At 33.0% G+C, this 144,179-nt stretch overlaps 9 protein-coding genes across 9 annotated transcripts in view; 5 read left to right on the plus strand and 4 right to left on the minus strand.

Moving 5' to 3' along the window:
• Positions 1-753: 753 nt before the first annotated feature.
• LOC133184505 (macrophage mannose receptor 1-like) lies at positions 754-4,934 on the plus strand. The gene is made up of 9 exons (XM_061319595.1): positions 754-814; positions 1,173-1,255; positions 1,438-1,525; positions 2,735-2,801; positions 3,075-3,226; positions 3,701-3,783; positions 3,910-3,997; positions 4,332-4,551; positions 4,901-4,934. The coding sequence occupies exons 1-9, from the start codon at positions 754-756 to the stop codon at positions 4,932-4,934; spliced, it is 876 nt and encodes a 291-aa protein (XP_061175579.1).
• A 2,236-nt stretch (positions 4,935-7,170) lies between these two features.
• Positions 7,171-19,483, minus strand: LOC133184630 (MAM and LDL-receptor class A domain-containing protein 1-like). The gene is made up of 17 exons (XM_061319713.1): positions 19,219-19,483; positions 17,583-17,711; positions 16,097-16,148; positions 15,426-15,461; positions 14,968-15,282; positions 14,506-14,586; positions 14,113-14,379; positions 13,672-13,806; positions 13,240-13,400; positions 12,628-12,814; positions 12,147-12,407; positions 11,876-12,022; positions 11,133-11,293; positions 10,422-10,623; positions 10,142-10,291; positions 7,799-7,956; positions 7,171-7,386 (listed from the first exon to the last, which is right to left on the minus strand). Exons 1-17 carry the CDS (start codon positions 19,444-19,446, stop codon positions 7,195-7,197), a joined length of 2,862 nt encoding a protein of 953 aa, XP_061175697.1. The 5' UTR covers positions 19,447-19,483; the 3' UTR covers positions 7,171-7,194.
• A 612-nt stretch (positions 19,484-20,095) lies between these two features.
• On the plus strand, positions 20,096-54,221 carry LOC133184507 (uncharacterized). Its single transcript, XM_061319596.1, has 30 exons — positions 20,096-20,117; positions 21,860-22,026; positions 22,116-22,220; positions 22,317-22,443; positions 22,812-23,140; positions 23,356-25,877; positions 27,555-27,736; positions 30,790-30,940; positions 31,038-31,207; positions 32,510-32,680; positions 34,739-34,927; positions 37,961-38,094; positions 38,228-38,401; positions 38,744-38,851; positions 39,036-39,188; positions 43,118-43,226; positions 43,716-43,951; positions 44,148-44,384; positions 45,229-45,688; positions 45,899-46,062; positions 46,280-46,510; positions 46,783-46,953; positions 47,075-47,235; positions 47,344-48,070; positions 48,346-48,478; positions 51,256-51,503; positions 51,915-52,089; positions 52,239-53,480; positions 53,610-53,713; positions 53,869-54,221. Exons 1-30 carry the CDS (start codon positions 20,096-20,098, stop codon positions 54,064-54,066), a joined length of 9,300 nt encoding a protein of 3,099 aa, XP_061175580.1. The 3' UTR covers positions 54,067-54,221.
• A 3,627-nt stretch (positions 54,222-57,848) lies between these two features.
• On the plus strand, positions 57,849-60,646 carry LOC133184632 (uncharacterized). The gene is made up of 3 exons (XM_061319714.1): positions 57,849-58,065; positions 59,915-60,061; positions 60,150-60,646. Exons 1-3 carry the CDS (start codon positions 57,849-57,851, stop codon positions 60,644-60,646), a joined length of 861 nt encoding a protein of 286 aa, XP_061175698.1.
• Positions 60,647-61,774: 1,128 nt separating this feature from the next.
• Positions 61,775-91,385, minus strand: LOC133184248 (AP-1 complex-associated regulatory protein-like). The gene is made up of 9 exons (XM_061319222.1): positions 91,263-91,385; positions 89,357-89,408; positions 73,780-73,800; positions 73,236-73,261; positions 63,479-63,575; positions 62,970-63,139; positions 62,800-62,882; positions 62,567-62,671; positions 61,775-62,279 (listed from the first exon to the last, which is right to left on the minus strand). The coding sequence occupies exons 1-9, from the start codon at positions 91,304-91,306 to the stop codon at positions 62,080-62,082; spliced, it is 798 nt and encodes a 265-aa protein (XP_061175206.1). The 5' UTR covers positions 91,307-91,385; the 3' UTR covers positions 61,775-62,079.
• LOC133184633 (uncharacterized) lies at positions 75,242-77,479 on the plus strand. The gene is made up of 3 exons (XM_061319715.1): positions 75,242-75,510; positions 76,568-76,714; positions 76,921-77,479. Exons 1-3 carry the CDS (start codon positions 75,294-75,296, stop codon positions 77,391-77,393), a joined length of 837 nt encoding a protein of 278 aa, XP_061175699.1. The 5' UTR covers positions 75,242-75,293; the 3' UTR covers positions 77,394-77,479.
• A 7,444-nt stretch (positions 91,386-98,829) lies between the features above and the next one.
• Positions 98,830-104,908, minus strand: LOC133184634 (uncharacterized). Its single transcript, XM_061319716.1, has 4 exons — positions 104,759-104,908; positions 102,475-102,635; positions 101,587-101,725; positions 98,830-100,100 (listed from the first exon to the last, which is right to left on the minus strand). Exons 1-4 carry the CDS (start codon positions 104,904-104,906, stop codon positions 99,076-99,078), a joined length of 1,473 nt encoding a protein of 490 aa, XP_061175700.1. The 5' UTR covers positions 104,907-104,908; the 3' UTR covers positions 98,830-99,075.
• A 16,822-nt stretch (positions 104,909-121,730) lies between these two features.
• On the minus strand, positions 121,731-128,827 carry LOC133184243 (chloride channel CLIC-like protein 1). The gene is made up of 8 exons (XM_061319215.1): positions 128,684-128,827; positions 128,123-128,236; positions 126,846-127,043; positions 124,534-124,770; positions 123,938-124,078; positions 123,211-123,408; positions 122,616-122,903; positions 121,731-122,360 (listed from the first exon to the last, which is right to left on the minus strand). The coding sequence occupies exons 2-8, from the start codon at positions 128,228-128,230 to the stop codon at positions 121,827-121,829; spliced, it is 1,704 nt and encodes a 567-aa protein (XP_061175199.1). The 5' UTR covers positions 128,231-128,236; positions 128,684-128,827; the 3' UTR covers positions 121,731-121,826.
• A 339-nt stretch (positions 128,828-129,166) lies between these two features.
• The window catches only part of LOC133184508 (uncharacterized), a 15,849-nt gene continuing 836 nt past the window's right edge, over positions 129,167-144,179 (plus strand). The window contains exons 1-11 of the mRNA XM_061319597.1: positions 129,167-129,248; positions 129,868-129,901; positions 129,999-130,270; positions 130,425-130,657; positions 131,341-131,968; positions 132,107-132,363; positions 137,976-138,078; positions 140,265-140,298; positions 140,386-140,651; positions 140,795-141,027; positions 142,341-142,917. Of these exons, the coding sequence (XP_061175581.1) occupies positions 129,194-129,248; positions 129,868-129,901; positions 129,999-130,270; positions 130,425-130,657; positions 131,341-131,968; positions 132,107-132,363; positions 137,976-138,078; positions 140,265-140,298; positions 140,386-140,651; positions 140,795-141,027; positions 142,341-142,917 (2,692 nt within the window). The 5' untranslated portion in view covers positions 129,167-129,193. The remainder of the gene's footprint in view (positions 129,249-129,867; positions 129,902-129,998; positions 130,271-130,424; positions 130,658-131,340; positions 131,969-132,106; positions 132,364-137,975; positions 138,079-140,264; positions 140,299-140,385; positions 140,652-140,794; positions 141,028-142,340; positions 142,918-144,179) is intronic.

Below are 144,179 nucleotides of genomic sequence, written 5' to 3' on the forward strand. Positions count from 1 at the left end.
GTGATCGGGGTGTCCGTCCGTCCGTCCAGCTGTACGTCCGTCCGTCTGTCTGTTACGCTTTGGAGTACCTATCTATTATCCGCAACTCCTCTCATACCACTGAATGAAATTTAATGAGACTTTCACAGAATCTTCGATCTGACACTTATCTCGGGTCTCCCAGGGCAAAACTTGGACTTTGCCATTATAATCATATGGGAGGCGGGGGTATCATTTAGTGAGCTCAATGCTCACAGTACCTCTAGTTTTCATTCTGAATTTCTACGGATTTCTCCATCAACCCGATTATGACAAGGAGTACACGGCGGGTCTGACAGGTCGACTGGGATACTTACTCCTACAGGGCACCTGATCCAACCTCTGATGTTTTCAGAGGTCCATGTTTTTTCTCCTTCGTGCCTGGTTAATTTGTAATAGGGGTTTTGGAACATAGAAAAAAAAAGGTTTTTTTTTCAACCACCAAATGGCAACAGGATTAAATTGTTAAACTCCGCAACCTTATTTCACATCTACAGGACGCCACCAATTATATTCCAATCCGCAACCTTATTTCACATCTACAGGATGCCAAAGTCCAAGGTATCATCGCAATAAAAATATCTTGTTTCATGAATCTCAGAAACTTCTTATCACTGTTTTGACCGAAACCTGAACATTTCTTGTCAATTATTACAAATATTTAGATAAGCTGTCATTTACCCTTCATAACTTTGAAATGTGTGATAAGAATTTATCTGTTCCGTTACATGTAATATGTATCGTTGGCTTACGGTATTTCTAATTCTCCAGACAGCCTGGACGATATGTGTTATTGGTGAGTTACTATAAATTTAAGAGTTTCAAGAGTCTAGATGCACAGAGCAGGGATTTCGGAAATTTATACTGTATATACATCTTCAAGCGCTTCTTTTGATTAAGAAACTAAAGATTCTCAGAATGCCAAGAAAATGCATCCAAAGAAAGACAACCTAAACCTGCTCAAAGGCTAGGCAATTTAGGTTTCTACCCAAGGTTTTAGTGTTATCCCACTGATAGATAGATAAACAAGCAAAAGATAAATAAAACCTCCCTGAAACAATAAATTCATTCCTTTTATGACTTTTTTTGTTTTTGTTATAAATATTTAGTTATCACTGAAATGAAGACGTAATCTGATTCTTTTTTCTTCTCAGCACTATGCCCAGTAACTTGGATAAGCAACGGAAAGAAATGTTACTATTTTAGTAACGTAACCTTAAACTCTGAGTTAGCCACGGTCAGTATTTCTTTTAAAAATGGGGAAAAGTAAATTTTCAAGAGAGTTTTTTGAGCCAACATTTCTGTATCTATTGAAAAACCATCGTATTTGTATTCATCTCTACCCCCTTAACATAATTTTTTCTGATTTGTTGGTTACAATAATTAATGATTTTCTCAGGATTTGCTTTCGTTAATCAGAGCGCCTGTTTAAGTTACGGAGCAAAACTGGCCGAACCACAGACGTCACAGGAAACGGCGTTTCTGGGAAACCAAGTGAACAGAATAAGTAAGAAAGATTAACTTTGATTTTTTTAAAGCCCATTGTAATATCATTTTTTCAAAAGTTTGAGTTATATTGATTACTAGTACTCTAACAACAATACTATAATTAACTGTAGATAAATATAGTAAAGTTTCAAAGTTATTACCGTAGTAAATCAAAGTATTCAAAGTTCTCATTATAGTGTCATAGTGATCACTATAGAAATCAAAGATTTCAAAGTTATTACTATAGTGTCATAGTTATCACTATAGTAAATCAAAGTTATCATTGTAGTAAATCAAAGTTTTCAAAGTTATCACTATAGTAAAAGAAATTGTCAAAGTGATCATTAAGGTAAATCAAAGTTAAAGATTTATCACAAATGTATATAATGTTCTGTGATAGAAGTCTCAATTAATTTCACATTAATTGCACAACATAGATAATATCCAGTCTTACAGATTTTCTCATTTTGCCAGTTATTTGTTGATGTCTTGTATTTTAAATAATTCCATGCACGTTGCATGCAGTACAATTATTTTAAATTTTACTTTAGTGATTCTTTTTGAAACAGTCATGTTTTTCAATGACTGCTTCTGGCTTAACATTTCTAAAATGAATATTGTTTGTCTTTCATTTTACTTGGTCTTTTTTATATTAGTAAATCACATTATATTTATAGCATTAAGTACATCAAACAAGATGTATAGAGTTATCATCTTATATACAACGTTAAAAAGTATATTTGATTGATAACTATAATAAATCTCAGTTTTCTTAGTAATCATTATAGTAAATAGAAGTTTTCATAGTCATCACAGTAGTGTCATATTATCAGTATAGTAAATCAAAGTTTTCATAGTTATCACAATAGTGTCATAGTTATCACTATAGTAAATCAAAGTTTTCAAAGTGATCACTATAGTAAATCAAAGTTTTCATAGTTATCACTAAAGTAAATCAAAGTGTCAAAGTTATCACTATAGTTAACTATAGTTTTCATAGCGTCAAAGTTATCATTACAGTTAACTATCTTAAACTATAGTTAACTATAGTATTTTTTTGTAAGGGCACTTGTTCCTGTATCAAGTTTTGAAGTGATGTCAAATTTCTATTGAATTGTTAATTTTAAATTAATCGAAGAGTATTATTTGTAATTGTTTAATTTCTTGGAAAAAATATGAATATTTTCTACATCCTTGATATACCTTTTTTTCTTTTTAAATTAAAAAGATAATGGATACTTTTACATCGGAGTGGATGACCGAGTTCAAGAAAACAATTGGGTGTACACGTACGAGTAAGTCATAGTTTTGAATTTATTTATCTTAATTCGTTTATTGTTTGTACATTACATCCACTACAATTCATTATTTGCAGACAAAATTCAATAAATTCAAAATAGTTTTTGTTTTACTGTAATTTTGTACTTTAAAAATTTCATTTGAAATATTAAGACAGTTTAATATATTCGTACTTATCTGCCTGCAAACTGAAAGGGAAAGGTTCTTTCAGATTCCACGAAATAGTTCTTACAAACTAACACTGAATAATTTCTTTTTGCAAAATATAGTCAATCTAGAGTTCTTGTGTCTGACTGGGGGCCCTCTGAGCCAACTTACACAACCAACGAAAACTGTGTCGTTATAGCAGAGAAGTCCACAAACAGAGGTCATTGGGCTGACGTGGACTGTAATAGACACGAACATTTCATCTGTGAGAAAGGTTAAGTGTTTTTATTATGCATACGACAATTCTTAAAAGGCATGGTTGAAATACATGTATTGCTTATTTTTATTTCCAATACAGTATATGCTTTGGCTGAAATGAGAATGTAAAATCACCAGTAAGAGATTAGAGTAATGAGTTCTGAATTTTATTGATAAACCGATGTCTTTCAGATTTAAAAAAATGATTTGTACAACAGTAAAGGCATTTAGAATAAAACCATATTATATTATACAAAAAGTCATTCATGACAAATGACATTGAAGGTAATAAAAGAGGTATTATATTTCTAATATTATCTTCATTTTATTCTAGAAACATTCATATTCTAATTGTGTTCGATAATTAGATTGCAAATGTAGTTTACGTTATAAATTAAATTATGCTGCTATTTATAACTCGGAAGGAGAAATCTCAAAGGGAAAGATTAATTTTACCTATAAATTCTGAATTCGGCTTTCTCTTATTAAGGCCCGTGTCCGCTGGGATGGATTGACTTTCATGACAGATGTTACTTCTTCAGTAAGACTGTTGCTAATTACAGCACGGCCCAGGTATAAAATCGTACCTATAATTAAACTTAAGTGATGTTGTAAACCACAAAAATATGAAAATACACATATGCATTTTGAAGTGAATTTTAAAATAAATCGACCACTTCGGTAAATACTTATTTTCAGGCCATCTGTCTTTCCTTGAATAGTGCACTTGCAGAACCTGTATCTGTAGAAGATAATAGTTTTCTTGGTACACAAATTAACAGAATTGGTGAGAAATTTATAATTACAAACTACTGACAAAATGTTGTAACTCCTTCATTTGTAGCTATAATAATATCAATAAACAAATGTCAAAAGATACCTGAATAGGTACGTTTAATTTGTAAGGAATGAAAGAGGAAAATTTTAAACTTCATGTGAACATTGAATATTGTTTTGTTTAAGTTGGGACGCCTCATTGAATGTGAGAGATTATGGCTTTCATTTCTCATGTGTACGAGAAATTTATTTGTTTATTTATTAATCGTATTTATGAAGAAATATGTATGAACCAATTCAATAAAATTTCTTTTTCCTTAAATTTATTATTTTACCAAATTCAGGCAGTGGGTATTTCTACATTGGAGTTAAAGAGGTGCCCGTTCGACATTCGTGGGTGTATTTGAGCTCTGGCGAACCTATAGAAACCCCAGACTGGGGACTGGGAGAGCCCGACCCCGCAACCAATGAAAACTGTGTACTCATCGCAGAGAAACCAACCAACAGAGGGCACTGGGCGGACGTGCAATGTTCGCGGATGGAACATTTCGTGTGTCAAAAGAGGTCAGTTAAAATTGTAACACTTTTATAAAATTATATTAGTAATAAATAATCAAAACAGATGATACTTAGAGAAATTAATCTCGTCTTTTCTAACCTCGAATCATCAATGGTTGCCAAATGGTACACTTACGTCACATTATTGGGAAAAAAGTACGTGCATTTATGGATCTTCTAGATCTGTCTTAAAATCAGTTTATTTCTTACACTTCATTCAAAATTGATAGACAGTGATTTTCAGTCATAACTTTTTGAGACACGTGAACCCTCTAGACGTGTACCTTTAATGTGTGAAAGTATACATTCAACACTGTTAGCGTTATCAATGTATTTTTATTTCCAATTATTTCAGCTTACGGGAGACAATCCCAGGTATCATCGGCTGATAACTGGCTTCAGATTCATTTGCAAATATTTGAATAAAGTATCAAGTGTTCAGTTTCTTGATTAAAAAAAAATCCTTTCATGATAATGTCAACACAGAAAATAAATATAGATAATCAAAGATGACAGAGATTACCTCTACAAAACTGTTATCATTAATTAAGAGAAAGTCCCATATCAAACAAATGTTGTAGTGTGCATTTCTGGAAGCAAGTTTTATGCAAATTTGGTCTGGGTAGGATTTCTAGTTACCTGGGGATAGACTGCTCCAAAAATATTTCTGTTCAGTCATCTGGAAAATGTTAACAAGATTCAGCATCATCGGAAGAAAGTTTGAAAGATGCAGCATCCATGCAACTTTGGTCAATATTATTACTTTTATTAACCTTGGAATGAATCTCTCTCCCCCCCCCCCCCCCCAAAAAAAAAAAAATTGACCTGATCATGCTTCCAGAAAAATGTAGGTCGGATCCAAAATCCAAAGCAAGTCTTGTAGCTTTCTTCTCCATATAAAGCATCAATGCAAGTTTGATCCAGGTGGGGTTTATTTTTTATTTTATAGAATGGAACTACTCTAAAAATTTATATTTGCCAATGCCTTTCCTTATATAACAATACTAACATGGCCGTAGGAACCAGGGGGCACGGGGGGGGGGCGTGCCCCCCAATAATTTTACCGATATATAGTTGACTATAGAAAACGTAGCTATTATATGCTTGTGCCCCCTCAATAAAAACGTCTGATGACTTTTTTTTTTTTGCTTGTCAAGGAATTTTTTGGTAGTTGATAGTGCCCCCTCAACTGAAAATGTATAGTTGTGCCCCCCCCCCCCCCCCAAACTGAAACTGCTTCCTACGGGCCTGACTAATTAAACTGAAATTCAATTTTCAATGACATGCAGTTGGTCACATGATAAGACTTTTTTGCGTATGGAAAGCAAACTGCACGAGCCATTTGGAAACTTCCGATTGTGACGTCACATGACGTCGTGGGTACGTTATGTTGCATTTCCATAGCAAAGTCTAAATAATGCCTGTATTTCACGAATAAAAAAGTAAAATATAAATATAAGAAATAAAATATCATTTTTTTTAGAGTTTTATTGGATTATGACATGAAGTCGGTACGTGATAAATCTACTATAACGCCCTTCGGGCGTTATAAGATTTGATCACGTGACCGACTTCATGTCATACTCCAATGAAACTCTAAAAATGATACCTTATTTAAGAAATGAATTTAAATTTTGAAGATTCATGAGGACATGAACTACGACGCTTCACGCCGGCATATTTCATGAAGCGCGTTAGCGCTTCATGATAAATATGCCGGCGTGAAGCGTTGTAGTTCATGTACCTCATGAATCTTCAAAAATTAAATTCATTTCTTATATTTACATTATTTTTCTGATGAGTTTCCACAAGTTACGCCATTCAACTGTCATTTTCTAAGCAAAACAGTTTGCACTATAGTTTTGACGTCAAGTACGGTATTATGACGTCACAATGGAGATATTCTTGCTCATCTCATGGTAGTTCATGAGAAAATGAACAATCATCTAATTTGCAAAGAATCTTAAGGAAAAATACTTGGAAATGTAAATATTTCTTAATAAACACCCAAGATCAATAATATACCACCTGTCAATCATTAAAAAAACACTATCTACTGGTCTGATTGACAGGCCATTTACCTGTGCTTCCTGATGTCCTGAGATTGGATGTTTCGATAACAATTACCTGACCACGAGACAACCTCTGTTTTGTCGCTTGGGTACACTAAACTCAATTTGCCATCATCGGGAACAATTTAACGACCCCCCTTCCCCAATAAAATGTATCACACAAAATGGAATAAGATGTGTTTGTAAAACACTGTTGCCCCCGTATGGCAACTTATAGCAAAGGTTAAACTTTCTCAAATGCAAATCAAATACGATGTTGGTACCCAAAGTAAGGTCTTGTCTCGAGGAACATACCATACAAATTTATCCTGCTTTGATGGAATAGTACTAGTACATGTATTTGAAAACGTGTGAATGACAATTCCATTGTTTTGGTACATATACAGCAGAAAATATTTCGATCATAATTCATTATCAATAATAGTTTTTGTGTAAAAGTAACGTACCCTTTCATGTCTCATGTTATTGTTGGTGTTTTAAATTCTCACAAATGTATTGAATTCAATACGTTTTTGTTCCAACTGGTGCAAAAATAATTTTATTCACATTAGAATAGTTTTTTCTTATGTACTTTTTATTAGCTACAGGGCCCATCTTTAATAGAAATGTCATCTAGTGCCACATCACCATGAAAACTAGCTCCTCTGGTTGGTTGAAAATCAATTTTGTATGGGTGGGTTTGTACAGGAATAGTCATTCTTGCTTCGATCCATTTGGCTCCATGATTCCCAGTTTGATGCAAAATGTTCGCACTACCACCATTTGACGGCTAAAATCAATTTTAATTCAAAACATTTTTTCCAGAATTTTGTTTTCTTAATTCAGTCTGTATATTCTTATCTACAGATACATGTAAGATAGCATGAATTCATAACAGCAACATATAATGATGATAATAATAATAATTATAATATATTTAAAACTTCAGAGTTAATATTCTTGTTGAGAATTGAGCAGTTTAATTAATTTGATAGGGTTATTAAATACTCGTACATAACCACTGAAGCTCAATCCTATTAACATGAGAGGTAAGATATTTAGGTTGGAGAGGGGACGTGAGTCAAATTAAAAGGGCGCATATCAATCTTGCAAGCTACCTCCCTCATACAGATGTCAATAATGAAAAAGGACGTTTTATTGTTTCGCAATGTAGGAGAAAATGTTAAACACACACAAAATACCTCAATGAGTACATCTAGACTCCCCATATCCACTCCATTCATATTGTACCAAAAGTGCAAGCAGGCCTCTTGCCGAGCAGGTAACTCAGGGGATTGAAATGAACCTTTTAAACCAGCTCGGCCTCCGGAAGTCTCCACAAAAATATAATATCCACTGCCTAGACATTTCAGAGAAAAAGTAAGTTTTTCAGGCGAGAGAGAAGATAGTCAATTAGATAAGTCTCTATCGATGTTTCAAATAAGAAATAAAACTTTCGAGTAATAAAAAAAATAATACTAATATCAGGGGTATAAAAGCTAATAATATCAGGAAATGGAAATCCTGTATCTAAAAAAAAAAATATCAATTACTCCTTATCTCTAATATATTTTTCTTTTTACTTTCAAGTAATTATTAAATACCAGTCAAGAACGACACTAAATATCTATGGGAAGGTAATGACACAATAATTTTATCTGCGGTATAGTCATGAGAACGATATTACCCGTTATATGGTCGTGGGAGCGATACTTCTACCTGTGATATGGTCATAAGACAGTAATGTTACAGGTGGTATGGGTATGAAAGCGATAATGTTACTTGTGGTATGATCATGAGACAGTGATGTTACATGTGGTATGGGTATGAGAACGATTATGTTACCAATGATAAGGTCATGAGACAATAATGCTACTTGTGGTATAGGTATGAGAATGAAAATTTTATGTGTCATGTAGTCATGAGAACAATAATATTACCTGGTGTATGGTCTTTAGACAATAAAGTTTTGTTCGTTTGTTTGTATGTTGTTTTTCGTCCCTCTCGAGAACTTTTTACTCATATGGAGACCCCACCACTTGCCGGTGGAGAGCTGCAAATTTTGTCCTATACTCGGCACTTACGGCCATTGAGCAGTGAGGGGTCTTTTTCGTGCCAGCACCTACTGCGACACGGGACCTCGGTTTATACGGTCTCATCCGAAGGACCGGTCTCCACGTCCCACAGTGGGATTCGACAATAAAGTAACATGTGGTATAGGCATGAGACAATAATTTTACCTGTGATAAAGTCATGAGACAATAATGTTAACTGTGGCACAGGCATAAAACAATAATGTTACCTGTGGTATATACATGAGACAATAATATTACCTGTGGTATAGGCATAAGACAATAAAGTAACCTATGGTACATGCATGAAACAATAATGTTACCTGTGATAAAGTCATGAGACAATAAATAAATGTTACTTAATTGTTAGATGTGGTCATGAAACAAAAATGTAACCTGTTGTATAGCCACGAGACAATAATGATTCCTGTAATAAGGTTATGAGCCAATAATGTTACTTATTATATAGTCTATAAATAGCCCCTATATAATCTATACAAACGCAAACGGTTCATAACACTACATATTCACTGGATTTGAAGTCGTATTCACCGGTGGGTCAGTGCGCGTGCAGCAGCATTGTGACGTCACAATCAATACCCCAACATTGAAAACAAGATGGTTACAACGGCCGGAGCCAGCTGTGTATCTGAGCAGGAAAAATGTTAGGCAAGTGTATCGCAGGATTATTTTCCAAACATTTCGATGTCTTACACACAGCGAAATGAAATCACGGAAGTTATAAGTTGTAATCTATAGGGGTTTTTTTATTTTATTTTTCTACGACAGAGGTTCGTTAATGAAAGGTATTGTCATGCAGCCTTCAGTGTCATTTATTCAAATCCAGACTATATAATAAAACAATTAAGGACTCTTTCGGTGGTGAATATGGTTTGTTATTCACCAGAAAAATATCAATATTGACCTCGGCTTCGCCTCGGTCAATATTGATATTTTTCTGGTGAATAACAAACCATATTCACCACCGAAAGAGTCCATAATTGTGTAGTGTGATAAGGTCATGCAAATTATAATGTTTTATGTGGTAATGTTATGAGAACAATTACTAGTATGTTACCTTTGATAAGGTTATGAAAATGGTTATGAGAAGGAACGATAGTGTAACGTGTGATATAGGTATGAGAACGATAATATTACATGTGATAAGGTCATGATATTGATAATGTTATCTGCGGTGTGGTCATGAGAAAATGATGTTACCTTTGATATGGTCATTAACTTATATTGTTACCTGTAGAATTAAAGCATGAGAACGATAATGTTTCCTGTGGCGTGATCAGGAAAATAACACTGTTACCTGTGTTATAGTCATGAGAATTATAGTGTTATCTGTGATATAGTCACAATAACAATACCCAGCTTTGCAAACCAACAATACTGTTACCTTTTATATGGTCAAAGGAATGATGGTTTACCGTTACTTTGTTCTGCTCATCAGTGCAATACTGTTACCTGTGGTATGGTCATGATCCGGCCCTGTGTCTACGGAAGGTGTCACTCCTTTTATTCGATTCCATTGCAACACATACGTTGAATCATGTCGGGAAGCAAAACCCTGACCTTCACACAAATCCTTCTCAAAGTCACAAGCAATATCAATGTCTAAAAACAAATGAAATAAAGGTTTTTGTAAATAGTCTATGAAATTTTTAACATATTTCATTATTCTAAGAGTGAGAAATTGCAAAATTGATGTTTGTGTCATATTTGAAGAAGCTAAGGATATTTGTACTTTTTCGACATGCACACGTTCCGGTATCGACTTGAACATCATCAATCCCAATATCTGAATGGTAGTTCGAACCACGCACAGCCTCGATCTGGAGGTTGTAATCGTGACTATGTTGTTCCACAAGAAGACATGCATTTTTCCACGCGTCACCTTTGCTTCCACTTTCTTTCCATAACTCTCTTCGGGTATTCGTAACACAGTCCTAAAAATAAGAAGCAATAATTACTAAATCCTTTGATATTATTTTATTGCACTTAATTTTTCTTTGACATTGAACCCCTGTCCTCCGACTTCCAATTAAATCAGCCTATTTATATCAGCCGTAAGCAGAAAATATGAAGTCAGTATGCAAGTAAGATAAACTTCAAAATATCTTTGTTTGCAATTACCGAACCACAGTTTTTAATTTTTTTTTTTTTTTTTCTTTTTTTGAAAAAAGAAAATTCAGTTTTAGTTTTTGGGTTTTCTTGGATTACAAGTTAAATGTTTAAATTAACGATCTTCAAAGAAATACTGAAAGTTTATGTCCCTGCACGTTGCACTTAATTTAAGCATATTATTGATACTCCTCAATATAGAAATGGAAACAGAGTCTCGAAATCTGGAAAACTTGAAAGATATAAAAATAATTTCCCTACATAGCAAAAAAAAAAAAAATAAAAAAAATAAATAAATAAATAAATAAAAAAACAACTTGAGATGGTCCCTTACCTTTGCCATTATTCGCAGTGAACCCATGGTGGAACCGTACATATGATACCAGAAGTTAAGACAAAATGGTTGATCGGAAGGAAGTGTTTTGTACTGTAGAATTGCAGTGTCATTCACTTGAACTGGACTAGACGCTTCCAGATACATATAATAACCGGACGCTGTCAACAGAAATGAACCATCTTCATCACGAAATGTTGTAAATGTACGATTTACTGTTTTCTTACCTCTGTTAGTGTACTTTATTTTTCTAAGTCCTTTATAATGTTTATTTATGTATAATTAATTCACTACACATCGAATTATTGCTCTGGTCAAAGGACTCAAGTTAAGTCTGATTTGTCTGAACGTTCATGTAATCTTGGTAACAAATGATAATGAATGAAAGAAAAACAGTTTTATGCATAAGCTGTGAATAGAACAATTTATCTAAGGTATATTTTGATCACTATTTGATAACTGTTCCATATTTGGTCTTTACTGTGTTAATGAAGTAGATTTTCATGCTTTTAATTATACTTCTCTATAAATTTTATGAGTGTTCCCATAAAAACTATTCGATAACTGTATAGTCAAAAGTATATTAATAAAGTATATTAATTACAATATTTTTGAAGCAGTAAATTTTATTTAAAGATGAAAGAAGAAAATTTAATATACTTGGTAATTTTGGTATCCAAAAATATTTGGCACTTGGTATCCCCCAAAAAGGGATTCCAATTCTTTTGAAAATGCTTACGTACTGGTCCCAAGAGTGTGATCAGATGAAGGCCCTGTAGAACTAGAAGGTGTACTTCCGCTTTGTCTCATCCAATCCCTGTCGTCTCCAGCTGCTATATTCTGCCAATCACATATCTCCGTCGTAGTGTCAAATGTGCAATTCTGTGTCTCTACAAGACAAACCTCTTAAGTACTGACTTGCTTGTTTCTGCTTCATATAATATATTCTCGATTTTTGGCAAATACGAGACTTCGCGATTATTTTGCATTGTGAGTGGGAAAAATGTTATTTACCATTGACTACCAGTTTTACTTGACCTTCATCTCGTCCTATACTGTTAGTGGCAACACATTTGTAAGTTCCAGCCTGAGCTTGTGTCACATTTGGCAAAACCAGAGTTTGTACATTTCTCTCGAACCTGCTACATGCACTTTCTTTAAGCCATGTGATGTTAGGGCGAGGTTGACCAGTAACATTGCATTGTAACTCTACTCTTTCTCCCAGATTCCGCTGGATAGTAGTATTTTTGTTCAATATTTCTGGTTTTTTGTCAGCTAAAAAAAGTTAAATTTGTCTATTTTTATTAGCAATGAAAATTGGCGCTAAATAATTTCTTTATTAAAATATGTTATATGAAAAAAAAAAAACCAAACAAACACGTGATCTGTTCTATCAATTGACTAATTAATGTTTATTTTCAAGATATTAATCATCTTTTTGATAATATATTAATATTTTGTTGAAATGATAAATATACGTATGAATTCTTATTACCAGGAGGACATTCTTTATTGGAGAGAGTGACGTCATCAATGGCGACGTCAGAAGCGGAATTGCCTCGTTTTGCTTCAAATACAATTTGTCGCCCATGGATATCCACAGGAATGTCGACTCTTGCCTGCACCCAACCCATTCTTGAACTTGTTAACTTCAGAAGGGTAGCCTCATCCATGCTACAGGCCTTTTAACAAAACATAACCAATAAAATATGTATTATCAACATTGCACATATTCTGTTTATTTTTGAATTAATAATTTTTTTTGTAGAAGAACACCATTTAGATATGAATAATATTATTGCTAAAGTAACAGCTGTAAGGAAACTTTCGTTTTCTTTATAGTTTAAAGTGTGTATTTCATGTCCATGAACCTATTTTAATAGAATATACATACATTCACATTCATGTAATCCATATTTGAATGTACTGAATGCAAGATTTTACACTTTGAAAAATCACTGAAAGCAATTAAATGAGAGATACTAGTTCATGCACATGTATTTGTCAATACTAACAAACATGATCTAATTTATTCTAACTCAGTTTTCTTTTCCCCCATGCTTCAAGTAACTGAAAATATAAATATACATGAGAACAAGAAACCCACTTTAGCTTTGACATGGAGGATGGCTCCTGAAGCCCCGTCAACAAAGTACCAAAAGGTAAGGCAATGTTTCTCGTGCGCAGGGACATAGAACGATTCTAGTCGACTAGTTTGACCAGTTGTCATCGAGGCACTGTCTATGTTAACGTAATAGCCGTTTCCTCCTTCCAAAATTAAACAAGAATTCAAAATCAGTTTCACTTACAGTTTATGATTTATGAAGTTGAAATGTTAATACATGTATATAGTATACGCCTACATTCTAGTGTCCATATAAACATGTACGCTAATTAGTTGAAATACTATACAAGTATTATACTGTTTCTTGTAGAACATTTTGCGATTTGAATCGTAGTAGATCGTGGTGTTATGAATAGAATTTTATAATTAACCTAAGTACAAATAACTAGGCAACCTTCATTTTAAGATTTTAACCTTTTCCAGGGGTGTGGTCTGTTGTCGGCGTCCTGAGGTGGCCCGTGTTTCTGGAGAAATCTGCGTCGTCTGATTTACTTTGGTACCAACCACAAAAACCGGACTCAAAGTCACAGGAAATGACGTCAGGATTATCTGTGCGTAAATTATAATATATAATATTACAATGAATATTGCAAAACGTTCTTAATCTAATGAATATTCTTTTTTTTTTTTTTTACTGTTAAGAATATGAATAAAATTCAATTTAATTGATTGAGTTTACTGATAATTTATTAAATTACTAATAAGTCAAGTAATATGTAATGGAAGAACAATTATTAGTATATTTGTCAGACAAAAACACATTTTTGTGTATAAAATCTGAAACAATCTTAACTTCAATGATAGTAAGTAATTCTTTAGATTTATTTAAAGGCAAATGAAGAACGTTGTGAAAACCTGTAGTTGTGAGTTTGATAGTTTTAAATGCTGTTCCCAAGGCATTTTCTGCTGAACATTGATACGTCCCGATATCAACAGGTTGAATTCTATCCAGTTCTATCTTATCTCCAGATGTCTTAGAAAAATTGGCGAAGCACCCATCGCTGTCAGTCTTGGTCCATGTTATTGTGGCTTCCGGAAGTGTTGCTGTAGAGCAGTCCAACGTCACGTTATCGCCATAGTGTACCGCCATTGTTTTACTGCTTTCATAGAATTTTGGTTTACCTTGATGAAAATATACAAATATAAAATGTTTAATTTTTTTTATTTTAAATTAAAAAGTCTAGCTTTAATTGTTTAAAGTGTATTATTAAAAGAAATTTGAATATCTTTGAATATATATGTACTTACTCATACAGTCACAATTTGTTCTATTCCCAGAATTTCCACGTGGTCCAGCGTCACCTATCGCTCCCTTGACACCCTTCTCACCTTGATTGGAAATATTCAATTACAAAATCGTTTGAACGCACCGAACGTTTTCCCCTAATGATTGTTTTAAGTGTTTCTCTGAAAAGTGATTATACCTTCTTGTTTCGAAATGAATCAATTTAATTTAAAGTAAATGGTAATCAGTTCCTATTTTGATGCTTTAAACAGAGAACAAATAAAATCTCTTTTTCAATTAGACTGGAAATGAATTTTTAGAAGACTGTGCAAATTTTTCAGCAGATGTTTTATCAACACACTCAAAAACCAATAATCATTATGGCTATCGACTAGAAAATACATTGGAAGTAAAAAAAACACATATATTCCACATTTTTCGGCAATTTCCCAAACACATTCAAAAATATATGTTAATGTTTTTACCTGTCGTGCCAGGTTCACCTTTGGTACCTTTGGGTCCATTCAGTCCAGGTTTTCCTACAGGACCAGCCTGACCTTTATCGCCAGGTGCCCCTTTAACTCCATTTACTCCTGGTTCACCTTTCATACCCACTATCCCTGCCTCTCCTTTATCGCCAGCGATTCCCATGTCTCCTTTTACCCCATTCACATTTCGTTGTCCCATATCTCCCTTATCTCCCATAATTCCCTTTTCTCCTTTTTCTCCCGGCATTCCTTTTTCGCCATCATAGCCTTTATATCCTGACATCCCTTTACTTCCGATTTGGCCCTTATCTCCTTTAAAGAAAACCGATATAATTGTAGACATCACGAATTTTAAACCTAATTTATTAATATGCTTAAATAGGGGAAAATTTGCTGCAAGTTACATTCTTTCATATTCTTTTCAAACTATACCGAAGGATAAAAAAAGCTCATACCTTTTTCTCCAGGCAAACCATGTTCTCCTTTTAGTCCTACGAAAATCAGTAAAGGAGGCCAAAATAACTTAATGATAAACCAATAGATATTTAAAAAAAATAGTTATATTTATTTCTTCATCCTTTAACAAGGATGTGTTTGATTTTGCAGACGGAACGTTAATTCTTGAGTTGTCTAAGCATAAAAAAGAACTGTTATTTTAGCCAATTACTCAAATTGATTTGTAAATCAGATCACAAAGAATATATTAATGTGAATAAGGTTATCAACTTGTGCTAAATTTATACTCATGTCGCAGAAAATCAATCTGATTCAGATCTTTATCCGTCTATTCCGATAAAATAAATTGAAATTTGAATTTACCCAAATTCAAATTTTATTTAAAGTGTGGAAAACATATCATTGTAAACCTTTCAGATCATTGTACATGGTTTGATACGCTTTTGGTATATATATATATATATATATATATATATATATATATATATATATATATATATATATATATATATATATATATATATATATATATATATATATATATTAGATTAATGTTAATCTTCTGGTTTTTTGTATACATATTACATGGATATATCCTTTAGATTATTGTACCTGCTCATTTGATATGCATGTAGATTATTACACACCTGGTAGATTATTGTACACGCACCTTTAATACAAATTATTGTATCAGGAGTACAACGTTCCAATAAAAGCTGCTCCTGAAAATGAAAAATATACATGTATATCGTGAAATTTTCATTATTGTAAGCAAAATGCTGCTTGATTGAATATACCCCGTTATTAAAACATGTTCGTTATGTAATCGTTTGTTAATTTTGGTTGTTATATTGCAAACTTGAAGTCCCTGTAAATTTAAAAAAAACAATCCGATATGTTACCTTTATGTTAAATAATTTGTATATTTTCAACTTATTGGGACAGTTATTTTCAACTTATTGGACAGTGCAAGGTAAACGGAAGTACAAGTTTTTATAGCCTCAAAGTGTCCAATAAGTTAAAAAAGCTGGTTTTCATTGTTTAAAAACAGCTTTAGTTGGCAGAGTACATTATGAAGACAAAAGCTTACAGGAAACACATCATCACTACATGTAAGCGTGTATTCTTAACACAAAGGATTTCATATTTTAAGTAACACGTAATTCTATGAGAGAAAGAACTAATCTCTGTCCGATGGCCTTCGATCAGTTTTCTCTTTCACAGAATGTAAAGTTTTGGGTTTCTATCGATCAGTTTTCTCTCTCAAAGAATGTACAGTTTTGGCTTATATTTTTTACATATATGATTGAATATTCCCAGTACTATGACTGACTGAAATCTAACATTCTAGAAATCAGAAAAGGCAAGGTTTGCTAAATGAGCCATTTATAAAATCATCAAATCAGATAATAAGAAAAGTATTGCTGTTCTTTTGTCAATACGATTATTTAATAACCATCAACGTACAATATTCAACTCACTATTCCGGCGAGAATTATATCTACTCTGAACTCTTTAAGCTAAATCATCTTAAGCTTGTTGACCTCAAAAACAATTATAATACATATATAATGTCATTTACTCATATAATTAATTTGCCTACAGATTCAAAATATCGTATTGACATTTTTACCTAAAATAAAAAAGGGGTCATCACCTGTATTTACTGTATTCAATGATAGAATATTCGTTCACACACTTTCACATCTCTTAATATTTACACAGTATAAATAATGCTCTATTATTTACACTGTTTGAACTCCCTCCATAAGTGCAAGTCCATGCTCTGGTAATTTAAAGTATTGATTTTAATCTTTCAAAGTGTTGATTGTTGGTTCTGTTTTTTCATATCTTTTTTAGGATAAAAAAAGATATGAAATGTAGAAATTTAAAAAAAAAGGCAATGCAAACTTGAAATTTTTACTTTTGTTAAATTTCAATGAAATCAAATCAACTACCTTCCGTACATAACACAATGATTCTAAAACAGGGATATCAAGAAATACTCTTTAAATTACGATGAAGTTTCTTCATTTAATATTTAGTACCTCGATAGATATGTAACAATTATTGTGACATGTTAGTTATAGCATTAATTACTTTCTCCTATCAACTTTCTAACACCATTGTTACGTTTGTTGATAATCGGTAGCTACCTGTGCATGTACAAGGTCTTGAAAAAGTGTTGCTAGGGACGCTGTTTGGCGTTTTCTTAGACTTTCACCTAATCCTGAATATTTCTGGTTAACATACGGCAATATGTCAATTAACTGAAGAAACTTCTCCTACAACAAAAGAGTACTGTTAACATATACATTCATATACAAACATTGAAGTCAGAAAGGGTGTTTCATAATATATGTTACATTTTCAAATTCAATTATTTTTCTTACCTATCATATTTCTATTACAAACTATATATCATTTTAAACATCAAATCCTGCATTTTTGTTCCATGTGAAAAAGTCAAGGAAATCATGGTATTACAATGATAAATTGTTTCATAAACGCCAATGTCATAATTTGAGTATTTTTCGAAATGGACTTAACTTATCAACATATTGCTGAATTGTAAAGATGTTTTTTTTTCAATACATGTCGCCAATATTCAGAAGTTGATGAAGAAAAAAAATTCGAAAAGAATGAAAACTTTTTAGGATGCTTATCAGAAGGCTAGTAACAAAATTAGTGGACAGGGGGACGGGCAATATGTGATAACTGACACGGTACTCCAGAGAGCCGAAGGATTTCAAGAACCGAAGATTTAATTGGTGAACTGGAGACTCTTAAATAATTTAGCAAACTCCTGAGTAAAGTGTCAGATGGATGTTTTTTTCAGAAATTGATGCTGGCAATATCAGCATTGCCAGCATATATTGAACTTTGAAATATGATATACATGTAACACTATATAGCTATCAGCGTACAAAATTTCAACAAGCATTCTGAGAGTATTGCATTAGCAATACTAGTCCCCTACCGGCAAGTGTAATCTGGTTCCCGTTAAAAATTGAAAATGCCATAATTCCGTCAAAAATCAATGAAGCGGAACGAAATGCAAACTTGATCTGTAACTCATCAAGATACACTCACATACCAAAAATCAGCTCAATATCTGCAAGCGTTTAGAAGAAAAGTGCGGAAAACCAAGTGGGACAGACTGACAGACAGACAGAGGGACAGACAGACAGACAGACAGACAGACGGACAGACAGACAGACGGACGGACAGACGGACGGACAGACTCAGAGGAAACCTATAGTCCCCTCCGGTTTCACCGGTAGGGGACTAATAATGCAATACCCCAAGAAAAGAGTTTGATCTCTGCATTCGCCAATCTCAATCAAGCCTTTTTTGTAGGGGTTCTTTAGGACAGGGTCTACAATCTTAAACTACAGATACTGTGTGAGCTGCAAAACGCCCCATAAACCTTCAAATGAGGAGTGTCTAACAAATATGCCTGACAAGGTTATACAAATTTCGGGAAGAAATTTTCATTTGTAGTTGAAATAGTGGAGATCATTAAGAACAAGTAATTTTGGCTTTTGACGTTGTGAAATTCAACGTAACAAAAATGGCATAATTTAGAAATTTCGCTAATTTTCATTAATGTTTGAGATTTCGTCAAGTGTTTAATATTTTGGTTGGTAATTACACATAATTAATCTTATGGATACATGCATCAAATTGATAAAAACACTTGTCTGTATCTTTTTCTTGTGTTTGTCAAATTGAAGATTCAAAATGTAACATATATTATGAAACACCCTGTATAATAAAAGTAAATCTTACCTTTGAATATTCATTGTTCCGACACGAAGCTCGCAAGGTCTCGATATTTATACGTTTGCCCAGTAACTTCCGTTCTATTTCACCAATGTTGCTGAGTTGGTAAATTGTCAGAGCGAGGAAAACGACAGTATTGACGATAACGAAAACGAGAATGACAGACGATAAAAACAATAACTTTTCACGAGAACATTTTGTCTGAACATCATTCGTCACTTTATCGTCTGCCATAGTTTTGCAGCCTTATCATGCCTTTGCACTGTAATCAAAGTGACTGAGTCGTGATAAGAAATTTAGAAGAAATAGGACAATGTGGCGATATCTTTGTTCTTTTGTGTAGGATTGTTACGGTCACCAGTCTTCAAAGAATCTCAAGCCATACCTAGGTCTATGATATACAGCATCCATCTATGTTGCTATCAGAATGCAATCTTTGCTAAGATCTTCCAATAATTATATTGATGTTTCAGTCAAAATTTGATATATCTTATCAAGATAAAAGCACATTTGAAAAGAGATGAAGTAACATACTTGTGTCACAGGCATCAGGTATCATGTGTAACTGATTGTACAATTGTTTCTATATACATACACCCTACTACATACTGTAACGCTCGCACGCCTGTGTCACAAATCCTGTATGGTCAACAAATTATTTGATTCTCAAACGTTTTTTGTTTTCTTCGATCTTTAAATGTGCCATGATCTTGACAAATCTTATCTCAAAGGTCAAGGTTAATAAACTTTAATTTGAAATGCTGAAATAATGTTGGAAATCTTGTATATACATCAACTCTAAAATTTGATTTAAATAAATTAAACATTTCAAATATTGTTGGCTATGTCGTTGATATACGTAACATAATGTTCTTTCAAAATCATGGGAGAGGGCTTTGAGTATAGTAAGAGGAGGGGGAAACATATAATTGTTGAAAAAAAAAACCCGACCAGCGGGAAATGATACATATATCATGTTGTAAATTTTGCATTTACCCCCACCTACTTAATTCAAAAATTACAACATGATACATACATACATATATATATATATATATATATATATATATATATATATATATATATATATATATATATATATATATATATATATATATATATATATATATATATATATATATATATATATATATATAACTGGACAAAGGTTCTTAAGAAAAATTAGATGTTGATGAATTCGCAGGTTCCTCTTTGGTATTAATTCCTTTTTATCAATGTAAATTTTCAGTTAAGTTAGATTGATAAAAATCTGAATATTTAACACCCATTTCTTACAGAAGGAACTAGACAAGGTCAATAAGTTATTTTAATTTTTCGATTTTAATTGACGCGCTTGCTGAAAACATTTTTCATCAATCATTGCTAAGTAAAAATTATAAAAAATACGAAACATGAATTTTCAAAGCTTTTCCGATCTATAAAGATAGATTTATTTACATACTGAATAATTCCTAAGACAGTTACTTGTCTCACAAAATGCAATTTATTGTTTTGGGAATTTCTTTTATCTATCCGCGTACCAAGAACGGAATTAACAACATTTCATCGTGATGGAGGAAATTCGATTTTTCTTTGTTACAATTTCAATTTTGTAAACAAGAACGTTTTGTAGATTATTTGCCATCCCTCGTAGAACATTTTAGAGTAAAATAAAGTATCGATCAGAATAGACCTTTGATTTCTCAAATAAATATAGCGTACCTTATATTTAAGGAAAATGAGAGGGACTATGCGATAGTGAAACAGAAAGATGAATAGTTCTCTCTGGAATTTTATGTTTTCATATTTATGTAAGTCTTTTATACCTATCTTGATTTTAAAGCGATTTTTATAATTTAAAATGATTGCGTACACATATTCATTTTAACATAAACTTTTATTTATTAGGTGCACGTATGTATTAAAGGATATATATTCTTGATATCATAAGAGATGTAAATTTAAACAAATTCTTTGTTTCATTGGGCATTTGAATCAAGCAACAAATCAATTAAACTAGAAATTCAGCTCTTAACTAATATTTCAATGACAACACAATGCACAACAAAATTAATTAAATTCTTTATATTTAATGACACGTAATTCAAAGAAGTTTGGATTAGGTTGCTTCAGCGTTTAAGATAATTAAAAAAATGCATAAATTTTCTTGGCGATACGTGTAGGAGAAATTATAAATATTAAGAAACTTTTTACCCAAATTGAAGCGAACTACAGTTTGTGAATTGAATTAAACATATTTATTGACAAAGTCAAAAGGATAAGGCACAAGTTCCACAAAATAGGTAGTCTTCTCCTTATACAGAAATTTATAAAATTGCAATAATACAAGTACATTTTTTTTTTGTAAAAAATCAATTAGTAGTGTCAAAATTTAAAATTTGTCATAACTTAAAGGGAAAACTTTTACATTTCAAGCAACTGGCTGCATACTTCAATATTTAAAATTCAGTTGGAAAAATAATTTTTAATGTAGTTAGAAGGAAAAGTTAAGAGAAAAATAGCACATTCATGTAAATGCTAACTTGAATAATTAATAAATACATGTATAAGCAATTATATCTTGAATATGAATGTTTAAATTATATCTGTCTCGTTTTTAATTTGCATTTTACATTTACTACCAAAGTTACAGCTTTCATTTGGACTTCAAATGCATGTAATGTGGACATTCTAAACATCCTGCCGGACTCGGCGTTCAGCGGATCCACAGAAAAGACAAGCGCCGCTAACATAAAATCCAGTAAACCTGGACATTGGAGTCCATCGGCTAATGATAGCAATTCCTTTGTACAGGTAAGTCATTGTTTTGTTTCATTAAAAAGACAAACAAAAATGATAGAATTTGCATGTTCTAATGTAATTAGTAAATCACTTCTTTTAAGGCAACATTTTCAACATCTCACAAATTTGTTTCTCTGACACTCACCGGAAGCACAATTTCCTATGACGTATTGTCAAGCTTTGATGGAGTTATCTGGGATAAGCAGGTGAGTATATATAAAAACAATGATTCATTATTTTTTTTGTACACTTACTATTGTGTGATTGACAATGTGGACTCAAATTAATCCCTCTTTTAATAGAGTTCGACCTCAAGTGCCTACACTTTAACACCTACTTTGTATGGGTCTTATTTCCGGATTGTTCCAACTGCATGCGCAGGAGAATGCACAGTAAAAGTTGATCTTCGAGGTTGTGACTGCATAGCAGGTTTGAAATGAATTCTTAAAAGCTTTGGGAAAATATATTTATTAGTTAGACTATTTGAGGACTTCCTTTGTCCTACTAAATCATCATATACTAGTACCTGTACCAAAACATTATACAATTCACATTTATGTCTAATGATATCGGTGTATAATATAATATATCAAGAACAGTCGGATATTCAGTGAAAGTTGGTGAAACAAATGTCTCAGCATTTCTCTTTAAACTACAACCATATTGCTTAAAAATAAACAATAAATATATAAAAAAAAAAATTCCATTTTCCAACGAATACGGGTCGGCTTAATTTTTTCCTCTTTAAAAATACTTTTTACACGAAAACAATGTATTACGTTGTTTATTTAAATTAGATGTCAGCGTACAAAGTGGTAACGTCACCTACTTGGAGCCATCATCGCTTTCTGAAAACTTTGTCTACTTATCCCGCAACACCACACAAGAGGTTAGTTTTATAGTTCAAAGTTCAGGTACTGACCTGTCAATCGTAGCCTACCTTGATACCAACAGTACCGTGTCATCGACCTTAACCACTGCCACAGCGGCAAAAGTGACACTTGATTCCTCAAAGTTTCCGGCGCTAGGTACATACCTGCTGCGAACGGAAGTTCAGCCATGTAAAGGAACTGGGCGAAATAAAGACTTGATTGTCTATCACGAAGAAATGATAGCAGGTTTGGATGTAAGTTAAAGAATTGTTAACTTTTTCGATTCATAGACATGTATTATCTAATATATAATTTCATTATTAGGTTTTACATATTTAGCAACATTTCTTACATCTATCCAAAGATATTGTTTTCATCATCGTTAAAGTTTGCCTATGCACGCTCAAGAAATTTCATTAGAGTTTAAGTAAGTGTTTTCATAGAATTTATTTTCACTATCAACATTTAGGTACGCACAGCCTACGGGTCATTCATACCTTTGCACGAATTAGCTGAGTTTTTCGTGTCCCTTACCTCTGGAACAAATGTTGAAATGGAATGGATGATCGACCATAATATTACGACATGCATAGAAATCCACAGCGGAGAAGTTAGGAATGTCATAAAAACATTTGAATTTTCTGAAATGAAGATGTACAACATCACAGTTTTTGCTAGAAATGGTGTGACAGCGAAGTACAAAACTATAAGTGTCATGGGAATTCGGCGTCCTTCTAACTTTCTAGTTGAGACTACACCAGGATTGTATCAAACGAGGGAACCGTTTAATGTTACTGTATCAAACAACCTTACCCATGCCGAAGTCATATCCATGGGAAACTTGTATTTAGAAGTTCTGTATGGAAACGGACAGAATGATACAATTTATCTGAATCCATATTTCCAAGATATAACAGGCTTTAATAAAAGCACAAGTGGAAAGACATTTATTTGTCAATACCTTATTCAAGGCAATTATACTCTGTCAGCAAAAGTGAGGAATAACGTTGGATTTGAGGAATTTAACTTCACATTTTATGCATGGGACGAGCTGAATATGACGCTGAATTCTTCATCATTGCAAACCATTGGGGTTCCTACTGTCTTCACGTTCTTGAATCCACCAAACTCCGGATTTAGATATACAATTTCCTACGGGAATGGAAATGAGACAACAACTAATGATACGATTTACTACAGTGATTATAATGTTCCTTCCTGGACGTTTAGTTACACGTCTCCGGCAGTGTACACCGTAATAATGACAGCCTGGAACCCCTTTCATGCCGTCGTTCAGACATACAACATTACTGCTCAGCACCCAATTCCAGCTATGAAAATGAATCCGACCGGAGGGGATTTCCCAAAGGACGATGGTCTGGCTATCTTCAACATTACAATGACAGAAAATAAACCATCACCTACCGATGTCGAATGTAATTTTGACTTCGAAGATGAAGTATATTCAAACCCAACCACCTTTGTGTATGGCATACCTGTGACAAAAACACATATATACACTTTCAATGGTTTTTTCTTTACGCCAAAGTCAAAAACGGTGATCTTTGAATGCTGGAATCTAGTTAGCTCATGGAGAGGTGAGGCTACAGTTACTATTAGGAATTTTGATATTAAGGACGTAATCGTTAACCATCCGCCAGAAGTTGGAATGAATATGACTTTGAAAGGCAATGCTACGGAATTGTTGCCATTTGGGGAAATTGGGAGCATTCCAGTGGTCGTTACATTTCGCGCTCAGTTATACCAAATGAATTACGTTCCACCAAGAGTAAAATTTGTATGGAAGTTTGGTGATGAAATTGATGAAAGTTCCTCACTTGAACTCAATGAGCCAACATTTGATTGTCCACACGAATATAAAGACAGGGGCATCTATGAAGGATCACTTACAGTGATTTATGGTTCTGATGAAGTAACAATTCCATTTTCCATTAAAATGGGTGTGGCAAATTTTTCAGCCAATGTTTATGAAGGTAGTCCAACAAAAGACACAATTACTTTCACCGCAAAAGATTTATTGGGATCAGCTACCTATGCAGTTGATTTGATTATAGCACAGCGAACATTAACAGCTACTTCTGGAAATCCTGTGTCTACTTCTATAATCTACCCACATCGAGGGCAATATCTGCCGACCGCAATCGCACGAAATGGGACACTAACTGAGATACTTTATTTGCCGTATCATGTTGGAATTGACTATGTTTTTGAGGGGATAAATATGACTGTCCCTTCAGAGCTGGAATTACCACCGGGAAAAGCGGTCTTTATTTTTGGAGTCCCAAACGGTGCTGATCCGGTATTGGACATAAGGTGTGAATTTATTTCCGGTGATCGAATTGACAAGGCTATTCATTCAAGGACAAAAAATCTCACAGATGGCAATCCAATTATTTATGACTATCAGTATCTCACTCTAGGATTTCATCCATTTCAACTTCTCTGTAAGAACTTTGCTCATACTTACGAGAATTCTACAATCATTCTCGTTCATAACGAATGTTTCTCCATTAATGGTATTTTTGATCGACAGTATTCAAATCGAACTACGCCAATGATTGTTTTGACATCTAAAGACATCGATCTTGCTAGCCGAATGTTAGTGTATTGTCCGGAAAGGGGACCAGATTACCGATGGACGTTTTATAATGTAACAGGCCAGGACGAAGATGTGTATCATTACACCCCAGTAGTCAAACCAACAGGGTCTATCCGATTTGCGAAGGGCACTGTGCCCGCTGGTCTGTATAAAGTCAGCCTGAATGTTACTTTGGATGGAACCTGGATGCAGGAATACACTTTTTTGAAATTTGAAAAACCAAAACCATATGCATATATCGTACGTGGATCTAAGTACGTTGCATCTAAGTGGTCAGGAGAGATAGAACTGGATGCTCTGACGGAATCATATGACGTTCAGCTTGGCTACGGTTTCAACTCAGAACTCACTTTCAGTTGGTATTGCAACAAGTAAGTAATTTTGGATTTAATGTATTTCGTATAGCAAAATATTGAATTTTTTGCCTTTTCTTTTCAGAGACAATCACAGTTGTATGCGCCTGAGATTAAGACCAAACTATAAATTACTTTTGGTTCAAATTGAATGTGAATAATTAAACCAAGTCAATCATTTCCCAGAGTATTCTTGCAATGATGATATATTTTCCCCTCTATCCACTCAATAATTATAATTTTTAGCTCAAGTGAGCTTTTCGGATCACATTTTGTTCAGCGTCAGTCTCTCTGTCCATCTGTAAACTTTTCACATTTTCGACTTCTTCTCAAGAACCAATGGGTCATTTTCAACCAAATTTGCCACAAAGTATTCTTGTGTAAAGGGGATTCAAGTTTATTCAAATGAAGGACCACGCCTTCTTCCAAGTGGAGATAATTACGAATTAGTGAAAAAATGACATCTTTTTAAAAATCTTCTCAAAAACCACCTGGCCAAAAAATATGAAACCTATTTGGAAACATTCTCAGGAAGTGTAGATTCAAGTTTGTTCAAATCATGCCCCCTGGGGTGGGGTGGGGTCACAATGGGCGATCAAAGTTTTACATAGGAATACATAGGAAAAATCTTTAAAAATCTAATTCTTCTAAAGAACAGCAAGTCTTGATTGGTCATAATGATATGGAAGCATCCCCAGATAGTGTATATTCAAGTTTGTTCAAATCATGACCCCCTGGGGTATTAAGCGGCGACAATGACCGATCAAAGTTTTACATAGGAATAGATAAATGATTTATTTTCTCGAGGATTATAGTGTGAGAGACGTAAACATAAGACAGACCTGTAGCAACGTTTATCGGGGGGTGGAGTGGGGGGTCTTTGCTCTATGTTATTGTTAACCAAAATATATATATTTTTCCGCAAACTTTGAGGATAAACATTATAAATGGAGCGAAGACCCACTCATATCGAAAAATTGTGTTATAGTATGAGAAAATGATCCTTTTTGCCCTCTTAAGTGTGTGTATGCTATTTCATAGGCAAAAAATTTCAATCTTTGTGAGATTTTTGCAAATTGTGGCGATTTTACACAAAGTATACTTTATATACTCCAGTCTTTGGCACTTTTTTCAGCTCTTCAGTCTTTTTTTATTTAAATAATTTGGATTTCCAACCTTTCGGCATGAGCATCACTGAAGAGACATACCTTTTTTTTTTTAAATATAATGTTCAGTAAAGTGACCATGCCTGCTTAAAAAATTGAATTTTTTTTTCGATAATACTTTAAAAAAAGTATACCACTTTCAGTGTTTTGGAGATCCTAAGTAGGACTACAATATTGTGGATAAAGGAACTAAGTCGCTTCTATCTTTAGCATATTAAACCGTAATTTGCATAAATCATTGAATGCCCCTCATATAGCCAGTGAAGTAACAAACCATACTCTCTAAAAGCACTGTTGTCTTTATTTCGAAGCGCACTACTTTTAGGGTCCTATTATTGTTGGCGTTATGCGGTGTAAAACAGCGTAATACAAAAAAGTGATAAAAAGAAATTCCCAGGGTTTTAATTTATACATGAATATTAGCACATCCAGTATGGCAATTGGCTGCGTCCAGCATGACTGAAATGTTCTCGAAGGGGCATAAAGCAGATAAAGAAACAGAAATATTAAAATACCTTGTTCTTTGCAGAGAGTCATCGACAGATATAGTGTACTTGGACGAACTATTTCTAAGCAACGGAGGCCGAAACTATTACACGACATATGGTCCGGGCCTTGCCAGTGATTGCAGAAGTGTGTTTTCGGAAATATATCATGATGGCTCAACCTCTTCAAATGTTACTTCAACCGGAAACAACTCAGACACGGGAGGTGAAAGCATTTTAAACATTTATAGTGCATAATCTTTAGGTTATTACGGAAATCACAAGCAATGGCAGAAATTTTGGTTAGGATGAGGCCACAACGGTGATGGGTTGAAAAGTTTTAAATGAAATAGTATATATAAAATTCCCCAGTGTTATTTAGCTTCAAAGCAATTATCATATACATGTAAGAAGCTTCCAATATTTTTGGAATGAAATTTATGCAAATTGAAAAAAAAGGAAAGCGTGCTATATGATCGTTAATTTTAACAAAACATAAATCGGCATGGTTCAAGTGCAAAATTATGTGAACATATCGTAAATAGAAAGAACTTACGTTAAAAAGAATTACAATGGGTATCGGAATTAATATTTCAAAACCATTTCTATAGCCATCCTCTGAACAGTTATGTGAAATCGGAATAAATTATGTTCTCCTTGCATGTATCATGCTTCATTCTCTGAAGAAAACAAGTCTATCTTTCACATTTTTGTCTCTATATCTCCATCCACTGTACACTTTCAGTGACAAAAATTTCCTTGCATATTATTATGAGCTATTCTCTACAACAACGTAAGCTTTTTTGGCACGCATGATCATCGATTTTGATGAAACTTTGCCCATTATACCAACTCGATACCAGAAACATATATTGAATAAAATATGGTTGCGATGGGTCTTGGTTGACATGGTAACAGCCGGAAATTTTTGAAAATTGGGATTTTCAACTGCTTTAAACCTTTATTGAGCCTTAATAAAGAAAAGAAAATCAAACAAACCACTCCCACAAAAACATTACACTTTGTTGTCACTAATGCTATAAACAGAAACTGTTTAGAATATATCTCTATGTAAACAGTAACCATGAGTGCATTTAGAATCCATTTTAAAAGCTGAAAAACGCAACATATTTGTCTTTCAATAAGTATAAATTTTCAATTGCCAATGAGTATATATTTAATAAATTAGTCATGTACTCATTAGCAATTAAAAATGGTTAATTATTGAAAGACATACTCACTAATGATAGATGCTACATTTTGTACATGATAAAACTCAATCAACAACACAAGAAAAAAAACCAATAAAAATGTTTGTGCCTACTTTATAAGGTATTGGCAATGTTATTTCACAAATAACTTTCATGGTTGCCATGGTAACATATTATAGCCACGCAAAATTTGTTGCGAAGTTTTGATTAATGCTGCTCTCTTAAGGAAAAACAACGAAAATCAAGACTAGCAAATATACATAGTTAGGGCCTCGTAACACAGATAGCATAAGAAAAATGGGTATTAATTGCTAAAATGGAGTGTAACCATGGAAATAACGTACCAGAAGTTTAAAAGTGATAGTGTTTTGCTGCTTTAAGAATTTAGTTCCCTTTAAATCAAGAAACATATTAATTGACTCACCTTGAATTGTACTTATCTGACAGTATTTAAATTGAATATCATACATTGATTAAGTTTATTGAAGAAAATAATACTACTGTTATGGTTACCAAGAAGGGAAACTGTTCAGTTCATTGTAATATTGAACCCTATGTGGTAGCATCCATTTAAGAGACTGTGTGGTAGTCAAAATTGAAAGTCGGGTAGGTTGTTAATAAATATCAATCATAAAAGTTTTGGGAAACTTACATCCAAGGAAACAATATATTTTTCAGCTTTTCATACATATTTTTCCTATTACAATATGTACAGTCAAACCTCGTTATCTCGAACTCGATGGGACCGAGAAAAAACTTCGAGATATCGGAGGGTTTGAGATATTGAGGGTAAAATACTTAAAGATAAAGTGCTTGGGACTTCCAAATCACTTCGACATATCCATGGTATTCGAGATATCCGTGTTAGAGATACCGAAGTTCAACTGTATTTCCATAGCAATGCTCTATTTTAAGAATTAAATTTGAATTTTTAAAAAGTATAAATTTAGACCAAATCATTGCCTTCAAAAATTGATCACCAGTTAAACAGAAATGTGCTCTTTAAAAAGATAAGATCAGATTAATACATAAACAGAGTAAATTTGAAGTGTCTTTACAGTATTTAAACCATTGCCAACCAATACGAGTTACACATTTCTTCCTTGGAATATGTTGCAAGGATCTTTTTTCTATTATTTGGTTGTATTTTAACCTATAATTGTTTTTATTTTTAAGTATATGAAAATTGATTTAGTAAATGAAGAAATAGAATTATTACTTTTGAATAACTTGTTTCGATTGTAAATTAACTTATATAATAAGTCATCAAGCCTTTAACTACTGGAAACAGCCATTGTCACTTTTCTGCACAGCTGCAAACGTTAACTATGGAACTCTGAACATGTTCAAAAATGACGTTTTTTCCTTCAAATCTTAAGGCACAGTGCCATGAAAACAATGACACATAGCAACCAAATTTTGCTCTATTTGAGTTCTCGGTCTTTTATCATAGAAAGTTTGGAGAAATTCTGACACTATGCGTGCCACAGGTCATATATAAAAGTTCAAGTCATTACAGAGAATGGCTCTTAAATCTTTAGAGGATACAAGAATTCCATAGTTATAATCATGACCTTTATTTTTTGTAAGTAGTTTTTTGGGCTGGCTAATACCAGCTTTTAGACCCCTAAGTTAGGATTTAACATGTATGAACCGAGTACTTCATGACCTACATTTTACAGATGAGTGATCAGACTAAAGATTTTAAAACAGTTTGGTGGTGTAGGTATCACCATAATGAATCCAATATAATGAGATTTGAAATTTCAGTGGACAAGAAGATCTAATATAGTGTTTTCCTTTGGGACTTTCTCTGAAGTTTGAAATTGAAATCTTGTTATAACTACCCTCTTCGAAGGTGGGTTTTAAGATTTGCACCTTCACTCCTCCTTCCTACACTTTTACATCAAGTGCTCAAGAAATAAAACACTTATGCCTGTACACATGTACACTCATGACGTATATAATTTGTATATTTTGTAGTGTAACTAAACTAGGTGCATGAATCATACTTGTAGTGATATGGTAGCATGGAATGGACATTATATTTTTGATCTAATTTTTTAAGGTTTATTGGGTGCCGGAAAACAAAAAATAACCTTGAGTGACGCAGATGTCGGTTACGTCATCACTGTAGCGGTAGCAAAGGATGAATTGACGTCATATTTTACACAGCTTGTACAGATTGTTGCCAACGATCCCCATGATATCAGCATTGCGTAAGTATAAGACATCCCTTTTCCAAATGTTTAATTAAAAAAAAAACATTACATTATTTTTACTAATGATGGCTGATAAATGTTATAACTTCACTAGGTGTTCAATAAATTGTCTGGAGAAGTATGCCGTGACGTCGCCATTAAGTGTTACTGCCGTCTGCAACGACTGTGGGCCAGACACCATATTGAAGTATGAATGGCGCCTCCAACATTACAAAAACAGGACTTATGAGGATATTCCCTCGTTGATTAATATGACAAGTACATGTAAGCCGGCATTGATTTTCCCCATTGAATTTGTGTACTAATTGTCATAGTTGCATTCTTTAATCAGTCTTGTGACATAGGTAGAAATAAATGACATCTTTTCTCAAACATTAGAATAATCAATATACATGTATATTTTTTAATGTAAAGAGAATATTAAAGTCAACCAAAGAATTTTATAAAAGTAGAAAATCTGATAACTTCGTCATTAAACCACGGGGTACTATAAGACAAATATTTACATACGTAACATCGATTGAAGAATGACGCTAGAGAGGCAATTAAACTTCAGATATTACAGGTTTTAAGACCATTTTCAAGACCATTTCATAGAAATTCTTACAACTCATAGATCAAGAAGAAAAAGAGTCTAATATATATTTAATGCATGATAGTGAGGGTGAGGCAACACCCGAGTGGGTGGCGTATTACATTTCCGCAAAAATATTGTTACGTTTCCGCAAATAATATATAGCTATTATAGTACCTAGGCTTTACGTTTCCGAAATTTAGCAGTGGTTTTTACAATGTATAATAAAGGAAAACATTTTCTTGTATGTTACGTGTATCATACCCTAGTTGTTATCTATCTAACACTCGCTTTAGCAGAATTAATGTAAGCATTTCGACTTGTTTCCCAATTTAATTCTAAATATGCCAGTATTTTACTAATATTGCGTTTGCAACTTGCAATTAAAATATAGTTTTTACTTAATGAATTTGGGTTCATGAGTATAGGCGTTGTTTAAACTTCGAACAACAACGTACATCAAATTCAAACTCATCCTCGACTGCGCTATTAACTATTCAAGATTGACAAAGACTTCCTAAGTAAAAAAAATATGCAAAATATATGAAACACAAATTAAGTTACCAGGATTGAATTTGATTGAATTTTCAAGGAAAATATATAAAATTTTATGTTGTACTACAGATAGGATCTGTCAAAAGAGATTGATATATTGAGCACTATCACGTGATTCACGTACAATTTTTATGCAGTACTTCAGAGTACTAATATATCAAGGTGCAATATTTAACTGGTGTCATTTCTGGTTCCAAATGCCTTAACTTTTCATGACATGTTTTATTAGATATTTATAATTTTTACATTTACTCTCTGGGAAAATAGAAAAAAAAATCATGTAATATAATTAAGAGCTAATATCAGTCTTTCTATGCTGAAACCATATTTCAAAAGAGATGTCTTAAAGATCCATTAAATAAAATTTTGGTGTAGTATTCCTCCTTAAGTAACCTTTCTTGATGATTATTGAAATGTCTGAGTGTATACCTTTTCAGCCGTCTCGGAGGCATCAATCACTTTGAAGGCGAATCAGCTGGTCCCTGGGGAAAAGTATGCCCTGAGTGTGAACGTTACCTCCAACGAGAAGGATCCGACTCTTGCCGTATGGGATATCATCGTCAACTATCCTCCCTATAATGGGACGTGCTATTCAACGCCCAAAACAGGTTTATAATGCATTAATAAACAATATGAAATCTTCCATTTAAAAAAAGAAGATGTTTCATCTCCTTAAAGACTAGTGTAAATAATGAAATACAATTTTTATAACTTTTCTTTAATTTAATAGACTTTTTAATAGTTTTTTTTCATTTGGTATCATGTAAATTCGGATCATTTGAAATAGTGAAATTGAAAATGGTAACTAATTAGTTAAATATATCAAATCAACTATGCAAACTCCTGTGTAATACGATCAGTTTATTTTTTTTATAAATGAATGTATAATAAAGTTTTGCTAAACAGTAATCCAAGCAGACCTTCAAGCGGCCCTATATTGTCTATTAAATCCCCACCTTTCTGAGAATGCACTATAACCCCTGTATTTTGTCATAAAATGGCCTTTTTCCATTTTCCTTTTATGTATTTTGCTGTTCTCAATCAGCCCTTTACCTAACAAGAGAAATCAAGGACCGAGTTAAGGGTTCAGATCCCAGGGTTGGCCATACATTGAAAATGCATTACATCTTTGAAATCCTTTTTTTTTTAAATCATTGACATCTAACAGGCTAAGTATTTTGCATAATTATAATAAATAGCTATTCCTCTACCAAGATTTTGAAATTCATGTCCCCTAGTTCAAGAACAGTGGTTCCAGGGTGGGGCTCAGTTGGTCATATATTAAAATTTGTTTACAATGTATTTATTCATGACTACAGCAAGTAAACTTCAGGGAACAAGCTTCACGAATTTCATCATAAACAAAGTCACAAGTCATGCAACCTTTTGTAATATTTATGACACATAAGTCCAGATTTCAAGTTTCGCTTAGTTGTTCATAGCAAAAGAAACTTTTGATTCTTAGGTGACTGTAAATATAACTATATCAATTCAAATAGTATTTTTAGTAGAAAAGAGAGTATTATAAAATATATCCCTATGGTTTCCCATTAAATTATTGAATTTGCCCTATTATACCCTATATCTCAGGATATACAGCCAAATAAAAAATCATTTTTGGACCAAAAAACAACTTGAAGGCCTTTCCAAGTAAATTTTTAATTTTATAAATTCATAGGTGAGGAACCGGCTAAATATAAATCAGGAAAAAAAATACAAAATTGATTAGGCTCAGATTCCCTTAAGTGCCGGATGGATTCCTTTTGTCTGATAGTGCGTAGGAGCCTGGTGTTAGAAGTCGAAAATTATACTGTAATCAATAGGCATTTCATGGAATTTTCAATATTGCTATTATGAAATGGACACTGACTATGTAATCTTAATTCATTCGCTTGTTATATGCAATTCTGATTCTCTTACAAAATGATGGACTTTTGGTTAAATGTTTGAACAGGATTTGGAATCTACAGCGAATTGAAAAGGGATGGGGTTATATTTACTTTGTTTTAGAAGTATTTGTTTATTCAAACAAAAAAAATTGAAGACAAAAATTTGTTAATTAACGGAATAAAAATAAGAGTTCTTTGATCAATATTCCACCATTTCATTATAATTGACCCATGTCGATTTATGTTTTGTTAAAATTAACGATCATATAGCACACTTGAATTCCTTTTTTCAATTTGCATAAATTTCATTCCAAAATATGTCTTTCAACTCTGAAATGGTGAATATTTTTGACTTTTAAGGCTGTCCATCTCTTAACACAATATTTGAAAGAAAAAATTGCTTGTTTTGACCCCCTGAAAGTTCAATTCATCAGTAGCGCACCTTATTTTCCAAAACAAAACAAAAATGATTTTGTTGCCAATAAGACACCTTTCAACTTAAGAATCCCTAATTAATGCATTATATAAGTACTGATAAAATACATCAGGAAGTAACAGGTAAACATTTTAACATTTCTTCAATTTCAGTCAATATTTAGGTACGTTGTGACAGTGTTAGTTACTAGTAGAGAATCTACAATACACAAAGTTTCAACAGCCTCAGATAGACTTCATTTCTCTGGAAAAAAAGAATATTTTATTAAACCAAAATGGTAAAAGTCTTTTGAGAAAGTTTTATATAATCTTATTTTTAAAAAAATTGCATATACGTCACAGGAAATGCATCCACGAGCTCGTTTTCGGTCAATTGTGAGGACTGGCGAGACGAGGGCATCTATCCTGATCGAAGTGAAACACGCGACCCTACCTTAAACGAGCCATTAGTTTATGAGTATGTGGCATATATCCCAGAAACAGATGGAAAAAGCACGTATTATAGTGGAGCCGTCCCATTGTTCAGAGGAAGTGAGTATCAATCAGTTCTTGCCGACTACACATATAGCTTTATCAAAAAGCCACAACCTTAAACATTAAACTGACATACGCCTATAAGGTCGTATTGTTCTTGATAAGTTTTTAGCTTTGTATTTAAAGAAAGAACATTTCTGTTAAACATTTAAATACGGAAACGATTTTCAATAGTTGCTATAAGAAATAAAGTTTCAAGTTCATTTATTGCAATTTTTCTTTTGTTCGTTTTGTCGCTTTTTTTTTTTTTTTTAAAAATGAAAATCTTGAAAAAATCGTTAATTCGTACGAAAATTAGATCACCAGAATGCCTTGAACAGCATTTCAACACGTGAAATAATTGAAAATTTCACATTATGCATTTTCTACCAACCACAAAAGAGAGGAAGTGCTTATTCCGAAGACAATAAAATACTTAAACTCTGTAACTTCCAAGGAAGACGGAAATAATTCAAACCTTTTCCCCTTTTTAGAGTTTGAGATTACAGATATTAATTTAACAAAAAGCTCTCTTGAAAAGGACAAGTTGATGCATACAGCGAGGAATTCTTCATGCAACGGAGTAAAGCAACAGACCGTTATGTGGCTGTTACTTAAAAAGTACTCCCATGGGAGGCCATAATAATAATTGTAAAATTACATAATTTTAAATAAGATACCAAGTTGTGAAAAATATATCAACTTGAACAATTTTCTTAGCTTTAGTTCTGTTTGTATAAGAGGTGATCAAAAAGTTCGCGAACTATCTCTATATTTACAAAACCACAATTCATATCAAAATATATACATTTGTGGTATCTCTCTATGATATAAACATACAGAGAGCAAATATCTTCATACATGTATGAAGTTTTTCGAAGGTCATAGGTCATTACGTGACCTAATCACACAGCTCAGTAATATCTACATAAAAAGACCTACTCTACTTAGCAATATAGCATGTTCTTTCATGCATAAAAATATACAAAATACGCAAGTAAAATAATAGTCATTTTATTTACAATATAAACGAGTATTTAATACAGTTCTTGATCGATTTTACAAAGAGAATAGAAAACTACGTGTTATAAGTTTCATGTCTGAGCTGCATAGTCTCAGCGTTTACCCTTATTTTTCTTGTAGACCTCTGAATGCAATATTTTTTTTTCCACTAAACTTTACGCACAATAAATTTGAAAATCTGTTGGAAAACATCAATGTAATGCAATCACGCCACAAACAGCTGACAAACACTGCAGTTTGGAAGTTCGGTAGGCACACCTCCATCATCGATCATCGAGATTGTTGTCTTAACAATGTAAGCTTTCGCCAGTGTCCCCGTGTCAACATCATAATAAATATACCTTACTGAAATCGGAGATTTTATGTTTGTTATCAAATTTTACTTGATTTCAAGTTAACTGGTCCGGATAAGTGTCTCCATCCATCCCTTTCCGACCGATATTCCGCCAACTTTTTATTATCAAACATCGGACGTGTTTCTTGTGTTTTTTAAACATCGAATATGGGTTCATATGAATAAAAAATTCCCAGATACCAATATGCTCACGATAATTGATCATAAAGAAGCCTTTCACAGAATATTCCCTTCAAAACAGAATCCTTTGCCAGATTTAGTTGATGCTAATCATACTATATTTCTTGCTTTTGGGTAACAAAGCTTCATTTATCAGTTTATGAATTTGAAGCGTAACCGCTTTTCAAACCGATTTACACCTTGCGTACGTTGTCAAAATCTACGACGAACAGTTAGTGCAATATTTATATTCGATTATATTCAATTGTCCGTCTCAAATGTATATATAAGTAATAAATAACAAGTTTAAAAACTTCACTGGGAAATGAAGTGGGTCGGTTCGTGATCAAATCTCCTGAGAAGGCCTTCGGCCTTCACAGGATTTGATCACGTGACCGACCCACTTCATTTCCCAGAGAAGTTTTTAAACTTGTTATTTATTTCTTAAATGAAATATGGCACAGATATAGTCATACACATGTTCTATAAATAGCAGATGTTATGTAATGTTTTGCTCCATGTTTTTGACGTCACAATGTGAAAATGACGTCAATATTTAGGTGACTTGTTACAAAAAATGATTGACTCAGTAGTCTCGAGCAATGAACGGCTGTTAAGTTTAACGTGTATCTTGGAAATTCCTTTGCAATAGCATATAATAATTTGTACAAGGTTTAGGAAGACAAAAGACTTGCTATAAGTGCAATCATTAATTGGATTGATTGTTTTAGTGAAGGAAGGGAGATGGTTAAAAAATGATGTTTGTTCTGTTGCCCAATGAAAGCAATCTGGGGAAGAGATGTGTCCTTAGTTTAGCAATTTGTTATAAAAGATTGCCAAGTTACAGTTAGAATAATAGTTGAATATCTTAACAATAATATGATTATTTTAAGTCCCTGAAATATTGTTTACTTTAGACTTTAAACATATCAGATATGATAAAAAGAAGGCGCCCATGTTTTATCCACGATGGATGATCGACGCTTCCAAGACAAAAGACTCGGGTTGTGATGGTCGTCATGCTGATATTCTGGGAAAGGATATCCTTATCCACCCTTCCTATTGCCGAGATTTCGCCATTTCTGTCAAATGCACTGTTCTTGTTATAAAAAATAACTTGCATAGTAAGAAATATAAGACTCAGAAAAATCTTTTAGCCTCTGTGAACAGAACGCTACGGAGCATGTCACAGCCTATGTCACACGATTCGCGCATGCGCAGAACGGTGGCAGATGTGCATTTAAATCGGAGAGGACTATATGTTAAAAAATAATGAACACTAAAACCTTATTTTATTTCTTTTATGGGAGTATTTCAATTAGTTCGCGAACTTTTTGATCACCCCTCGTAAGATCAAATCTGATCTGAAGCAACTTGGTGTTTGTAAATACCTATTTTATTGATAAGACTGATTTTTATAGTCCCTAAATCATTTCGTGTATTACGGTATATCCCCGGCGAAAAAAAAAGAAAATTCAAAATCATTAAATGAAATCTAATATTATCGTCAACAGGCGAGAGCACAGCTACAGAACTGCCTTTGCCAGTCGGCAGTGAGACATTAGACTTCAAAATAGAGATTGAAGTTCGAATATATGATAGATATGGCGATTTTGCCGTCTTTCATCATCCCGATACAGAAGTCAAGGTTCGTGATTTCTAGAAAATATAGCTCCATTGTGATTGTTCAACTCTTTAAAATCGGAACTAGCTACTCTCAAACTGAAACATGACGACTTTTGTTTTTAATGAATATTCATCGAAAATACATGAATATTCAGGTAGTACCAGACGCGAGCTTGGTTCCAGCTGATCTTCAGGATACGGGGCCCCTGGATTCGCTGTTTGGTTTATTTGACCGAAACTACACGATAACAGAAGCCGGAGGAAATAGTATGGCGGTGGTGAGGCTTGTTCAATCTACCGCCTCAATTTATTTGTCTGCTCGCTTACAGGTTAGCATAATACATATTCGCTATTATTTCCATTAAAATGGATAAATTGTTCTTTCATTCGCTAATTTCATTGACATTTGTACACAAACATTCAGTTTACAAAAATAGAGTGGTGACAAAGCGAATTAAAACAAGTTTGCCTTTTTGTATAATTTGTTGGACAAAGGCATAGCACTTTGCATGAATTACATGTACATACCACTTCAATCTAAAACAATTGATAACGTTTTATTTAATTCAAAGCACATGCTATTCTTTTAAAATTTAGAAAAAAAATCAAAACAACTTGCGAATTCGTTTGATACTATGAACATAACTTCCTAGCTCAACTTTAATTTATAGCCGAATGGAACTGTCACTAGTACGAGTGACTTGTTTTCTGGAGTGGTGGGACAAAACCATGTAATCGAGGACGTACCCATTGAACCGGCCCAGGAAAAACTGATTCAGGTACATTACCAAAATGAAGAGATGTTGTATTTATATTTTTTCTACTTTTGGAAATAACAACGTAAAATAACTATTGGTGTATGTTTTACTTCGTGAACTTACAATATTAATATAGTCAAACAACTCATGAACAGGATAACCGGAAGTTATAGATGAAAACTCAAAGTATTACTATGATTTTCAGAGAACAAGGCAATTTACAGAAATTCTTTTGAATGCGACAACGCAAACTCCAGCAACTAGTGACAGTCCGATGAGTGCAGCAAATGCTCGCCAGGTGGCGCGAAGTCTTGCTGCCTGTGTTTCTAATCCAATGATTGTGGATGATGTTTCTGTGGTAAACTATACATTATAATACATCAGTACTCTGTATGACATGCTAGGTCAATTGTTCGGTTATGAATTTTTCTTTAAAATAATTCTTTACCTTTTCCCGAAAAGACGCGAGCTTCTGAAGGAGTTGTTTATTTGTTCGATGTTTTAAGTATATGTATCTCATTTGACATACATATACGTTCTTTTTTCGTATTTTTTTTTTTTTTTTTTTTTTTTTTTTTTTTTTTTGAGAAAATAATTTTACATTTGCTGTTAAGTGATGCATAATATTAATGTCTAATAAAATATGTTAAGAAGAGTCAGCAAGAGAATTATGTCTCCCCTTCCAGGGGAGACATATTGTTTTTGTCGATTTTCTTCTTCTTCTTCTTCTTATTCTTCTTCTTCTTCTTCTTCATCCAAATTTTGTCAAGGCCGTAACTTTAATACCCTTTGACATTAAGACTTCAAACTTGACCTATTTATAAGGTCAAGGTCAATCTTTTACATCAAAATAGAGTTTAGCCCATAACTTGAGATCCCTTTGATATTAGGACTTCAAACTTGTAACATAGGAAGAAGACCTTGAGACAAAATGCAGTGCATTAGAATTTTGACCTTGACCTCTTTCTGCCTTCAATGTCAAATAGGGAAAAAACATGATCTGACCATAACTTGAGAACATTTTGACATTAAGACTTGGAACATGCAGAGGTGGTATAAAGGAGGGATGCATGCCACCAAAATTTTTGACCTTGATTCAATTATTATAAGGTCAAGGTCAATCTTTTACATCAAAATAGAGTCCAAGCCATAGCTTGAGTACCCTTTGATATTAGGACTTCAAACTTGTAACTTAGAAAGAAGACATTGATACAAGATGCAACACACCAAAATTTTTGACCTTGACCTCTTTTCTTCCTCAAGGTCAAATAGGGAAAAAACTTGATTAGACCATTACTTAAGAATCCTTTGTTATAAAGACTTCAGACATGGAACATGCAGAAGTGGTATGAAGGAAGGATGCATGCCACCAAAATTTTTGACCTTGATCCAATTATTATAATGTCAAGGTCAATCTTTTACATCAAAATAGAGTCCAGGCCTTAGCTTGAGTACCCTTTGATATTAGGACTTCAAACTTGTAACATAGAAAGAAGACATTGTTACAAGATGCAACGCTTCAAAATTTTGACCTTGACCCCTTTCTTCAAGGTCAAATAGAGAAAACATGACTAGACCATAACTTGAGAACCCTGACATTAAGACTTCAAACTTGGAACATGGAGAGGTGGTATAGAGGAAGGGTGAATGGCAACATTTTTTCACCTTGACCTATTAATAAAGTCAAGGTCAATCGTTTGCATGAAAATATAGTCTAGGTCATAACTTGAGAACTTTTTGACATTAGGATTTCAAACTTGGAACAAGGAAAGACAACATTGAGACTAAATGTAATGCATCAAAATATTTGACCTTGACCACTTTCTTCAAGGTCAAATTAAGAAAAACACAACCAGACCATTACTTGAGATGCGTTTGACATGAAGACTTGAAATTTTGTACACAGAATTTGAGTTGAGATGCACTGCATTATTATTTTTGACCCTGATCACATATTTGCACTCGTTAATGTTGGTAAAGAATGGGAGACATGTGTTTTTTTGTAAAAAAAAAAAAAAACAATACCCACTAGTTTTAATTTTTAATAAAACATTCTTTATGAACATGAAAACAATTTTGTTAACATTTTTTTAATAAGAATATTAATAAGAATATTACAGTAACATTTTTTTCAATAAAAATGTAACTTCACTCAATTATGAAGCGTTTCAGTTGAGATATACTAATTCGATATCCAGATGTACAAGTCGATGTACTTAAGTTTCTGCTAAAACGAGGCAAAATTCTCACTTTAAATCCAATTTTGAAGTCTTTACGAAGATGGTAAACATAAACGATAAATTCAGCCTTGACCGAAACCCTCATTCTCTCTCTCTCTCTCTTTTTTAAATTGCCATTATTATATTCCATCTCCCCGATTTTTCAAATACCTTGGGATTGGCTATCCACATGCAAGTTGGAAGGTGGAACGTGATTGGTCAAAATGTTCTGTACAACAATTATGATTAATCATGTTCCAAATTTAAGCTTGGATGCTGTGTTTAGCGAATTTAGTGGACAATTTAAAGTACATCAACTTGCATGACATGATATCGGGTTTGTGAAACACGACTTAACATTTCATAAATGAGCCTGATTATATTTTTACTTAAGAATGATTATTGCTGAATTAATTCAGTCATTATTGCACTAGCTGCATTGTATTGTAGTAAAAATGTTTTAATTTGTCCCGGCGTTAATTCGGGCCGACGATGGTTCCCGTTTCCTTTTAGTATACTTGTACGAGGGTTGTTCGGAAAGTTCGTGGACTAGTGCCATAAATTAAAACCGCTTTAGATACATCAATGATTTTGTAACGTTTAATTAGCATCATCTTTTTTATTTATATAATAAACTATACATCATTAGTTATATTTTTTTTAATAAATTGTTGATGTTTTTGAAAGCAATGGGATGTCCAGGCGGCGTAACCTCGAAGATTACGTTTTTTCTACCTGAGTGTAACTGAGAGAAGAGTCTTTTTTTTATATGAGCATTTGTCATCCAAAAATGCCGTTAATTCACTCATGTGGTATGACACAATTGTACCGTAAAATTTGCAATTTTAACCCCATGCTATAAGTTCTATGAAATTTTATTGTAAATTCTATATGAAATGTCCAAACAATTTAAGGGTTGTAATGACGTCAGAAAAAGGAGGTGGGTTTCTTTTTCCAACATTCTGTAAAGATTCACCCCCCTGGAAATATTTAAATTTGGCTACTGAAATATAAAATGCATTCAGAGTACTTGTTTTTAAATGCCGAAAAAGATTAGAGAGACGAGAGATGTAAAAGTAATGTCGATTTGTAGTAAGGATGTTCAAAGTTTGTCACGTCGAAAAGTGACGTTGATCATGTGCGATAGATGTTTAACTCCGACAAGCAAATATGCTGTTATAATCAAGTGAGGATCTTTCACTATGTGTAGATCTATTTACAATATTATATGCATTAAAATCAGCTGTTCATGACATTGTAAAATTGTATATTAAACAAAACGGGTTTGAATCCTTACTTAACTCCAAGGAATCTCACCAAGATAAGTGTATGAGGTAGAGAATGCGGACATTGAGAAACAATGACATCATGAAACTAAATAGCGACAGCGCTGGGTGATTATATAATGTCTTTTTTATTTTATGATTAGTTTGGTAAATATTCAAGGTATCAAGCTAAAATTTTCAACATATCTTCAACTTTTGTTGTTTTTTGTTCCTTAAAAATTTTGTAAGCATAATCTACATAGTATTACTTTTATCGCATCAGCATGATCAGTCCACAAACTTTCCGAACAACCCTCGTATAAACTGATCACGTAAAATCAAGCATAGTATGTTACCGCCCCTGTAAATTCAGATGTATGCTGATATCACTAGGCATTTGAGGATCATTGCTCCCACAAAGACAACAAATCAGTAACGTTATTGAAAACAATAATTATTTAAAAAAAAAAAATCAGCGTTAATTTGATTTTTGAGCGCATGGAATGAATTCTTGATGTTTTGAAATATCACGATATTGTTGATATTCTCCTCTGAGTTTCCTCAACTTTTGATGGCAAAAAATCTTATACTGTAACATTGCAAATGGCAGATAGTATGCAACTCACTGGTGTTTATCAAAGTAATCAATTCTTTTAGCTTTTCTTTCTTCATGTTCTACATGCTTTGCAATGCAGTAAATTTAAAGTTTAATTTATGAGAAAATGAGGTAAAAAATGAAATTGCTAAATTGCAGAAATAGGTAATGTGAAAATACCTAATATTTTAAACTTGGAATTTTCCAGGAGACTGCAGCTGAAGGAACTAGAGTCTTGATGGACAATATTCGCCAAGTGTCTTTTAACAACCCATTTCCAGTAGAGGAAATACAAAACATACAAGATTCTGCTTCTGGTAGGGAGAGATCCACAGATTATTTTCTGTTTTACATTCTGAATCAATAAATATTTGCACCCATCTACTATGGAATAATGGATTTTAAGAGATCTTTCATGAGCCATTTAGCCTTTTCTGGCGGGTCACAATTTAGTTTGATCAACAATCAGGTGGATATAACTGGTGAATCCTTTTTCTTTATTTGGAATTCAGTGTATGTTTGTTACTGTGCATGTGATATATCTTCGATCAGCTTAGGCCAAAAAAATATACTCAACTATGAAGGTAACAATACTTTCAAAAGTGTTGTACGTATTCACCACAAACCCTACACATCTCAAGAATCAACTAAGTCACTTTCTTGTTACGCATGCTAGCAAGTTAAATTCTTTATACAAAATTAAAATTCAGCTGTTTATTTTGATGAATCTTATGAATCGCAAAAATAGACCTAAATTATATCCCCCGATGATATTCTTCTAGCAGCCTTCTTTTTTCTGTTATTAGGTGTACTCGAGGCATTAAGCAACCTTGTAGATATCATGGTTCCCAGTGAGGTATCAGATCTGGAAAAAGAACCCACCCTCTCAGATGTCATGTCTGAAATCAATGACGCTGAGTTTTTTAGCGACGGAAATACAAATTTAGCAAACATGACAACAGAGGAAAAGAATTCACTCGCCGAGTCACTTTTGAGTCTGAAAAGGAAACACAGAGAAAATCAACAAAAGAAATCTCAAACGGTACAAAAAGTCAAGTTTAAGTTTGAATACAATCGCTCATTGATCTGAATTTTAATTCGACAGAATGTTGAGTTAAATTGTAGGGAAAATTAATGCTGACTATAATAATAATAATAATAATAATAACAATGTTGTGCTATGCATTTATTCAAATAATTTTAAGTTATTTCAACTTCTTTTGTTTTCATTGATAAAGGCAAAAAATGCAGGAGGAAAGATGTCATCAGCCATCCAAAATTCACTCAAAGCGAAATCCAAAATTGTCCAGGTAGGAACTGGTACAGACACAATCACCACTGATCAATTACAAATGTCGATCCAAAAAGACAAGAGAGAAGATCTGATAGGTAAAACACTACAGAGACGTGATACTGGATTAGAACTTGATAATGAGGTGCTCAACAGCTCACAGGCAAAGGCTGTAGAAGTATGGGTAAGTCAAACAGCATCTTAATTTAAGATTCATCTCATCTGTTCAGTTCGTAGTAAAGTCGGTGTAAGATTCATCTCACCCTTTTTTTAATTCGTAGTAAAGTCTATATATATATATATATATATATATATATATATATATATATATATATATATATATATATATATATATATATATATATATATATATCAAAATTTGTGTTTCCTGACGAAAAAGAGTTGTTTGAACAGACCATGCCAGTAAAAAAACATTATTTTCTTGTCTCTCCATTCCATACACTCCATCTTTATCGATTTTTTGAAAATATGGTTGTAATATGCCTATTAACATAAAATATGAAGACAAAGAACAGTGTCCAACAAAATAATACAAACGGGAGCAGTGCAAACACGGACCTCCAAAAACAGAGGTGGGATCAGGTGCCATGAAGGAGTGAGCACCCGCTGCCGACCGGTCACACCCGTCGTGTGTTCCTTGTCATGATCGGTTAATAATGGAAAAATCTGTCGACAATTCAGTGTAAATAATGGCTAACAATTAGTATGAAAAAACGTCAGTCAGCGTATGACTTAATGATAGATCGTATTTGCTGAAAAGGTCATTGTACCGACAAAAGAACCTACGAAATGATGACTTTAAACGAGACTTTATTTACTGTAAAAAGGACTTATTGAGAAATTTAGCAGATTAACATTCTTACAAATTCCCTTGAAAAAATTGTAATAACCCTTAGAATACATGAAAATGTTCTATTTCAAATGTTAAAAAAAATGAATAAATAATGATTAATAACAGAAGATACAGGAAAATTATTATATAAATATGGTTCATTTTATCTTGACAGATGACAGAATATAGGAAAAACCCTTACTTCTATGCTTCTGGTTCTGACACAGTTAGATCATCATTGGTTTCAATCCAAACTAGAGATGAAACGGAACAGGAAATAGACATTCCAAAGAATATTAAATTCCACAACAATGGAACAGTGTATGCAAAGTCTTTCTTTTTTACAAACATATCTGATGGCGAGGATCCCATGTTTTACTTCATCACAAACCTCGACGGACCGGATGCAGCAATAGTGTATGTCAAACCTGATGTATATGATCAATCTGGTCTTGGCGATCAGACTTTATATACTGCTTTTGGACGCATGGATACATATCCAGAAAGTAATTTGTACGATTATAAAACAGATGTTAAAGCTTCAAATTGGGAGAAACCCTTTGGTTTCAAAATCTTTCTTCCGGATAAAATATTTCGAAAAGGGAAATTATACATTGGATTAAAACCTAGAAAAGGTAAACTTTGCATTTTTTTTTTTCATTTTTATATACATATAAAACTTGTATCAAACAGCGGTGGATTTTAGAAATTTGAATTTAATTTTGAGCTGCATACACTCACATGTATATACTCGCATGTACATTCATCTGAGAAGAGGGTTTATAGAATGTTTTGGGGGATTTTATTAAAGAGATGTACTTGACAATTATCTTTTTTTCCTGTAGTAATTGACGAGTCTCAAAATACCCGAAGAAGAAAGCGAGCTGCAGTTAACAGCACCTCGCCCTCATTTGACCCCATAGAGTCTAATTTCAGCATAGCTTTAGCGACATCAGGGTGTAGAACATATGATGAGGCATCAAACCTCTGGGTGGATAACGGCTGTAAAGTAATGTGTATTTTTCACTCATGAAACGTAATCGTTAAATAAATAAGGATTTCTTAACGGTATGGTATAACACATGATTGATCTTGGAGGAAATCTTAAAATGATGATGAAAAATTGTAACCAATAATGTAACATGTCTTGCACTGCAGAAAAGTTCTTCTTCATTTATAATTAGTTAATTTATATATTTATATATTTTTCTGGAAAACAAAATCAGGTTCTGGATATCTCGACCTTTAATGAGACAGTATGTCGATGTTCAGATCCTCCAGGGACTATGTTTGCAACAACTTTTTATGTACCACCAAACAAAATCGACTTCCACGCAGTTTGGGGTAAATTCGACCCCGAGAATGCAGCTGTTTATGGCACTATCGCTGCCTTACTTGTAATTTATTTTATAGCGTTATTGTATTTGAGACGAAAGGACAAACAGGATGTTACCAAGGTATAGAAAACCGTATCCAGTAAAAAGAGAAGACTTCTCTGCAAATGCCTTTCTGTGTTTATATTATTTTTTTAAATATTAATTAAAAAATTGTTGTGATTTATCATGGTTAATAATTCAAAGCTGTTAAACTATATTGTATAAATAATAAAATGTAACTCAAGACTCTACCAAATATAATATCCTTGTTTTTAAATTAGAAAAAGAAAACTTAGAAACACTTTATGATGCTTTTTGATAAAGTCAGAAAATTTTATAATGCTTTTTGGCAGTGGGGAACGCATTTCTTGGTGGACAGCGAGAATACAGACGCGTACTTTTACTTAATCACAGTTCAAACAGGACTCCGACGTGACGGCGGCACAAAGTCCAACGTTAACTTTATTATAGGGGGAGAAGACGGTGATTCCGGAGTCCGGATCCTTAGTGATGGGTACACTCAAGTAAGTTTATGACTTCTTAAGTTCATTACTTATAATTGACAAAACACTCAGACCTTTCTTTTGAGTTATAAAATGTCACCATTGTCATGAAAGTGTTACAAAATATTATGCCATATTACAGGGGTTTCAAACTGGAAGCTTACGAACATTTTTAATGGGTACAAAATTTTGTTTGGGTGATCTGACGTATTTTCGAGTCTGGCATGATAATTCTGGGACCGGAAACGAGAGGTCTTGGTTCTTAGATAAGATACTTGTAGACGATCTGCAGAATGGAAAAAGGCAAGTGGATATTTTTGAAATCAGTCTACTAAGTTTAAAAAAAAAATAAGTGCTTATAAAATTAATCTTTGAAAAATTTATGTTTTCCTCATTCTATGTTTCTTTTAGATACGTATTTTTGTGTGATAAATGGTTAGCCGTCGAGCAGGATGACGGGATGGTGGAACGAATTCTCCCGCTGACTTCAAATCAAACGCTGACTTCCTACGATCAGCTGATATCTGAGCATGCGCGATTTAACGCAACTGAAAACCATTTATGGTTGTCTATGATTATACGTCCTCAACGAAGCAACTTTACGCGAGTTCAGAGACTTACATGCGCTTATGCATTACTTTTTCTCACAATGATTACAAGTTGCATGTTCTTCAAAACAGATGATGAAGTTCGACCCAACCAAGTATCGATTGGAATAATCAAGTTTTCTCTAACAACATTTTATATATCGTTTATAAGTATTCTCATCGCTACGGTGCCAATTTTCATAGTCACTTTTATATTCAAAAAGTCAAGAGCCAAAGATACGGTCACAAACCTGTCAAATTTGAAAAAGGAGAAAGACAAGAAAGAATTTAATGACAGGAAAGGAAAATCTCTGGATGATGAATATTATAACCAAGAGGGAGAGAGTATCAACTTCTTCAAGGATGAAAAATTACCGTTGCCTCATGGCATGGTTTATGTTGGTTGGGCTATTCTTATCCTTGCAATTGTCACTTCTGCGTTTTTTGTAATCTTATACAGTATGGAATTTGGAAAAACCAAATCGGAAGAATGGCTTTCAACGTTCGTCTTCGCTTTCTTCGAATCGCTGTTTGTCTTGGATCCAATAAACGTATTAAAGCATATCAACTTCATTTTATTAAGTTCAAAATTTATCAACATTATGTTTGAATTTGTTATTGTCGGTTTATGCAATTATTAAAATATTAATTCTTACGCTTCAAATCATAATGTACTAATATAAATTACTGAACAATCTCGAAAAGTACAATTTGGCTCTTTGTATGACATTGGTTTATTTAATGCTGCATGTTTCTACAAATCAAGTCGATGACAAAAACCTTCAAATAGTACTGTTCTATACCGGACACCTCTCTTTTTTCTTAGGTGATCGTTATGGCGATTCTAGTAGCCATATTGTTTAAGAAACCCGTCGACGGAAAATGCCCAAACGTTGATCTGGACGTTATCAAAACTGCTGCTGAGAGAAAACAGCAGAATTCTTCTAGAATTTATTTAAGTAAGTATTCCTAAGATAAACTCGTCTCTGTCTGTCCGTCTGTATATCCATCTGTCAATCACAAGAATTTTAACCTTGGTAATAACGTTTCGAATGAGAGAAGATAGGGCTTTCATATTTCACTTGTGCATTACCTGTGACAAGACCTTTAAGAAAATACAATTGTTTTTACCTCTTGACCTTGACCTACTTCTCAAAAGATTAACTTCGGATATAACTCTTGAATGAGAGAATACAGGGCTTTCACATTTCAAATTTGCATTATCCATGACAAAACCTTTTCATTTTTTTTTTTATTTTTGGCCCTGTGACGTTGATATTAAAGTTAAACCTACTTCTTAAAAAGTCACTTCAACCAACTTTTGAATGAGAAAAGAAAGGACTTTCGTACTGTGATTTTTGATTCCATGACTTTGACATTTAATTTCTTTTCAATAAATTTTGAATTTAGTAATGTATGTAACTTTTGAATAAGATAAGATGGGGCTTTTATACTTCTTGTGTGCAATACCTGTGACAAGACCTTTCTGAATGTACTATTTTTAAAACTTGACATGGAAGTTTGAACTACTGTTCAAATATTTTAATCTTGGTCGCAGCTTTTGTACCTGAAAAGACGGGGCTTTTGTATTTTTACAAGTGGATTATCTGTGTTAAGATCTTTACAATTTTACTGTGATTTTAACTTAATTTCCTTGAAATTTGACTTACTTTTCACAAAAACTAACTTGGCTGTAATGTTTTACCAGAAAACATATTACCTCCAAAAAAAAAACAACTTCTTTTTAGCATGATAAACAGACAAGGTAGGACAGACAAGACAGTTACAATATGCCAAATGGTTCATTGCACCTTAACAATAAAACTCTGAAACGGGGGGAGGGGCGCATTTCTCTGAATTTGCTTGTTTTCACTTGCGGTGTATGTCCCTCCTTTTCTCCACATGTTGGAAGTCTTATTATATTTGTTTCAATCAACCGTTTTTTCCCGTTGGTCGAAAATATTTAACATTTTTCTCTTTAAATATAGCAAAGACAATCTTCTTCAAAGAAGATGGGTGAACAAGGCGGGCGAAGTGCCTATAGTGCGACAAACATGAAGTGAAAAATAAAATCTCAATTATATAAAATTTCTCTTTGATATTTCATCTAACATTAAAGTATATTTTATTGTTAAATCTCTACAATTTACAAAAATCTCACAAAGACTGAAATTATTTGCCTACGAAATAGCACACACACACTAAAGAGGACAAAAAGGATCATTTTCTCACACTTTAACAAATTTTTTCGATATGAGTGGGTCTTCGCTCCATTTTTTTGAAAGTTGATCTGAAAAGTTTGCATAAAAATATACATTTTTTGGTTAACAAAAACATGGAGCAAAGACCCACTATACCTTAAAAGTACACTTTTATGACAAAACATTCGCATCTTTCCGAGAAATACTTGAAGTCCATTAAGTCAAGGGTCATATCACAAACACGATTTAAATGCCACTATTCATCAGGAGCTGCGTGGCGTAGTGGTTAACGCGCTAGTCTCAGAGCAATATGATACTCCGGGTTTTTATTGTTAGGGGTTCGAATCCCACGAATACCATTTTATTTGTTTAATAAAAGAATTATTTTTTCCGAGATTTTTTTTTTTCAGAAAAGTTTTGTTGGTCATAATTTCATAAATTTCAATAATGAGAACTTTATTTTAATTACTTAATTCAAAAATAGAATGTGATTTTATTAATATTTGAAGCTATAGGCATTCTGCACGCCTTGTTCACCCATCTTCTTGGGATTATTATAATAGCATCTTTAGGAAGGGGGGATAATCTTTGTAAGATTTGTAGTTTGCAAGCCTTTGAGGCGGAAGCGTTGGGACCAAAACGTCCAAGATTATTTTTTTTCAACATCTTCGTTACATTTTAATATCTTGCGGACATTTCTTGAGTTTTGATCACATCGTACTTATATATAGGTGGCAAGAAATGTAATGAATGATTTGTCCAGATGGTTTTTTTATTCGTAATTTTATTTCAATATCGTAATGGACCGATGTTTCTTAAATAAGAGTTATAGATTTCATACTTTTGTTATAGTCACACTGCTGATTAACATAGAATATTGCGTCTGCTAGATTTTCAGGAGGTGAGATGTTTAAAGAATTGATTTACTTTTGATTAATAAACAATGATGAACAACTAAGGTACAACCTTCAAACATGGGTTGCGAATTTTACAAGGGTTGCGAATTTTACAAGTATGACGTAAGGTCCATATTGCTAGTTGTAACCATAGTATCGAATTGATGGATAAACTTGCTGCTAGAAATGAAAAAAATCGAAATAGAAAATTACATATTAATACTATGAGGAAAGCTGCTAATTATCTGACAGTTGGTCACAGAAATTACTTAAGGTCATGTGGTGGACAAGGTCGTTGTTAAGCAAAGAGAATTTCTTTGAAGGAAAGAAGGAGGGACCCACTAATTTATTGAACATTTGATCATTACTTGCCCAAAGTTACCTATGACTAATTGGTATGATCTTAAACCCAACAGAAAGTTATTAATTAAATCAAGGTTATTAGAAGAGCAAGAAAAGATCGGGTTATATATATAAGCTTGTATTATTATAATAGATAAATGCGAAGCAACATGCAATAATGTATGGGTTTATTCTTTTTATACTCTGATAAGGGTCACTCAAGGCCTTATTTTTGAATATCTGTTTCTGCATTGTAAACTATCGTAAAAAAAAACTATTATAAAACTGTCATTGTAGCATTCCGAAATGAAGTACTGTCCAGCAATGGTCCACCGGATGAAACTGTCCTAGATTCACAGCGGAAGTTACGTCAGAATGAAGTGGCAGCTCAGGCAGTTTTTAGGAGACTCGTGATTTACGCCGTCTTTGTGTTCATTGTCTTCAGCATTGGTTACATAAACAGAGATGCACGATCATACAACCTCAGGAGAAGTATAGACAGTCAGATCTACCACTCTACCAAAGGAACTTACGGCTTTGAAAGTGTAAGTGTAAACACTTCGAACTACCGCACTACAATGATGACATCACAATGATTACTCTTTTCGAGAAAGAAAAAATTAATAGCTGAAATATCGAGAGATTAAGAAATCTTAATAGATTTTTAAGACTTGAGCAATCATTTTTCTTATTGCTCGTCTCAAACATTAATTAAAGTGTGCATACAAAGTTTGTAAAGGAGGTAACGCTTTTTGATAAAAAAAGATATTTAAAAAATTATTTGGTGTTTCCACCAAAATATTGACGTCATTGCCATAGATAATATTGAGCAAACAATCAAAAATAATATTGACATTTATTGATGAGATTAAAATATGAAATTTTCTGATAAGTATTCCTAAAATTTATGATGACAATATGATGTATATGACTTATATATTTGGGTATCTTAACAGATAAATAGCGCCAGAACGTTTATACAATGGTTACGTCACACACTGCTACCTCGTTTGTTCCCAACCTCGGATATTCGTGGTCAGTCTATTTCTGTCCTGGACAAACAGTTCTTCTCAGATTTCAGCCAAGTACGAGTTGGACCAGCCCTTTTACGACAAAATAGAATGAGAGAATGTAAGTACACATATAATAAATTGTATCGAGTAAAAGGGAGGGGATTATATATCATAACTGGCGAATTAAGAAGAAAATTTAGTGACAATGTGATTACTAGAGTTATCAAAAATGCTGCAAAAGTTGTTTTTTTTGTAATTTAATTACAGCAAGTTGCAGTTTCGTGGTTGATTCACACCATCGATGTATTGATGCCTACGACTTTGACAATGAAGATATTGATGATTATTGCGTGGGATGGATACCTACAAATGGTTCCTGTGGTAGCTCTTTGACAGACAGAGCTTGGAAACACACGTCATCTAACGAAGTCTGGGGAATGCCATTCGAGGGATTAAGAAGCACATACGCTGGAGGGGGGTATATGATCCAGTTTGAAAAAGACATTGTTGCATCTCATAATATCATAAACGAACTTGAGCAAAATCTTTGGATCGACAGACGAACTCGATCAGTGTTTTTGGAATTTACTCTGTATAATCCAAATGTGAATCTCTTCTTCAACGGAATTTATCTGGTTGAGTTTCCTGAATCAGCTGGTGTCGTCACGTGGGTCAATCTTCAGGTTTTCAGACCATTCCAGGCTCTAGGCGCTATCGGGACTTACGCTCTGTTGTGCTATTTCATTTATGTTATCTCCTTGCTGATTTCAACTGGTCGAATAATATATCGATTATCGAAAAAGCGAAGTAATTTTTTTAAGGATACATGGAACATTGTTGATCTCCTGTCTACCTTTCTAGGGGTGATAGGAATCGTCTTCTGGGCAGTGCGCTATGTCTATGCAAACAAAGCATTGGATAAATACTACGACAACAAACTTGATTTTATTCAGTTTCAACATATTGCATTCTGGGATAATGCTTTTGTTGTCGTAATTGGAATTTTAATTTTCATCGCAACGATCCGGATTCTTCAGATTTTAGGATACAATCGAAGAATGACACAGTTGATTGCTGTAATTTCCGGCGCATCGAAAGACTTATCGGGTTTTGCCATCGTGTTTGGCATCATCTATTTTGCATACGTAGTGGCGGGGTATCTTCTTTTTGGGAAAGTGTCTGCCTCCTATAGATCGTTATTTGTTTCGTTTGGAAGCCTGCTTAATTCTATAATTGGCAAAAATCATCTTGATATATTGCGCGGTGCGGGGGTGTCTCTCGGAGAAGTGTACTATTTTACTTACATACTTATCGTTATTTTGGTACTTATCTCTATGTTTGCGGTTATTCTAAACATAAGTATAACAGTAGTGAAACAAGAAATACAAGAGGGAGAAAGTATCTACGGCCTCACGAACGTCGTCAGCGATTCCGTCAAAAACATCATTGGAATGTTTATGAACATTGGTGGCAAAAGTAAATCCACAGCCTCCGAGGGTAATGAATCAGGTACGATTTCTTTTTCCTATTTTCAATTTCGAATATTGATTACATATGAAAGTTCTTCTTTAAAGTTAGTTTAAGCATGTACTGTACACGGGTTAAGCCTCTTTGTTCGACGTTAATTTTTGTTTTCAGTGCGCAAGTACGAACTCTTGCAATCCAGAAAGCCAGATTTCGACCCTCCAAATATCGTCAATCTTCTCCAAGACATATTTCTGCAATATGGGAAAGATGGATTTGTAAGCTGATTGTTTTTCTTAATCTGTAATATTAATAAGCAATACTATCCAACTACATATCATCAACCAAATATAGGAAAGAAATATAAATTTAAACGATTCAGCATTATTAAATATTCGCAATATATTTATGATTTTTTTAACCATTCTTAAAGAACTACATGGAAAAAACTCCGGAGCCTTTTGAGCGCCCTGTCACACAGACGGAGTTGACAATACAACTTGATGAGAATAATGATGAAAACAACGATGATAACAACGAAGACGTTTTAAAGAGTGTCAATGAGGATGAAGATCTGACGATCGATGACCGATACACCAAAAAAGTGCAAGGATTTTCTGGATACCTTTGATTGAAAAAAAAATGGAATGATTGAATGATAAAAGGAACTTTATTAGCAGTATTATATTACCAGAGTGATGAATTTATCAAAAATAGTTTTGAAATAAATCATATTTTTATTTAATTGAATGTTTATGTCCACTTCTCGAAGATTTGCCAAGATATTGAATCCGTAGATCGTGTTTTTCTTTCAACAAAGTCTTTTTTTTATATATATAAAACGAATCGGCATATGTTAATGCCGAGAATAAGACACACAGCTAAACTATGAACACAATCAAATGTAATTGAATATTTTAGATTAAATTATGTACAATGTCCAATGTAAAAGAGATTTTTTTTTTCGAAATATAATAATAATAAAAGTGGCATTTATAATGACAGAGCATTTTACTGTCTGTATTTTTTTTGATTGATTAGTAATAAACTAATTACATTGTAAAAGGTACACGTTTCTCATTCAGCATATTGAGTGAACGACTGGGTTAAAGATATGTAAATTTTGTCCCTTTTGTCACGAAAAAATTCAGAACATGCTTGCTGAATTAAATTATTACATTTCTTTTTGATATAAACTTGTATTACTCTATTCAGACAAGAAAAGAAAATCATGTCTTACCATTTCAATAAAATTCGTTTGTTGTGTTTTGGGTGTAAAAAACTGTTTTCTATATACATAAAAGAGAGAGAGAGGGCGATTTGATGAAGCTTTATGATTTAAATTTTGCATATGGTCTCTTTAAAGAAGAATGGAGATTATTATTCAATGTTATTAACAGGTATTTATGTTTTGGATAAACACATTTAACCGATGACTATTAAACTAAATGACCTTCCTTTGAAAAAATATTTTTTTTACAAAATTCTCATACGGTGTAATGTTCAAACATTTTGCCTAAAAATGCAGTTCGTTCATATTATATATTCGTATAAGGTACAAAGATAATTATGCATTATGTGCTAATCAAAAGTAGACCTTTTCTTTTTCTTTCAAGGCTTTTGTATAAGTAATAAAGTAAAAATTGTTCAAAATCAAGTATTAGATATTTATCAATATTGTCAGTATAAAAATTGACCGATATACATTTAAGCAATTAATTTCTTTCTTGTTTTTGTCATATTTATTCCACATGGATAATTTGAGGACATTCTTCAGATTTAATGGATGAAAACAATATCGAATCAAGTTTATTGAAAAAAGATGATAATAGATGTCTAAAGGTCCTTTGTATAGAATGCTTTGTTGTTATCCAATGTTTGATATATCTTTGGTAAAATATGATTCAAACAAATCGCCATCTCCAAACCCGGAAAACACACAAGAAATCCGAAGGAACAAAAAAAACCCCCAACAAACTAAGGTTTACTAAACGCAGCCATCCCAACCAACCCCATCCTCATAAATACTTTTAAATAAGATCAAAATTTTAAGTGCGATTAGCAAGAAAAATACTGCTCAGTATCGTTGAAGAACGATTTTTTTTCGGGGGAGGGGGGACTTTTTGTCCTTTTGTATAGTGTCTGCAACATCGTATTTCGACCCCTTCCTTTATAATTAGCACTAATGGACCAATTTTTATTCAAATTTGCAACAAGCCACCCATGGACGAAGGGAATTCAAGTTTGTTTAAAAGAATAGCCATGCCCTCATTCATGGGTGATGATGAAGGGAAATGAAGAATGGGATGGGGTGATAAAAAAAATCTCTCAATAACCGCTGAGCCAAAATAATTGAAAAAATGTTAATTTTTTTTTTTTTGGCTTGTTTTTTGTAAAGAGTTGGTTAATTTTTTTTCTTCAAGACTTGGCTAAGTCAAATTTTTGGGTAGGACGAGGTCAAATACGTTGCATGTAATATTTATAAAATTGAACTGATTTATCATACATTTGTAATATCCATATTCCAAAAATTGAGAGCATAACTCTAATTCAAATGAACTACGAAGTATCTGATTTTTTAAATGATGATGTTAGAAATGTTTAATAATTGCTTCCAAAGAAGTAGTTGAAACGTTACTCGTGACCTGAACCCCTCCCTACTCTGTTAACTAGGAATTAAATAATGTTTAATCTTTCCAAAAAATTTCAGGCACTGTATTGCTAATTTGTGAAGAAAAAATGTATGGCTAGTAATTCAGAAACTAAATAATCGAATCATTTTCATGAATCGACCAGATAACGTTTTCCTGATTTTAGTCATATTGACATCTCTTAAAAAAGGCAATGAAGAGGAGCGGGTATAATTATGTTTTAATGCAGCTACTAATCTTGTAGTGTAAATGTTCAATTGAAATAATTTAAAACTCGTCATTGTTATTGACGTTTGCGTAAACAAATTTACGTTTTATGAGTATTAGAAATGACATTTAAACTTAATTTATTTTATTAGATAGAAATATACTCGTACTTTGGTTAATATTATGTATTATATTAAATAAATGAACCATCATACACACATCTTGAACACTTTGCAGGTTTCTAAGGTTGCAACCAAACTGATCAATAGACTTTTCGGCAAACTATGTACTTTTGAAGATTTCATTTGATGGACATGCTGTGTCGTCGATGACATCTCTGTAAAAAAATGTACTTATATTTTAAAAAATCAATCATAAAAATAAGGGGGATGTGTCTTAGAAAAATATTTAGGGTGTATAATTATATATTTACATTTCCAAATATTTTTCCTTAACATTCTTTGCAAATTAGAAAAAGTTCCCGTTCTCATGAACTAACGTGGGATGAGTAAGAATATTTCCAATGTTAGGTAATTGAAGTAAAAAAAAATAGTGCAAACATTTTCTTTTTTTGTTAAAAAAAAGATCGTTGAATGACAAAAAATGTGTGGCAAGTCATCAGAGGAATAATGGAGATATAAAATATGAATTTAATTTTTGAGAATTCATAAGGTACATGAACTACAACGCTTCACGCCTGCATATTCATCATGAAGCGCTAACGCGCTTAATGAAATATGCCGGCGTGAAGCGTCGTAGATCATGTCCTAATGAATTCTCAAAAATTAAATTTATTTCTTTTTTCTCCACAATTAAGTTAAACTTTTCAGAAAACTCTTTTGTTCGTTGTATTGATATCAATAATAAGTAGTTATTTGTCATGTACTATCTAAATGATATTTAAGACTGAATACATTCAAAATAAAAAATGGTAGCTATAATTAAAAAAAATGCCTGAGTTATGAGAAAGTCAACACAACTTTCTAAGTCCAATGTTTCCCTTTGAGAAATCATGAGTGATCGATCTTTTATGACAAACAACGTTTACATAATAGTGGAATCATTTAATTCCACAAGCACGATAGACAACTAAAGGTCTCTGTACCTACAGAAAATTAAAAGACCCCTTTCGGTATATCATCATTGTTGCGCCAAATAGATTTAAATCAACTATTTAAACTTTTCAAATTTCTTTTATAATCCTTAAATAGGGACTCACGGAGGGAGAAGGACTTGAATGATGTTTAAGAAACAACCACTTCTCCCTTCTGTTCATACAGGAAATCAAATAGGTGTTCATTAATGGTTCAATGTTCGGTAGATATTGGAGAGTGTCTCTAGGGCTGGAATTGCACAGAGAAATGAACAAACAGTATTAAGTGACCATCTTAAATTCAAATTGAACGCCTGTTTGGTGTGAAATGAAGTGAAATGGGATAGAAATCGTCTCTAAAAGAAGGAAAAATTTCTAAATTTCATTTTTGTTTGATTTTCATGAACGAAAATATGAGGAATTATTATCCAAAGTCTTTTGAAGCTGTAAATTAAATATAAGATGGCGTATTGCGGTACGGCGACAAAGTGGGCTAAGGTTGGTTTAGTAGCACAATACATCGGACTAGCGTTGTTTCTGTCGGGTTTCAGTACTATAGGATGGATGGCTACCCTAACTATTCAGAACAACAAGGACATTATCGTCGGTCTCTTCAGGATGATAGATTGTTCCACGGGCAGTTGTACCACACAGGAACGCTCATCTGCCTACGAAAATAGTAAGTATTTATGACAACATTTATCCACTTTGACTCAAAATACACTGTAGATAATTGTGGTAGAAAAGGATGTTAAAAATGTTTTGAAAGATATAGATGTAAATCTTCAAAATATACTATGTTGGTCTCCATAATTTATATTTCGGATAAAAGTTTTTTTTCTCCTTGTAAGGAGGCTTTCCAACTTTGGGAAACATTGCGCTCTCGCTAATTCTTGCTTCAATCACGAATTTTGTCGCTTAGATGTTGTAATAAGCACTGATTTGCATGAAATACGTCAATATTTTGGTAAAAGCTAATGTTGCCTCAATCAGAGAAAATTCAAATGTTTACTATTATTCATAATAATATACATCAAGAAATTATTTTTGATCAATCTGTTATTCCCAACTGCAATAACCATAAAACAATTTTTATGATAATATAAAAAAAAATCCTGCTTATCAGCCACTTCATCCCGTTCTTAAAACGGTCTACTATACCTATACTGGATTCCTAAACTTCATAAAAATTCCCACAAAGATATATAGAGGGTTCCAGTAAATGTTCTACCAAGCCTTTTTCTTTACTCCTCACTAAAATAATAACAGCAGTGAAGGAGAAACTTCAGGAGTACTGTACAATAATATATTCGAGAAGTTTTGTAAATCAGATGTGGATACTTAAAGACTCCAAGGAACTTTAATAAATTTAATATCACAAAATTTTAACAAAATCAGTAACGTCTAAACGTACTTCTCAAATCTTTATGCAACCATTCTCCACGATAAATTAAAGTCCAGTGTTTTTGACATCAAAGCTGCTTTTTCGATATAAATGGATATAAATGGAGCTAGTAAATTTACTTACATTGTCATTTGCAAAATTATTTTGTTGAAAACGTTCTTAAACGCTCTGAAGTTGATATTGAAAAGATGCTTGAGATTCCGATTGACAATATCTATGTAGTTTTTTGAAGGTCAGGTTTTCCAACAGTCTGTTGGAATTGTCATGGGTACCAATAGCGCCCCTTTATTAGCAGATGTTTTTCTTTTATTTATATGAAGCAAAATTTATTCAAAAACGTCTACATGAGAAAACACTTGCTTTGACCTTCAACTCGACATTTAGATATATCAACGACGTATTATCAATTAACAATATTTACATTCATTCATATGTCGACTCAATGTATCCCAGTGAACTTGAAATAAAAGATACCACAGTGTCTGACACTGTTTCTTATTTGGATGTTAAGCTAGAAAAAGACGTCAATGAAACCTAACTACAAAACTTTATGAAAAACGTGATGGTTTTATCTTTTTTATCGTCAACTCCCTTATTTATGTAGCAATATACCCTAATCACCTAATATGGTGTTTATGTCTCCCAGTTGATTTGATACGCAAGAGCATGTACAAACAATTTCTAAAATGAGGCAGTTATTGACAAACAAGTTGATGGAACAAGAAATCAACAGTCCCAATTAAAGTAATCATTTTGCAAGTTCTATGGTCGATACAATCACCTTGTCAGCAAATAGTCTATCAATTAGTCGAATGTTGACTGACTTTCACTGAATTGTTAGACCATTATTTACACACTGAATTGTCTACGGATTTTTCCGTTTTCCCGATCATGACAAGGAGCACACGGCGGGAATAACCGGTCGACAACGGATGCTTACCCCTCAATGGCACCGGATTCCACCTCTATGTTTTTAGAGGTCCGTGTTTGCTCTTCTACTAGTAATTGACCTCTTAGCTTAATAACTTCTCGTTATCTCAATATTTCATCTCTATAACAATATTGAATCTATAAGAAAATCTGGTCATGTTCTCATGTGTAAAATAGCATTTAATCTTTCCAGGTGGTCGAGATGGCACACTTGGCCTCATGATTGTCGTTTTGATAGTGTCAGTAATAACCACAGTCCTGTACAGTATTTATGTTGCCGCGGAGGGGGCTCGATACAGAACAATGATAATTACCATAATGTGCTTTACTTTCTTTGCAGGTAAATATATTTGCCTTTTGAAAATGAAATACTTTTTGAAAACTTTACGATGCTATTTTCAATCAAGATTATAATCTTCTACTTTCAGCTCTATTTATTCTGATAGGAGTAATTGTTTATGCCACCGCAGTGCCTACTGATTTTTATGCTTCCTACTCCCTTGGACTTGTTACGATAGCATCGTTTTTATTCATCTGTGCCGGTTGTATGTTAATACCCGATATCAAAAACAAAGTTTACAGACGCCGAAGTCACACACGTGTGGTCAGAACTCCCTCCACCCCAAGCTTGCCTGAGATAGAATCGCCTCCACCACGCTACACCTCCAGAGCTGAATCCCCCGTATATTACACTCCCCGCCGTCCGAAAGGCGTCTGGATTTACAAAGAGTATGATGATCATTCAGCATACACGCGTAAACAACGGTCTACACCAAGGGAAATAAAACGCTCATACTCTCCTCCAAGAGAGGTAGTCCGTGTTCATCATGTCCGGGGGCCCCCGGTATCTCAGATTTCGTACGCGTCACCCCGACGTTACGGTACTCCACCATCTGTGCAACGCTACGACTACAAAGCCAGATAGGACAAGGTTAAAAAGACAGTGAGAACAGGAATCACTTTATTAACTCATTACAACCAACGAAACCCTTCATTTTTTTACATGAAGTGAAGGATGTTCATTCCATGCCAGGATTTTGTGATTTTTTTATGTCTCAAAATGAAGCTTGAAATTGAAATCTTTTCTTGCAACAATTTACATTTATGCTTCTTAATAAGACCCAAGGTAATTTGAAGTTTGAAACGGCCTTGTAAATAGTTGATTTGTGCTCCCCATAAAAGGACAATAGATAACAATTTAAGAGAAATCAAATTTCCTTTAAATTCACCATAAATACCATAACTCATTAGCATGAGATTAAATTGGAAGCGATCTACGATATCTTGCAATGATATCATGCTTTGTGCACGACAATTTAAGTTGATAGAACTAAAATACCACATAAGTATCAAAAACATGCAATTTTTATATGCCATACACACTATCTCTTAGCCTAAAATATGTTTGTTGATCAATTTTTAAACTTCTTAGAAAATGTATAATTGATGTTTCTATTTACATTTACAACATATTTGAGATTTTTTTTTTAATAATTTCCCCCATATTTAGTTATTATCTATGATGCACTTTGAGTGCTTGAGTTATTACGGAAACATTTTCAGTTACTGAACTGCTGATTTTCAGGACTATAGGTGAAAGGGCATTCTGATTTAAATTTTGCATTTTTTCCACACGCACAAGTATATCGTTTAATTTTGCATAAACACATACATTTGTAATTGGCATAATCAAACAGACCATCATTACTTGTCACCATATAAATGTATCATTCTAGTCATAAAATTGTTAATTTTGTTATCATTTAATTAATTTATTGTTTTTGTTATGCTTATATTAGTGGACACAATTTACAATTCAGAAAAAAGGCTCAGCTATCATGTCTTCATACAATGATGTACTCAGTTCTGTTCTGTTAGGGAATACCTAATAAAAATTTGAATCATGTCATGTTTTCATTCTCGTCTTTTCCTGTTAGTTATTTCTGTTGATCAGCATGGTCTTATACTAGTACATTCAAAAATCTAGAAATCTTAACACATTGACATTTCCTTGATGAGCTTAAGGCAATCTTTTATAGTTCCAAAATGCAACCGGAATATAAAATGTATTTTATTTATAAATATTTACATAAATAAATGTACACAGTAAAATGTATTATATCTATGTTTTGTAGGATAAATGAGGATATCAAAAATGCACAAAAATATATCTTGGTCCCCTAATAAACACAAATGCAAATGAAATTTCTGGAAGCAAACGTTTCTGCAAGCATTGACCCTTTCTTCTTTTTGTGTCCACTGAATATATCTTGACAACTTTCTACCTCTGTCATCGAGCCGTTTCAAGAAAATAATGTCTCAAGATTTATATATGAACAACATATAATTATGAATAAGTCAACGGGACGCTGTTTTCTGAATAGCCATCTCTGCCGCAAGGAGCTGTGCAGTGTCACTGGTATCAATTTCTGCAGATACAAAGTCATTGTCCCATTCCAGATCATTGGAGTTTATGGGACTTTGTCTTCCTTGGGTTGATGATGAAGAGACAGCATTCTCATCCGTTGAAGATTTGTCTTTCTTCATTTGAGGAATACCTTGAAAAAATATCTCCGTTAGCTTATTCAGCTCTTCCAAACATTGCTTAAACAGAATGACAATGCGCTTACAATGATTACCTCTCTACTGCAATGCAAACTCTTTTTTTTTCAAATACAAATTTAAAATGTTAATCTTAACGATAAAGAATATTTCTATACCATTTTATTAGCCATATCTGGTGGGACAGGTAACTTATTTTTTAAATCAGAAAACAAAATTTGCAATTATAATTTCCAAAGGGAAAAAACTGAAAAATCTGCACCAAAATTTATTGATTTCATACCATCCTCATTTTCCCATTCCAAATCCAGAGAGGAACCGTCTGCCTGCGACCTATCCTTGGAATGTGTAGTTGTTTGTCCAGAACTATTAGAACTTTGTCCATCTCCTACATCCGAATGAAACAGTACTCCATAAATTAAAAACTTGGGAATCTTTTCAATAATAACCAATGTTTCTTACTATTTAATAAAAACCTGGAGATTGTTGCAAATGGCCTGACCATTGTTGCCATACCTTCTCGAAGTCTGGCTGTGGTTTTCAATGATCTAGCTTTAACATTGGCTAAAAATAACTCAAAATCGTCTTCACCACCAGCCCTGAAAATAATAATTGTTACTTGAAAATTCATTCTTAAAATTTTCCAACTTATAGAACGATATATATGCATAGAAGTCTAAACTTACACATCCCAATCTTTTTCATTTTCTCCCAACCAAGATTTGCCAGAACCTTGTGTTGATGTTTTAGCCTTCTTTTCTTTCGCTTTCTGTAATTTTGCAATTCGAGCTGCTTCACGCTTTGCTTCATAAAACTTTTCTTCTTCAAGTCGAATATCCTCTTCTTGTTGGGCAAGCTAAATTTAAAGTGATGAGCGAAAATATTTTTGTACATACCTTTCAGTTAATTATTATGTAATGAATAAGATTTATATGAATAATGTTTTCATTAAATTTCTTTTATTATAATTAATTGATGCTATTATACTCATTTTGATATGATAGTACAACACGAAGCTCGTTCTTTACAAGACTAAGCAGAACAAAAGCAACAACATTAAACCACGTGCAAACTATCATCTTTAAACGTTTTTTACCAGTAATTGAAGAAACTAAAATAATGACAGTCGAGAACTATTTTGCCTACGAAACACTCATGCGTGGTATGATTGGTGTCCATAGATATTGAAGCTCACCTTTTTGTCAATTTCTGCATCAATACGTTTTTGCTCGTGAATCAGATTTGTGTACTGTTTGGAAGCCAAGAGTTGTTTTTCTCTCTCGGTCACCAATCTACCACAAACAGAAAATAAACATTATATATATGGCAACAGAAAACAATACGTACGTTTTACGATGACTCAGCACAAACTTTGACGCAAACATGGCGTGACAACATTAAATAGGGAGAAAAGAAAATGCAATAAATAATAAAATCAAACTGTTTTGAACGGGTAGGAAAATTTTGATGAAAAGCCGTTTTCCCCGTCTACATTAGTCGGGATGCGTGCACACTTACCACCCGCACATATCTAGACACTGTGAAAGGAGCAGACCTTAACTGCAAGTGGCCTCTTGTTAAACAAACAAGGACATTTGTTTATTACAAGCATTGGTAAATACAATTCCGAAAGTTTAATCGATTCACTATGAAATTCAGTGAATATAGATTCTAAAATGTTTACTGCAAAATCTAAAGCTAAAAAAAGAGAATTTTTCCTGTGACTAATTCTTGCTTTTTTTTGTTGCTAAGGCCTATTATGAATCAAATGATTCACATACCCACACAAAAAATCAGGTAATTCCAGAATTTTGGGCTAGAAATCATGAAAATTAGATGTTTAAGTTTTTTTAATTTCTATGAATATCAATGATTTCAAAACAGCGTTACGCAACACAAATGATTCATATAAACTAGACTGCATTTGTTCAAGTCTCAAAACTGACCTAACAAGTAAAGACCTCGATGTTGAATAAAAATAAATTATTCAGCATAATTATTTATCAAAATGCCTTGGACTCCAAACTCTGTTTAAATGCATATTAACGTTCGTTTAGGTGAGATATTCAATTTCAATCTTTCTCAAAGTAAGTACAAATATACAGAGAGATTTTAATAACACTGAGAAATTCCTAATTTGGCACCCCATAAAGGTGGAATACAAAGATCAGTCCACCAGGGACTCAACACAATGATAATTATAGTAATAATCTTTAGTTTATTCATTGCAACATTTCTCTGAAGATGTTTATACAAGTATATCATACTGCAGCTTTTATCATTTTTCTTAAATGTACATTCAAACAAGTAATATGCAAAATGTCAAGATATATTTATTTTCGATCGTCAAAGATATTTAATAATATCAATTGAAAAAAAAAAACTAACTTGTACTCCTAGATATATATTATTTATCAGTGCATAAATTTCCATACTCTTTGTTTTCAAAGAATTATTTTTAAGCTTCATTTATTTCATTATTATCATTTTTGTTTGTAATTTATTGTCTTACATGTGCAATAATTGCTCTTATATAACTTAAATAGTAATATTATGCTATATTTTATATCTTATAACACAGCAGGAATTACTGTTTGTAAATACAGTATATATGACAATAATATCTTATTATATCAATACTGCATGTAGTTGAGGGTTGCACTGAATATTTTCACCTCAAGAAAACCATTGTCTCAACCGAGGCGCTGGTTGACAATGGTTTTCGTGGGGTGAAAATTTTCAATGTTCCCTCAATTACATGCAGTATTTGTTATACTTCCATGTTTAATAGTCAAATTTGATTGCTTTAAAAACATTTGTTAAAAAGTACCGTTACCCTACGCGTGCATAAACCACGCCCTCTGGGTAACATTAAACAGAACCGGTTGAAAGTGCATAACGACGGGTATCAGTATAACAATTATAAATTGCGCAGAATGTTTGCGCGTACGGTTCACCGTGACGTTTTCTTTGAAACGCATTCTAAATGCATTCAGTATAACAAAAAAATTACATGATTGTGATACTGTTATACCTTGAATTTCACATGTGATATTTTTATATTACTGAATGTTTTATACGAATAGAAACACAAATAAAGGTGAACCTCGCGCGCATAGATTCCGCGCAGTCATCACTTTTGTGGTGTGGAGTATCACCCGTCCTCAAGCAATTTTGAATATAGCTACATGTGAGGTCAGTTACACTGAAGGGCATGGTTTCATCATTCAGAGGTTAACAGTGTTTATAAACAATTGGTACTAGACAAAAATTTACATGAAAGTACAATATCGTAAAATTAGTTTTGAATTCTACATCTCTCCGAGTGAGTACACACAGATCACAGATCCTGGTTCTCTTTAAACCTCAGTATTTCTCTGTATGTTATCCAACATGTTTTGTTTGCTTCAATTACATCAAATATATAATATTTACATAGCAACTAGTCAAAAAAATCGAATTTGTATCCCTAAATGCCGATTTAAAATTAATTTCAAAACATTTCTTTTCCAGTATAATATTTCCAACAATATATGGTTAAGCTTCATTTATTCTTTTTATATTCTATATAAGTTAAATTGTAATATCATTTAATTTTTTTTTATCGGGAATCAAAGTAGGTTTGCAATAACAGTAGAAAATACCTATTATGATATTTTCAATATCTTACTAGTAATTTTGAATTCCAGATCTCTTCCATCGAGGACATAAAGATCGGAAACCCTGGTTCTCTTAACACCTCGGTATTTCTTTATATGTTGTCCAGTGTGTATTGTATGATTCAATTACATTAATACATACATATTTACTTAGTAACCTTGTTCATTTAAAAGTAAAACATACAATAACATCAAACACTGAAAAATTTTACATAACATTTTATATGTGTTCTACAACTTTTCATTTCACTGAACAAGAATTGAAAAGAACTTGAATACGTTATGGAAATAGGCCCTCAGTGTAGACAGGGCATTTGTATGAGGGCAGACAAGTCAGTGTATAAATACCACATAACCAGTCTATGATAGAAGGACCTCCACAAAGATAGAAAAAAATTCCAAAACAGACCCGATTATTTCTTTTACATATGGATATATTGCTTTCGAGTGAATATATTTCAAAAGAAACGTTAGATTCCTCAGTAGGAAAATTACAGAAAACAAAACGTTATTAATATAAATTTGAGATAAACATGCATTTTCGATAGCCAAAGGTAACGAACTACTCCTTTCCTATGTGAAAAAAGGAGTGGATCGACACCTTTGACTAGCATATGGTACATATGGTATGAGAGACTTCTGTAAAAAGTAAATTGAAAGCCCATTTCGCTTTTTATTATTAATAAAAATGCTATTGTAATGAAATTTTCTCATTAGAGCCTTCTATTAGGAGAAAGAATCAATTTTAATCATCTATCTAGATCGCTTTTGCGGATTTTTGCCAGTGATTTTATCATCTTTCTCAAATGTAAAATGATCAAAATACTATTGATGCTAAAATATTCAAATAATTTATATTATTATTTATTTTCGATCGTCACTGATATTTAATAGTATCGATTAAAATCAAATTACATTTACCCCTAAATGTCGATTTTAAAAATAAAATCAGTATATTCCTTCTCAAATATATTTCCAACAATAAATGGTTAAGCGTCATTCATTTTTTTTAAATTTACTATTGTTAAAGTGCAGTAATTACTCTTATATAAGTAAAATTGTAATATAATGTTAATTATTTTTATCGGGAATCACAGTAGGTTTGTAAAACAGTAGAAAATACCTATTATGTTATTTTCAATATTAGTAATTTTGAATTCCAGATCTCTTCCATCGAGTACATAAAGATCGGAGATCTTGGTTCTCTTATCACCTCAGTATTTCTTTATATGTTGTCTAGTGTGTATTGTATGATTCAGTTACATTAATACATACATATTTACTTAGTAATCTTGTCTATTTAAAAGTAAATCATACAATAACATCAAACATTGAACATTTTACGTGTGAAATTAACATTTCATTTGGGTTAAGCTTTTCCTTTCACTGAAAAAGAATTAAAAAGGACTATGGAATACCTTATAGAAATATGCCCTAAGTGTAGACAGGGTATTTGTATGAGGGCAGTCAAGTCAGAGAATAAAAACCACGTGACCAGCCTATGCTAGAACGACCTCAATAAAGCTAGACAGATGCCAGTTTTAACACACCAGTGAGTCAAATATACAAGGATCATTCAAAACATACGTTTACACAGCAACAATAGGGTCTCGGAGCAGGTCAAAATTTAGGAAGGTAACTACAATTTGCTTTATTGTTTCAAAACCGGTCACGGTAGTCTAGAGTGGTAGGGCGATCACTTCGGAAGACCCGGGTTCGATTGTCGTTCGCCGCGCCGCGTCAAACCTCAGACGTAAACATAGGTATTGAGAGTTCCTTCGCCAAGCGCCCATCACTAGAAGTGAAAGTCAGGGTCTTCTGGATGAGAACTTAAAAACCAAGGTCCCGTGTCACGGTAGGCGTTGGCACGATAAAGAACCTTGACTGCTCAATGGCCCTGAGTGCCGAGTATAGGTCTAAATTTGAAGTCCTTCACAGGCATAAGGTGACGTCCCTATATGAGTGAAAAATTCTCAAATGGGACGTTAAATAACATACAATCAATCAATCAATAAAATTTCAATAGTCATGTAAAAGAGCATTAAAACAACATAAAATTAAACACTCAAACTGAGTATGGTTACATCATTTCATTTGTCAAATTTTGATGTTATATTTTGTTTCGTTGAACAGATACTAATTGCAGAAGACAGGTGGTCCTTATTCAAAAAAAAAAAAAAAAAAAAAAAAGAGGCCCAAGGGCCTTAACGGTCACCTGAGTATGATACAACAATTTAGAGGATCCATAGAGTATAAAATGAACTGAAAGGTGAAGCTTTGTTGCCCAAAAGCAAGAAAAATAGGGTGATCAGGATCAATTAAATAATTAGTCTACTGTTCATTAACAGTTCATAAATTAGGTTCTAATCTGTTCCCCATTTATCACTATCACCATACAGTATATGAACAAATTATCAGTGATTCCGTACTATTTCAATTCCTTGATGAAATCCCTTACATTGGACTCTCTTGGTCTTTGATGAACATTGAATAAGACAAGTTATTTTTGTCTCATTTTTATTTATATTACTTACAAGTCTACCTGATCATTTAAACTATAAAAGTACTTTTTGTATTATACAATAAAAAATCTTGCATAATTCTTCTCTTCTATTAACCTTTCAAGTACATTATTTACAGTGATTAATTATCAAAAGTAAATAGCAAAGGAGAATAACTCCTCTCAGTTGAATACAAATTAATAGAGCTCTGGCCAGGACCAGAACACTTGATCTATATAGCCCCGCCCTAGTGCCAGAACCCCTGACCCTGGGGCCATGAATATGAAAATTTTGGTAGAGTCACCCTTGCTTATCATAACTATATACTGTAAAAGTGGTTATTTACGCATGGGGGAAATTTACACTACTTACGAGGTAAGCTTAGAACCGCGTAAAATACCCCGCGCGTATGGTCACAAAATTTCAAACTTCAGGAATCATTCTAGACCATGACTTATACTGTTAGACCGGTCGAACCAGTCATATATTAATCGTGGTATTGAACGCACATGAGTAAATAAATACATCACAAACAGTTATGAAAACGTAACTGTTCTTTTTTTTTTAATTGTGCAATGAAAATTGCATCTTCATATTAAATATTTTAAAGCAACGTCAAGCAATTAAAGCTTAAAAACATCGATACTCATTTTCATTTCCTTTGTATGTACCTCTTAATTTCAAATAATTAGTTCAAAATGTTACACAAACTCAGAGTCACTATAAACATACCTATTGAATTAATTGCCAACACTCGCTGCGCAGATACAGGTAAGTAAATAACACTTTGAAGTTTGAGCTTGCGTAAATAATTACAATAACGTGTACACCAGTTGTTCACACTTCACCGCTTTTGACTGTGCAGATCGCTGTTATATTTAGCAATCCAACAGTATAAATTCTTTTTGTTTAGTTTGTTTGTAATTATTTCCATTTTTTTTCTTATTCATGCGTGTTAACTACTTGACCTTTTCAAAGGGGAACAACTCGATGTTAGTAAACGATGGCCGCGTACATTTTTCTCAGTAACTCATGCGACCGCGTATATTACACCCACGCGTAACGTTTGATGGTCACAAACGCGTACTTAACAACCAGTGTAAATAACCACTTTTACAGTATTCAATTTGTTTCAATAATACCCAGGAGTAGAGAAGAAGATCTTCAAAGAAATAATGCACTTTCACTATATGATCTATATAGCCCCACCCTAACACCACAACCCCTGACCCTGGGGCTATGAACTTCACAATTTTGGTAGAGTCACCCTTGCTTATTATAGCTATCTATTCAATTTGTTTCAATAATACCTAGGGGTAGAGAACAAGATTTTCAAAGAAATAATGCACTTTCACTATATGATCTATATAGCCCCGCCCTACCACCAGAAACCCTGACCCTGGGGCCATGAATTGCACAATTTTGGTAGACTCACCCTTGCTTATTATAACTATGTATTCAATTTGTTTCAATAATACCCAGGAGTAGAGACGAAGATTTTTCAAAGAAATAATGAATTTTCACTATATGATCTATATAGCCCCGCCCTAGCACCAGAACCCCTGACCCTGGGGCAATGAATTTCAAAACTTTGAAAAAAGCATCCTTGTGCACCATTACTATGCACTTAGTTTGTTTAAATAATATCCAGGAGCAGAGAAGCAGATTTTCAAAGAATTAATGCATTTTCACTATATAATTAATAGAGCCCCGCCCTACCACCAGAACCCCTGACTCAGGGGCCAAGAAATTCACAATTTTGGAAAAGGCATCAATGCTTGTCATAACCATGCACTTAGTTTGTTAGTATAATATCCAGGAGCAGAGAAGAAAATTTTCAAAGAATTAATGCATTTTCACTATATAATCAATAGAGCCCCACCCTAACACCAGAACCCCTGATTCTGGGGCCATGAATTTCACAATTTTCGAAAAATCATCCTTGTGCATCATTATCATACACTTGGTTTGTTTAAATGATACCCAGGAGCAGAGAAGAAGATTTTCAAAGAATTAATGCATTTTCACTATATAATCAATAAAGTCCCTGCCCTAACACCAGAACCCCTGACCCAGGGCCATGCATTTCACAATTTTGGAAAAGGCATCATTGCTTGTCATAACCATGCACTTAGTTTGTTTAAATAATACCCAGGAGAAGAGAAGAAGATTTTCAAAGAAATAATGCATTTTCACTTTATAATCAATACAGGCCTGCCCTTCCACCAGAACCCCTGACCCTAGGGCCATGAAATTCACAATTTGGTAGAGGGCTCAATGCTTATTACAATCATGCCAACAGTTTGACTGCTTGATGTCCAGGAGTAAAGAAGAAGATTTTTAAAGATGGCACTAATTTTGATGGTTTTAGCCCCACCCCTCAGGCCCCAGGGGGGCAGGGACCATGAAATTCACAATTTTTGTACCCCTTCACCCGCTGATGCTATATGTCAAAATTTGTTGAAATTGGTTCAGTGGTTCAAGAGAAGAAGCTAAAAATGTTCAAAAGTTTACGACCGACGCACGACGGACGACGACGGACGAAAACAGATAGCAATAGGTCACCTGAGTGACTCAGGTGACCTAAAAAAACCCAAAAACAAATAGATGACGCCGTAGAACGTCACAAATCAGCAAGTTGCGACACAATTTTGTTGCATTTGGGAAAACGCCATTACAAACAGAATTGCTGTTAAGAGGAAGAAAATATATCAGAAGTTAGCCATGTGCGTATAAATTTGCTCGGAATTTTTTTTTCCTTTTATTAGTTTTAGATACTTTGTATTGGACAATGGACGCCTCCAAGGAAAGGATTTTAAGTAAAAATAAGGTAAAAAATGTTAATAACGTCATGGAAAGGGATGTGTGCTTCACTGTTGCGGAGCTTGTACAAGCAGGCTTAGGCGGTTAAAAAATTAAAGACACTGATGAACTATTTTGATACTCGAATAACGCTACTTTATTAAACAATAAATTGAGAGACCATCGCAGTTTTTATTAATGAAAACACTGGTTTATTGGACCTGAAATTTTTAACAGTTAATTAAAATTCCATTACATGTAATCTTCCAGCTATCACAAGTATGGGGTTATCATTTCTTTTAAGAAATTTCTCCATTTCTAAATTTCTAAAATTAAATACATTATTATAAATTATTCTTTTGATAAGTTATTCTTTAAATACCGATTTCATATTTATTTAACCAGTACTTAAAATACTTAATTTAATTGTATCAGGAGAAGTTAATTTATTTTCTTGTGCCAAAACACTTCTTCACTTTCAATACAAGGGGTCTTGAGAACTCTTGCATTACAAATTCTTTTCAATTATTGAAGATAGTTTTCGCTCTTGAAAATCATTACCATAAATAGTGTTTTGTCAGTAGGTCGAACTTCATTTCGTTTGTGTACATGTATTTGCAATTTAGGAAAAATTCTCATTGATCAACTTAATACTTTTTTGTAATTTCTCCGAGTAAAATACTATTGGTTCAGATAGAACGAAACCACGTAAACAATTAAATATTTTTAAATAAAGAAGTAGATCAGTGTGAACAGAATAATTCTATTTACACAACGATCTTAAAATCACCATAAGAGTTCGGTCATATCATGACATTAAACATGGAAAGTTTACATATAAAATCAAATTCAATTTCTAAATACCAAAGGCATGTCTATCGTCGATACTGCTTCAGCATTCTCAAAAGAATATATTTTCATCTACTGTTTGCATTCGCTGCAGGAAAAAACAAGCAATTAATATCTTTTAAGTTTGAGACCCCATTAAAACACCCTTTCAGTTAAGTGTTTTCTTTCTATGTCAAGGCGGTACCCGCTGGTCCGATTAAGCTCTTCACATCTACTGGCTAAATTTAAAAAAACTACAAGTAAGCACACTTCTCCAAACGTGATGAGTTTCATATATAATATAATGTCATCATTAGTTCCAAAAAAAGGGCTGAATTCTTGATTTCTTTTAAAAAGATTTTGAACTGCCAGGTGTTTCTGTACAGGATGCAAAGGTAATTGTGTAACGTCTCTACAGTGAGATGGTATTTCTCAAATCAATTTGTATGTCATAGAAATTAGTGATATGATGTAATTACAAGGAGTTCCACTTTCAGCACCTTTATTCCTATGAGAGTGAGCAGTGGCATACTTCAGAATAAAATGTGGGATCCATGTACATGTATATATGAAGATTTACAGGCAAATTAAGAGAATTGTAGTTAGCCAATTTAGGGGTCTTGTTGGTTTAGGTGCAATGATTTGGCATATTGCAACAAGTGCAAAAGTTATGGCCAAGATTAAAGTTCTTGAGAGTGAAACTGGTGTAGGTCATGAAGTCAAAAATCTTAGCATATTCCGATCTGTCTTGGCACAAGTAATGCACATGGGAAAAATATGAAAGTCCTGTCTCTTGAGGTGCAAAAGTTATACCCAAGGTTAAAATTTCTAAAAAGTCAAATTTCAGGGTCAAGATCATGAGATATGAAAATCTCATCTTTTCTCATTCAAAAGTTATTACCAATGTTAAAAGTTTGAAAAGTATGTCAAACTTCAAGGCCAAGGTTATGGATCAAAATTCATAGTACAGATGACAAGGTCTTGTCACAGGTATTCTATATATGCAATATGAAATCCATAACAATCTCCTCTCATTCAAAAATGATGACCAAGATTGAAGTTTTTGTGGCAGACTGACAGACTAAAGGACTGATAGACTAATGAAATTTAATGTTCCCGCCATTTCGCAAAACCACAGGCCGGGGTGAGGGAGGGCGCTTACCTTGTTACTTCGTCCTGCACTGGATCCTGAAAAGCACAAACAAACTTAAATCAGTACATTCTATGAAATTATTGATTCTGGTTTGCTCCGCCATAATATTAAAAAGTAAATGATGAGTTTGATTTCTCATCTATCTAGTAAATCAGTGATACAAGTAAAATTGTTGACAATTGATCCTCCTAGTTAGCTGCCCATTTAGAAAAAAATATAGGTATAAAGAAGTATTATATAAACGATGAAGTAAACCCCGATGTCCATACTGTAATATTCATACAGCATGAATGGCATGAATATTTCCATATTCAATTCCAATTTAATGTTATGGCATACCCAACCTCGTGGGATATGTAAGCAGTTTGTAATAGTGTAACATACAATTATGTATTTCAACTATTAAAATTAAAACTGTGCTGACTTTATACAGATCCTTAAAGATTATGCTATGATATTTGTAGGTGATAAAACTTCATGGAAAGATCTTAAAATTTAAAATAACAATGTATTATTTCTACTTTAAGAAATTCGGTTGAAGCGTCATACTCACATCTTCCATAAGGTTTTCAAACTGAAATAAGAAAATAAATGAGCTGTATTCTAATCAGTCTTAAAAATTGATGCACTGAAAGATTTTTTTCCCTTCTCTCTACTTAAGAGCTTCCAATTTCAAAATGCCATTACCTTCACATTTAACACTTTGTCTAAGGCATTTACGTGTATTTGTGATATCATGGTTACAAAGTCAGGTCTATATTTCACCTTATTTAAAATATTTATTTTTATTAACAAGTAGATAAAATAACTAAGAAAAAATTGTGATGAAATATATTACAATTATGATAAGAACTTGTTGAAAAGTGTAATACCTCCTTGATATACGAGAAATATTTGGCGTAACCAAATAATCACATTTATTCTAATAATATCATAATAATATCAGAGACGAGTAACATGTACATATGGTTTTACGAGATAATAATATAATTAAAAACAACTTCAACCACTGTGTTTGTAAATTTTCAATCATCAAAATTCGGTAGAACCTCTCTTTCCCTTTCATCCTCAAAATTAAAAAAGTAATCAATCACAGAATTACATAGTCCTTCTAACACACTGTTAACTCGATTCAAGCTATTTCAGACACCTGTCCTACATTAAACACAAATAAATTTTTTAAAAACGAAACAGAACATTTACTTCTATGTATTAGAACTACAAGAGGAAATTCACGGACCATTCTAAATTTGCTTAAAAAAATATTTTAAAGGATTTTTTAAGCAAACGGATATATAAAAAAAATCAGTAAAGGTATGAAAATATGAAATGTCAACAAATTGTCAAATCATTCACGATATAGTTTACGTAAAAGCTTGTAATTTTCCGCATAATAGGACATCAGTCTTTGGTATTCATTTCATACACATGATATAAATGGAGCCTCCACATGAGCTAATATCATCATTGTTGGCAGCCAATGAAAATTTCAATGCCTATTTAAACTTAACTAGTTTCTTTGGTAAATTTTTATTCTATCGTTAAGAACTACGACAAAAGCGACTCGAATACAGTCAGGCAAAACGATTCCGAGCAGAATGCCGTAGGTTTCAATAAAGACTGCAATTCAACAATGACAAAAGAATCAAAGAGTTTTTGATTTCTGGATATATATTAAATATCAAACTGGTTGTATGCTAATTCTTTTAGTATTTAACCCGATTTGACTTAGAAAGGGAAACTACCAGTTGTATACGAAAATGTGTTTATGATAAATATTTTACGAGACAATTTGACGTCATCCGACATGGATTTTAAAACTGCACAATTCAGTTCGAAAACTTTCTAAAATCCCAAAATAATTGAAGATGAGAATAGTGCGAATTATTAGCGAAGAAAACCTTTACGGATGAAATTTTTGAGGAAAATACACATAAGAAACATTGAATTTTCATGTGGATGAGAACTGTAGAAAAAAAGGAAATAATTTCTACCACGTAATGAAATGACTCTTAACCAGTACTGGTAAAAGTTAATTCTAAAGAAGGTAAAAATTTTGCGATCAAAATGACATTTTGTGGGACGGCTTCGAAATGGGCAAAGATTGGCTTAGTGTTCCAGTACATCGGATTGGCATTATTTTTGTCAGGATTTGGTACTATAGGATGGATGATAACCCAAACTGTTCAGAATAACAAAGATATCACAGTGGGACTGTTCAAAATGATCGATTGTTCTTCGGGAAGTTGTTCAACATCGGACATATCATCACAATATCAAAACAGTCAGTATATATTTATTTTCATTTTTATTTTATCTACTAACCAAAACAAAAACAAAAAACAAAAAAACAAAAACAAACAACCAACAAACAAACAAAACAATATCGCCCGAGAGCAAAATTCTTACTGAACCAATGTGCAATTACACATAATTTATGCCTTTACAAATATGAGATTGAAAAAAATAACATGGTCATAAACTTATTTTTAATAAAAGCTTAAATTCAATGCATGACAGGAACATTTTCAATATTTTCCAAATGTGTGCTAACTTTACATACGATTTCTTCATTGATAACAATAAGGTTAAAGTTCGTAATCTACAACTTTAGTCTGTCTTCCTTCAATTATCCGTGTAAAGATGAATTATAGCAAGGTATGCCTGTTAATGGGTTTATTTAACCTTAATCAATACAGGTGATAATAGATCTTGTCAAATAAACAAGATTTGCGTGCTGTTGCAAGCAATGAGAAATTGAGATTACACTTCTATAGTATTCCAAGCTTTTAATAATCAGAAAATTTATATGCCATGTATCATATGAACATATGACACAGGAATATGGTAAATATAATGCATAAAATCTCCCTTCATTCATGATATCAAACACCTGATATATGAAAGCGAGCATAAAATAAACGTAATACTTTTTGAGTATTCGTTTAACTTAAAGAAAAAACAACGATCTGTAGCATCTATAAATGAAATGAAAACGGTGTATGTTAGAAACCATAAAAATGTTGCATTTATAAGTGAAATTTAGTCATTGGTACCATACCGACAACTTTTGACAGAATGGTTATACATGTACATGAATATAAAGTAAAACTGAATGTTTAGTTTTTTTGTAAGCGGCTTTTAAAGTGTCTACATGAACGGTATGTTTTTCTTTTTATCGAGTACCTTTGCAGATCTGCTTGCGCAGTAGCATTACGATGGGTGTTTTGAAAAAAATATATATTAATATGCTTACTGGTGCTTACAGGAATGAAAATGATGGTTTTATTGGGAATAAAATGAAGATGATCTTACTGAATGTCTTTTTTGGTATTTTACAGGTGGTAGGGACCCCACCCTCGGATTGATGATCGTGGTAATGATTGCTGCGGTTCCTATCACCGTTCTGTACAGTATTTACGTTGCCACGGACGCTGCTAGATCAAAATGTTTAGCATTAACCATTATTTGTATGTCATTCGCTGCAGGTAAATTCTATTTACCATGATCCCTCCCCCCCAAAAAAAGTAGTTTAGTCATACAGAATCATCGAAAAATTGAGAATATATGCAATGTCATTATTTCACCACCAATCATGAAGTCTTGAGGATACTTTTTGCTTTTCACAATTGTTCGATTTTCGAAAGTTTAACAGGTATAAGGTAAATTTCTAAACAAATGTTCTGTTTTGTAGCTATATTTGCTGTGATCGGAATGATTGTGTATGCGGTACTTTTACCGACCGATTTTTATACATCCTACTCCTTGGGTCTGGTCACGCTAGCTGCTGGCCTCTTTGCTACGGCTGCATGTTTACTTATACCAGACATACGTAATAACATTTACAAGACTACTAAACGTCGAGTTACACCACCACCACCTTCACCAAGTTTACCACCCATAGAAAGTCCCCCTCCCAAATACAGGTACAGGGAACGCACGCCCGAGTACTTTAGCCCGAGTCCCCCTCCGAAGAAAAGAGGGTATTGGGAGTATAAAGAATATGAGACCCCACGTCCAAAGGAACGTCGAACTCCACGCGAAGTTGTGCGAGTGCATTTACGTTCCACGACTCCGCTGTCCGTAGGCAACCTATCCACAACGTCCACTCCACGTCGCTATGGAACACCACCATCGGTCCAAAGATACGACTACAAAGCCAGATAAACGAACTAGTTTACAACTTTAGTTGAAGCTATTTCGTCTAAATCACTAGCGATAGATTGGAAGTGTTTGGTTTTTGCGACATTGGTCATGAACGTGCCAAAATTCAAAGATTTCAGACGTCAGAATATATGACACTTCATAAAGTGCATTGAAATTGAAAAACCACCAAATACTTCATTGTAGTAAAGTTCAGCAACAGTTCAGACATGTTTTGAAAGATTTGATGGGAAAAGATTTTTGAGAGAAAAAAATCTTCGATGTTTGGTTCTGACAACCATTTCCGATCAATTATACCCTCAAAGACAGAACGAGTCTTTCATTAAATCATGCAGATTCTTTCACTGAAATACAGACACCGAAATATATATTGACTTGCCTCGCCTTCACAAAAGCTACATACTTTTATTTCATTTTCTGTGGGGTAAATAAAACTGAATACGACCAAAACCATTAAATAGAACTTCCGCTTGGAAATAACCTTAAGAACTCGATGAGGCCACTTTTATACACAGTTTTTTACCCCCTTTAACTGTAGGAAAAAATATTAGGAAAACAAAGAAAAAAATTATTTAGCAGTTTACGAAAGTGTTTTCGAGAATCTTGAATTTAAAAAAAAAACGTTCTAAATCAATTTAAGAAGTTCATTAGTTAATATAGCTTTTGTCCCCACAATAATATAAATAAATGTTCTTGATTGATCTCTTCAAATTTCAAGCACATATTTTTTCTTCATTCTTATATATCTAAAAGTCCGTGTTTTGTAGTTTTTCATAAATTGTGAATAAAACTGCTTCTCCATAAAATCCTTGACTATCTGAATAATCTACGAGTAATTACAACTTCGATTTGAATGTACATGTATTGCCTATTATTTATTTTATTATTATTTGTAAATCCATTGTTAAATCTTGTTAAATAAATCATTGTTATCACAATGAATGTGTTTTTATTAAAGGTCTTAAATGAAAGCCATGAAAAGAACCAGGCCATTGACTGCGTACTAAAGTCGTTGTCATCAGTCTTGTTTTCAAAAGAAATTGTTCTCCATTAGTTGAGTCTCAGTATCAAATTGAATATTTAAGACAAGCTGATCAGATTTATCTTTAACGTAGAGATTAATAATCTCTACACCCCCCCCCCCCTTCCTTTACGCCTTGTTTGCTCGTTCCAAATTTTAAAATACAAATTCTTGAGTGTTTATATTTGACTTTAACGACAATTTTCACATTTATTATAATTTCTTTTCCTCTAATATCGTTTATCGTGACAAACTTGGGTAAAACTACACAAATATAAAATCACACCAGAAGTCTCTGTCGAGATGAAGCTCTACTGGTTTTTACTTGTGACAAATAGAGAAAGCTAGAACTTGAAACTATGACAACAGCAATAAATAGATTAAATAATGATCCTTGGTTTAGTCTTTTACTGCAATCGGACTAAAACAGTCGAGTAGCCTTTTAAAAGGAATTTCACAGAAAAGAATACCATGTCAATATTATTCAAAAATCAAAAAATAATAAATAGAATTACGAATCTTAGTGTAGTCTATTTGCGAAAAAAAAGGTTTATTGAAATCAGACCAAACTGGAGCTTGTAGGAAGAGTAGTGTTTTGAAAGAATTTCAGAGAATACAAAATTAAAAAATATCACTCTAAATTGAGCTAAATTATGCAGTTTAATTTATATATATATATATATATATATATATATATATATATATATATATATATATATATATATATATATATATATATATATATATATATATATATATACCAAAGACCCTTGATGTTAAAAATTTATAAAGTGCAATAAAGTACATATGGAAGATTTAATGATGACCAACTTTAGTCATGATCACAAACGCATGAAACTAATTCAGTGTTACTTACTAAGTGAACTAAATTTCTGATAACCGAATTTCTTTTAAAATATTCATTTTTAAAATCATTTCGTCGATTATATTTTCGGAATTTAAAAAAAGGAAATGTCTTATATTCAGCATTTATCTGATGCGATCAGCATATATTAAGGGCATTTACATTAACAAGCATAAAACCCAGGAAATGGACTAAATAGTTACCGAATTCTTTTGGCTATATTTCGTGTATCTGTTTATATGCAAAATAAATCGATACATGTCCGATATAATAAGATTTAAGTTATATACAAAGTTTCAATAAATCTATCGTCTGGATATTTTTAGGGAATATCTAACAAGAGGCCCAAGGGCCTTAACGGTCACCTAAGTATAAAACAACAATCCATAGAGGATCCATGAAATATAAATTGAAAGCTAAAAAAAAAAAACCCAGGTTATACAATATAAATTAATTTTTTATCCAATCAAATGACGTGTTACAACCAAAATTAAATTATATTAAAATGACTTATCATGGTTTGTTGTGATTGAAAAGATTTTTAAATGATCTTTCCTATAAATTCCTAACTAAAAAACGTTGATCATCTGTTGTGCCCCCTCCCTACCCCAGGGGTCAAGATATGAACAAATTTGAATTAACATTACCCAAAGATGTTTGCATATGAATAAGACAAATCATGGCTTTGCTATTCTTTTGTTAAAGATTTTTCATATGTATTCATGTGTAAATCTTTGATCATCCATTGTGGCCAACTCCATCCCCAGAGTCATGATTTGAACAAACTTGAATCTATACTATCTGAGGATGCTTCCATGTGAATATAACCAATCATGGTTTTGCTGTTTTCGAGAAAAGAATTTTTTCAAGATTTTTCCTACATATTCCAATGTAAAATTTTCATTGTCCATTGTGGCCCTACCCTACCCTATCATTTTCTGCTGATGTCCTGAATATTTGTCAAAATCGAAATAAATCAAAACTACGAATCATTACTATAGGAATTAATAAAAAATGGTACAAAAATACTCCTATGGGAATATCTCCAACTTTTGTGCTTGTGCAAAATAAAATTTCGTGGTTTCAGTTTGTTTTGTGGTTGTTGTTTTCCAGTTATAGAATTCTAATGCATAAATCGAGTAGATGAAAGACTGAATTTCAACTTTAAATTCAATGATTCTGATAAAATACCAGGTACACCCGAAGCAAATCCAATGAGAAAAGAGTAACGAGTTACCCCGTATGACCCTTGTGACCGAGTTTTTTGTGTACTTTTTAAAAGAATCAGTCACTTATAATGCGAATTTCCCCCTTCATCCCAAAGCAATAGATCTTTCGTGTCATTCTAAAGTCTATTCTTCAAAAAAATAAAAATAGATATTTGTAAATAATGATAATAAATATATAAATAGTAAATAAATAAATAATCAAATTTTAAAAAATTCTTTTACAATAGAAAAAAAAAATATTGATGGATAAAACATAATTATTTAGGATTTTGTCTATCTTCTTCAATCAGTCAAGAGGCAAAAGTATAGACTTTAAGAAAATGATTTGTGCAACCTAAATTGCGCTTAAGATATGACATAGCGTACAAATATCTGACTGTTAACATATTAACAGTCGGGAAAACATTGAACTGTGATTTCTGTTGTGATAGGAAAGGATGAGTTTACTTATGACAAAATACTTAAGCCCTAATTTTTTTCCTTACCAACACTGACAAATTGTGAGAAATCTTTAGAATCACACAACTCGCCATTTTCTTTATTATTGGGAATAGAAACTGAGAACAAATATTCCTTGTGTGAAAAATTAAATATTACTCTTTTGAATTCTTTACTCCAAAAATAAACAAATATTTCTCTTTCAGTAGAGTATTTAAACGTGTTGTCATCGTAAATGAGGTCCTTTTGGATGTCTAAAGAACCCATACAATTCATCAGTGAATATGGCTTTTCAAAATACTAGTAATCGATAGTTAAAAAGAACAACTCATAATTTTCTGCGAGTGTGTGATTTGAGAACAAGAGATGAAATCCATTTGACAAGTTTTTTGATTAACAACTCGATCTAAGCTTTGGTCTTTTTTCATTTTTCTTCTTTGGAGAGAGAGAGAGAGTTAGAGATTGTGAGGATCGCGGACAACACGTCAACGTTACATGCCAATCGTATCTATTCAACCATTACCATCATTGCAAAATAAATCATCTTTTATTGTGATGACGGAAAAGGGCTAATCTTGTTGTATTATAAACTAGTAAAAGCAATTAAAATTAGAAATAATATATTTATTATATTTGAGCATACATGCATTGACATGAATACCCACTGAGTGTTTTTATTTGAATAAAACATACTGACAGCACTCAAAAAAGAAAGTGAATTAGATGAATTAGAAACCTAATAAATCGCATGATGTGCCATGATGTAAAAACACATAAAGAAAGAACATGTGGCATTTATTAATTTTATTTCATTTACTATATGACATTTCTGGCAACCAGTTTTGCTTATCTAAAGCCTTTCTGCGTACAGAAGATAGATAAATAGTCATTTGCTTCTAAATCGAACGAAATTTTAAACAAATACAAAAGAGCTGCGTTTATATATAAGATTTTACTGCTCTTTTTTCTTGATTTGATGTAATTGCACATAAAGAAGAGACAACACGACGAATAATTTCACAAATTTTTAAGAAAATGTCCTAGTACATGTTTAATCACCTGTTCCGCTAATTTAAGACCCTTAAGAATATGATTAATGTATGCATACTCTAAAGTGGATTTAAAATATAAATACACCACATTATTACTACTTAACGTTCCACAATAAGGCTTCATTAGAGTTACAACGCATGAAATAATTCGAATTTATTACCAAAATGCAATAGTTTAACATATTTCGCTTCAGTTATGTTAATGGTTTTAAATTACACAAAGATTAAACTGAGGTATCCCAATGCTAGTATTCTTGCATAGAAATTTACATTTTAGTGAATTTTATGGCGAACTAGTTTTAAAAAATAAATTGCTAAATTAGTCAATTTGGTTTGAACGTTAATGTAATAGGTAGTTTAAAAGTTCTGTGTTTAGAAAATTCTGAAGAGTCACCTGTCTTGTCCAAAATATGAATTGCGGAATTTTGTTATTTCTTTATAGAATTCTACTGATATTTGATCTTTTTAAACAAAACTTTCTTTCAAAATATACCTTTCTTTTTGTTTTTGTTTTTTTTTTTAGCAAAATTTATGTACAAATAACTCCCATTGTTCAATGTAAAATTTAATTAGCATAATTATTTATTTCCAAATAGAATACTACTATTCTTTAAAAATTATTTTGTATAAAAATAATAGTTTGGAAGTTGGATTTAATCGCATTGCTATTATTTCATAAAATATAATTTGGTTCTATTGTACATTCCCTTTGTTAACATCAGTATTGTGTACAGGTTTCAGAAGAAACAACTGCAGCATGATGCCAAATAGAAAAAAAACATTTTAAAATAAATCAGCAATGATTCGTGCAATGATTCTTTTAATGAAACAAATCTCTTAACAAATTCATTTATACTAGTAATGCTTCGAAAAGTGTGTCAATTAAGGTCCATCAATAAGAGTGATTTGTCATATTGTAATTTTTCAATTTACCGGGTGGTAGTAAATACAAAAATTACAACTAGTTGTCATATTGTAAATTTTGTATTTATTACCACCCGGTAAATTAAAAAATTACAATATGACAGATTTATAACTCTTACTAGGATAGATGATTTTTATTTCTTTATAAAATTGACAGGTAAAATGGCCCTCTCTGTCAAATTTTGCCTCACAAAGAATGCTGAAATGTGTGCAACTACAAATTAGATTTCTTTTCAAAAAGCAAATTTTATGAGTGAAGAGAGGAACCTTAACACGTACATGAATGCAACTTTTCCATTGATATTTAAGTTGTCACATTCCCTTATTATGAATAACATAGGAGGACCTTTTCCTCTGGTGCTTTATGCACGTACTTTATCTATGTAACAAGTTTGAACTCCTATCCTTACTTCTAAAAAAATATAAACTGCTGTGAAGGAGAAACTTCAGATATATTGTACTACAACATATTAAAGAAATGGTGAAAATCAAATGTGGATTCTAAAAAATTCAAGAAAACTTTTGAAAAATTTAAAATCTCAAAACTTTTCAAACATCAATAGCATCAAATCATGTGACTTTATACAACCATTCCTCACCATGAATTAAGGAGCAGGCTTTTTATGCATCATTTACAACTACTTCCTTAATAAAAATGGAACTCGTAAATTTTCATATCTTGTGATTGGTCATCTACAAAATTTCTTTGTTAAAATCTTTCTGATTCTACATACCGGCACAAGTACTCTGAAGTTGATATTAAAAAGTGGCTTGAGTTCCTCACTAACAATATCTATGTAGTCTTTGGAGACCAAATCTTCCAAAACTATGTTGGAATTCAGATGGACACTAATTGTGCTCCTTTATTAGCCAACCTGTTTTTATATTCCTATTCCTAAGAAGCAGAATTTAATCAAAAACTTCTACATGAGAAAAAGAAAACTCTTACGCTTTCAACTCAACATTTAATTAGATTGATGACATTATATCAATTAACAATAGTTACATGTCATGTACTTTCATTCATATGTTGACTTGATATATCCTTGTGAAATCTAAACAAAAGACAGCACAGAGTCTGCCACATCTGTTTCATTATTGGATGTTTTACTGACTACAGATGATAATGACCAACTAATAACTAAAATGTATAACAAACGGGATGACTTCAGCTTTTCAATCGTCAACTTCCAATATTTATGCAGTAATATTCCAGCATCCCCTGAATATGATGTTTATGTCTCCCAAATGATTCAGGATGCATACACAGGAGCATGCTCTGAGTACAATCAATTTTTAAACTGAGGCTGGCAATTTAGTTGATGTTACAAGGATTTTAACAACCATATTTAAAATCAGCTTTTTGCAAATTCTACCATTGTTATAATGACCTTGTTTGTAAATGGAACTTATCATCCGGTCATATTTTGTCTGACATCTTTCATAACATTGTTAGGTCACTGCTTTTAAACCAAGTTTGACTACGGAGTACTCTACCAGTCAACAGGGGATGCTTACTCCTCCTAGGCACCAAATCCCACCTCTGGTGTTTCCAGGGGTCCATGATTTTTGCCCTGTTGATGATTCATTTTATTCACTCTATTTATGCGATTGATCACCGTTCATTATCTTTGCCTTTTACAATTAAATTTATTAAATGATTTGGAATTTTGATGCTCTATAGCTATGATTGGTCCAGACTCTCTTTCCTATGGTGTACTTCAGAGTGAGATCACCTCAAAGTGAATTTCCAAGATGTTTATTTGGATTTTCCCTCTTGACCAACCATAGACTTGCTTACATTTTTACTGATCAATAAAATTGAGTGTTTAAAAGCATGTGTCATTGTTTACATAATGGCAGATGCCAGGGCAGTATCAAAGAGACTAAACACTTTCATTAGTAAATTGTTGAGTATTTACATGCATTGTTTCTTATATTGTTTTCCACTTTCTTAAACACTTGTTAAACTGTTGAAATATAATCATGATATGTTGCTACACAACATATTTTAGTATTAGTGTTTATATTTGTTAGAGATAAAAACTACAGTGTGGAAAATGTTTGAAAAATCTGGATATTTAATGAAATGGTTATTGACTTTTAAATTTGGTCTACTCATGACTATACCATAATAGGGACCTGATCAGGTATTGGTTAACTTCAACCTTTAGCATCTGTCAACCAACACCTGAATAGGTCCATATTGTCACAAGTAGACCTCATCAAAAGTCAACTAGAACTGTCCAAAATGGACAAATACTCCCTGTTGGGTTTTTTTTTCAGAAAAGGTGCTAAATCACTAAACATATTTTATGGATCTAACTAAAGATGTGTTCACAATTTCTTTGAAAATTTAATTGCTCATTATATTTTTTTAATGAATGATGAACTAAGGTGCAGCCTAATAAAACATCAATACTGGTACTAATAATTATATTGTTTTTATTAGATTGAAAAATAAATTGCAACTATCTGTCATCTTTGTGAGACATTATAACACTGCAATTTGTTTGTTGAAAACAAAAATAAATATATAATATTTTACAACATCAAATTAATCTTGAAAACTTTCATGCTCACAAGGACAGGGGTCCTGAGTCAACATGTTGCTGTTGGACCCCTGACAAATTTCATTTGATATCTTGCTGGCTGACTGCAGTGATGTCTTTTGGAGAAATTACAAATCTTGATTGTTTTTCTTATCTCTCAACCATTTAAATTAAGCCTTTTGGTGATAAACAATGCATAACACGTGCACTTTAGGTGTCACTGATTCCTTTTTTGTTTATATTATCTGTCTACTTCAATTTGATTGGTGCTTCTCATTTAGAGAAGCAAGCCCAAAGATATCAAATGAAATTTGTCTGGGGTCCAACGGCAACATGTTGACGCAGGACCCCTGATGTTATGAGGAAAGATAACTTTATACCAAATTCATTTTAAAAATAAAAGGCTGGTCACCCAGTAACTATGTATTTTAATTTGACAGACTATATATTTCAATTAAGAGAGTTAGAGAACAGATATCTTTAATTCTTTTGCCCAATTCCCCTGAGATATAGATATCACCTGCTAGATCAGATATGCTCTAACAGCTTCCCGCATTGAACTTATTTATTATTCTTTAACTGGATGTATGTCCACTCATTACTCCCACAGGACAAATGAATTTACATTATCTGCTGTGTAATGCACTTTGAGTCTGTAGTACAAAAGAAAATGCATGTCATTTGTCATTTCATTGTAAACAAAGGTTTTATTTTTTAATGAGACCCAATCTAGTTGGAAATTTTGAAAATGGACTGGCAAATATTTTGGAATTTTAGATATATATTTTTTTGTATCACGCTTTCAAAAATTTGATTAAAATTTCGTTACCTTACCTTGATTGTAGTGGAATGGGGGCAATTTTAAAATATGGACCATTTATTGTGGTTTTACACACAATCATATGCTAAAACTTACCTAATAAACAATGGAATTGACAAATTAAAATAAAAATAAATGGTGATTTTTTTTTCCACACATATAATGCAATATCCATTCCTCATTTAAAATAAAGTGCCCCGCCACAGCATGATACGCCCATCAAATATTGTTCAATTATCATAAACAGTGTAGGGTGCAAAAAAATCATGTCAACCTTAATTCAAAGACTTCCATGATTTTTCATTCCTTATAATATCTGATGTTTATATATACATTTCCTGTAGTGCAGGCACTAATTATAATAAATTTCTCAACTGTTTGTGTTAGACCTTGACAAATGCCCATCTGCAGCCCCCTCCCTCCCCTTTCTTTCAAATTTATTTGATATTTTCAAAAAATTAAATAAAATTTTCATATTAAACAATATCAAAATAGTCTTAACAATTTAATCTATACCAAATTAATTTTGAAAATAAAAAGGTTGGCCATCAAATGACATATGCTATAAACTGACAAGCAGTTTTTCTGTCTAATTCCCAAAGGATACAGATAAGAGCTGCTTGATCAGAGATGCTCTAACAGAAATGATTGAGACAGCTAGCCTTCCTATACATTGAACTCATTAATTATAATCTTTAACTGGATGCATGTCCATTCATTACTCCCAAGGGATGAATGGATCTGCACTGTCTGCTTTAATAGTCTGTATTGTAATAAAAATGCATATTTATGTCATTCCGTTGAAAACAGAGATTTTTTTTTAACTTGATACAAAGATTTATAAAAAGAAACAAAAACTTGTGTAAACTTCATGCAATTTTTTTAATAAGGTTACTGCATGACTCTTAGATTTGTAGGAACTATCTACCATAAATCATTTTTTTTTAAAAATACTTGATGATTTCTTTGAGATTTAATGTCAGACTGGTTTTAAGCTGCAGTTCATATTGACAGACAACCTGACATGCTGATTCCAATATCCCCCCCCCCCCCCCCCCCCCGGGTATATTATACAATATCAAATTAGTTTATTATACAATATCAAGTTAGTTTTAATTACTCTTCACCAAATTCATTTTAAAAGTTAAAAGGCTAGCCAACTAACTAGATTCATTTAATCCAACGCTGATTCCTTTGCCCAATTACCAGGAGATATAGATAACACCTGCTTGATCAGAGATGCTCTACCAGTTAGTTTCTCACACTACACTCATTAATTTCTCTCTAATTTGACATGCAATTTTCTGTTATCAAAATTCTCATTGACCAGTGCTTGATGATTACACCCAGGGGAGAGTTGGAATTTCTCTTATAACATTACATTTGTTATAGATTGCTGTAAAGTATATAATGAAAAAAATTATTTTCTTGATTTAACATTTTTTTAATAAGGATACTGCAACATTCTTACATTTTTGAGGATTGTGTAATTTAATAGTTTAAAGACACAGTTTTAAAAAAAAAAAAATCATTAAATGAAAGGTCACAGTGACCTTGAAATAGGTTGCGACACACCTTCTACCTAAGATGCATAAATTGGCCAAGTTTGATGATTCTAAGTCTAATAGTTTTCTAGCTATGAGCCAGACAGGATTTTTCCATATTTGGCCATAGCATCTTAATTAAAGGTCAGAGTGACCTACTTTTAATGTGCGACACACCTTCTACCCAAGACGTATCAGCTGACAAAGTTTGATAGTTCTAGGCCTAATAGTATTAAAGTTATGAGCTGGACACGAAAAAGCTAACAGACGAACGGACGGACATGAAGGCTATAACATAATACGTCCCGTCTTAAGACGGGCGTATAAAAATGAAAAGGAAAATGGGAGTAGCCTTTATTGTAGTGAAAAAGGGGGCATATCAAAACACAAAAGTAGGACTTAAAATTATATCTAGTAAGATACTTTATAAGTCGCAGAGGTTTACATAATATCAATGATTGTTGTATTGTATATGTTTCTTAAAATTAAATACTCCTTACATTGTGTAATTTACATTATGAATTTTCTCTCCATTCTTCATTTTATTTAACATAAAATGTTGTTTTACGTGAAAAAGAAGGGGGAGGGGGCAATAAAATTACAAAGTTTATTAATATGTAGGAAAGACCGAAACTAAAATATTTCTTTTTGGCTGCATTTAAATGACTCGTAGAATTTTTTTTAAAAGTCAGTCTACTGCATGCATATTCAAGTTATCAACAAAACTGCAAAATAAACATTTTCAAGGAGAAAGACTACATTTAATTACCTTTGGTTGCAGTAGTTTTTCAAATTCAAAAATTAAAATATAATAAGAATGAAACTTATAATTTACTTAGAAATTGAGAATATCTCAAAAATATATTATGTTACAAAGTATCAACTCCTTACTCTGCAATTCTAAAGCAAAATGTTCTGACCACTTCACCACTTAGTATGACTGTAAATATCGTTACATGTACATGTACCTCTATGCCTGACCTTTTAAAAGTCGATTCAAACAAAAACCAGACATTAAAACAGCAGTATAGAACATTTGGGCTGCAATGATAATTCAAATTCTTTTCTATTTTTTTCATTTAAGAACATAAGCAACATACATGTACCTTACCTACTGATAATTTTTCACAATATTCTTATTAATTTAAAATGAAAGTATCATTAGATGTTTGCAGACAAAAAAAATCAGCATGCATTACCAGGTGTTTTGAATAGATATCAAATGATGAAAACTCTTGTATTATTCAAAGAAAAATATACAAAAATTACTAAACAAATATTTTACATGTTTTTTCATCCAAATTTGTTTTAGAAGAAGTGTACAGCAGCATACTAGATATAGACATTAAAAGAGTAGCACACTGGTCCTTCAAGTATTGGAACTCTTCAACTCCAGGGAAAAAGACAATAATGTTCAAAAACTATGTTGCGTATGTCCTTAATTTTTTTTATTAACATGTAAGTGCATATGTCTATCGGAAAATAGCTTTTGAAAAACTTTTCCATGATCATAATTCATACCTCAACTGAAATATCTCTTTCCACACTGTATCTAGTTCGCAGGTACTTTCTCCTATAAAATAAAATTACATTATTTGAAGTTTGATAAATAGATAATTTACATAAATACTAAAGACATTAAATATATATTTTGTTTACATTAAAACTAAAATGTCTTGTTCATAAATATATTTCATGTCAGTGTGAGAGTAGCTTCTATAACTCTAGAAATGAAAAAAAAACCATATCAGTTCTTACAAAACAATAATTTTTGGTCTTTTAAGAATGTTTACCTGCAAATTATGTCTTGAAATTATATGACTTTTTGAAATTTTGTATACCATTACTATGAATATTTCAAATTATGCAAATTTAAGTATAAACTACTTATCATATTGAGTTACAACTACATTAAGCATTGGAGCATATCCCATTAAAACTTTTTATTGTTATTGTTTTTTATTGTTTGTTTTTCTCTTGCTTGGTCCAATGTTTTAAAATTTTGACAAATGCAAAACCACAAGAAAAAATCATTTCAGTCTGACTGTAAATTCAGCTTAACTGCTTTGTGTGAGATATGCATAAACAAAAATTGCTCTTTGACCCAAGAAATAGAACAAAGATAATGAGGATCTGTTCACTGATAGAATTGATTCTGTGTGATTTTTCCTATGATGTGACAAAAGTGAAAATATTAGCCTCTGAGCTACAGAATTTGTTGGGAAATTCAATAGAAAACTCCTGTAATGTACACTGGGTAGGTAAAATCTTATGAAATACATCGCTTTTCTTATGAAAATGCAACCCACAAAATGTTAACAGGATTTGCAACATCACTGTCTTGGCATTATGTCAAGTGTAGAATTTAAAGTTCATTATTAATTAATATTGGTTCCTGACATTACATACATGCATATGGAAGACTATAGAAGAACTTATTAGCCAACAACCAACATATTTTTGAGAAATAAGATATTTAAGAGAGAATAATTGCTTTATCATATACAGGTTGTTTTCAATAAATGTTTATTTAGAGACACATCCTCACAATATCAAATGTCCTGTGTCCAATTCTACTCACTGCAACAGCAAGGGGTGGACTTAGGAGATAGGACCCCTGACATTGTTTCAAGGGATTGCAAGTGCAGTAATGTAGCAACTAAACAAGACTATCTTCATTAAACAAGGACTATCATGTTTCCCATTTCTACTTAAATAGATTTCTGCTTTTGTAATTACAGGGAATTCATTATGTATTCAGATGGCAATTTGACACACTTGATTTTCTCCAACAATCCCATTCATTGTAAAATGTGTATATGTTTCCTGGCACTGTCAGCTTAGTTTTAAGAATAATGTCGGTATGATAATACAACTACCAGCAAAGATACTGAAGAGATGCTACTTCTGTGTGACCATGAAAGTTTATGCCAGTAAATGTCAAATGGGCAAGTGTTTAGTTTAAACACTATTTTTTTTTTGGTAGTGTCAGATTAACAAAGCTGGCTGCACAGTATGTAGTTTCCTTAAGAGTTTCAACATCTAACATATTGCAGCATACGCTTTTTTTTTTTTTTTTTTTTTACATATGAGACGATTTATAGAAGTAATACTTGATTCAAACAATCATCGATTTCATGACATAGTTACTGCCTACTTGTCTTATAATTAATTACACATACAAATTGTTACTAAATCAAAAATATGCTGTTTCGTGGATAGTGAAACTAGTAACGGGTTCCGTTAAAGATCTATCTGTCTATCAAAATGCATATTGCTTTGACAAAATAGCAAAGGTTGAAATAAATTGATAGAGGAAATTCGGTAATTTCATTAAAAACAACTTGGCGAATGAATATTGATTAAATGAGTTGCATAATCATTTCTCGCATTGTTAATCGAAAACATGGAATCTATAAATCACCACCTTTTACTTGAGATGCCAAAGCATCTCGCTATGCAGTTTCCCATCCTATATCACAGTCAGAAATTGCGTCAATCGACCTGTCATCTTCTCATGATTACTTGGCTTTGCAGACATAAACTTCCGCCTTCGTAGTATCAATTTGCATCGTGATCCCGATTAGAATCTTTACAAAGGTTCGCTAGTGCCCATGATACATGTTTGATTCACTGTTTCTCCATTATAAAGTAATGGACCAAACACGAATTATTCAATTATTCTGCAAGTGGTCTTATACTAATAGTATACGATAAGTACAGCATACCCCTATGTCCTAAGAAGACTTTGTGTAAAGATTTATCCATTACAAACTAGAACTGTCCAGAGTGGACAAATACCATCTGCTGTTTTTTTTCTTCTTCTTTTTTTTAAAAAGAAAAGCCGAGATATTAAAAAAAAATAAGATAAAACTATTATATTAAATAATATACAATAACAAATTGATTTTGATTAATTTATACCAAATTAGTTTTGAAAACAAAAAGGCTGGCCATCAAGAACTATATATTTTAATTTGATTGCTGCTATCAATTGCAATTAAGAGACCAGATATTTAATTCTTCCTCCTAATTCCAAAGTTATACTTTGTTTGGATACCTGCAGTGCTTGATCAGAGATGCTCCTAAAAAAATGATTAAGACAGCCTTCTTACAATGAACTCTTTAAGTAATCTTTAACCATGTTAACTGGACAGAAGTAATCTGGCTCTTATCGTTACTTCCAAGAGACAATGGATTTACACTATCTGTCGTGTAATGCACTCTTAAATCTGCTTTTTCATAGTATGTAGTATATATATGTCATTTTTGAGAAAAACCAAGATTTTTTTTATTCGTTATAAAGCAATATGTGTATTCCTATCTATAAACAAATTATCTAGTTTATTCCTTTTTTATGTCTTTCTCTTATCAATCATGCAACTCTTTCTCTCTTGTGTGTATGTATATAGAGGATATTCAATGTTTTGTAGATGAATATGGAATTTATTTCACGAGTGGGACAGGATTTTTTGATATTTTCACGAGTGCGAAGCACGAGTGAAAATATAAAAAAATCCTGTCTCACGAGTGAAATAAATTCCATATTCATCTACAAAACATTGAATTTTCTGTTTATTACATTTTCTTTGATTTTCCCTTTGCCTCTGTCTTTTCTTAACACAGTGTCATAGGCATGACGTCATAGTTGAGCGGTTGAAACGTCATAGCTTAGAAGTTGTGTGATTGAAAACATTAAATAGCATGGATTTTAGCAACATTTTTGGGAAGAAATTTACAGTTTTAGCTCTATCAAGATGCTTAGTCACGATCTCTATCTTATGACAGGCCAGAAATTATTTTTACTTACTTTGATATCCTTTCACACTGTGAGAGAATATCATTTTTGGTATCCTTTCACACTGTGAGAGAATATCACTTTTATTCAATTAATAAATCACAGTATTTCACTGTTGAAAATGTAATAAATTGTATTACATGTATATGACTATATATATAAATGTTAATTTACAATGTACTTTCTCTTTGCCCCATGAGGGCCCTTAATTGGTAAATAAACAAACTGAATTGAATTGAATATCTTGATGCAACAGTTACTGCATTACTCGTACGGCTTTTCAACACTTTATACAACCATTCCCAACGATAAATTAAAGTCCAGGCTGTTCGTTATCTCCATATTTCATCTCACATTTTTAGGGATTACCTTCGTTCTTTTTATGCCCCGGGATCGAAAGATCCCGGGGATATATTGTTTTTGTCCTGTCTGTCTGTTTGTCCGTTTGTCTGTCTGTCTGTTGTCAACTTTAACCTTGCCCATTACTTTTGATTGGTTGGAGCTATGACTTTCATATTTCACATGTGTATTCCTTGTGACAAGACCTTTCTTTGGGTACCATCATATTTGACCTTTTGACCTTGACCTTGGAGTTTGACCCACTTTTGCAAAATTTTATGAGACTTTAACCTCGGCCATAACTTCTGAACAGTTGGTGCTTGGTGTTTCAAACTTCACATGTATATTCTTTGTGACAAGGCCTTCTTTTGGATACCAACCACTATGACCCTTTGACCTTGACCTTGGAGTTTGACCTACTTTTGAAAAACTTTAACCTTAGCCATAACTTTTGAACGATTGGAGCTAGGGCTTTCATACTTCACATATGTAATCCTTGTGACAAGACCTTCCTTTGGATACCAACCATTTTGACCTTTTGACCTTGACCTAGGAGTTTGACCTACTTTTGAAAAACTTTTACCTTGGTCATAACTTTTGAATGGTTGATGCTAGGGATTTCATACTTCACTTATGTAATGCTTGTGACATAACCTTCCTTTGGATACCAACCACTTTGACCCTTTGACCTTGACATAGGAGTTTGACTTACTTTTGAAAAACTTTAACCTTGGCCATAACGTTTGAATGGTTGGTGCTAAGGCTTTCATACTTCACATATGTTATCCTTGTGACAAGACCTTCCTTTGGATACCAACCACTTTGACCTTGACATTTTACTTACTTTTAAAAAACTTTAACCTTCGCCCTAACTTTTGAACAGTTGCAGCTAGGTCTTTCAAATTTCACAGGTATATTCCTCGAAACAAGACCTTTCTTTGGGTACCAACATTTTTTTTATCTTTTGGTCTGGATTTTGACTTGCATTTGAGAAACTTTAACCTTCGCCATAAGCTGCCATACGGGGGCATCAGTGTTTCACAAACACATCTTGTTTATGGTTATTTTTCTAAAGAAGTTTTAATGACCTGGTTTTGAGCTGCAATTCACATTTCTCTACAGATGCACCAAGTGACAAAGTTTCCTGATTTCTAGATTTCAAGTCTACATGAGTCCAAAAACGGGTTTACACATATTTGGCCAATACTTTAATAAAAGGTAACAGTGACCTCAAGGTAGGATGCAACTCACCTTCTACCAAAGATGCATTTACTAACCTAGGTTGTTGATTCTAGGCCAAATAATTTTCCATTTATGAGTTGGACAGGGTTTTATCATATTTGGCCATGTTACAGCAACACACCTTCTTCCCATGATACACCAGCTGACAGGGTTTGATGATTCTACATGTAAGACTTATTGTGTTTAAGGACATAAATTATGCTACAAACAAACTTTCTTCAAAAATCATGGACATACAACTAAAGCCATGTTTAAATATGTAAAATGAATAAGTTTAGCTAGCCACACATTTTTTTTTCATAGTTTTTATTCAAAATTTCAAAATAATGTCCTTAGAAGGGATAAAAATTTAAAAGCGTGACAGCAAGAAAGATAGAATTTTAAACTTAAAAGAAAATTATCAATTTCTTTTTTATTTTAGAAATTTGATATTTGGATCATTTGGAACCGTATTAGGTCCAAAAATATTTATCAATCCAGGCATAATTTTTTTTTGTTTATATCATCTGCTTATCAAATATTTAAAAAAAAATAGAATATGCCCCTAGGACATGAATGCCCTGCCGAGGGTATATTAGTAATGCAATGTGAAAATTTGTATTAGTGTATGAAGTTTGATTAGAATATCTTGAATAGTTTCATTAAAATTGAAATTGAAATCTTAAAAAATGGATATAGATGATAAATTCTCACCGATACAGATGATAAATTCTCACCAAATTATGTACAAGTGCATAAGCTTACATAAAAATATCTTAAATGGTTTCTTTAAAACCAAGCAAAATGCAAATTTAAGAAAAGTGAGGTCAAAGTCCCAGGAAAGTTCAAGGTCAGATGTTTTTGATGCAGTTGAATAGCTCTCACTAAAACATATCAGCATATGAAGTTTGATAAAAAAATATCTTGAACGGTTTTTTGTTTGTTTGTATGTTGTTTAACGTCCCACTCGAGAATTTTTCACTCATATGGAGACGCCACCACTTGCCGGTGGAGAGCTGCAAATTTTGTCCTATACTCGGCACTTACGGCCATTGAGCAGTGAGGGATCTTTTTCGTGCCAGCACCTACTGCGACACGGGACCTCGGTTTATAGGGTCTCATCCGAAGGACCGGTCTCCACGTCCCACAGTGGGAATCGAACCCGCGACGTAAGGATCAACTCCTTACTCCGCGACTCTAGAGCAGACGCTCTAACCACTGCGCCACGCGGGCAACTCTTGAACGGTTTATTTAAAACTGAGCTAAACACTAATTTAAGAAAAGTGTGGTCAAGGTAAAAGGAAAGGTTAAAAAATGTTGATGCAGTTGAAAATCTTACATCAGTATGCATAAGCATATGAAGTTTCATAAAATATCATTAATGGTTTTTTTAAACTGAGCTAAACACTAATTAAAGAAAAGTGAGGTCAAGATCAAAGGAAAGGTCAAGGTCAAAAAATGTTGATGCAGTTGAATAGATTACTTCAGTATGTATCAGCATATGAAGTTCGATAACACTATCTTGAATGTTTCTTTAAACTTGAAAAATTTAAAAAGTGAGGTCAAGGTCAAAGGAAAGGTCACGGTCAAAAAAGTGTTGATGCAGTGGGATAGCTCTCATCAATATGTACAGCATGAAACTGTGCCATGAACTGAGCATGATGAAAGGACAGACGAAAGAACAGAAGGACAGAAGACGGACATGACAAACTCTATGTACGAGGGGTGATCAAAAAGTTCGCGAACTATCTCTGTATTTACAAAACCACAATTCAGATCAGAATGAAATATGGCACATATAGTCATACACATATACTATAAATAACAGATGTTAAATAATGTTTTGCTCCGTGTTTGTGACGTCACAATGTGAAAATGACGTCAATATGTAGGTCACTTGTGACAAAAAATGGTTGACTCAGTCGTACTCGAGCAACGAACGGCTGTAAAGTTTAACGTATATCTTGGAAATTCTTTTGCAATAGAAGATGATAATTTGTACAAGGTTTATGAAGATAAAATACTTACCAGACGTTCAATCATTAATTGGATGGATTGTTTTAGTGAAGGCAGGGAGATGGTTAAAAATGATGTTTGTTATGTTGCCCAGCGAAAGCAAGCCGGGGAAAAGATGTGTCCTTAGCTGAGCAATTGTTATGAAACATCGTCAAGTTACAATTAGAAAAATGGTTGAATATCTTAACAATACTATAATCATTAAATTCCTAAAATATCGTTAACTTTAGACTTTAAACATATGAGATATGATAAAAAGAATGTGCCCATACTTCATCCACATTGGATAAACGACGCTCCCGAGACAGAGAACTTGGGTTGTGATGGGTCACCATACTAATTGTGGGAAGGGATATCCTTATCCACCCATCCTATTGCCGAGGTTTGGCCATTTATGACAAATGGACTGTTCTTGTTATAAAAAATAACTTGCATGGTAAGAAATATAAGACTCAGAAAAATCCTTTAGCTTCTTTGAACAGACTGCTACGGAGCATGTCTTGTGACTGCCTGGATCACGTGATTCGCGCATGGGCAGAACAATTGCAGATGTGCATTAAAATCGGAGAGGAATACTTTAAAAAATAATAAACAATGAAACCTCATTTTATGTCTTTTAAGGAAGTTATTCAATTAGTTCGCGAACTTTTTGATCACCCCTCGTATGCCTAGGCCATATTCATGGTGGGACATAAAACTGACCAAGTCCATAGAAATGAAAAATGAAGAAAATTTGTCCAATCATGATGAAAAATACCAGGTCTTCAAATGGTGAATAAGAAGTGTACAAATTTTCAGAAAATGCAGTAGTCTCTAGGAACATGTCTGAACAAAATCATGTCTACAGACATTCTGATTCAAGTATACCCCAGCCAACTTTGTTTACGGGGGTATAAATATAGTCTGGGCACAATTCCTGGACAGACAAGTTGATTCCTATATATCCTGCATCCAACACCACCACCACCACCATGACTTTGTTTGCAGGGGTTTAATTACCATCCAAATATGAAGACTATATACATCATACATATATTTACATCAAAAACATCAAGAGCTTAAGGGGGATTCTTCTCATATTTCTAGTATTTAAAAATCAATGAAATTTTCATAGAATTAAGAAGACAATATCACTAAGTGATGATATCAGTTAGATTAAATTTGACCGTTTTATATTAGAGGCAAGGTCAGGTCAAGGTCATTACCTTTTCCCTGGACATTAAGAATGAAAAATTACTGTTGCCAATCATGCATTGCCTACTTCTATTTCAAAAGATTAAATGTTTTTCTTTTTTGCATAAAGAGATATTACCATATAGGGGCTATAAGATGATATTACCAAATTGACATAAATAATATAACTAAAATGGATATTGGCTAATCCGAATTTTCTATATTTTTCTTAAATTTTTATATATTTTTGTTATTTTTAAATGATTCCTATATTTAATTTTTTCTTATTTTCACATATGGTAAAGTTGTCACATAAAGATACAAAATGATATAAAAACAAAAAGTTTTGATCGTTAACCAAGAGAGAAAAACACTTTTTACGGATTTTTGGCTCAAATCTGTACTTAGATTGGAAGCTTTTAAAAGCTAACATAATTGTGGTTTGTTTGAAAAATCATATTTATTAGCTATATTTTAAAACTTTAGTTCCTTATTATTTTATTATTAATTATATTACATTAAAAAATTTCTTCAAGTCTTTGATTGTGTAAAAATTATAACTAAATTCTTTGTTCTATAATAATTTTGAGAGGCAGAAAAAAAAGATATTTTCATATGCCGCCATTCCGCCAAAAATATAGTCCCTGCTAGATTTCAAATTCAGTTTACCATTTCTATTTAAAGTTGTACAATTGTGATGAGGAAAAAAAGATATGATCTTTTAAATCTCTTGCATCTAATTATATAAAACATATGAGCAAATATGCTTTGAATATTTCATCTAGTCAGAAACCAGACAAGGAATTTGGGGAAAATTTGCACTTAATACTCCAGTGGCGGATCCAGGGGGGTTTGGGACCCCCTCCCCTCTCTTCCCCGCTCTAAGATTTTTTTTTTTTGTACAGACATACATATTGTATTGCATAAATGAGATTGACTCTATATCCAAACCCATTGTTTTAGATAAATATACACATAACAAGAAATTCCTTTCTACTTGAATGCACACAATATATAGGTTACGGTAGAGGGTGGTAGTTTTTGTAGTGAATGATTACAACTTTGTATAATGAATTTTGGTAAAACTTTTATGCAGTCCAATAGAAGCCCTGACAAACTAATAGGTTCAATCTAATATGCTGGAAAATTCACAATTGAGCCATTTTTACAAAAAATTCTCAGGGGAGGTCCCCTGAACCCCCTAATTGGAGGGGGATACCCCTTTCCCATACCCTCTCCTTTTGGGCCTCACCCCCCCCCCCCCCCCCAAATAACAACAACACACACACACATGAACTTCTGGATCTGCCAGTATAGTAAAAATTCATGAAAGATCCATAGCAAATAATTTCTTTTGAAAAGTTGAAACGATTAAGCTGTCTATAGATAACTACATCCACATAACAAACAAATAATAAAACCAACTCTATATGTACAATGACATTTTTTAATCTCGGTTACAGAGTACAATAAACTAATACTACAATGTACTGGTATATACTGTATCATAAAGACAGAATGTAAATCTGTAATCTGTGGATAAATATAATGTTAAAAATATGCATCATTTGCAAAAACTCAGTACAAGTACAATAGTACATGACACTGAAAATCAACTATACTGAATAAAAAAAATACAATTTAGAATACATGTACTTGTGTACTGTAAAAATACAGGTAACAATAGGCAACTTTAATCCCAATCATATTCTATGTCCCAATTTCTCCCTTTCTTTAGACATGCTGTAAGCTCATCATTGTGTGCCTGTGTGATGTTAAAACATCGCATAAGACTTAAATGGGTTAATTCATTCTCAGTTTCTAAAAGCAACTTAAACACACTGACATCATCAACAACAGGGCAATTAGTCAGTCCCAGAAACTTCAAGTGTTTGAAGCCATGCTGCTGATATGCCGCTTGTAATCCTGATGATGTAATTCCTTTACAATTTTCAAAGTATAATTTCTGTAGGTTTTCAGCTTGATACAGCAGAAAAGTAACATGTTGTTCTGAAGCTAATATTAAGTTATCAAATATATGAACAGTTTCTAATTTTTTAAAACTCCCAGAATGGAGAGAATGTTCTGTGACTGCAGAGGCATCTTGTTGGGTGAAGTCTTCATCACAAAATATTGACAAGTGTTTCAAGTTTAAACAGAACATCCCAATTTCACTCAAAGGCATAAAGCCCGTGTTACTTATACTCAAATCAGTCAGTTGATTCCCTACGATCTGCAAAAACTGAACAAACTCCTTTAAATCATGTCCCATTCTTTCAATTCCATAAACAAGGTTTAATTTTTTCATGCTTTTAAATGATGCTATATTCTTCAAAATATCAGCTGCAATGACTCCATCACATGTAACATCATAGACATAAGGACAGTGGCCAACAATTAAAGATGTGTTAGTGGTAAAGGGTACTGATGTCTGCCAATTGAGTTTTTGGATTCCATACTTGCTCTCTGTCCTCCCATTTAGAATATCTTCCTCAATGACTTGGGCTACCCCATTAATATTGATGTCCAAATCCACCTCTATCAATCCAGGATAGGCTCGCAGTAAATGATAAACAGACTGATCAGATGTGTCTGAATCTACAAGGGACACATACTGTAACTTTGGTGTTTTGCCAGAACACAGGAAGTGTATACCTTTATCTGTAACATCTGGGCAACCACTAATCGAAAGTCTGCACAACTGGGGACAATTTAAACCTGAACAAAAAAAAATATAAAAGCTGGGTAAAAAATTAAAAGCTGCAAAGATGGTTGCGTGTCCATATTTGTGTGCTTGTTTATACGACTGTAACAATACTGTGAACCATTTGACTCGACTTGCTAAAGAGACACTAATACTGTAGATCAACAAATATTTGCAAGACCTTATTTTTGCGAGATTGTCATTTGGTTTTTATGAGCGGAACATGATTTTCACGAATTTAATTTTATGCTACATAATCTTTATTTATACAAATAAATGCGAGAATTAAACTTTCGAGAGATGATCTCGCGTAATCACGTGAAGATAACATTCTCATGAATAAAACATGATTTACAGTAGTCTAAGAAAGAAGTTTTAGACATCATATAAAATTACAAAGTACTGCTTGAAAATTCTGATTGACTTGCTTTGAGGATATTCTAAGAAGATTTTGGGTCAAATTGTAATTCAAATTCAAACTTTTGTGAGCATGTGCACCATTTGTAAATGTAAAATTAATTTTGATGTGACTCACATGCTAAATTGGAGGAAGAAGCTTACGACTACTGATTCTAAAGATCAAACCACAGGATACAAGCATTCCTGTGTTCAAAATACTTAATAATAGTTTAGGCAAACTCTAAAAAAGGGTATACTGCAAAACAGGGTTTTTCTGTTTGTCATGCAAGAATAGTAATACCATCTCCCTTTAAAAATGTTGTTGTTTAAATTCTGCTATTAACTTAGTAGAATTTCAACAGGAGACCAAAAAAAAAAAAAAAAAAATCAACAGGCCATTCTAGTAATTGAATTTCTGTAGTAATTCATATGAAATTAATCCTCATTCATAAAAATGTAAAGTCAGGCTGATTGACACATTTTTGACTCGATTGTGATTTAGGAAATACAGATGGTTTAAACAATATAAAAAAAAATTATCCAATCAAACGGCGCATAACAACCAGAATTAAATTATTTGTATTTAAACAAAAATGTCAAAAAGGCATATACAAGCTCAAAAAGGTTGGTTACACGTATGATAAATTTGGTGGCTATGTTCAAACTTCAATTATATTCTTCAAAATCCTGTTGTTGAAGATCTGCTCTTTTTTGCTGCATTGTAACTTTGTGTGTGTATTCTTACTGTTGCGAGTGCCTCTCCAGAGACACAGTTAGCTTATTCTAACTCAAATCAGACCAAATCTTAAGGAGTGGCCTTTAGAAAAACTGTTTACCAGTTAAACAGACTGTCAGACAAATAATGGACATGTTGTATCACAAGAAATTTATTAAAGTCTAAAATAAAAAGCAGGATTTTTTTGTTCAAAGAAAATTTTCAAGAGTTTACATTCAAATGAATACATTTGTACACACTTCCCTTTAAAGTTTCATCTGCAAAAATATTGTTACATAATCAGCAGAATCAAGGGGTTAGAATTATGTTTGTTAAATCTTAGAACCATAAACTATTAGTATACAGAATTATCACATAGATCATACTTATTATTTTCATCATGGCATCGTTACACTTTGTACAGGTAAGGTCCAGTTCTTTTACAGCTGGTAAATTTTCCACCACATTTATCAACAGATTATTGGAAATTTTGTTGGCATACTTCAAATGTAAGCTCTCCAATTTCTACAATGAGAATTTCTTAGTTTCATCCTAAATACATTAACTAAAGGGAACATCTGTATGCTGAATTCATTTTCAGTAGATGCTTTTGAGGTTAAGGTAAAACAAGTGGCTATACAACAAATTGTTGGACTTTTTTGTGCAATTAAAATCTAACAAGATAACGCACAAAAAGTCCATTTTCATGTACATATCTTTTGACCTCAAGCTAACATCAAGCATGTACCCAACACCCAAGAACAAAAAGATTTACAGATGATGTGATAACGTAACTGAATAAAAATACCTACCAGGCATAGTGCTAAAATCAAAACAAATATGGAGATATTTGATTCAAAGCCAAATCTCCTTCTATTTTTTATTTCAATGCTTCAAAGTTATGTTTATAGTGTGAGGAAAGGTTTCAATAGCAAAATAACAGAACTCATGTTTCATCATATAAGGATAACTTGATTAAGGAGGCTGGGGGGTCAACAAATTAACCATCAGATATAACTTAATGTTTTAGATATGATATTTTAAGCTGTCAACTATCATTTGGCAAACAAAAATTTCATACATTTTAGTTTTAAAATTTGATCATTTTCGTATATCTTTATATGGAGCTCTTCTTCTAAAGGAGATCAATATAGTCTGAAAATGGCCACAACCACCCAGCCCTCTTAAAATAAAATTTACTAGTCTTGCATACATAAAACTACCAATTTTTAAAACTTTATGAATATTATTGAAATGTCTTTTGATAGACATACCTGTGATTTCAGTGCAAGGATTTTAACCAACTGGTTTGTAATCGTGCTTCCCCTGAGATGTAAGTGTCGAAGTCTGTCAGTGAGCAGAATCTGGAAGTATTTTCCAATAAGAATGCCCTTCTCTTCCAATGTATTGATAATATCTTCAATTACCCCACTTGCTAAATTAAAGGAAGAACAAGCAATATTATTTTATTTATTTTATTTAAATAATACCTTCATTTATTAGATATTTTCATTGCCCATGTGGCGCAGTGGTTAGAGCATCCTCTGGAGTTGCGGAGTAAGGAGTTAATCCTTAAGTGGTGGGTTCGAATCCCACTGCAGGACATGGAGATGGGTCCTTTAGATGGGGCCGTGTAAACCGAGGTCCCATGTCACAGTAGGTGCTGGCACGATAAAGATCCCTCACTGTTCAATGGCCCTAAGTGCCTAGTATAGGTCTGAATTTGCAGCTCAACACCGGCAACTGGTGGTGTCTCAATATGAGTGAAAAATTCTTGAAAAGGACATTAAACAAAAAACAAACGAACAAAAACTAGATATTTTCTATGGTAAACTTATATTCATTTTCATTGCAAAAATGATACGTAATATGTTTTACTGTCAATATCCAGCATTCTATAATCAGAGAGCCAAAGACATATTACCCAATGGGCACTTGAACTTCCAGTGCCCTAATCTTCAATTTGGATGGATATTTGGACTTACATCAAATCTCAGCCAAGATTACCATAAGCTTACCATCAGCTTAGCTGGATATTTGGACGTGGACTGATGCTTTCAAGCGTCAGTTCAAATATCCACCTGGATCAAACCTCGGTCAAGATTAAAAGCATACTTGATTCTGAACCTCCAAGACGCCCGGGTAAATTCTGGGATGACTAGCGACTTACTTGATTGTGGGCTGGTATTGCATCAAGCTGAGTGACCCGACTGGGCAGGAAAAAATTCGATAGGCTCATGCTGCTTCAATATGGCACTCTTGAAAACACAGGCACTTGTTTCGTATATGAGGTCACCACTTCTTCTTCTTTCCACAAGGTACCTTACTCAATTTCAGACATCCCTGCTTCAAGCTTGTATTTTATTAATATATCAATCATCAACCTACTTTAACATGACATCGCTCACTTTGAAAAACTTTTTTCTTGTCAAATAAATCCTTTCAGACGTCCCTTGTAGAGCCTCTTTATTGTAAACCACTCATTTATTCCTCGAAAATTACCTCAATACATTTTAAGACTCTAGGCAAGATACAAGAACTTCTGGTTGGGATAATAAATGTAGGATAAAACCAGAGACTTTTGAGTTTTCCATTCTGAGGTCTTTGGTTTTATTGTACACTACAACCCTAACAGGAAGTTCCTGTATCTCGTCTAGAGTCTTAAAATGTATCGAAATATGATACTGAATGACATGAAAAAAAGAAGGGGTTGACCCCATATATGAAACAAGTGCCTGTGCTTGGAGATATACAATGTGAAGCTTTCTGGTGAAATGAACAAGACTGTTTAAGTCATTAGTGTAGTATTTTTCTTTTGTAACAGTTGTATAATGTTTTATGATAGAAATACAGTATTTTTAATCCTGTATATTAGCTGGGTCACCTGATTTTTAGCGCATATGTAGGTTTACTCGGCTTAGTTTGGCTTGGCAAAATTCTAGCAGAATCAAGCAGGTCCAGTCAAAAGACTATTAACAGCTACATAAGTATTTAAACCTACTTGAAGTAGCTACTTTTACCTGTCTTTGAGAATAAAATGATAATAAAGGCGCATCTTTGAAACAGGTCAAACTTGTCGTTTATCATCTTGTGAATTTGCACAAAAATAAGGGTGTTAATTCGAAAACTTTTTGAGGTTGGGGAATGGAGAGAAAATGCATTAAAAATCACCCCAAAAACACTTTGTCTAAAAATGCTACAGAGAATAAGTTTTAAAATTGATATAGATTTTAGACATTTTAGACTTAGTTTTGATCCTAGCTTTCAGAAAATAAAGCTGGGTGTAGTTTTTTTAATGCAAAATTGATAAGTTAGAAAGTATTCATTTTTTGCCAAAATTTTTGTCGTATTCATCATCAGTGTGACTGTATTAACATGATGTTCCTTCGTTTGGCCACAAAGTGCAAGTAAAGCAAAAAGTAGGTAAAAATAGCTACCTGGAGTAGATTTAAATACTAGGTAGCTTTAAGTAGCTACGTAGGTAGAAATAGTCTTTGGACTGGACCTGTCAAGACTGTAAGATTATCATTGCTTAAATTTTAAGCAGTTAAAACGTACGAAGTGTATCAAATGGCCCAAGCACGTGTAAAACTTGTGTATCCCCAAAGTTGTCCAGGTAATCTTTCCACCATATTCCTTTAAAATTTGAGGCAATATATAGTGTACAGGTTTGTCTGAGGTTTGCAGGTTGCCTCCTCTTCGGCATGATTGATGCCCGTTCTGTTTGGTTTTTGTTGACATCGAGCAACTCTCCTAAATGCCGAACCCGACATAAATTTTAATCAAAACAAGATTTTTTATTTCCAGATACAAAATCCGTGGTTTGCGATGATGATAGCATGGTTAGGCCGAACTAATACTGTAATTTACAAAGACAAAATTTACTTCAGTTAGAGACTTACAATATATGATCATAAGTGAGTCATAATTGCATGTTTCACTATTCATTTTATTGAAAAAACGAATTTTTATTAAAGTTATGAGATCAATTTTAGCCTAATTTCCATGATTTTTTAATGAACCATGCAGAGTTGTTCAAATTTTCTTGTCGTAAAATGCTTCACAAAATGAGACTCTAATCATTAAGAATAATTTATGAAATCGTCCAGACAAAAAATTCTAACCTCAAAACTTTGATTTCTGTCTTAGAATTTTTATTTCGCGTTTGACATTAGATATCACCGCAATAATTACAGATAAAACTATATTGAAATTATGTGAAGAAACTGCAAAGAATTCTCTGAAATCGCAAAGAATTCTTTGAAATCTAAAGTTTTCATAATTATATGTACTGTGCTTTCAAAATTATAGCTCTGCTTTCATAATTATATGATGTGGTTTCATTATATGATGTGATTTCATAATTATATGATGTGTTTTTACATATTATAGATGATGTGCCGTATGATATTATATACTATGTGTCTGTTATTACATGTACATGCAGTTCTGATATAATAGGATGTGGTTCCATAATTATATATTTATGTTATTATTTTTATAATTTATGGTGAGTATATTTAAAATAATATGTTGGAGATTTTTTGGGGGGCAAAGATAGCCATGTACCTCAAATCACTTGTAGTGTTCCGGCGATGCAATAAGATTTTTTGTTTGTTTGTTTGTTTGTTTGTTTTTGTTTAAATTTAACAATTTATTAATTTCCGTATGGTTGCAACGACCACATAAATAATAAAGTGAACTTTCAAGCCCACAATATGCCAGTGTGAATGCGATGGGACTTTTTGATAATACACCTTGAAGTAAGTGTAGTCATGGACTCGACCATATACAATAGAGACCAAATATCTATGATGTCTCATTTTATTTACTTTTGCCTTAGAAACAATTATAGGTCTTCATCACATTCGCACTAAACTTTACTCAGTTCCCTTGAAACCGCAAATACTTGGATTCTTCAACTGCAGAATACAAGTTAGGTTTTGTGATTATGGATGTTGCACAGCAAAGGCTCTTTAAGCCGCCAAGTGTGTTGGAAGATAATAACTCCGATTCAACCCGTCGGTTCCTTAAACTTAAATTTGCCATCAAAGGAATACATGCTCTGAACATTATATAACACAATAACTCAATGTGTTTGGATTAAGCAGACTTTTGTAAGTTTACACTTTTATTATAAAGTCACAGCAAAGACAAAAACAATTATAGTACATAAAAAGTTCAATGGCTATATATAGGTCTCGGAGCCAAGATGGTGAAAGCTCACATAGTCAATGCATTACAAAGATCTCAGAGCTAAGATTGTAAAAGCTCTCATAGTTCGTCTCAAAGCTAAGATGTCAAAAGCTCACATATTCAGTCTAGGAGCTGAGATGGTAAAAAGCTATTGATACTCAGCGCGCAAATCTTTTGTATGAAAAGCTGCATCATAGGGATCACGTATTTGGTAATAACAATCAGTAAGTTACAGTGTCACTTCATTAGTATTGATATAGTCCGCCCTTCACTGAAGCTCTGTGTCTCATCTCCTTATAGGATAGGGCAATGTCCATTGTTTACATTAACATTGTGTATATCTTGCACATTCTTCAGTTAATTGGACAGTTGCAGCTTTGCACAAAGTCTGATTGGAAAGTGTAAATGTTCGAGAACAACATATTGTAAAAACTAATTGTCCGTCAAATGAAGACGCTCTCTTATTGTATCCAATCTCCCAAAGTTTGTAAACAAGTTCATAATTAAGATGTTATTGTCCGTCGCTCTACACACTGATAGTATCAATTATAATTCATAACACAATATTTAAACATAAATAAATGCACTGTACAAATTAATAAATTAATTAAATTTATAATTTGTACGCTCATTATGTTACAATTAGTAACATTCTTAATCGTAAAAAAAAGTTAGTCTTGCATTCCACCTTATTTCAAGTTGAAGGCTTCAACCTTCATTTCGTACAGATATTTCCAAATTTTGCATTTATAAACAAACCTTACTGTCCTAGATATTAAACATTTAAAACAAAATCCCGTAAGTGTTCTTGCTTTTTCTCTTCTCTCAACTATAATCCCGATGGTCACGTCATTACTGGTGATGTAAATAAAGTTGAATTACGACCTTGAAGCAATCATTTTTAAAAAGTTCTAAATACAGGGAGCCCCGATCTTTAAATTGGCGACAGAACTTCATTTCTATTATGAATTCTGTCGAGGATTATATCAGACAATGGGCAAAATATGAAGAGGAAGACCTGAACACACTGTCAGAATGGATGAAGTGTTTTAGAGATATATTAAAGAAGCTAAAAGGCAATATGCGAACCGTCTATCCTTCTGCTTTTACTAAATCGGAAGTGATAAAAGAATTAGAAATCCTACATTAACAATATGTTAAGGTTCCAGCAGACAAGGCTTGTAACAATATCATCTTTATTTGAAAGGTTCATTATCTTAAAAACTGAATTTTAGAAGAACTTGATTTTTATTTTACATATGGAAATCCTACTTACACTCACTGTTCACTTTTTTAACGATGAAATTCTTCAAAATCACATTTAGGTTTTTAACACTTTAAAATTCAGTCAACGAAGGTGAGTTCAATCTAAACTTTCATAAAAAATCTTACAAACTAAGACACATTGCCGGGTCCAGCAAATGCTCTACCAAGCCCATATCTTTTCTCACAAAAATATTAACTGCTGCAAAGGAGAAATTTCAGATCTAGAGGTGCTGTGCTACAGCATATTCTAGAAGTGGTGTTAATTAAATGTGGATTCTCAAAAACTCCATGTAAAGAACTTTAAGAAATTTTGAAATAGCAACATTTTTCAAAAGTCAGGAACATTAAAACTTATGACTTTTCAACACTTTATACATCCACTCTTCACGATAAATTAAAACTAGGATTTTTTTAATATCATAAACAACTGCTCTTTTTAAGTAATAATGAAACTCCGAAATTTTCATTTCTTGTGATTGGTCATCAACAAAATTACTTTGTATAAACTCAATCTGATTCTACTCGCAAGTATTCCGAGGCTGATATAAAAAGAATGTTGGAGTTCCTCATTGACAACATCTACATGTATGTATAGTCTTTGGAGATCAGGTCTTCCAAAAATCTATTGGAATTTCGATGAGCGTTAACTGTGCTCCTTAATTAGCCGAACTGTTTTTTATTTTCTCATGAATCAGAATTTATTTAAAAACTTCTACATGATAAAAAGAAAACACTTGCTGTGGATATATAGACAACGTTTTATCAATTTACAATATGTCGACTCAGTATATCCCACTGAACTGAAAAATAGAAGACAATGCAGAGTCTGCCACATCTATCTCTATTAGCTGGCTATTTTATTCTTATGAAGCAGAATTTCTTTTTAAAAAATTCTATATGCGAAAAACAAAACTCTTGCTGTGCTGTGGGTTTCAAATCAACATTGTGATATATCAACGCTGCTTTATCAAATAAAAGTAGTAATTTTCATTCATATTTAACCTGATATACCGATATCCCAGAGAACTTGGTGTAAAAGACGCCACAAACTTTGTCACATCTGTTCTATACTTGGTTTTACTGATTGGCCAATTAAAAACTAAACTATAGGGCAAACGGGATGAATTCAGCTTTTCCATCGTCAACCTTCCCTATTTATCTAGTAGTATCCCACTATCTTACATCTATACGTATATACATGTATGGTATTTATGTCTCCCAACGGAAACGATACGCAAGGCATATTCCAATTATCATCAATTTTTAAATTAATATAGGCTACTGAAAAATAAGTTGTTGTTACAGGGTTTTCACAATATCTTTGTAAGTCAGCATTGCACAAACTGTATGGTCGTTATAAAATTGTTTGCAAATTCAGTAAAACCATTTGGTCTTATTTCTACTGACAAGTTTTTCTACTAGTTGTTTGGCTATTACTCCGTGTACCTGATGAATGCAGAGGGCTCATGGATGATGTGACTTGTCGATAGGGGATGCTTACTCCTCCTAGGCATCTGGTTCCACCTCTGATGTTTCCAGGGATCCGTATTTTTGCTCTGTTCAGGATTCATATTCTTTGCTGAATTAATGAGGTTGATAATTGTTCTTTATCTACACCTTCTACATTTACAGGTCAAGTTCAGTAGATTCGTAGATACTAGTAGAGAAATACCGAAAGACAATCATGCCAAAAACTATGTTTCTCCCATTGCCACTATGTTTCATCACTCCAACGCAGTGATGTTGATGATGATGACTATTATTTTGGTTTCTCTAACATTTGTCCCATGCATAATAGGTGCATGCTCTTTAGTTACAGGTCCCATAATAAGTGTTCTTTAGTGAGTATTTTGAATGCATACAATGAAACATTGAAAACGTTCAATCTATACCAAATACTGAGTGATAGAAACGTTTTCTATGCAGAAAAAAAATCTATAAAGATCACTCCTAATTGAGGAATTCTATATGAAAAAAATTAAAAATCCCAAGGTGAAAACTTTCAATCGTCGAAGGCGTAATACTGCGTAAGTGTATTCTACCATACATGGTTCCGGCATTAGTAAGTGAAGTTTATTACTGGACCTTCAAGCTCAGCGATCTGATTAATATATTTTAACAATTCAACAAAAAGTAAAACGTACATACATATATCATTTTCTAGTATTTTTCATTTCTTCTCATTTAAAAAAATTCTCTTATAGATGCATTTGCCAACTCGTATAATAGTACAGATTTTTCGGAGGAAAGGGTTAATGTCTTAACGGATGTTTAATTTTTATCTTTTGTATAATTGAGTGTATATCTATCAAATGAAAAAAATAATTACAAACTATACACGGATCTAGGAAAATTTAGTAGATCAAGACAGTAATCCAGGCAGTTATATAGCCATTCGTTTGAACCCTAGTATTTTCAGTCAGGCTACACAAATATTTAGCTTTTGTCATCCAGCATAAAAAATCTACACATACACTTTGGAAAATAATTATGATGATACTAATATTCTAAACAGAACATTTTTCGTTAACGTGAATCAATAAAAGTTTCTGTCAATTTTTCTTTATAAAATATTCACACGGCATACATGTAATTCCCTGGAAGCTTTTTTTGTAAATAACATTGCATCGTTTTTGGCTTTCGTTTTCAACATACTTTGATCACAATCAGGTTTTTATTTGTTTTAATTTGATAAATGGTGGACGTTTTCTAAGAAGTTGACTGAAGTTTAAGCTTTGCAAATTGTTTTTAAAACGTGTCCATTTTGGCTTCTTTAGAAACGCAATTTCTTCTTCCGATAGGGGACGAAAGGTAGAGGGGAAACTGTAAAACTCCGTGATCTTCTTTTCTTGCAGGATATGGTAAAAAGCACCAATTCCAATGGTTGAAATAATGAGAATTGATAACCTAAACAAATGATGAAATAAATATGAATGGATAGTTCTTATAAATACTCAGTTTTGGAAATTTCATTTCATTTTATTCAGGTAAAATTATCACAGAATGCCACGGCTATAAACATGATAAACATATAAAATATAACAGACAGAAAACAGACATTGTCTCAGCACTTTGAAACTTGATAAAGATCTATTTGGACACATATATATTTATACAAGTTACATGACATGATCATAGAAATGATGAATATTACCTAAGGATAGCCCATAATTTAAGCTTTAAAAAACTTATTTCTGATGGGGTCCTTAAATTATGATTAATAACAAAAAAATTACAGGAAACAATTCCAATGGTTGAAATAATAAGAATAGATAACCTTAACAAATTATGAAATAAATATGAATCGATTTCTTCATTGAGTTACATTGGCAATGCATTAAATTAATTGTTTGATAACATTAAAATTGGTAACAACACCAAACAGATTTGACTTTTCAGTTTGAACTAATCCATTTAAATTTGCAAGTACCCTTCTACATATTCTGGGGGTAAAGATCTTACGAATGTACAATCGTACATATTTAAGTCACTTACCACAATGATATCAATGTTCGAGTATTCCTTTTAATGTCTAACATTTCCTACTTTCTCTCATTTTTCATCCGCGTGTCCCAATCCACTACAATCATTAACATGCAGATTTACTTTTTTTCATCCTGTTTCATTACACAAAAGGCCATGATCGATTGTCGTTATTGTTTTTGTTTGGCCGACAGTCAAACGTTATCTCGGATTTAAATCTTCACATAGTTCCCTTACTGAACAGATTGTATGATTTTATGCCTACAACGGTAGTGTATAAAAATCCACATATAAATTTGTCAGTGACTTCTAGATAGATTTCAAGTACATTTAATTTTGTCATGTTTTGTGAATCTCTATTATATCATTATATACATATACTATATCTCAGCAAGCCGTCAATTGTTTTCAAAATTGACTTTAGACTAAACTTATTATTATTACAAGTGGTGACATGCAGCGTTTGTCTGTTACAGCTTGAATAAAGAGCAAAATGGAGTACACATTTTAAAACATTTTCAGCAGCATACATCAGGCATGGCCGTAGGAACCGGAGGGGGGGTGCCCTCCCAAATTTTGCCGATATATAGATTACTATAGAAAACATAGATACTGTATGCTTGTGCCCCCTCAATAAAAACGTCTGATGATTTTTTTTTTGCTTGTCAAGAAATATTTGGTAGTTGAAAGTGCCCCCTCAACTGAAAATGTATGGCTGTGCCCCCCCCCCCCCCCCAAGTGAAATTGCTTCCTACGGGCCTTTCAGGAAGCCATATTTACTCCAGACATAACAAAATCCAGTCAGACATCATTGAAGAATATCTTCCGAAAGAACAACTGAATGTAACTTTGTACTGACTTTAAGAAGTTCGATAAATTTCTTTCTTCTCCTGGAATAAGATTTGCTTAATTTAAAAAAAAAAAACTTATTATCGGAAAATCATCTGTGGATTTTTTTTCACTGAAAGATGGATTTTAAATCACTTTAAATCTGATTTATCTACGCAATACAACCTTCTGGTTCGATTTTTCCGTGTGCACGTAAATATGAAATACGAAGTTATCGAGCAGTAATCAAGCTCGAAAGTTCACTGGAGCAATACAAATTGGGAGCATAGCAAACACGGACCTCTAAAAACATCATATCAGAGGAGGGATCAGGTGCCATCGAGAAGTAAGCATCCCTCGTCGACCGATCATACCCGCCGTGTGCTCCTTGTCGTGATCAGGTAAACGAAAAAATCCGTTGACAATTCAGTGTGAAAAAATGGCCTTACAATTTGTATGAAAAAACGTCAGTCAACATTTGATTAACGATAGATTGTTTTTGCTAACATGGTCATTGTATAGACCATTGAATTTGCGAAATGTTGATTTAAACGAGACTGTTGATATCTTGTGTCTTCAACTTATTTGTCAATAGCTTGCCTCGTTTCAGACATTGTTTACGTGGAGCATGTTCTTGCATATTGAATCACCTGATATGCAAAAATTCCTTAAGCAGGTTATAATGGTATATTGCTACATAAGTATTTAAGAGAAGTTGACATCAAAAAGTTGAAGTCATCACGTTAATCATATAAAGTTTAGTTTCTAATTTGCCATTAAACTCTTCCTCCAGTGAAATATCCAAATATGAAACAAATGTATCAAACTCCTTGGTGTCTTTTATTTCGAGTTCAAAGGGATATATCGAATCAACGTAGAATGAAATTAATATTTTTACATTTAATTGATAAAACGTCGTCGGTATATCTTAAAACCGAATTGAAAGCCATAGCAAGAGTCTTCTTCTTTTCATGTAGAAGTGTTTGAATAAATTCTGCTTCACATTAATACAAAAAACAGGTCATCCGTAAAGCCCGAACTTCTACAAGAGTATTATTATAAAAATATTTAAAACTGACATTGATACGATTTTTAAGAATTTCTTCCTTAGAAAGAGAATTATGAGTATTAGTTTGATAAATATACATGTAAGACCTCATATGATTTGTGGTTGGATATGATTTCTTTTTATCCAACGAGTTGTGATAAAATCATATCGGTATCAAACTACAAACCATGGGAGATTCTATTTATCGCATGTGTTACACATATCTATTCTATGTTTTACACTGTTTATATATATATATATATATATATATATATATATATATATATATATATATATATATATATATATATATATATATATATATATATATAATCATTATGCAATTATCACATTTTTACTCCTTTATACAGTGGATATAGATCATAGGATGTCGTTTTCATATCCACGGTTGTGACGTCACAATGGTTTTTGCTTTAATTTGACCAAGTCGAACATATGATAAAAAGAATTTCCCATGGTTTGTGGTTAGGTATAAATCTTTATCCAACTCGTTGTATGTTTTTGTCCTCTCGCTCAGGCCGGAGGTTAAAAACACACATCTCGTTGGATAAAAAAATCATATCCAACCACAAACCATGAAAGATCCTATGTATCCACAATATCTGAACAAAACTATTGTGGCGTCACAACCATGGATATGAAAACGATATCCTATGAGCTATAAAGGAATAAACATGAGATAAATGTCTTTTTGCATTTATGATCAACAAAAATCAGCTGTAATACTGCCGACTCAGCAAAAATTCAATCATAGTCCATACTTTCAATATCTGATTTATTATTCAAATCTGATATTTGTGCTCAGTCCACTTTGAATTTGATTTGTTTTCCAAAAAATAATCCAAATAAGTGAAAAATGGTTGATAATACTTTGAGCCATGCATATGATGTTTGTAATGTTTGACAGATCCGCCGTATAAATTAAATGGAATCACGCGATGCAATCCAAAAGGCATATCGTATCCTGTATGGTTCTCTACTAGAAGCCAAACGAATAGCGGGACAAACAACATCCGGGTTAGAGGATGACTACTGTACAGTTTAAGTGCAAAGTTTGCGGACAAAACCAACACTATCCTTTCAACTACCGTCAGTTTATTGGTCACATGAGGGTGCATGACGTCATGTTGATGATGCTGAGCATGAATTTTTCGGTAACACCATGTATTTCTATGAAGAAGCAAGTGAATAATAAAAAATATGGCATCGAACGTCATAATAGAGGCAATAAGATCAAATATAAGACGATTTAATTCGGGTGGATGGACCGGAAGTGCCCTAGTATTCTGTATAAAGGATTGTTGTTTTAACTTCCATATACTTGGATCTACGTTGTGGTATTTTTTTACCATGACTGAATCCAGAAACATGAATGGGACCATGTAAATCACTGCATCTTTAAACATTCCTGTGACAGTTTGGTGCACATACGTTACAGACGGATGGATTTTGTACTTATCCAAAGGTGCTATAAAGTGTATTGCAAACGGATATACAGGAATGATCCATGCAAATGAGAAAGTTGTCCACCATGTTTCAAAATAAACAGAGTTGAAAATCCAAGAATTTCGCAAAACTAGCCAAGAAATATTTACGACACCCTGAAGATAATCATATTTGATGCAACATATAACTAAGACTAGCAGTATCAAAAGTCGGATTGTCCAAGTCACACATAAATCTGTGAGGTAGTCAAACCCTTCACTAAGTTTGCTTTCTCCCTGGCTCTCTGCATTCGGAGTAATTTCGTTTGCACTTGCCAATGGGGGCTGCACGTCTGAGATTTTACGAGATCTTCCCATTTTGGAATGTCTGAAAATGAAGAAGAAAAAGTGTTGAAGCTGACATTCCACAAACTGAAGCTAGTCATTATTTGTCCCCACAAATCAATTCAATTTTGTAATCATAATTACTTTAAAGTCAATCTAATCCTACAAATATCAAGTAAGATAAAGCTGTAGAAAGGGGCAGTTCCTCTCAGTCTGGTTTCACACGAAAAATGCACATGAACATTTGTGCTGTCCGAACTAAAATTCAGTGACAAACGCTCGTATTATATCTATAATGTACGGAACAATAATAAGACTTTTGCGTACAAGTTCAGTCACAGCAATTACAACATCCAGTCTCAAAATATTAGCGCTGCATTTGGATTGTTCGCAAGATATTGAATAAATGAAAAGAAATGACAATTATCAAAATTTGAAAAGCTTATGACCTTGTTATATATAGACAAAGTCATGCATATACACCGATATTCATGGGTACCTGACCGTTCACAATGTATACATTTAAATGATTCTTTTTTTTTTTTAAACTATTCAGTGCCATGTCCTAAAAGCTAACCTCGACACTTTGCGTTCTCTATCATTAGATGTTTTCCTGCTTTATAATGAATCTAACAACAACGCAACAGCAGAGGACTATATTACCTGCAGTGCATTATTGATTTTATTTACATACAAATGCAGCTCTCATTGAGCAGTAGGTATAAGTGTTTAATTAGACTCTGGAGACCTTTTGAAATTAGCCGGAACTACTTGCCGACTTCAACAAATGTTTAAATCACGATGTAAAAATTATTTTACTTTCATGACTTTTTATTAAATTGCTCAAGTATTTTCATTTCTTAATAAAATGCAATGGTGTTGCTTCAAGAACACGCTCGGTATAAATGCAGAATATCACTAGATGATAATAAATAAATTGCATTTATCAATTTGAAAAAGAATCTTTATTAACATCAAAAGTTTTTTACATACAAAAATAATATCTATAATTTTAATTTGCTATTTTTACAACCAATAATAGTATAAATATATTTTAAAAATTGAAATATCTCTTGTGACAAACTGCTTATGTTTACTTACATTACTTCTCCAGGCAGAAAGGGAAATGTTTACTCTGAAGTTGATTACCCCATTTGGTATACATTTAGATAAACCAAAAGGTTCATCAAGGATCATTTCCTACTTGCGAACACTTCAACCATGATGCATCAAAGTGTCGCTTAAAAGCGTGATCTAATTTGGAGTAATTTCATCCTGTTTCCTACGCAGATACATGTAAATGTACCTATATACTTTGCCTATAGTTTCAACTTTGCTTTCCCGCAAAAGGTGTATATGAAGCATATGCGTTACCTTGATTAAAACCATATACCTGTGAAGGTTGCACAGGTGAACCATCAAAGGACACGTGCTATAATCAGTTAAAAAAAATAAAATCTCTACGAATGAGATGAAGTAGATTGATATGAATTAGCCACGGTCAATGAGCCACACTTCAATAAAGTATATAATTTTGAGTTATATATTTTTATTGAATTTTGATTTTTATTTTATTTTTTTTCTATCGCGGGGAGGAGGACGCAAGATATATCACGTGAATTAAAGAGGGTGACAAAAGAGGTCAAATTCAGGGCAATTTTGAGCTGGATAAACGTTAATACATGACTGTGTTGCAGTATCATTTAAGTATCTGAGGTTTGCTCTTTGAAATGTTCCAATATAATTTTTCAATAATATCGGATATACTGTATATAATCCCTTATAGATTACATATGTTGATAATAACGATTTCTTTCTCTGACCGTTCTTGACCTCTCGCTCGACCACTAACCATCAAGGGGTCAATAAATGGAGTAAGATGTATATATAAGTTAGGTTGCTTTTACTTTTTGATTATTTTTTCTTGTGTTTATAAAGAAGTTTATATATGACACCGCAGACTGGTAAGGTTCTTCGGGTTGCCACGAGGCAGTTACTAGATCTCTGTAGAAAAGAGAAAAAAGTAACCATGCAGGGTTTTTTTTTATATTTAATCACAAAAAATAATGTTAAATAAAATAAATGAATCGTATTAAGAGAATGGTGATGTTTTTCTGTAAATTTTCTGTAAATTACTATTTTTACGTCCAGAGATACATGTACGTGAACCTAGTCTTAGTATTACATGTATATCGTTTCTAAATGTAAAGTCTAGGCCTATATATTAAACACATCTTGCAGTTTCATGCAAATTAATATGCAAATACAGACTGATATTGATATCTTACAAGCAGGGGGTATTTCACAAAACACTCCAGTATTCTTCGCCACTGCACAGAGAAAAAATACAAAATAAACGTGTAAGGCCTACCTTTATGCAATAATATAACGTCCATCAATAATTTAATAATAAAAATTATGAATGAATTGCATGCATGGAGCATATCATAGTTCAACTCTGTCATATATGACAATTAAATATTTGTTGAAATACAGCCTCTGATATACATGTACACTCGTTTATAACCCATAATAACTCACCTTTTTTGCCCCACGTGTACGTACCTACATGTAGTACACCTGTCCTTCACCTGTTGGTAGGTATTTTCCATCTTTCATGGGAGCACGTGAGAATATCGATTTACCAGCAATCTTCACTTGTAATCTGAAAAGGTGAGTTTGAAACGTTTTCGGATCAATAGGCGACAGTTCATCACATTAAAGTATTCGTGAACTGCAGGTATACTGTTCTGTGTAACTAAGGAAGACCAATACATTTAAATATGTACAAGTACTTTTAATGAAGCATGCAACTGCGAAATTTTATTTACAGGTTCTTTAAAGCATCTCTTTTCAAATTCAATTCAGCATTGAAAGACTGATGTAAGCTCATTGTTATATATATATATATATATATATATATATATATATATATATATATATATATATATATATATATATATATATATATATATATATATATATTTGGATTTTTTGGATTTTTTCAAGAGAAAATGAAAAAATTGATTTGGTTGCAAATAAAAAATTTAGAGCTAAAAAATTGCTATCAGTTAATGCATAGTACAGATAAAACATGTTCAGAAGACGTCTTTGTTTCTGTATTGAATTTTTAAACTCATAGTATAATAGTAACACAAGGTATCTAAATTCCGAATTACATGGAGTATCCCTCTCTCCCTTCCCACCAACCCCTTCTCAGAATCGCACAGTCATTTACACTTTCGGAGAAAAAGCACTGGTAAGGCCAAAATAAAAAATAGGTTTGTTTCCCCTAACGCGACCGACCCACTTAAATCGTGCCGACTGAGAAGTTTTTTTAATAAGATTATTCAAATATTTATTTTTATTGTTTATCAACTTTATTTCATCAAAATTCATTTTTTATCAGAATTTCGGCTTTTGTTTTACTCTCATTTGGCGCCCACAACATGTGGCCACAGAGGGTTTTTAGTGTTTTAAAACAACGGCGATGTATCAGTCTTAATATATATCTTTAACTTATTAGAATCCTACACTCTTGAAAAATTTCGTGAATTAAATATACTATGACTAAGGAGTGTTAAGATGGTATATACAAATGTGTCTTCTAAAATTAACGTACGTAGTAAGCAGGACAAAGCCTGCCTCATGAGCAGATGAGGGGCCCACTTTGTGTATGCATATCAATAAATTTCACTGCATTTCATTCGTTTCAATCTAAAAAAAATCACTTTATGTATGATTCTATTTACTATATTGGAACATAGGAGTTGTAAATATGTCTTTGTATAATTATTTCATCTTGATAAATATAATTCGGATGTCGTTTCTTCATTCCTTTTATTTATGGGTTAAACTTCGTGACTATAACATTAGATATATGAAACTTTAATCATTTTAGATATGGTTAGGTTGAATTAAATATTGTTTATACAGGTACATGTACTCTCTTTTCAAATAGTGTTGAAATCTTTAAAGTTGGCTTACGGTACGGCTTCCTGAGACGTCCAGTGTATTTTTCTTTTCTTTAGTTGGGCCCTTGAAAATAGGTTGTTTCTTTGCTTTAAAATACCTTTAAAAATTGCTGGGTCGACAACATTTGAACATCTGCCTGGTGGAGGGCTGCTAATTTAGACTTTTTCTCGGCACTTATGGCCATTGATCATAAAGCATCAGTAAGGGCCAACATCTACATGTAAACTGTGACACTGCATGGCCCTACGTTTTTTACGGTCTCATTTGACTGATCAGTTTCCACACCCCACGTCCTGTGACTTAGAATGAGCTCCTGAATTACGTCGTGACTCCAAAACGAAACACTAGAATTACTGCGCCACGCGAGGCCCTTGACATTTTATCTGTGTAGGCGCTCGAAGATGATAGAAGGTTTGAAAAAAATATACTCGGATGGCCGATGGTTGAGTTTTTGCGAATCTTGTCTTTTTGTAAAAATTCAATTTCATTAAATTTACGCTGGCCTGAGATATTTCACAAGTTCAAATGAATAATATTTGTGAATTAATTTACCATAAATATTGCTTTTAAATATCATTTGTATGATATTCGGTTTAAAAATCGGGTTCTTTTGTTCTTTCTTATTTATAGAGATATTATTCAATTTTCAGAATGTATTTTCAAAACTGCTGTCAGAAAAAAAAAACAATTTACCTACCTACCTACTCAACTTGAAATTTTAGGGTCGGGTTAGGGGAAACAAAGATACTTTTAATGATGGCCTAAACTGTTTACCATTCTACGATAATTTATCAACAAAACCATATACGGCATGCTTGTCTTTATTTTCTTTTATCTCCGTAAACAGCGCCAAAACTCTGCTCGCTGACTGGAAAATTCGTCTCACACCATGAATGTACTATGTAGTATGTACTAATCTCGGACAGAGAGCAAAATTTAAAAATCAGTAGGTATACAAATTTTAATTCCAATGTTTAGATATTGATTAGAATAAATAAAAGTTGTTTACTTTTCATTTTCAGTGAAAACATTACAATATTTTTCCGATGAAATTTTAGAAACGGACTTTTAATCAATCAAAATCCAATAAAAAACAAAATTACAAAACATAAATTTGGATATTTGAAATCTAGTTGCAATGAAATATATAATAAAATGTGTGTATATTCATGGTGTGAGACGAATTTTCCAGTCGGCGAGCAGTTTTGACGCTGTTTACGGAGATAAAAGAAAATAAAAACAAACATGCCATATATGGTTTTGTAAGGAGTCTCAAAATGCACACAACACAGGCCTGTAGCAACGGTTTCAAAAGGGGGGGGGGGCAACTTCTCAAAAAAATCTGACAAGCAAAAGAAAATAAACTTACCAAAAGTGAGAGGGGGGGGATTCCCAAAATTAACTGACAAGCAAAAATAATTTGAAGCTAATTTACCGTCCAAATTCTGGAATTTGCCAGTGCTCGACCTTACAATATCAAAATGTGGGGGGACAACCAGCATCTAAAGGAAAATTTACTGTAGCAAAATTCTATACTCACAAAAAGTGGAGGACCGGTTCCCTTGCCCCCCCCCCCCCACCCCACCCCCGTTCTACGGGCTTGCAACATGGGGGTGCTTCAATATGGCTAACATAGCCTTGTGGTCGTGGAGAAGATTTTTTTTTTGTATACATGCATTATGTAAAAGTTAATCCTAATTTTAGCCACCTCTAACCCGGGGTCAATAATCCGAAAAAAAAAAATATCCACACATCTCGGGAATGTTTGCAAATAAATGATTTTATTGTGATTCTTGAGAAGAATTAAATTCTTTTTCTCAGCCAGTAAACTATTACCCATGGTGTCCTGTTAGGACATTTACAAATTTACTTATCCCCCCCCCCCCTCCTTGGACATACCGGTACATTATAGGGTGCACAAGCCTTTATTATGGGAAGTGTACATGGAAATGAAATTGACCTTTTGAACTTAAAATCAATAGGGGTACTATCTGAGATGCATCAACCAGAAAGTCTTCTACATCACATCTTTGGCAAAAACACGTTTATCATGATATATCAGTAATTTATTTGTTCAACCTTTGCAGAGATAATGAACGGAATCGCAAATAATTGGAATATTTCAAAGTCCAAGGGGCATAACTATGTCAAAAATTGCTCAATCGTACCAAAACAGAATTTGACCTAGATATTCTTATGATAAATCATTTCGGTATGTGCAACGTCTGCGAAGAAAATGAACGGAAACTGCTGGTAGACCGACAGACAGACCGACCTACCGACAGACAGCAGCAAAACAAAGCAATATGCCCTCCCTTCTTCGAAGGGGGGGCATGATAAATGTCCTAAAAACGTACATGTACTTTCTATACCTTATAAACATTTGCAACCTTTAATGAAAATAGGCATACTACCATCGTCTCAAGCCACGGTTCGGAGTCCGCATATAGCTCTCTCCTACACGGCCAGAATGGGAGAGGATAGTACATTTGGCCGTGGTTTGCGACGATGGCATACTAGATATCTTCATAATTTTAATTCTATAATAATGATGATAAGGCCATCTTTAAAATATTGTTTGGTTGCCCTCTCCCAACCGACTGGCTATAAATGGCCCAACTTAAAACTTTTTTTAATCTCCAGGAAGCAGTTATTTTTTATGCATTCTAAAAAATAGACTTTGAAAATTCAGCATTAAAATTGAAATTTTCTGAGAAAAAAAATTCTCACCTATCTACCAATTCAATTTTTTCGTCCTGAGTCATGAGAGGGCAAACAAACATTTTTTCAAAGTTGGCCTAATAAGGATTCTCTTTTTAAGTACTTCCATCTGACGTTGCACATATTTGCAGGTTCATTATTGGTTGAATTTACAACTAATTTTTGTTCATGTATAGACAGAAGCACAGAATATATAAAAATCATAAGAATTAGATATAGAATCTTGAGCTTTTTCTACGAAATTTTATTTTAGCAAAAATGAATGGTGAAAAAAATAATTATGAGACAAATGAATTCATACAATGTAGAGAACCTCCGGTTAGCTAGAATTCACTTCTCGGGGTGAAATGGATTCTGATGACAATGGTGTCAAAGTCTGAGGCTGTGCAATGTCTGTCCTGCCAGCAGAACTAATTGGAGTTGGCAAATGATCACCAGATTTGCCTCTTTTGCTCACAGGTAGTTTGCTAGACCTTCCAGAGGGAGAGGACTGAGAATTTGCAGTACGTGGCACATCAACAACATGTTTACTGGTAGTGTCTTCCACAGAAGATTCAAAGTCTGACTCAGAACAAGGAATGGGAGACTTGACCTCACTAGTTTCTACCACTAAAAGAGTATCACCATCACCAGATTCCTGGAAGATCTGTGTTGTATATTGACTGCTAGATGTAATGTTTGATGCTATGGCACCCTTTGGAATAGAGCCTGCTGGGATTGTTGGATATGGCACATCTGGAACATTTATTGATGCTGAGTATTCTATAGCAGTTTTCTGAAGTCTTTCAAAGTCATTCATTCTGGCTGTAAACTTTTCTTCCTTTGACTGAAGTGTTTGTTGCATTGTCTGAATCTACAATATAAGTGAAATGATTCAGGAATAATGTTACACCAAATGTACTTATTTATTCACATGACAATTTTTTCACTAAATTGTTTAATTTCATTTATTTGAGAGACACAATTTTTGTGTACGCTCCACAAGATAAGATAATGGGTTAATTCAAGAAAAATTATTAAAGTCCTCACAAATAAAATGTGATTTAATGTAATTTACTTGGCATAAATTATTATCCTACTCCAAATATAGAAGTAAAAATAATGTAACCTGTTCCATCAATTTTTTAGTGTTTTCTTCAATGGCTAGTTGATGAGAGGTACCTCCAGTGATACCTTGATATGGAGAAGGCTCAATGGAAAGGAAGAAGGGGAACTTTATGCTGTAGCCAAAGATCATGAAAAGAAAGAGAAACAGAAACACTACCACCATGACCATGGCTACAGGATACAAGGTGATGGGTAGGTCAATCAGGAGTTCTTTTATGAATGTGCTCAGAGCAGCTCCCACATCTTTGAGTGGTGAGAGGAAGAAACGAACAAAGGTGACACCCACTGCCTGTAAAATAAATAAATGGGATTAGAATAATTAAAGGAAAATAATGCAAACAATTAATCAGAAAATTGGGTGCAAAAGAATAAAATTCATATCATGATTTCTTTCAATTTTTTTTTATGGTTTGGACCAGTAAAGTTTACATTTCTGAACATTTCTATATTTCTGCAATGCCATACATTTTTAATACTAAGAGATTTCATCTTCAAGAGATTTTGTTTGAACAACAAAAACTCAACAACCCTTAATATCAATCAGTTGTGCCCTAAGTTTCAGCAAGCACATACATGTATCTATACCTGAACATTACCTTAGTGGGTGGCACTTTGACAATTGGATCAATCATTATATGTTCATAATACTTCTGACATTTGTCCTCCTTCAGAGTAAACATGGTTTTGACCAAGTGGGATGCCGCCCCAAACCAGTTATCACTGATGGAGTCATTCTTCACACAATCAGCCGGGACATCATTCATAGCCACAGTCTGCTGTTTGATTTGTTCTGCCTGGGAAATAAATTGCAGTTGAACTTTGGTATCTCAAACATTGACATCTTGAATACTTTGGGTACATGTATGTCAGAGTGAATTGGAAGTCCTCACTTCGTTTTCTTAATGTACTATAGAAGTGCCTTTTTTCTATGTGGAATTAATTTACCCTATGTAATCAACCACAAATTTTCCACTTAAATTTGTCCAAGTGGACTTAAAAGTACATTAAAGGCATATAGAAGAAATCTAAGAATTTCACTTAATTTTCTACTTATGGATTCAACAGATATTGTGATTTCCCAAATTGATGAACCTGTTGAAAAAAGTATGTGTTTACAGTATTTTTACCTCAATTTTTTTTTTAATCTTTGGATATTTCCCAATATCCCATTTTTTCCCCTCAGTCTAATGGAGTTTGAGACAACAATTAACATTTGACTGATTAAACAAATCATCAAATTAGTTGAGGGATTCTTAGATTCCATGGGTGCAAACAATTTGATGAATTTTTTTTACTAATTTAAAATCCATTAATTACATCTACCTTGTAGAGTTCAAACCAGGTCATTGGGATGCTGACAATAAAGGCTAGAACAATCAACTTCATAAATCTCTGTCTCCATGACATCTGTAGCTTCATTTCCAATGTTGCAAATACTGAGGCCATTAAAAGCACAGCAACCATCTGAAAATTTGTTTACATGAATACCTTTTAAAGGCTTTTAGAACTAACAGTTCTAGAATACTACTGTATAGATTCCTTATTTCATGGAAGTTGATCTACTTGATATAGTGAAATGACTTGCAAACATCAAAGCGTGAGAACATGAAATTGTGATAAGAGCTTTTTTTCATATATACAGCTGTATCAGCAAGTATTTGATTCCATAATGGTGCTTCTCACAAAATTATGTGATTGTATATAAAGCTTAAAACATCAGGTGGTACTTGTCACATACATAAAGCTTAAAGCATCTACATGTATGGACAAACAAAATATAACTGTACTTAATCTTTTGTACATTAAATCCTATCAGTATGTTATACTTTATGAAAAGAAAAGACTGTCTTCTTGCTTGTTGTCAGTGTGTTTTTCTGTGTGTTTAAAAATCTGGGAGATCTGTTTAACTAGGAACAAACCTTTAGGGCTGCATCAATACTTGCTCCATATCTGTCCTCAAACCATATGGATATTTGTCCCATTGTTCCTAAATGTGACCTTGATACAGTTTCAATCATGCCAATTAGGATGTCATTTGAATCATAAAGGCTGTGCAAATCTTTACTTTCTTCTTTCACAAATTTTCGCAAGATTTTAAAATCATCAACAGAAAGTTTAAGAACCATGCTGTATTCTTGTGACCCTGATGTCGGCTCCTGCAAAAATATTAAGGAAGTAAATGTAAAAACATCTAAACCTACATTGTTGGGGAAAGAATTTACCAATCACTAACAAATGCTTTGAATCACAATATAACTATATACTTGGTACTTATTAGCTCATCTGATAATACAGAGGCTCAAATGGGGTTTTCTGATAACAAAGGTCTGGTGTCCGCCTGTCTGTCATGGGTTGTCCATAATCTTTTCACAATTTCAACTTCTTCTCAAGAACCACTGGGCCAATTTCAACCCAACTTGCCCCTAAACATCATTTGGTGAAAGAGATTTAATTTTTTCACAGGAAGTCGGTTAGTCCAAGCCCTCTTTCAAGGGGAGATAATTAAGATTTGTGAAAATTTGATGGCATCTTTTATCAGCTTAAGAGATCCATGGGCCACAACTCTTACCTGAGTAATTAGGGCCCTTCTGTTATTCATCAGCAGATTTTTTTCCTACACATTCCTATGCAAAACTTTGATCACATATTATGACCCCATCCAACCCCAGAGGATCATGAGGCCAACTTTAAAATAATGTTTGCTTGCCCTCTCCTGATTCAGGATGAAAAAAATTGGGTCAGTAGGTAGGTGAGATTTTTTTTCTCAGAAAATTTCAATTTCAATGTTGAATTTTCAAAAAAAAATTTTCCAGAATGCATAAAAAAAATCTTTCTGGAGGTTAAAAAAAGTTTTGAGTCAGACCCTTTCAGCCAGTCTATCGGGAGAGGGCAACCAAACAATTTTTTAAGGGTGGACTGATTTGAACAATCTTAAATTTAATTTTGGAAAGAAGCTTTTATATATATATAATCTCGTAATTTTATCTTTTCTGACCCAGTGGTTCTTGAGAAGAAGATTTTAAATGATGCCATCAAATTTCATGAATTCTTAATAATTACATCCCCTTGAAAGAGGGAGTGGCACTTCCTTTGAACAAACTTAAATCCCCTTTCATCCAAGGATGCTTTGTGGCAAGTTACATGTAGTTTGAAATTAGCTGAGTGATTCTGGAGAAAAAGTTGAAAATGTGAAAAGTTTACAGACAACACACACTGCATGACACAAGACACATGGACAGACAGATGGACACTGGGCACTTTTTGATCAGAAAAGCTCACTTGAGCCTTTGGCTCAGGTGAGCTAAAATCTTCTTCTCAAAAACCACAGGGTAAGGAAAGAAGAAACTTATGTGAAAGCATAATTACATACTGTAGATTTCAATTTGTTCATCTAATGACCCCTGGGGTTTGGATGGGGCCACAACAGGGGATTAAAGTTTTTCATAGAAATACAGGTATATAAAAAATATCTTTAAAAATTTTCTTCTCAAGAACAACAAAGTTATTATTCATCATATTAATACAGAAGCATCCTCAGGTAGTGTAGCTTGAAGTTTATTCAAATTATGACCCCTGGGGTAGGGCAGGAATGTAATACCGGTATGTTATCAAAGTTATTATACATTGGAATATATAGAAAAAGTCTTTCAAAAAATCTTTTCGAGAACAGCAAAGCCATGATTTATCATTAAAATATATAGAAAAGAAATCTGCTGATGTAGAACAGAAAGGCCATAGTAACTCAGGTATGGGCCTAGCATAGTTTTTACAACAGCAGTGCACATCTTCATTTGGTACTTGTCAAACTTTATTTATAGAAGAATACTTTAACAATTACCCGAGATACATTTCATTTGCCAATTCTATCATTATCCCTTTTTATACTGAGTTAAGATACTGTAAAAACCTCAATTTTTGTTGGGTCATATTTTCTTGGTTTTAGGAAAATATATGAGTAAGCAGGATTTGATTTCACGGCTGAAGAACTGATGAATAATAAGATATGTGCAAAATTGCCTTTTGTGGTGGACATGTATTTGTGGATCACCTCATACTTCGAATACCCCCAAGAAAATTAGTGATTTCACAATAGTAAAAGTTATTGAACAAAGCAATTGCTCATCAAATCTGTCAAAGGATTAAAAATCTTAATGTTGGTTGTGGGTGTTTCAAAACTTTACCTGTTCTACTTTGCATGAATTAAAAAAAAAAATATGAAATTATAACAAACCTTCAACTGGAAATGTTTCAGAAAAGACTGGACAAAATTTTTGAATATCTGCTTTCCTGCATCAACTTTTGGACACATTGGCTCTTTCTTCATATTTATGGGCTCATTAATTTCTGTAGGGAGAAGTTCATTACTACTAGCTTCCTTTGAAGTTCTGGTTTCAGTTTTATGTAATGTTCCCTCCGCATCAGGTTTGTCCTTATTTTCATGCAAAAAAAGATAGAATATATTTCCTTACATGAGTCAATGTTTCAGCAGCAGTAATGTACTATTTAGGGATGTCAACGAATAGTCGACTATTCGACTATCAGTCGAATGGACTGACGTTCGAATAATGAAACAACATTCATATACTATTATAATTCAATAAATGCAATAAAAGAATGCTAACAATATGGAATTCTCATCACAAAATTGAGAAACCATCTTTCCTCTGAGACAGTCGATAAGATAATTTTTCCGCAACAAAAAAGGTTGATTTTCCATGCACGTATAGAAAGAACAGTAATTATAAGTGCCTCAATACTGCGAGAATTATTTGTCAGTAACTGCCTGTGTTGTTTTTTGTAATTATAATTTGGCTTTGTTTGTAAAATTATTAATTGGACTTGATCTTATACATGTATCAATTATCTTTTGTTATTTTAAGATTGCTTGAATTCTATAAACAAACCATAGCTGTGACATGTTTTGACACTTCGATAATTATTAAAAGAATTCGCTTATGTTTTAAACGTTTAAGGACATTTTGATAGCCAGAGCAATCAATAATTGAATAAGCAGTATCTAACTCTTAAACAATTTCACAAGCACCTGAAGTGTGGATAGTGTGAGATTACACCCCCCCCTCCCCCCCCCCCCCCCCCCCATTTATTTAATAATCAGCTTTAAAAAATATCGGCTGGTAATTTTATAATGCTAATTACTATACATTTTTGAGAATTAGTTTTCTAAATTTATTTCATATAATCATGCTCTCCACGTGTTACGTTGCATTAATATTGATGTTACTTTTTAAATAGATTATGTAAAAGGGTTTTTGAGTAATAAATACATCAAAAACCAGTGCAGTTTGAAATAAAATTTTATTTTCAGAAAATGTTCTGAATATTCGACTATCGTTCGAATAATGCAATCGAATAATCGACTAAGGAAAATAAATATTTTGACATCCCTAGTACTATTGAATCCTGTTTACACTTCTTTCAAAACTTATTAGATTAAAATTTTACACTCTGGTCTGAATATATAGATATGTATCCTAATTGCTGGCATACCTTTATGATTTTTCTGGGATTCACCATGTCAAAAGGATCATAATACTCCTCATCTGTCAATACATTCACTACACAAAAGAGCAGCAAAAAGCATATTCTCAACATCATGGACTTCTAAAATTGATAAAAATTAATTACTATTGCAATCTAAAAAGAAATGCAGTGCTGAAAATTTTATTAGTAAGTTGGAGAAAACAATTAATTCAGTTAAGTATATGGTACATCCACAGTTCTTGGCTATAAAGAAATACTTTGTACAATTATGTGTATAATTGGTGACCAACATTACTTATTTCGAACAAGTTCATATATAGCTCATATATATAAAGATTCTGGCTGTGTCAAAACATTTTCATGATTATAGAATAATAATATTCTTTGAAATAATCATAATAATTCATCAATTGAACAAAATGCCCTCTCTACCTGTATAGATATAGATGCATATGCCATATTTTTTTCCTTTTTAAAAAATACAGCATGCATTTCATAGGTATCATAATCACCTTACTGTGCCATAATTTTCATAATTTTGTATTCACGGTTTCAGTTTCGAATTACCTGTAACAAGTTTTAGAAAGCCTTGATTGTATAACAGAAACTCTTCGAACATAAGAGGATGGAATATGCAAGCTGTCATCCAAATGTTTATTTACTGTCAAAGGTTTTTATGGTCATGTTTTTGCTGTAAATCATCAACATATCTGATCAATGTTCATTCGGTTCGACTTCAGTTTGGTCTAAAGATTGGGGTATTCTAAGGAACCATAATAATTTGTTTTTCTCTGTCTTCACTCGCTAATTTTGATAAACTTATTGACATTATTTTATTTTAAACATCTTTCCGAATAATATTACTTTAAGTTATTTATACAAAAAAATATTTAAAATTTTGCAAATAATAATTTCTGAACTTCTTCTCTTATGGTTCCTACAAGAATGGGGTACTCAATTTATCCAGACCAATCTCCAATAACAAAGAAAACCATCCGGTAGTACTCAATAAATTCCGGGAGATACATATGTTGTTGTCATTAATTCTGTTTGCTGATTGTTTTTCAAACTAATAATATGATGACGTCGTCAAAGGATTTAGCCGATTTACATTATTTCACCGGGGAACAATGTGAGTATTTAGCCCATTATGGCAACTATAACAACAACTTTAAACTTCCTTGTTTATCAGTTTATTAACAACTTTTAAGTGTACACTAAAAACAGGTGGCACAACATGCGCAATTCGTAGAATTATTTCAGGAAAGTGCTTCGAAATTAATAAATATATATCTTTTAAAATGCGCGATCCACGATAAAATACAGATTATCACACGAAAATGATGTCAATTTGAAAGTGAAAAAGACGGTGTGCAAATAGCGTCATAAAGTAGGCCTATGTCACGCAAGTACAGGGTCAACCACCAAGTGCAAAAGCGATAGAGTATTATATTTTGACTCTTTTATACAGAGTATGTACGCTGAAGAAAACTTCTAAGTAGTCAGTTATTTCATTTGCAAAACACATGAAACAAGAATGTGCAGAATTTGATTTTTTAAATTGATTTACGTTAGCAACAATTCCGTTTTCACCTGTAGGGGACTAATAATATGGTTAGGTGCATGGCACTATATACAGGATACGATTTCTATAAAGAAATTTAATTTGTTTGCTGTGTTGTAAAGTATTTTTCAGATATAAGTTTTTAATAATACACCAATTAAGTGACTTTTTAAAATTTTTTTCACAGTGAAAGACGGACTAATGGTTCAATCTTTCAAAAGGTGTGTATTTTCATTTACTGAATATATGACCTCGGGTGCTACTTCATTACCTTTTATGAAGTTCAAGTGTAACAAAAGATACTTTATCAATTAACAGGTTTTTGCACAAAGAGATGCAGCGACACGTAAAACTTGCAAGAAATGAAGTTACTGATCACCAAGCGTATGATTTTTGTCATGAGATTCGCGGCATCGCCATTGTTATCAGTAACGAAGTATTCAACCCTGACTCTGGTTCTAGAATGGAACCAAGGGCGTATGCAAAAGTAGAACTTCGCAAAATGAATGAAATGTTTTCTGGACTGGGATTCATTGTAATGTTGTTCAAGGACCTAACAGCAGCACAAATGTATGATGTCATAAAAACAGGTCTGGTTTTGGTTTGTTTGTTTGTTTTTAATTTTCTTTCGAATATGTTCTCCATCTTTGTTTAAATGTTTGAAATGAAATTCTGTCTTTAGAAGAAAATCTAAAATTCAATATATGAAAATGACTTATTGAATCTAAACGTATAATTCTATAGTTACTTCACAAGACATGGACTTTTTTCTGGGTAAATCAGATGCCTTTGCTTGCGTTCTTGCTTCACATGGAAATGAAATCCAGGAAGACAATCCAGCAGACCCCAACATTAAGAACTACCACCACATTATATATGGGACAGACAGGCCTATTAGAACTCATCTTTTGTTGGATCTGGTTCATGATAGACGATGTGAAAAACTTCAGGGTAAACCCAAAATGTTCTTCATACAGGTACATGGCTGTAAATTATGTTTTGCTATATATGTTCTTTTCAATAATATCATATTTACTACATGTTGTTCCTTCCGTCTGAAAACATAATTATATTGGATTTAATTCTTTTTTTTTTTATAATTCCATTTAAACACGACTTTCATGGTGTTTTCTGCATCTTAAAATACACTACAGTACATGTAATTGTAAATAAAGTAATCCTGCACTTTTGGCAATAGTACTGCGTTATTATCAAGTTACATGTTCATGCAAAGTTTTACGTTTAAAGAAAACTCCTAATATTATCAATAAGACTTCTCTTCCGATCAATCATATGTTCTAAAAATTATTAAGTAAAGAAATGTTTAACAAAATAAATAAAAGTTTATAGTCTAAGTTTAAAATTAAAAAAAAAACCAACTCATTAACCAATACTGGTGAAAAGTGCAAAGTTTTGGCATTGAAGATAATTAAAATATTATTCATTGATTTATTTGTGAAGAATCTATTTTTCACCTTTAGAATATTTTATTCAAAGAAGGAATTTTCGACAGGTCTGAGGAAAAAAAGCGTTCCACGATGTTACGTTAGGCCACATATACACATGTACATCGTCTATATATTTTTCAAGTTGTGTTCATATTGAATTCTTTCGAAACATCATTCAAGGAATTCAATATATGGTGCTGTATATTTTCTAGGCCTGTAGAAGTCGATTTAGGAACGACCCAGGACGTTTTGATGCTGGTGTCAATGTAACAGTTTCCAACAAGCGTCATGTAACACAATTAGGGCTTGATAAAAACGAAAGTATTTCAATGGATTCCACCTCTACTTCCGAAGATAAGGAATCAAATATCAACTCTATCATGACAGAAACGCCATGTAAAGACAAATTAGAGAATGGTAGCAATGAATCTGAAAGACTCGAATCTCCCTCAAATATCGATCCCTTTTCGTCAGGCGACAGAATACCTCCACAGGAAATTGTTGAAAAAGTAGAAAACAAGAACTGTACCAGTCAGATTTCAGGGGAACGTAGTTCGAAATCTTCACCTGAATATAAGGAAGATTCTGACGAGTTATCTCATAAACTAAGTTTACAGGAACTCATTCCCTGTTTGGAAGTTGAAATTATAATGGAAGAAACAAAAGATATTTCCGAGGACCCGAGTATCATACAAAGAGGTATAGACTGGGTTAGGAAGCGTATTTTCAAAAAGATGGACAGGGTAGCCAGAAATGAGGCCGAGGAGGTAGGGGATACGGTGACAACTGTGGCGACACCATGTCACAATGACTTCCTTATCATGTATTCTACTTCCCAAGGTAAATGATTTGATACATATATAGTAAATAAAACACCATAATTCTGATTGCTTATAGTGAAGATCAAACCAGATCGAACCAGAGCTTTAGATCTAGAAATTTTTTCTTAGTGCACTTATACTGGTATTTTATTATTAGGGAAAGCTGGTTTCGGTCGGGATGAGAAAGGCGGTTGGATGATTCACGAGATGCATAGAATCATGGAAAAATACATTGAATTCATTGGCCAAGATAGACGGAACTGTCTGGACTTCCTGTCTGTTATGACATGCGTGATGCGTGTTATTGGGTTTTATTACGAAACTGACACCGGAAATCCGAACACTTCTGGTTTGAAAACGGCACCTACAATGCAGCACAAATTGTCTAAAGATCTTATTTTTAGAAATAAATATGTATCTTTCCTCAATAATATATAATTTCCCCCAAGATTTTGTAACTGAAGGATTGGTACTTTAACATGTTTACTCAGCAAAAAATAAGGTTCCTTACCAGGCATTTGTGCAAGATACCAGAGGATGATGTTTCCAAAATAATCCTTTTGATAATAACTTAAATTGCCAATATCACAATTTTTAGCTCTACTGGTCAGAGACCAGAAGAGCTTATGTGATAGTAAGGTGTCCGTCGTCAGTCCGTCCGCCTCTAAGCAATTTTTCAAAATGCTACTCCTCCTACAGTTTTGATTTGGTCTGATTTCAATATAACTTGGCACATAAGTAGTCTACACTAAGATACACAATTCTGTATATTGGTTTTTGATTTCGATGAATGGTGTTGCCATGGTTACTAAAAATAGAGATTTCTGGAAAAATACTTTCAAAACGCTACTTCTCCTACAGTTTTGGTCTGATTTCAATATAACTTGGCACACAAATAGTCTACACTAAGATACCTAATTCTGTTTATCGGTTTTTGATTTCAATGAACGGTGTTGTCATGGTTACCAAAAATAGAAATTTCTTAAAAAAAACTTTCAAAACACTACTCCCCCTACAGTATTTATCTGATTTCAATATAACTTGGCACACAAGTAGACTACACTAAGATACATGATTCTATATATGGGTTTTTGATTTCGATGAACGGTGTTGCCATGGTTATTGAAAATAGAAGTTTTCTTGAAATACCTAAAAAATGCTACTCTATCTACAGTTTTTGTTTGATTCCAGTATTACTTGGCACAAAAGTAGACTACCCTAAGATATATAATTCCCTTTATCAGTTTTTGATTTCGATGAATGGTGTTGCCATGGTTACTAAAAATATAAATTTTCTTGAAATACTTTCAAAACGCTACTCCTCCAGTTTTTGTCTGATTTCAATATAACTTGGCACACAAGTAGACTACTCTGAAATACATAATTGTCTGTATTGTTTTTTTTTTTTTTTAATTTTTTTGAATGATGTTGCCATGGTTACTAAAATCGAAATTTATGTAAATTTATTTTAAAAGGCTACTCTACCTATAGTTTTAGTCTGATTACAATAAATCTTGCCACAAAAAGAGACTAAACCAAGGATCATTTTTCTATTTATTGCTTAGTCCAAGTGCTTTTTTTTTTTTATCTCTCCTTTGTTATAAGTACAACCCAGTAGAGCTACAGTCTCGTCAGAGACCTCTGGTTTGTGGTTTGATTTTTTAAAGACAATTAGAAAACAGTTTAGAAACCACATGGTGATTATAATTTTGAATATTTTTATATACATGTATAACAAAAAGATACAGGACATATTTTTATATACATGTATAACAAAAAGATACAGGACAGCTATTTGAGGAACGTATCGTCTGACCTTAAAGATGACTTGTCGTGATAAGTCTTTGTATTTTTGTATATGCTCAATAAATATACATGAAATATATTTTATCTGCTTGCGCCTAGCTGCCATTTCTTAAAATAAGACTGTCCAAAGTTAATGCTATGTTTAACATCACTAACCCTTGTAGATTTTGGAGAAATTGGCACTTTGAAAAAACAAACAAATCGGTATTTTTTAAAAGTGCTTTTACTGTAGCCAAAAAAGAAAAAAAATAGAAAGAAAAGAAAAGAAAACCTGCATTACATAGGAATAGACAATCCGCTTCCTCTGAAGTTTTGGTTGTAGTTGTGAGTATTCGCTTCACATCTGACTTGTCCTTCATGAGGCATATTCTCATACAAAAAGATAAACTATTAATATTCCCTAACACACGAGTCATTGCTTCATCAACAGTAATATACAGTGTACAATTTTTAAGAGTAATATAAGCAGAAATGTTCTATTTTCAAAAACAAAAAAAACTACAAGATTAAAATTTAATTGTTTTGTCAGCATACAGATATTTTTTTTTCTAGACCTTGGAGAGTTATGCTACAGCAAAAGTTGATTAAATGGATATTTCAAATATCTCTTTTGACAAATGATTTCATCATTGAAAGACCATAACAATCTCTCTCATGTTTTAAAGGAATTTTTTCAGAAAAATGGGTAAATTGTTTCAGTTTAGTTTATACTATAAACTTTATAGTCTATAAAGAGTCCATAATTGTATATATAATAAAACATGTCGAGAAGGGTCAGATACATGTACATTTTGAACACGTTTTGTTTTGTTGTTTGTTTTGTTTGTTTGTTTGTTTGTTTTTTTTTTTTGTTTGTTTTTTTTGAAATAAAAACGAGTTTACTAAGAGTAATAAAGTCACATATATTCTCTCTATGAATATGTGAAACATAATTATGTTATTATTATATAGTCTATAAATAGTCCCTTTATAAATTATACAAACGCAAACAGTTCATCATACTACATATTCACTGGATTTGAAGCCGTGTTCACTGGAGGGTCAGTGTGCGTGCAGCGGCATTGTGACGTCACGTCTCAAACAATGGTTTAAAAAATGGTTGCAAGCTGTGTACATATCTGAGTTGAAAAAAGTTAAGCAAATCTATCGCAGGATTATTTTCCAAGCATTTCGATGTTTTACACACTGCGAAAGGAAAACACGGAAGTTATAAATTGCAATCTGGACATTTTTTTTATGCCCCTGGATCGAAAGATCCCGGGGGTATATTGTTTTTGTCCTGTCTGTCTGTTTGTCTGTTTATCTGTTTGTTTGTCTGTCTGTCTGTTGTCAACTTTAACCTTGCCCATAACTTTTGATTGGTTGGAGCTATGACTTTCATATTTCACATGTGTATTCCTTGTGACAAGACCTTTCTTTGGGTACCATCATATTTGACCTTTTGACCTTGACCTTGGAGTTTGACCCACTTTTGCAAAATTTTATGAGACTTTAACCTTGGCCATAACTTCTGAACAGTTGGAGCTTGGGGTTTCAAACTTCACATGTGTATTCTTTGTGACAAGGCCTTCTTTTGGATACCAACCACTTTGACCTTTTGACCTTGACCTTGGACTTTGACCTACTTTTGAAAAACTTTAACCTTGGCCATAACTTTTGAACAGTTGGTGCTTAGGGTTTCAAACTTCACATGTGTATTCCTTGTGACAAGACCTTCCTCTGGATATCAACCACTTTGACCCTTTTGACCTTGACCTAGGAGTTTGACCTACTTTTGAAAAACTTTAACCTTGGCCATAACTTTTGAATGGTTGGAGCTAGGGCTTTCATACTTCACATATGTAATCCTTGTGACAAGACCTTCCTTTGAATACAACCACTTTGACCTTTTGACCTTGACCTAGGAGTTTGACCTACTTTTGAAAAACTTTAACCTTGGCCATAACTTTTGAATGGTTGGTGCTAGGGCTTTCATACTTCACATATGTAATCCTTGTGACGAGATCTTCCTTTGGATACCAACCACTTTGACCTTGACCTTGACGTTTGACTTTTATTTAAAAAACTTTAACCTTCACCATAACTTTTGAACAGTTGTATCTAGGTCTTTCAAATTTCACAGGTGTTTTCCTCGAGACAAGATCTTTCTTTGGGTATCAACATTTTTTATCTTTTGACCTGGATTTTGACTTGCATTTGAGAAACTTTAACCTTAGACATAAGCTGCCATACGGGGGCATAGTGTTTCACAAACACATCTTGTTTAATTTTTTTTTCTACGACAGAAGTTCGTGAATGAAAATGGAATCATCATGCAGCCTTCAATGTCTTATTTATTAAAATCCTGACTATATAATAAAACAATTATGGAATCTTTTCGTTGGTGAATATGGTTAGTTATTAACCAGAAAAAGAGCGAAGCCGAGGTCAATATTGATATTTTTCTGGTGAAAATCAAACTATATTCACCAAACGAAAGAGTCCATAATTGTAATGCCAACCCCTTAAACTCCGGTAACTCACTTTCGGGAAACTCCGCGCTGTTTGTAAACGAATGCGATTGTGAGGTAATTTTGACATGCTGAAAATCTACAATCAGATGCCGAGAAATTATTAGTCAAGTTCAAGAATGCGTCAAAAATAAATAACAAATACACGTGATCTATTGTATCTATCATGTTTTATGTGAAATCAGTAAGCACTTTTTCCTTTATGCGCTATTCCATCGATTCCTCCGACATGTGCTTCAATATGCTCATTTTTACATGTCAGTCATTTATGAAGGCCTTTGCCGAAGGATTAATATGACATACCATATTGAATACAGCTACAAATATCTTATTTTTTGTCTCAATTTGCCCTAATACGCTACACGTTGGAGATAACGTAACGTGACGTTATTATATATAAAATACTTTATATTTACGTTATTTTTTCTGTTGTTGATACTTTTCCTAAAATACAATTTAATACTATTTTAAATCTTCAAAACTAATATTCTACGTTTACAAGTTTAAGATGAAGGGAGAAAAAAAACTTAACTGGACAAAAAATTCTAATTAATACGTTGACATATTGTAGAGGGCCCTGGTTCTATCTATAGTAGTTTTGTATAGGCCCAATAACTGATTTTTTTTTCAAATATAGCTCTGAAAACAATGTTTAAGTTCATTACTAAGTGTAGCGAACAAGAAACCAACCAAAAAATAATTCAGAGAGTAACCTGGCGTGTTTTCCGCTTATGGTGACGGAGTTTGGGTAGTAGGGGATATATATTTTTTTTAAATCAATGGATAAAATTTTTAATGAACACTTCACTTACAGAAACAAATACATGAATTGAACAATATTTAAAAAAAAAAGAAAAGAAAACGAGAAATTGAAATGAATAAAAAAAAATATTGAAGTAATATTGCTAATGTTTAATTTTTGCACCAATCCCAGTTGGTGCAAAAGTTGATAATATTATACTTTATGTAAATTAGTTGAATCTGATTCGTCGAGGAACATTTGTTAAAACACACTTTTACCTGCTGAATGATGAAGCCACGCCCTCCAGCGTAGCAACAGTCAACATTGCTTGACGACAAGTGATATTCCAAAAAATAGTGACTGCGCAGAATTTATGCGCGCACGGTTCACTGTTATATTTATTTGTATAAAACATTCAGTATAATACAATAAATAATTGCATGTAGTTGAGTGTAACATTGAAAATTTTCACCCCAAGAAAACCATTGTCAACCGAGGCGCAGCTACATGCAATATTTATATAATATTCACTACATATTCACTGTATTGGAAGCCGTATTCACCACAAGGTCCCAATCAACACCCCAAACAACGTTATAAAGAATGATTGCAACGCCGGAGCCAGCTGTGTATATGAACAGGAAAATGTAAGACAAGGCTATTGCAGTATTATTTTCCAAAACATTTCTATGTCTTCCACACATAAAAAATGAAATATTATTATAATGACATGTACCCGGTATACTCTTACAGACATTCAATACAAACAGCTATAATATATCCCTATAAACTAGATGCATATGTTCAGAACAAAACCCCTTGTGTCATATTATTCAGGTCAGAGAAATTACCACCCGTGACACGGAACACCTCGGATCGGGGCGTTTACATCTACATACGCAAATCTGCTGAGGATTGCTAAATGAAACAAAACCATCCGGACTACATTCAAATTCAATAAATTCTAGGGAATATATAAGTTAGATTCTGTTGTCATAAATCTTTTGACGTCAATTAACAACATGTCCTCAAAGGATGTAGATGAATTCGATTATTTTACAGGGGAAGAATGTAAGTATTAAAAGGGTAAATTTAAAACTATTTCCTTTGAATTCGAATCTGATATTCTTCCGTGTTTAACCAAGTGCCAGATAATACAGGTGTCACACTGTGTGGGAATATTTTAGGATTCTGCTATAAAATAAATAAAAAAAACATGTATGAAAGCCATCCATGACAATAATTCAACACGGTATGTCATGTAAGAAATGACGTCATAATCGTATTCCTTTACGAACAGTGCGAAGTTTCCAGAAAGTGAAGGAGTTATAGGGGTTTATGCGATATAATTTGTAAGCGATCATTGACAATGGCGTATAGCGAAAGATAAAAAATATGGTGTGTAGAAGTGTCCAAAAGTACACCACTATAGCTCATTACACATGTGTATATAGGCATATATCTATGAAATTGGGACTGTATGATAAGGTACAGACTAGGAAAAAACTTTGTTCCTGTAGTGATTTTGGTTTTTTTTTCTCTATAGTCCTAGTTTTGTAAATTATAAGTTATTATATAGTATTTGCTGGTATTTCAGTATGATAATTCTATTTACCTTATATTTTCAGTTGTTACTTACGTAAAACACCTTTATTATTTATCTTTATAAATTAGGTCATGTGTTGATATTCTTTAAACAGGAAGTGTCATCCATGTTGGCAGTCTTCCCATTATGATAGTACTTTTGATAGCTGTGTTCTGATCGGTTAAATTAGCTATTGGATCTTTGATAATTATTGGCTTTTATTTTTGGGCCTAGCTAAGGTATTTAAAGCCGTGTTCGAGCAACATACTTCACTTGGTTTGAGGAATACAGCTTCATGGTTATTTCCTTATTACATGGCTAAAAAGCCTCATGGGTCAATAGCACTATTTACTTAGTATCTTTTTACAGTGTTAACATCTCATCATTTAACAGCACTCAGGGTCTTAGCTAGCTTTAGTTGCACGTTTTTCAAAAGTTCTAGGTTTTGTTAGGTTTTTGATAAGCTAGGATGTAGGTTTTATAGAGTTAATATATGTTTCCCTTTTCCAGGTCCAGCCTAGTCTAGGGATATGTAGATATCAGGTTAAATTCTAGAAACACTATTCACTATTTATGTTTCTTAAGTCAGGTATATTTTTTGAACCCAGACTTAACATTTCATAGTTCAACTATGGAGTGTGGATAATTGAGTTTATATTGCGTGATGTAGTTCATTTTCCTTAATATTTCCACCTCATTGACATTTACAGCAGTGAACTGTCACGGTAGCTCAGTCGGTAGAGCGCTCGCTCCGTGATCGGAAGGGCGTGTTCGAATCACGGCCGCGACTCGATAAAAAATAGGTAGCAATTGTTCCTTTACCGTTGGTCACCACTGGTAGCAATTGTTCCTTCTGGAACTTTGAAGTGAAAGTTGCGAGCCTTTCGGATGAGACCTTAGAAACCGAGACCCCTTGTCACGGTAGACGTTGGCACGATAAAGAACCCTCACTGCTTAATGGCCCTGAGTGCCGAGTAAAGGTCTAAATTTGAAGCTCTTCACCGGTATATGGTCACGTCTCTATATGAGTGAAAAATTCTCGAATGGAACGTAAAACAACATACAATTAATCAATCAATTTACAGCAGTGTTTATTTATAAAACGGGATTTTTGAGCATTTTTATAAGTATGGAGGCCCAGTAGGAACATTAATATTTCATTTTATCTCTCAGGTTTTTCTCCTCTACATTCCTCCCATTTTGTATTAAATTTTTCATAAATTTCTTATTCTTATTTATTCATTGAGATTATTGTTATTCATTTGCCAAATTAAATTATATTTATGATGAGACTTATTTTTATTCCTGTGCAATTTTCAAAGACTTTTCTCTTTGTTAAATTTTGATTATTAATTTGTTAGTTAAGATCCAAGGATTGTTTTATTAAGCAGCAAATTTGGGGAAAATATTATCTATTGATCGAACCTAGTTTAAATGTAAATTGCATTTTGAGAAGAGAAAAAGTTTTTAAAAAAGTGATGACCTTGGTACAGTAGGAAAGACATATTAAGCTGTAAAATGTTGAAATATGAGGCGTATTATGGCCATGAAAATAACTCGATAACTCAATAATCTATTTACATTGTAAAATAAGAAATTTAATAAGCCTTGATGTAAATTATTTTATAGATCTTGCAGAATTTTTACATATGAAACACATTATTTTTTACAGTGGAAGATGGACAAATGGTCCAATTTTTCAAAAGGTGTGTATTCTGTTGAATATTCTTGAACACTACTGAGTTGGCCTTTTATTAATTGGATAAATAAAAAAATATCAAATTCATAAATAGGTTTTTGAAAAAAGAGTTACAGAGACGTGCAGAACTAACAAGAAATGGAGTTACTGATCACCATGAGTATGATTTCAGCCATGAGGTTCGTGGCGTTGCCATTGTTATCGTAAATGAAATATTCAAACCTGGCTCCTGTCTAGAGCCCAGGAAATATGCAAAAGTAGAGCTTCGCAAAATGAATGAGATGTTTTCTGGACTGGGATTCATTGTAATGTTGTTCAAAGACCTAAAGGCAGAACAGATGCGTGATGTTATAGAGACAGGTTGGTTATTTATATATTTATTTTTCTTTTGTTTGCTTCTTACACATTTGAGACACAATTCCTTTTTTTTTTTTGAAAAATGTCTGTCCAACATAAAAATATGATGGACGCAACCAATTAAATTCGAATGTACAATTCTTTAGTAACCTCAAAAGACATGGATTTTTTTCTGGATAAATCGGATGCCTTTGCTTGTGTTCTTGCTTCTCATGGAAATGAAATTCAGGAAGAAAACCCAATTGATCCAAAAATTAAGAACTACCACCACAACATATATGGAATAGACGGACCAATCAGAACTCATCTTTTGTTGGATCTGGTTCACGACAGACGATGTAAAAAACTTCAGGGTAAACCCAAAATGTTCTTCATACAGGTACCTACAGCTATACATAATGTTTAGCTATTATGCTTTTTATGTGTAATAGTTGATCTCTCAATGCAGAACTTTTGTCTGCTCGCGTGAATAGGGATTTGTTTTAAATTTTAAACTGATTTTTAAGGAGGAAACCTGTTTCTGCATTTAAAATACACACGTATGTAATTTAAGTAACTTTGCCACTGATGGCATTCGTATTAGGGCTTATCAATTTACAGATTATGTTTTTACTATATTATCAATGTAGATTTTCATTAAAAAAGTATTTTTCATCCGACTTGCCATGTGTTCTAAGTAGTTAGGGAGTGAAGAAATGTACATGTATTACACATGTGTTTTTCTGAATGAAAAAGGAGAAAAAAAACCTCATCATCAATGAAATATAGAGATAACGAAGAGTATTCAAGCTCAAAGTCTATTAAAACAATACAGAGCACAGCAAATACGGACCTCCAAAACAGAGGTGGGATCAGGTGCCAGGAAGGAGTGAGCATCCCCTGCCGACCGGTCACACTCGCCGTGTGCTCATTGTCATCATCGGTAAAAAACGGAAACATTGGTCGACAATTCAGTGTGTAAATAATGGCCTAACAATTAGTATGAAAAACGTCAGTCAGCATATGACTTAATGATAGATTGTATTTGCTGACAAGGTCATTGTATCGACCATAGAACTTACGAAATGACTTTAAACGAGACTGTTGATATTGCTCAAGTATGAGCTTATAATACTTTATGTTTCATAGAGTTTCGTTTTTGAGGGTAATAAAATATTATTTCAGCGATTTATTTGTGAAGAATCTAAGGTTTACTTTAAGAATATATGTTTAAAAAGATTTTGAAAAAGACATCCCCCAAATAAGTATTTTGAATTTCCTTAGACCACATGCATTGTATATTTTAAAAATTGTTTTAATCGTGCAATTTTCCGAAACAGCATTCTTTAATATGATATACGAGGGTTGTTCCGCAGACAAGTTCTATTGTGAACACGCTATTTGCATAAAATCAGTAAAACTCTGCAGATAAAAACTATACGTATTTCCAATTAATATGAAAAGTTTTGGGTATTTTCCGATGATCTCTAAAAAAATAAACAGCTAAATTATTTAGATAAAACATGCCTCACGGAGCATGTTACTTTTTCGCACCTTGACATTACAGAGACGTTTTGCACTGTTGTTAACTGCACTGATATATATATATATATATATATATATATATATATATATATATATATATATATATATATATATATATATATATATATATATATATATATGATAGATATATATATATCTCTATTCCAGGCATGTAGAAGTCGATTCAACGACACAACATCTTATGATTATGGTGTGAAGGTACCCACCTACGACAAGCTTGATATCCGACAATTAGGAAATAAAAGTATTTTAGCAGATTCTGTCCCTCTACCTGAAGATTCGGAATCAACTGTAAACCCTACCATGATAAAAAAAATTGCTCAAAGTGGCGATGAATCTGAATGTTCCAGATCCTTCACAGTTATTGATCCCTTCTCGTCAGGCGACAGGACATCTCAAAAGGAAATTGTTGAAAAAGAAGAAACTAAGGACTGTATCAGTCAGATTTCAAGGGAATGTTCGAAACCTACACCCGAAAGTGAGGAAAACCGAGATATAGATTTACCCGCGCTATCTAATAAACCAGGTTTACAGGGACTACACGAGGGAATACAAGACATTTCTGAGGACCCGAGTGTCATCCAAAGATGTTTTAACTGGATTGGAAAGCGTGTTTTCAAAATGATAGACAGAATAGTCAGAAATGAGGATGCAGGCGATACAATGACGACTGTGGCGACACCTTGTCACAATGACTTCCTTGTCATGTATTCTACTTCCCAAGGTATATTCTTATGTTACATAGCCACAATGTATCCGTATCTTCAATAAAATTAAATGATCATGTATGCTTGTAACGTCAAAACTGTTATAGGGACGAGATCAAAAATTCAATTTCCGACAAAATCTAAATCATAGTTTTCGAGATTCCCTTCCCTCTTAAAACTAAATGTAACCACTCTGATTGTACACACAAGTACTCTGAAGTTGATATTAAAAGGATGCTTGGGTTCCTCATTGACAAAATTTATGTAGTCTTCGGAGACCAAGTTTTCCAACAAACTTTTGGATTTTCGATGGACACTAATTGTGCTCTTTTATTAGCTGTTTTTATATTCTTATGAAGCAGAATTTATTCAAAAACGTCTAAACGAGAAAAGAAAACACTAACTGTGGCCTTCAATTCGACATTCAGATATATCGACGATGTTTATTCAATTAACAATAGTTAATTTCATTCGTATGTCGACTCGATATATCCCAGTGATCTTGAAATAAAAGACAACACAGAGTCTGACACATCTGTTTCATATTTAGATCTTTTACTAACTATAGACGATAAAGGCCAATTAACAACTAAATTTTGTGACAAACGAGATGACTTTCGCTTTTCCATCGTCAACTTTCCTGCTTGTTCCGTGATCGGAAGGTCGTGTGTTCAAATCACGACCGCAACTGACCTACATGTAAGTCGATAAAAAATAAGTAGCATCTGTATCTTTGCCAAACGATCGGCACTTTGAAGTGAAAGTTGCGGGTCCTTCGAATGAGACCTTAGAAACCGAGGCCCCGTGTCACGGTAGGCGTTGGCATGATAAATTAAAGAACCCTCATTGCTCAATGACCCTGAGTGCCGAGTAAAGGTCTAAATTTGAAGCCCTTCACTGGTACATAGTGACGTCTCTATAGGAGTGAAAAATTCTCGGACGGGACGTAAAATAACATACAATCAATCAATAAATCGTCAACTTTCCTTATTAATGTAGTAATATTCCGCTATCACCTGCATATGGGGTTTATGTTTCCCAACTAACTCGCTACTCAAGAGCTTGCTCTGAGAACGATCAATTTTTAAAGCGATGTAGGCTACTCACTGATAAGTTGATATTACAGGGATTTCAAGAGCCTCGTTAAAAGCCAGCATTTTGTAAATTTAAAGGTCGTTATAATGACCTTGTTAGCAGATTTAATCTATCACTGGGTCGTATTTTGGCTGACTTGTTTCATACCAATTGTTAGGCCTTTGTTTTTGTACTGAATTGACAG

This window comes from Saccostrea echinata, unplaced genomic scaffold (genome assembly GCF_033153115.1).
Source record: "Saccostrea echinata isolate AGI-Se365-2 ecotype Australia unplaced genomic scaffold, CSIRO_AGI_Sech_v1 ptg000010l, whole genome shotgun sequence".
Lineage (NCBI taxonomy): Eukaryota > Metazoa > Mollusca > Bivalvia > Ostreida > Ostreidae > Saccostrea > Saccostrea echinata.

Coding starts and splice junctions, on each gene's coding strand:
- LOC133184505 (XM_061319595.1), top strand. CDS start 754: ATGTATCGTTGGCTTACGGTATTTCTAATTCTCCAGACAGCCTGGACG. Junction 3,227..3,700: donor ACATTTCATCTGTGAGAAAG/GTTAAGTGTTTT, acceptor TCTCTTATTAAG/GCCCGTGTCCGCTGGGATGG. Junction 3,998..4,331: donor TACACAAATTAACAGAATTG/GTGAGAAATTTA, acceptor TACCAAATTCAG/GCAGTGGGTATTTCTACATT.
- LOC133184630 (XM_061319713.1), bottom strand. CDS start 19,446: ATGGCAGACGATAAAGTGACGAATGATGTTCAGACAAAATGTTCTCGT. Junction 13,807..14,112: donor TATCAAACTCACAACTACAG/GTTTTCACAACG, acceptor ATTTACGCACAG/ATAATCCTGACGTCATTTCC. Junction 12,023..12,146: donor AGTAAAACTGGTAGTCAATG/GTAAATAACATT, acceptor TTTGTCTTGTAG/AGACACAGAATTGCACATTT.
- LOC133184507 (XM_061319596.1), top strand. CDS start 20,096: ATGGGAGAGGGCTTTGAGTATA. Junction 22,221..22,316: donor GAGTTATCTGGGATAAGCAG/GTGAGTATATAT, acceptor CTCTTTTAATAG/AGTTCGACCTCAAGTGCCTA. Junction 48,071..48,345: donor TTGTCTTGGATCCAATAAAC/GTATTAAAGCAT, acceptor CTTTTTTCTTAG/GTGATCGTTATGGCGATTCT.
- LOC133184632 (XM_061319714.1), top strand. CDS start 57,849: ATGGCGTATTGCGGTACGGCGACAAAGTGGGCTAAGGTTGGTTTAGTA. Junction 58,066..59,914: donor CTCATCTGCCTACGAAAATA/GTAAGTATTTAT, acceptor TAATCTTTCCAG/GTGGTCGAGATGGCACACTT. Junction 60,062..60,149: donor GTGCTTTACTTTCTTTGCAG/GTAAATATATTT, acceptor TTCTACTTTCAG/CTCTATTTATTCTGATAGGA.
- LOC133184633 (XM_061319715.1), top strand. CDS start 75,294: ATGACATTTTGTGGGACGGCTTCGAAATGGGCAAAGATTGGCTTAGTG. Junction 75,511..76,567: donor ATCATCACAATATCAAAACA/GTCAGTATATAT, acceptor GGTATTTTACAG/GTGGTAGGGACCCCACCCTC. Junction 76,715..76,920: donor TTGTATGTCATTCGCTGCAG/GTAAATTCTATT, acceptor TCTGTTTTGTAG/CTATATTTGCTGTGATCGGA.
- LOC133184248 (XM_061319222.1), bottom strand. CDS start 91,306: ATGGGAAACTGCATAGCGAGATGCTTTGGCATCTCAAGTAAAAG. Junction 62,883..62,969: donor AATGAAAAAGATTGGGATGT/GTAAGTTTAGAC, acceptor TATTATTTTCAG/GGCTGGTGGTGAAGACGATT. Junction 62,280..62,566: donor GGAATGGGAAAATGAGGATG/GTATGAAATCAA, acceptor TATTTTTTCAAG/GTATTCCTCAAATGAAGAAA.
- LOC133184634 (XM_061319716.1), bottom strand. CDS start 104,906: ATGCCGAAGAGGAGGCAACCTGCAAACCTCAGACAAACCTGTACACTA. Junction 102,636..104,758: donor TGGGCCATTTGATACACTTC/GTACGTTTTAAC, acceptor CCTTTAATTTAG/CAAGTGGGGTAATTGAAGAT. Junction 101,726..102,474: donor TCCTTGCACTGAAATCACAG/GTATGTCTATCA, acceptor TTCTCATTGTAG/AAATTGGAGAGCTTACATTT.
- LOC133184243 (XM_061319215.1), bottom strand. CDS start 128,230: ATGATGTTGAGAATATGCTTTTTGCTGCTCTTTTGTGTAGTGAATGTA. Junction 123,409..123,937: donor CCTGGTTTGAACTCTACAAG/GTAGATGTAATT, acceptor TTTATTTCCCAG/GCAGAACAAATCAAACAGCA. Junction 122,904..123,210: donor TCAAAGTGCCACCCACTAAG/GTAATGTTCAGG, acceptor TTTATTTTACAG/GCAGTGGGTGTCACCTTTGT.